The sequence below is a fragment of the Galleria mellonella genome, unplaced genomic scaffold (genome assembly GCF_026898425.1).
Source record: "Galleria mellonella isolate WM207_F2 unplaced genomic scaffold, CSIRO_AGI_GalMel_v1 utg4031, whole genome shotgun sequence".
NCBI classification, from domain to species: domain Eukaryota; kingdom Metazoa; phylum Arthropoda; class Insecta; order Lepidoptera; family Pyralidae; genus Galleria; species Galleria mellonella.
In genome coordinates this window covers 126,527-270,705 of record NW_026442096.1, presented here as the reverse complement: position 1 = coordinate 270,705, position 144,179 = coordinate 126,527, and the positions used below count along the sequence as shown (strand labels likewise).

Below are 144,179 nucleotides of genomic sequence, written 5' to 3'. Positions count from 1 at the left end.
ATATTACTAAGATTATTTATGACATCATTACCTAGTAACATAGCCTCGTGTTAAATAGATATATAGATTATCTAGTGTAGAATTTTAATTAATAAAGAATACTCCATTCTAAGAGCTATATACGTATTGCTAGATTTCATGAAAATTAGTTGAACCATTAAGATGACAATAAACAAAGTCACTACAACGTCCTACATTCCATTAATCCTGCTACTATTCAAAATGCGAACGTTTAAAATTGTATAAGTTGACGGATATTTGTTAAACTATCACGCAATACTACTGAACAGATTTGTTTAGAACTTGGTTCACGGATAGATAATATCCGAACTTAAAACAAAGGGTACTTTACATAATAATTCACACGGATTTTGCAATTATAGTATTAAGTATAAATTCTAAAAGTGATAAAGGTAATACGAGTAGATAGGATATATGGAGTACTTTTTGTATTTACTCATGTGAGAAAGCCGCGTGTCATATTATATTGCTTATATACTCGTAATATTCCAAAAGAATATTAATGTTGGACTATATCATCATCTATGTTTAGAGAATTATTATTTCAATACGTATATATAAAACGTAGTCGTATTTATATAAATATTCTTATTTAAAATATTTTCTTTCTTGAAAACTCAGCATAGGGGCAAGTATTGAAATTTTACCGTTTGTGCTTGAGAGACGTCGACAAATCTATGTCGAATCCGATAACGAATTGGATACAGTTGTAATACTGTTTATGGATAATAGTGTTTGCATGTTACCTATTTTCATCGATATTGATATTTAACTGTATTCTGAAAAGTACAGCTGCAACACAACGTTTCGAAATGTACAGTGATCACATTTAAAATCTATCGATAAAATAAAATACAGGAATTAATTTAATATTTTTAAAAGAATGAATTCGGAGCTATTACACCTGTTTATATCCTAACATTATTTCTCTTATGGTACAGATAGAAAAGATCAATCTTATTTTACTTGCAGAAGTATATTGACAATGTTTATAATCAAACAAGGGATATATTTATACATATGTACAAATTAAACTACACATGAAATAAAATTAAGCATTAATTTTATTTATAATGTTATATTTTCTATGTAAATATATCTTATGATGTTTATTTTAAGAAGTTTCGAACCTCGACTTAATAAGTCGATGTCTAGATATATGTAAGGCAAAAATAAATTTCAAATAACTTATAATTACTTTACCGAGTTAGTAAAGGAAAATTTTCCTCATTTCCTGCGTGATTGTGAAAATTAGGTATATAATTTATTATTTGAATGAAAGTAATATTGTCTTGTATTGCAACAATCACTCTATTTCCAACTGGGTCGATATACATAATTCCATTGAAATGATAATGCGATTAATCATCGAGTCGCTAACCTTGTGTGTGCACATCTCATAACAACAGGGCGTGAATCAAACTTATGAAATTATGCAATGTAAATCAAATTACATGATTATCACCATTAGCAATATTAGCAATATTTAAACGTCAATCTGTTTAAATAGAATCCTGTTGTAAACCTAATATCATTATAATCTTGTAATTTTAAAATTATTATATTCTTAGTAAAAATGTGAACAAGCGTTATTAAAAATATGATATAGTATTAAAAAATATTTAAAATTATTCCTTAATATCGATATCATCAAAATCATTTGACTGACATCACTAATGAACTAAAGAGTGACAATGCAACCGTCTCGCAACATGCGCTGCCAAGACGCGAGAGAAGTGGCGCCGTACCGCAATCGTCCAGAACGTGTGCCGACTTTATTTGTAAAGGTGCTTGTCGGTGGTATCGCTATCGATAACACAACAGCTTGAGTCAAAACGTGGTTGATACAACACTAGTTTTTTTTTTAAGAATAATTGTCGCCTATGATTTTGAAGTAAATCCAGACCTTTACTTATTTTCAGTTGAGTTACATCATTTTGAGTTGATGATTGATGAAACTTAATTATATCAATAAATCTCATGAGGGTTTTGATTTGTTTCTGAATATAACTTAATTATCCTTGATAAGATTTAAACAGATACAAATACGAAGTATCTTCGTACGAAGATTTCTTATGAATTTGCAATAGAACCATGATCTTGATTTCAGAAAGGCACTTACATCCTGAATTCCCTTGTGGTCTAGTAAGATAAAATCAGAGTAATTTAGTGTCTGAACAAGAAAATTTTAATCGATTTTATTTTATTTATAACAATATATTCTATGATATTACTTGCCACTTGCTTTCACTGAATTATTAAAACAGTCATAAAAATGCCACAGAACTTTCATCAAATAAACAAAATACCGTAACTGTATACTTTTAGGTAAATAATACATGGCACCATAAACTTTCCACCAACCTGTAAAATGGCATAGAAATTGAGCATAGCGTCTGTCTAATAACGGTTACGCAGAAAACGGAAGGAGACTCAAAGCGATTCCCCTTATGTCATTGTGTTGCCAACTGGAAGTTACGAAACAAGTTTGTAACTAGCGACCAACTACGGAAAATGGAGGTAAATTGTGACGTAACTACCAACTAATGTTGATAGTTTACGTCTCTAACGTTGGTCTTTTACAAGCGACTTCAAAAAGTAGGAGGTTCTTGATTCTATTAGGAGGTACTTTACTCTACTGTAATTTATATTTCAATAATTCCAAATGCTTTTACTCCGGCTTTAGTTACTTGCTCATTATATGAAGATTACATTATTATTACATGGTTTTGTATAAAAAATAAAAATTACTTATAGTTATCAGGGAAAAAATGTAGTAATATCACCATTACACACCTTTCTTTAAGAGTATTAAGATTAAAATCTATATTCTTATATATTATTTACTTAATATCTAGATATTTTTGTAATTAATAGGTCATCATTATAAAAGCCATTATCTGTATACTTCTGAACATAGTCCTGTCATAAGATGGGTTTTGCCAATAGTTGTTACACTTGGCAGGAAGATTGGCAAATGCAGTTAACCTTGGGTGAATTTTCAAGAGAGACGCTGCTGTCCATCCCTCGATCACTAAGTTCCTTTAGTCGCCTCTTACGACACCACAAAAAAGGAAGGGGTGGCTTAATCTATGCCGGGACCACACAGCAATTTTAAAATTATGTCAGTCATAAATAAATATTTTGATATATAAACTTTGAAATTACCGTTCGGTATTACTTTTTGTGTTGTCTTTCATTGTTCTAATAAAAATACACAATTCTCTGTGAATATTTTTTTTTCTTTCTAATAATCACTTTATATATTCGACAATTTACAATATTTTATTGAAAAGATTGACTATGTAAGCCAGATACGAAGCACACCAATGCCAATAATAGCCCCCCTATTCAGACAATTAATTACGAGTAATAATAGCAAAATCAAAGCGGATTCTATAAACGCAAATGGTCAGGATTTATCATCGTAGTTACTGTGTTTTCAAATATATTAATAACAATTGTACTATTTTTTTTTTCAGAATATTAGAGACTTATTATTCTGTAATTTATTGGCCGTGTGTATCTCGGCATAGAATGGACCACCCTTTCCCTTCCCGTGAGTGTCGTAAAAGGCGACTAAGGGAACATATGGTCGAGGGATGGGGAGCAGCGGTCCTCTTAAAACATCTCTAAATGCATAACTGTAGTTACAGTAATCAGTAAATGCAGGTGGCGTAGGATTGTGGATATATATATATATATATATATATATATATATATATATATATATATATATATTCTTTATTGCACTTGTAAATTACATTGTTAATGCATTTATAAATATTGTGAGCAAGGACTTGTGGACTTATCTCTGACAGAGATCTCTTCCAGTCAACCCAATGCAGTTAGAAAACATGTTGTTAGCGGGCAGCTGAAGTGCTACAACTATTAATATTTAGTGTACTTTATGGCAGTCTATGGGCTTATGTTCAGCAGTGAACGGATAATGGCTGAGATGATAATGATGATGATGATTGTCATGTATATATTCTGTTTTTATGAAACTTAGAATGGCAAACAAGCTGACGGGCCACCTGATGGAAAGTGGTAACCGTCGCCTATAGACATGAACAGTATCATGGACATAATAAAGTATACTGTTTCGCCCATGAAATCTCCCATACGTTGCCATTCCTGAGGACTCAAGTGTTATTCCTCTGTACCTTATAAATTCACTGCCATATCCCATCCTTTAAATCGAAACACAGCCATGGAAACACAATTGCTTCACGGTAGAAACACGAATGGGACAAAGGTCCATGCAAATTACTTTTGTACAGTCTCTCTCTAGTATTAATATACGTTATATAATAATATTTTATACCTGTTTAATGTATAATAGAGAGAATCATTCCACACGATGTAGGTACATATCGCGTATATTCAGAACAGAAGTGCTAAGTACTTTGCAAAGTTTCACCCCTGGGAGCCTGTCCTAGTTGATAATCATAACGAATGTCTTAAAGGAATTACTCAATTAGTAGACGCGCACTTTGTCAGCTCTCTGTCCCATTGTTGCGAGTACTTGGTAACGAGTATATTTTGCAAGTCTCGAGATATTAAGTTTTATATCGCATTTCCCAAGAATGACTTTTATTAGACATTAAAGATATTAAGATTTCCACGTGCGTAAACAGCTTTGTATAGACTAAGGCTTTAAGTTAGTTTCATAAAAAGCAAGAATGCATAAATTTATTATAATTTGCAAAAATAGTTCACATTTCGATGATAAATTAATTTATAATATATGATAATTCTAACTAGATTAATAATATTTTTGGAACCAATAGGGTTTATTTCCTTTTCTTATTTTATCAAAACCTTTTCGATACAAGTGCATAAATTTTGCTTTCCTATTGTATCGTAACAATAAAGTCATATTATATCATACCGTGTACTACCAATATCACCATGTGATGTTAATGAATTGTTCAGTTTGAGATATCAACTGAATATGTATAGATAGTGATTAAAAATTACTCACAAAATAAAGTACATTATAATTATAAAAATTCTTAATTCTTTTATGGCTATTAAAGACAATGTTTTTATATTCATAAATAATATATAGACGAAGTTATTATGATTATAGTTAAAATAAGTGAAAATTTAAATAAATCAATATAAAATTTGTGCCAGTGTATAGAATAAGGCAATATTGTCACATGGTAGTACAAATAGCAGTCGCAAATGTTGAGTATGATTAATCCCAGTTGTAAAATGTCGCGGTTCACAAATCTCGGTATTGTTGTGATAAGACAGACAAGTTGCTGAAGAAAGAAAATTAATCCTATAATATTTTTACTAAAACAAAAGACATAATATCGTATTATTATTACTACGAGTATTACGTGATTATTCGTATAGCTTTTTTTTAACAGTGAAACACGCTTTCCGTTGGATGCGAGTTTGATTCTTGCATAGTCCAAATATGTAATCATAAATACATATAATAAGTTTATACTCATATCTATGGGACCAATGTTTTTATGTGTATCTAAAAAAACTTCTTAATACCATATCATATATATATATATATATATATATATATATATATATATATATATATATATATATATATATATATATATATTTTTTTTTCTTCCTATTAGCCATCCAGTTTAGCGGGGGTGTCCTAATAAAGAAAATGAGACCAAAATTTCCCAAATTGTTTTTACTTTTCCGTAAGATTTTTCAAACATTTTTCTTCATTCAAACTGTGTGCTGACAATTAATAACACAACAAAATATTATTAGTTAAATAGGTATAATTGTTATGAAGTGATTCTTTTATATACATTTAGCAATTGAGTTTAATTTATATACATTATTTCAACATTAAATTAAAGTAAAACCAATTTAATTCTTCTTTTAAAATTATTTTTTATAAATACTTATTAAAATAGTTTTACCCGTCTACCTATGCTGCTGCCCATTCCTTCTCCATAGTCGTCTCTTACGATACCCAGAGAAAAGGGAGGGATGACCTATTTATTTTATGCCGGAACCTACACGGTGGCATCGTTTCTCTTAAAATATCATCAAAAGCCAAACTGCGGTTGCCAACCCATCCTGCTAAGCGTGGCAACTACAGGCAAAACCCCACTTACGGGGGATGTTCAGCAGTAGACAATTAACAGCTGATACAATATGCAACAACTTACCTACCTTTTTCAATATTTTTTTAAATTTAGGCATGTTTACTTATTCCATTTATTATAAATTCATTTACTATCAAATATTTAGCTTAATATCAATAAAAGCAATTTAAAACGTTTTATTTCCTTACTCTAAAATTCTAATAAAATCAAATCGAAACAGAGAAACCTTGAGAGGAATTATTACGCGGATTACAAACAATATGAAATTAATTTATAAATTCATTCGAGGCCAATAGAAACGTCCATCTTTCGAGATATTTCTAAGTTATTTGTATTCAGATTAATACCTTTGGTTGGCGAAGTAACAATGAAATTCATTACAAATATTAGTTTAGAAACTCAATTTGGAATTCGAAGAGTTAAAAAACATTTAAATTTAGATATTCTAAATATTCATTTTCTATACAAGCGTCGTCAGAAAAAATAACAATTATGTGTCAATTTATAACCAGTATATGTGATGATAAATTTATTATTAAATTGCATAGAATTACATAGGTACATATTACAGGAACACTTACACAAACATACACACACACACACACACACACAAGAGCGCGCGCGCGCGCGCCCACACGCATACCGGGACACACACTTTATTTAATCGCTATGTCCCGATGGCTAGTTGTATATAAGTAGACATTCGCATTTATAATAGATAGCTAAAATAAAACAATTCCCAAGTTTATTGGAATAACTCGGTACGAGTATGTAGGCATTCTAAACAAAACTGCCTGCGCTGCCATTCGCAGGCATTCAATACCACCAGCCGCTCAAAACTGTAATTAAACTCGTTTAAACTAAAACCGATTGGTTTCATTAGAACAAGATGAATGTATAAAGTTTGACAGTCATTATTCAACAATCAGACTGCGGTGCATTATTGCAGGTAACAAATTAAACGTTCACAAATGCGATGTTGTAATGCAAATATGTTTTAGAATTATTCTCATCAATAATCCGCATGGATTGTTAGCATAATGCTGACTCTATTTAAACATCGAATTCAGTTTCAATACAGTTCAGTTCTCGTGCTGTTTGCATCGCAGCTAACACATTTACTGTTAATACCATAGACACGAGTATATATATATATATATATATATATCGTACTCCTATTACTACAACTATTTAAGCCCTCTTCTGTCATGAACAACTAAGACACCTTCGTTATATATAAGAGCATCTCACGTAGCTTACCGAACGAAGGTTCTATATGTTTTCCAGAGCATGTGGCAAATGACAATCACTTCTAAACGATGACGATGAATAAAAAGTTTAAACTGTAATTCGATAATGAAATCCATGGACCACTGTTAAGCGTTATCTAACTGAGCTATAACCGGTTTACGAGTATTATGTACAGCAATAAAAAGTTAATGAGTAAATATAAACTTTAAGATATCATATTAATATTTTTATATAGTCCATAAAATGTCTGACTGCTAGCAACATTCGTTCCCTTTATCTCGCCAGATACTCCGGTCCTACGCAAATGTTTGTCGTACCTTTTTAAAAGCATCAAATACGTCACGCCAGTGTCATTTTGATATCCCACGTCAACGTCGTCCATCTGTGATATCCATATTGTAACTTGTTTGGCTCATCGATCTAGCTGAGTGTAATAAACATCCTGTCCATTCTTCAATGTTACTGTGTTTTTCCAAAGTTAGTAATCGCTGTTCAGGAGCGTGGGCTCATATTTTTTATTAAAATGTATAAATTGTATTATTATATAATATTATTGACAGATAAAAAAATCAAAACGGCAATTTAGCTATATTTACTCACATCGCGATATGTTCCCAGAGTGACGCCAAATATTTTTTTATTTATTATTTAATAGAATCCCATTATTCTAATAATTATAAAGCAATGTTAAAAGCATTATCTCCTCGTCAACTTTACTTGTAGTAAATTGATAATTCCGAAACGGGTATCTAATTAAGCAGTAACGCGATAGGTAGCAGTATTATTTAGTTAGGTTGGATTAGGTTAGTTATTATTAATATTTTATTCACCTGTAAGAATGATAATAACCAATATTTTTTTACATAAATGTTCTTTTAAATTAATTTCATTTTTAAGCTACTAGTACTGACAATGACAAATAAGTCGATGGCTCACCTGATGTAAAATTATAACTGTCGTTTATAAATATGTATTACTATAGAGATCACAGAATTTACTATAACAACCATGGCACCCATATATATATATATATATATATATATATATATATATATATATATATATATATATATATATATATATATATATATATATATATATATAAATAAAACAAGATATAGGAGAATTACAGAATACATAGATAACTACAGCATTCTACTTCAGTTATTGTCCTTGTTGATGCACATCTCATTAGCACCTATTTACTAAGCTTGACGCGGTAAAGTACATACCTTCCTTAATCAGGTATAGTACGTATAAATAGATTACATTTGATGTTCCAATGTTTATTACACAATCTGACACGAATAGCTTAACAGATTTTATTAAAAATTTGCTATGTTTATGTCTATGTTGTTAGATACATATAATAATAATCATTATCATATATTCTTTGTATTCTAAGTCACTGAAGTAAAACAGTGGTTTATAGCTAGTAAACAAATCTATCAAACGAGTGACGGTTATAATAAATATAATGCCCAAATTTAACTTGGAATCGAACCCGATATCCCTTTAAGCGATATAACATGTCAAGATGACTGTCTCTCTATATATAGATATGCGGAAATGGTCCGTTTCCGCAGTTTCTAAAGACGTTTGGATAGGTAAGGGGGAATATAGCTGTAAACCTTTGTTACGTGGATTCGGAGAGGGTATCGTTTCACAATTGTGAAATAGTTCGACGATCTCTCATCGCTGCCATTGAAATATTTCTATTTAGTTAGTAAGAGAATAAATTACGGTTGTAAATAAAACAAATGGCTTTAACAGAATTATGTAATTAAATTAAAAAATTTGATGTAATAATTGTTTTTAATATACTATTATTATATAAATTTCAATCAAAATAATTAGAGTAATTTAAACGTTTCTTCTACCAGTAAAATTGAACATATTTCCGACTAAAAAAGATAAAAAGAAATTCGTATACCAACTAACTTGGCAATTGGATGCGTTATATTTGTATTGGGGTCCTAAATTTTGTCATTTTTAACTTGTGTTTCTTTAGAAAAATATGTTTATGCCGTACCATAACTTACGATAGGTTGTGTACAATAATATATACAACAATAGTACATACAGTAGTATATAGGTTGTGTAATAGTACTGCTTAATCTACTATCTAGAGTGACGTGAACTGTTTTATTCTCACCCAACTATTTATTAATTTAAAAAGCTCATATTGTTTCACATTATCTTCCATACTAGCTATATTTCGCAACTTCCCTCACGTAAATCAATACACAAAGTATCCTGTGCACTGAGTTAGTATAAAACCAAACTTAATTTAAATCCGTTTAGTATTTTTTGCGTGAAAAAATAACAAACATCCATCCAAAGTTTCGCATTTATTATATTAATAAGATATTTATACATATACAATACTCTGTTCTATTACAAAATGATGATGAAAACATTCTAAGGAGCTTTGGCTCTACTCATATCATCATCTCGTTACCCAAAACAATAAAAAAGTGTTATTAGCAATCAAATCGCCTTATTATGAATTATTATTATGGATGTATTATATATATATATATATATATATATTGTAACTTAAGAGTATTTGTTATATATTTGTAATATATACCTGTTATATATAGAGTAAATAAAGATTATCTATATATGCAGCGAAACTATGTATTAGTGAAAATATTATTCTAACATTTTACCACATCACTAAATTTCAGTAAAAAGATATAATAGATAAAATTATTCGGCATATTCCATTATTTTGCGGTATCCATATGCATCTCAAAGAGTTCGTATGCCCTCATTTCCCTGCAACATATATAGTCCAGCTGTTACAAAAGGTAACAAATACTTTCCTGCTGGCAACATTTTCCACCAACGATGTTGAATTACATCAAAAATTGTAGGTTGCCAGCTTTAAAGCGTATTTCAGAAGAGGTCGCTCTGTAAACACTACCCTTGGACGGGGGTAAATGTTCCATGAAATTACCTCAGCATTTTGCCAGCAATGAAATTCGTTTCCCTCTAGCCAATTTCTACGTTATCCGTTACAGCAGATCCCTAAATATTAGTTGGTATTTTTCTTCACAGAATACAATTTACATACTAACATATTGGAAATAGAACATACAAATATATATACCAAAATCAATAAAAAGTTCGCGAAGATATCATGTAACTAACATACACTCAAAAATAACATCATTTCAATAAATTTCTTTTTTTAACTGATCATTCTATTAACATTCTGATAACTCTCATTAAAATAGATTAGAAAAGAAATAATATAAAATACACCTAATATGTTTATTGTTATATGAATAGCCAGTAAACTAAATCTCAAATTAAGCATATAAAATTATTTAAGGTTATGTTAAAAAAGAAGTAATTCATATCTATTGTGTCAAAACTAGTTATTTTGATTTAAAAACTAATTTCTGAACTTATATTGATGAAATATCTATGAAACCAATCTAAAAGTGTATGTATTCAGATAAAAGGAGAATTTTCAAACCTGTTGAAGTTATGAGGTAACAAACCACCACAAATAAAAATACCACCGAATTGAAAACCATTTCCTTTTTTTAAGTTGTTTGTTAAAAAAGGTATGAAGCTACTTCATTGAATTCGATCTTAAAGTAAAAATTGAATGAAATAAACACATTTTAATTTATTTTGTCGTAAGTCCAAAATCGCTTCTATCGTTTAGCTTTGAATATCGAGCAAATAGAAATACGAGTGAAGCTGTTGTATCTAAAATTCAATTATCGAACATAATTTTATTCTATTTGAGATTGATTACCTATCTTAGATTAAGAATCTTCTTATTGACACACACGCACGCACGCACGCACGCACGCACGCACGCACGCAAGCACGCACTCACGCACGCACGCACGCACGCACGCACGCACGCACGCACGCACGCACGCACGCACGCACGCGCACACACTCACACACACGCACGCACGCACGCACGCACGCACGCACGCACGCACGCACACACAAACACGCACACAAACACGCACACGCACACGCACACGCACACACACACACACACACACACACACATACACATCTTATATCGTAGTTGTTCTGGCTATTGCAAGATACTTCAAATTGGATGCGTTTTTCACAATTGTAAGTAATGTAAGTTTAAGTGAAACATAAAATCAAGTGTATTATATTTTGTGTCTTATTTTAGTATATTACACAATCTAAGTCTAAGGAATTAATTTAAGGAAGTGATCTATTCTATTGGTTTTTTTATTTCCAAAATTCTTATTCCAAAATTTATAACAGTGGTAAATATGAGGTGGTGTTTTGTACTGAACTTGTTAATTACAAATCTAAAATAATCAAGTATACGACTAATGTCATCGTATATTTCTTAATCTATGATAAGTACATACATTTATTGTTTATACAACCAACTTAGTAAGTGGTAATATTATTCAAGATATCGGCCATGAATCTCATCCTAACTTGAGTGGAGAATAAATAAAAAAAAATGCGGACGTAGCTAACATTTGTGTGTATATTGACGAATGGGGGCTGTTTTCGACGCAACCGAGAGCCTCTCACTTATTGATGACCCGTTATTTATTAGGTAACGCACTCAACTGGATGGAGAATGTGAATAAAGCTGATGCGTTACCATGGTTAGAGGTAAAAGTGTTACGATATTATTAGGAAATCAGCTTTTACTCGCGACTTCGTCCGCGTGGTCAGGATATTTTGAGTGATCAATTACTATTTGTATTCGTATGTATACGTATGTAATTAGAAAGAATGAAAAATTTTTTTTAGCTCATATCAATAACAATTACAACTAAACCAAGGCAAAGAAACAAAGTCTAAATATCCAAATATCTTCATGGATATTCATATTTATAATAAAAGTACGATGTAACTTTTATTTCTAACTAGCTTTTACTACGACTATGTCCGCGTGACCGGAATATGTTTACTGATCAAGACAAAAATAGCCTATATCCTTCTCTATCCCATATAGTACATGTATACCAAATCTCATAGTGATTGGTTAAGCCGTTAATGCGTTATAAGGTAACAAACAAACAAAGAAACTCATTTTCATTACAAATGTATCATAGTGTTAGTAAAGAATATAAAGTTACTACTTGTAATATATCCATATAATCTATTGTTTAGTAGAAAAAGCCTAAAAAGAAACAGTCTAAACGTTCCTCTCCACGTGTTCAATAAAAAATATTTAAGCAATGTTTCACAGAGTATGGTTCTATAATTACCAAATTACTTAAAATATATATAAAGAAGTCATGATTAAAGGAAAAATTGTGATGAAAAGGGTCTGATTTACACGATTTTATTTATGGACAAGATATTCTTAGAAAAATATCTAAAATTTGCTTAAAAGATCTATAAATAAATTTTGAATAATATGCAGCATATTTTTTTCATTTTACTTTATATTACATACCTTCAAAGTAATGCGTAAAATGTTTTAAAATAGATCGCTACAATGATATTTGCTGTTCATCCTAAATTCGTTTGTTATTATTGTTTTTGATATTTATTGTACATAGATGTAAAGTGTGTATATATCGTATAATAGATTATATTTTTACATATTTGTATATAATTAATATATATGTATATATATATAAATATAAACTAAAAATGTAATGCGCTATTGTAATATTATACCCAATTTTAGATAAATGCGTTTAATCCTACTTCATTAAGATGTTCTAAAGGAATCTTTTTTTAAGACAACGACTCAATAAACGTTCAGATTGAAGATTGATCAGGCAGAAAAGCCTTATAAAAATATATTAATGAAAATCAGTGCTAATAAATTACTCGAAAAACCTCACCAACTCGTTGGGCTTTAACAATTCAAGTGACGCGTAAACTTGATTCGGTTCGATGGACCGTGTTTTATCGTTGTAAGCATATGTGGGATCGAAATCTTGTAATATTAAAAAAAATTAGGACAGTCATTAATAATTTAAAAACATGAAAAAGAATAATGAAAAAAATACAAGCTTCGTAATCTTGACAGATGTGTTTAATTATGTTAAAGGTAAAACTCGTAAATACTAACAATGGATCCCCAGTAAATATATTTTCGTTAGTGCATAAGAGGTAAACTATTCTAGATGTCGGTTATGTATTACATCTCCTGTACCCAATGATAATGACTTATATATTAACAGATTCGTTTGCTATTTATTTAAACGAATTGAATACTGAAATATTAATAATCAATATAGTGAATCCGTAAGAAAGAAGTTTGTATCAAATGATATGATGAGAAAGATCTGAATTATTTCGAAAGAAGAATAACCATAAACTTCTCTCCGCATCAAAGTTTTAAATACTCTTTAAATTTAAATAATTTTTACAGAATCAGATAGAAAGATATAGAAATTGTGTTATAGAAAGAGATTTTATTGTAAAATATTTAGTTACAAACTAAGTCAAAATAAGCCAAGCAGCTGAGCTTGTGCTATGGGTATTCAATATTTGTACAAAAAATATTTAAGTATATCTATACATATAATGATAAAAATATAATAGATAGATAGATACTCTTTATTGTTTCCTCGAAAGATTACAATAGTAAACTAATTACAGATACAATCAATTACAAGAAATAATCACAATGAGAAAACAATGGGCGACCTTATAAAAGATATTTGTGAGAAAACACCTCGGTATTGTATAAGGAATACTGATAATGAAAAGATATGAAAACCATTTAAAGATTAACGAAACCATTAGTAAGATATTAAATAGATACGTGCTCTTTTGTTCTATCTCATGTCTACGGTAGCGATGTCGTATCAATCTATATAGATCGGCTTACACTGTGTTTGGGGAGTTGATACGTGCATTATGTATCATATATATAGATTCCATGTAAGCATTCGAGTATACAGAGGAATCGTTTTGCAAGCTTTAACAATCCAATATCTATGACACAAATGTTTCTAAAAGTAAACATCAATATTCTTAATCAATATTATTACACTGTTATGTCCATGGTACTGCTCATGTCTATAGGGGACGTTTACCACTTTCCATCAGTTGGGCTGTCAACTTGTTTGTCATTCTAAATTGTATAAAAGAGAAATTCAAATAGTCCCACAATGATTCAGTGTAGAATGTCCTCTAAAAATAAATTAAATTCAAAATAGGCAGAATTATTATTATGATAGTTCCATGACTAAAAATAACTATGTCGATAAACCCCCTACATTGTTACCGATAATAATTTTATGTGCCAGTCTAAATCATTTTGATAATTTAAAACATAAAATTATATAGTAGAAGAGTGCACAGGAGGTACTAATTTATAGTAGATTGGTCAATGAATCGGTAAAATAAAAAAAAAACAGTCAATAGTAGAACAAGATAAGCACGGGTATTTAATAATGAAGTTTCTGTAAATACTGGTAATTATGATTATGTGTTTATTATTAATAATAGAAAGGGTAGAAAATAACTGCTTATTGACAATAAGCAGTTTGGATATTATCAATGTATACAGAACGTTAGTAATTTCTAATTAACAAACAGTATGGCTCGCATCCGGTATATGAAGTGTAACTTGCATAATAAATCTAGCTGTATTCGAACGAAGACAAACTACTGTTATCCAAACAATGTAATAAATAGCTGATATATAAATTCGAAATTATTGTCTATGTTATTAGTGTTTCTGAAAAGTTTTTAGTACTTTATACAATTGCAATAGTAGCACTGATAAACAGTATGGTAGTTATTCTTCCATTCGCAGTAAGTAGTTATTTTTATTTTTTGAAATATAGAAACTTGAGAACTTATAATGATTACTCTTCTTACATATTATACATGCATCGTGCGCCTATAACAGATGTAAAACATTTATATTATTTACATACAATACCAGCGGAAAATTTTGTACAAAAGTTGTTTGCTTGGCCACCTCTGTCCCATTCGTGTTTTTACCGTAAATCAGTAGTGTTTACATAGCTGCGTTTCGGTTTGAAGGGTGAGATTGAAGAGAAGATTTTGGCATGAATTTACAGGATACGGAGGAATAACACCTGAGTCCTCAGGAATGGCAATGCATGGGGGTATCATAGGCTAAACAATATACTCTGTTATGTCCATGTTACTGTCCATGTCTGTAGGTGACGGTTACGACTTTTCATCAGGTGGGCCGCCTGTTTGCCATTCTAAGTTGTAAAAAAAAATTATTCCACACTTTAAACAATATTAATGAACTACTATTGTGAGAATAATATAAAATAAATAAATACGAGTAGTTTTATTTTTTTTCCATCAAAGTACAAATCAAAAATACTATTTTTTTTTTATACAACTTAGATAACAAGCTGATGGCCCACCTGATGGAAAATGGTAACCGTCGCCTATAGACATGAGCAGTACCATGGACATAACAGTACACACACATACTGTTTCGCCCATGATACCCCCCGTGCGTTGCCATTCCTGAGGACTCAGGTGTTATTCCTCTGTACCCTGTAAATTCACGCCATGTCCCACTCTTCAAACCGAAGCACAGTCATGCAAACGCAACTGCTTCACGGTAGAAACATGAATGGGACAGAGGTACCCAAGCAATTGACTTTTGTACAAAGTCTCCCTCTGGTAAACTAAAACTAATACTTTACTTAAAATATATTATAAGTAAATTTAATCGTACTTAAATATGTAAGTTAACATAACTAAGATTAGGAACGTTCGTCTTCAGTGACTCGTATCAAACGACAATTCAGGTGTACAAATATATTGAATGATAATATCAAATCCGTAGATAGAGTATTTTCCATATCATTTCACCGAGATTTCTTTGTTGTTCTCATTTCCAAATCGGAATATAATGGTAAGTGCTAAACCCTCGCAAAATGACGAGGAAAATATACGAGCACCTTTGGAAACTTTCCGTGATGCTCAATTTGATTATTATACCTATCACGTATATGTCTGTTATGCCAATCATTTTGTGTAGATCATCAAATAAATTCGATTGTTATATTGACAAGTAGATTTTGTTATATAAAACCGACTTAAAAAGAAGAGGTTATCAATTCGTCTGTATTTGTTGTATGTTACGTGATATTTTTGATAATTAAGAACATTTTTAATATTATATTAAGACATGATAGAACAGGCCGTTTTTCTTCAATCTACTTACACTCAGATGTAGATTTAGCGTTATAAATTTAAATATTTAAATTCTAACACATTTATCTACAAAACATCTCATTCATACTTTCTTATATTATTTTTAGTTCAATCATTAAATATCAACTGTTAATAATGAGTAGTCTATGCGTGTGAAATAATCATTATAACCATGGATATACAGCATCAAAGAGTTCTTAATGTGGCAATTCTCCTAACTATTTCCCAAGGTAGAATGTGCTAGAGAAGAAATATGACGCAATTTTGGTAATGCTTAGTTGTCGAGCCACAAGGGAATGAAAAATTCAAGGGGCCGGCGTACATTACCGCACCACATTGCTAAGAGCATTTGTTCCCTTTCAGAGTTTGAAGCGTTGAATATTTTTTGCAAAGAAAATAACTAATGGCATTCACTTGTCTGGTTGTTACGTTCCCGGGACAGGCCAGGTGTTTAGATTCTTATAAATATTGATACAATGTTCACGTAACCTGACCATGCTAGAGATCCATTTTATAAGTAATATAGATGATTTTCAATTTCTACAGTGTAATTTTTAGAAAGTCAGTATAGGAATATATTTCCTTTTCTAATAAAATTTCAATAACAGATTTGTATACTATAAATATAGATTAAAACGAGTTTGAGCTTAATGAGAAAATGGAACCTAAGTTTAAAGAATGATAATAACTTTCGAAACAGTCATATTAATATATTTTTATATTATATTAGTCATTAACAATCTACTACTGAACATAGGTTTCCCCCATAAGCGGTTATTTAATAAAATGACATTCAAAAGAACAAAGAAAATATTGTGTTAAAAAAATAGAATTACATATAAATCAGAAGGATGTACATCACACACGAAGGTTTGCAACTTCGTAATATTATTTTTTTCTTATTAGAATAAGACCAAATACTCTGTTTTAATATTATTTAAAAGATCAGTATTTATATGAAATAAATAAATTAAAAATAGGGATAGTATAATGAAGTATGAAATAAAAAAAGAAGAAAAAAAAATACACTTGTTTATTAAACAATAAGTTTAAGAATATATATATGGAAATAAGTTGATACGTATTTCATTAGAGAAGAAACACAATAAACACCTTACTTGATATAATAAATCACATACACAATGCCATATTTTGTTCCGCAAAACACTTGTGTACTTACTCTCAAAGTATACTAAATCTTCCGGACATCCCCTACCGCCCTCAGAAAATGTTATTTATGGGAAAAATCACAATGGTCTGGATGCAGAACTAATACACTTAGCACTTGTATGGGGAGCAGGCAGACATCGGAAGAAGTGGTAACAAGATGCATTATGCAGGGGACACGTGTCTCTGGCACGCAACACTTGAGGTCGATTACATTACATAGTATTTGTATTCATGTGTGTAATGTACTTTATATTTATGTATATACTCATCTAAATAATTGCAAAATGAATTCAAAATAAAATATGTAAACAAAATATTGAAAATTAATATTATTATAGTTACCGTTGTATCAATGGTTTCTAAATGTATATCTTCAAACCTTTTCCTTCATATTATCCATTTTGACTTTATATATTCATGCTAAATAGTTAACGTCAAATTCTTTTACCTTCTATATTAAAAATCATATTTTGTATTGTTCGAATTCTCTTCCGTATTAATATTGTAAAAGAAACCTTAGAAGTGCAAAAATCAAAGTTAATTTGTTGAGTTTACTAACAAAAAATATTTAAAGAAAATATGAATATTTTATACTAAACTTTAATTTATTATTTCTCAATAACTCCATACTATTCTACTATTAATAAATATTTAATAACCAATAAATTTTATATAAATTCTTATTGTATCTTATCTTTTTATTACAAGTAAATTTCTACCCACTCCTATTACTAGTACGTAAACTTTGAGGTATTATTTACAACTACTAACATAATAGTGTTTATAAATCTAAGAGGCTACGAACGTCAAGCAATCACAATAAATCGAAGTTATCGACATAAATATCCGTTGACCCGCAGCAGGAGATCTTAAATTGATTCTACGTGATACGGCATGCGAGTACGAACAAATGTATCGATTTCTTTCAAATTATACAGATAACGTGAACGTGTATGGTGTTGGTAATGTATGATAATAATGGATGTACCTATTGTAATATCTGTTGATTGAAAATCAATTCCTTTATATTAAATAATAAATTTACGAATATAATCCCTTTTAAAGTTAGCCAAAACAATTTTTATACCATATTAAAATCTAGTAACAAATGAAGAGCCAACTCTCTACTTAATTAAATTTGTTAACGGTGTTTTTTATTGCCAGTGAATTTTCTGCAAATTTAAATAGTCTAAGCTAACGAATGTCGAAATAGTATACTTATATATTATATACTATACTTATAGTCCACGATGCTATTGAAAAGAATATATCCTTACTAATCTGATACAATAAATATGAAAACAAGTTCGTTTGTTTATTAATTCTTGAACTCTGCCAAATGTCATTAAAGTTTGTATTAAATAATATTTTACATCAAAACTACTATTTATCTGTGTCACGCGGACGAAATTATCTCATAAATAAATTTAAATCAATTAAAAAACATATCATTAGAATACTGTTTCTGAACACGTTTGTATTTCAAATGTATAACTTTGGGAATGCACGCGAAAGTACCTTTACTCCCTACGTGATGCGGGTACTGTGACGAGAATCGGAAATAGGATCGGAATGTTTTGTGGTTATTCCGCTTGAACCCTGAAAGGGGTACACACTCTTGAAATTTCAAACCGATCTATGGCCAGTTTTCTCTTTAAACATATATAGGTATTCCCTGAGGTTTCTTTTGTCGGGAAAAGGTTCTGGATCGTAGCTAACTTTGGCAACTGAGTGGAAAAAGGTAATTGATGTGCTGGATTTCGATTTGTATCTAGAATCGTGTTATCTCAGATCAGTTTATTTAAGGATATGAATAAAGTATTTTACGGGTACGATATTGGACTGTTAGTGAAAACTTTATTTAACTCTGTGATTTCATTGAAATAAAAATAAATCGAAACTTACACGTGTTAACCGTTATTAGTAATATAAAATTTCCATATAGTCGCTGCATAAAACAAGCTACCCTTATTTTTCCTGTAGGTGGCGTAAGAGGCGACTAAGAGAACTAAATAGTCGAAGGATGGGCAGCAACGTCTCTCTTAAAATATCATCAAAACCTGCGTTTGCCAACCTGCCTGGCAAAACCTCCTCTGAAGGGGGAGGCCTATATTCATATGGATAGTTAACAACTGATTTAATAAATAATACAAACTTAAAAGTAAGTTTGTTTGTGAGTACTACGGCCTTAACAGCTTAACCAATTGTCATGAAATTCGATATATCCGTAATATTGGAAGTATAGAACATAGATAGCAATGGTGAAAGTAAAACTTGCTCTTTTCGGTTGACCGTATTCATAGACCATGTTTTTATTTAGTTTTTATGTATATATTGTTAATCTGTATAATATGTATCATTCTTTAAAGGAAACAATAAAGAGTTTTCATTCATTAATTTATTCATTCATATTGTCTCTGTATTCGCTTAGGACGCGCACACATATCGTGCTATAATAAAAAAATATATATAACATATAATCTTTAATAAATATAAAAATTTTTTTGTTTGTTTGTCAACTCTTAGCACCTTAACGGATTAACCAGTGACTATGAAATTTAGATACAAATACTATATGGGATGGAGAAGAATATAGATTCCTTTTTATCACGCTCAATGAATATATCCCGGTCACATAGGCGAAGTCATGAGTAAAACTTAATCTATTCAAATTCAACAAAAATATCAGAAAATATTCACAAGCAAAAAGATATTATCGAATTAAAAACTAGAACGATGTCAGTTAAAAATTGAAATACAAATTTTAGCATAGACTATTTGGATAGTATAGCAAAGTTAAGATAAATATCCCATTTCGTATTTTATCAGATCAACCCATACAATAGCTTTAGACTTTGTTTGTATAGTTATCGATTTCAAAACATTATATTGGAACTCATTACCTTGATAACAAGTAGACTTTGCTTTGCATTTTGCACTTCAATGTGACAAAAATAAGTAAGTTCAAAAATATTTATTTTAAACCAGTTTAGTGAGAGCACTCACTAAACTGGTTTTAAAATAAATAAAACACATACTATTAATTTTATAAATGCAAAAGTTTGTAATGATTAAAATTAAATTCATTTATTTTAGGTACGTACTTAGTTTCATAAAAATTGAGTACAATAAAAATACAAGAAATACAAGAAAATACGAGAAAATAGAAATTAACATGTAAAGAAGTAGGTAGAATTACAAAATAAAATAATATTTAAAATTGAAAAAATTAATGAGGCACTCGCCAATGCATAATACAATAACTGCAAGGTAATGAATTGGAAGGGTACAATAAAATGTTTGTTATAGCTCCTAGCTGAGTGATTATGGTTTAATAATATAATTTATGATTGTATATATATATATATATATATGTGTGTTGTATATATGTTGTTATATATGTATGTTGATAATGGTATAAGCATTTAAAATGCATGAAAATTATATTTATTTTATAAAATTACTTATTCCATCTCAATCCTATAGGAATAAGTTTAGACAAATTATTAGCCTAATAAACAAGTTGTTGTCTAGTTTGGGGCTGGTTTATTTAAGGAGGCTGTATTCAAAAGTTATTTAACTAAATTATTAGACCAAGGGAAGAGTTCTGTGAACTTTTCTTACTTCAAAAGTTATTCCACTAAGATTCTATTGTTATTCAGTATCTTGTATTTCATGGTTCAGCGCGGTGTGCTCTAGTTAACGCATTGATGTTGATCACTTTTTTTACGACTCTCTTTCCTCATCTTTGTGCCTCGACAGTGATGTGTCCCGTCTGAAGAGTCTGAAATAAAGTTAGGCTTCTTAGTTCGTCGGTGACAAATTAGTTTATACTAATGGAATACTGTACAAAAGTTGTTTGTTCTGACACCTTTGTCCTACAGTTTCTGTTGCTAAACATTTATGGTTTTATAGTTGGGTTTTAGTTTGAAGAAAATGTTACAAGATTAGTCCTCAGAAATGATAACGTATATGACACAATAGAGATCTTTTTTAATGGATGAGTAATGAAATGGTAACTCCGCCGGCGCTAACAGTATACGCTAGCGGGGCATCAGTGAGGAATGATAGGTGAGAATGAAAAGGCGGGCCCGTTAGTCCATCGTGATGAATGCACCTGGAATTCAGCACAACGGTTTCCAGGAGGGACCACGTGGAGGTCGACTTGACAAGGTATATTGCTAGCAATACGACTGGTAGTCCGCATTACTAACATCCATTCCTCCTACACAATAGGAGTCACAATGTTCATTGTGCTGTTCATGTGTATAAAACTACATTCCATTGGGGAAAAGGGTTCTTAGTAATGGGATCTAACAATCCTAATAATAGCAACATATTCTATCAGATCTATCTCCACGCGGTTCCCTTTGGATACTATTTGCGCCACAATTAGTTTAACGCACAGCTCGTGTAATAGAGAAGGACAGACATACTTCACGATCTAGGGCCGAAAGAAGCCGAGTACACCCGCGCCGCTGCTGGAAAAAAAGATGGCGGTTTTGTTCGTTTTCCCGCTCGTGTCTGAGAAACGCCGCTCGCACATAATCACGTGTCATAATAATTAAATCACTAAAGCTTAATATAAACTATCAAATTATCATGGTGTATGTCGGTGGTGTGATATTCAAGGTGTATATACACTAATTTCGCTGCGCGTGTTGTGTGGTGACCCGTTAATCGGTTCCTGCAGCAGTCGCCATAGCAGAATCCAGGTATGCTCGTAACTCCTTACTTTGCTCGAATCGTGATCTGTGATGACAGTCTAGTCGAAGGAAACTATCTCTCGGGATACAAATCCCCAGGGAACCGCTTTAACAGATACTATCGTGGATAAGTCGTCGTAATTGTACAAAATTCGTCACAATGGCCTGACGGACCCAGTTTCATCCTCATTTATTATCTCTCACTGGTGCTCCGTTAGTATATGTTGATAGCGCAGGTGGATTTACCATTCCATTATCACCCATCAAATCCACTTTCCATCAGGTAAGCTGTCAGCTTGTTTGCCATTCCATGTTCTCATCATAGTTTCATCGATTACCATTACCTTAAAATACCGGAATATTTGAGCGCTTCGTTGATACCCTAACCAACTGAAGTCGTTTATTATGCATCGTCTAATTCCCGAAAAGCGAGTTGTAGGTTCGCCTTTATTGTACAACCGAGACTGGTACGAAATACCTACAAATATCATCTGTATAGAATGTTGTTGACACAGCGTTGGCTGGGTATTATTGATGGGTATAATTTATCGCCTTGGTCGCCCCGTGTTCTAAGGGGAATGCGAATAGAATCACGACGAAGTACCACCCCAAAATTTATGATCCTTGCTCGGAACCTTTGATGACTGCTAATTTTTCAGCGGTACCAAGAGAGAAAAAATTGACAGCTGCGAACTTTAGTCGTTTCGTCGACGACGTATAAATATTAATTGTGTTCAATTCTTGATAAATGATTTATACGAGGTTTGTCGAAAGTACGTATAAAAGTTTTTTAAAAATTTTATTTTACAATTATTCAGGTAAATCAATTTTATCCCCTTCAAAGTACTCCCCCTGTGACATAATGCACTTGTGCCAACGCCGTTTCCACTGTGAGAAGGCTCCTTGAAAGTCCTCTGGTTGTAGGTTTCTCAGCTGCCCCGTCGTAGCTTTTTTTATCTCATTTATGTCCCCCATGCCGCCCCCGAAGTACCAATTTGGTTTTTGGGAACAAGAAGAAGTCACACGGGGCCAAATCCGGCGAATAGGGGGGTGTTCGGTCACCGTAATGGAATTTTTACTCAAAAACTCACGGACAACAAGAGAGGTGTGGGCAGGGGCATTGTCGTGGTGAAGAATCCAACGCCCCTCTCGCGCCAATTCTGGACGAACTCGTGCCACACGAGCTTTGAGGCGTCTGAGCACATCGACGTAGAATTTTCCATCAACTGTCTGGCCTGGAGGGAGAGAGGACAATCCCCCGAACATCGAACTCTTTCTCGGCCCTCTCTGAATCTTTTTAGCCACTTGTGGACGGTTGGTTCCTTCACAGCATCATCCCCATAAACTGTTCTGAGATTTTCTTGCCGAGTTTCGACGATTACGACGCGCTGCTCTTCAACGGAAGCGGGCTCCATGCCGACGGGGTTTCGTTAATATTCAAGATTGACAAGCCAGTTCGCAATGAAGCATTGTTAGGGACATAAGGAAGGGGTCCTTTACCTGGCCTCCCCACTCCTCTTTCTCGCATTCCAAACACTTTTATACGATTTATATAAGGTTGTTGAACGGGAAATTGTTACGACAAAAGTAATTGTTAGGTTTGGGCGGTTTAACGCTGACTTTATTAGGTATGATTTACATAGTGTAAAAATATTTTATTTATTCATGACTTTATATTCTATTAAAATTAGTTTACTTATTATTATTAAAGACATATATTGGAAAAATAAAAAAAAAATTGTTTCTTTAATTTCGTCGTTGTTCGACTCAAAGAAATAAAAATGGAAAAAATATTATTCTCAAATCGTTTTTGGAGCCTTGTACTTTAAATAATAATACATTATTTCACATTTATTATATTTATTAGATAGGTATTAAAGATATATTTCGTAATTTACCTGAGAAATACCTTTTAGATCTTAATCTTATCTTTCAGAAAATGTGTCAATTGTACAAAATTAACAAAGCGGAAAATAATACGTAATAATCATATGGTTATTATTGATCGCTTATTGTTGACCGATTTTAATAAATTCGTTACGTAGAATAATGTTATGAAAAGGATCACTCTAATATATAAGTTTATAAAATGAATACTCGAACAATAAGTCTGAGTGTACTCGTGATATCCATATTTTAGTTCAGTCCATATTTATAGCACATTTCAAAATATACACAGCTTACAGTTTTTATGTTGGGTATGTCTCGTAAGAAGAGTCTAAGACTTACGTCTTTATTTTTACTTCGGAAATTTATTCAGATTGTTAAACGAATGGACAACCGGATCTAGAAACCAATTTTCTCACTGACTAGGTAAGTAGGTAAATACGTAATTTCATGGTGCATTAATTCCCAAGCAGATCATATACAGGACGGCGGTCTACGAATTTGCATTTGTTTGCCTTGCTCCGGCTTGCGCCATTCCTCTTTATTTGTGTAGACAGTGAAGTCTTGGGGAATATCCGTTGATTATCATCAAAGAAAAAATATACATAGTGAAACATGGTAAATACATAAAGTGCCTATTTCTTTCTTGTTGACTTTCTTTTTTACACAATATAATAATATTTTTATTGCCTGTATATGATTTTAAAAGCTTTCACCTTAAACAGACTTTTAAAATTAAAATGTAACAAGTTTTACAACAATTATAATTTCATGTGTATGAGTATGTGTATGTATAATTATATGTGCATCGATGGATATATGCATACATGAAAAGTATAGAAACATTTTGTTTTATATCCCATGTTTTTCCTTAGTTACACGTCTACTATTTCTATAAGCATCTCTGTCTTAGTGATAATTTCACATAAATATTTTATTTATAAAGATTACGCTTGTTGCAATTATTTATGTATTTATTCACAGGAAAACCAGGTCTATACAATTATATAGTTTATTTCCTTCGATCTCCGTGGCTTAACGGTGGATACATTATTGTGCGTAAATGTGGTCCTGGATTCGATCCCGATCTGGCCAATTTAAAAAACAAATATTACTAGATTTTTTTTTTATGGATGAAAATGGTATGGTGCCCGCCTGCGCTAACGGGATACGCTGGCGGAGCACCAGTGAAGAGTGATAGATAAGAAAACAGGCCAGTTAGCCCATCATGATTAATTCATCAGGAATTAACCATGATAGTTTCCAGGGAGAATCGCGTGGAGGTCGACCTGGTTGGGTATATTGCTGGCAATGAGATTCTCAGTCTCCATTACTAACAATCCCTTTCCCCCCCAATATTATTAGATTAACTTGGGTATTCTGGATTACACCCAGATGGTTCGCTGTTTGTTCCTCAGAACACAAAGTAGTAGTTTGGAGGTAGCTAGAATATATTAAGACCAGGCTATTTGTGTCATTGTATGATACTTATAAAAAAGTTGTCTATTTTGTGATTATCTCCATATACGAGCAAATACACAAATCAATGCAAAAACACGTGCATAGCTAGTTCAATTGCTGATAATTCACAATAGAGTTCTTTGTGTTATCATCACTTCCAACCTACACAATTTATGGTACGATATAGGAGATACAGAGAAATCTACAGACAGGAATCGGAACTTCAGAAATAGCTAGGAACAGTGGCACATTTGCATGCAAGTATAATGTCAAGCTTCGTTGCAGGTTGCTTGCATAATGCAATATTTCAAATAACCTAGTATATTTTATTGTATTAAGAAATATACATTTTACATGTCAGTTAAAAATGAAGTAATCATTTTCATATTAAATCATCATAAGTTTCATTCACGTAGTAACGAATTTGTTATAACCTTTTATATAACCTATGTGCATTCTTTTTAGTACAAATACATTAAATCCTAATGAAAATGAAATAATGAATATACGTCGTATGAACCCGGCATAGAATAAACCATCCTTTCCTTTTCCGTGGGTGTCGTAAGGGGCGACTAAGTAAGGGCGAGGGATTAGCAGCAGCGTACCACTTGAAACATCTCCAAAGCCTAACTGCGATTGCCAATCCGCTTACCAAACGTGGCAACTACTGGCAATACCCCTCAAGGGGGAGGCTTATGTTCAGTAGTGGACAGTTAAAGGCTGATATGACGATGATGAATGAATATATTAACACATAATTATAAATTTAATTAATAAAGGTTAATTCTACTACTACTACTACTGTGAAGAAGAAATGCAGTATTTTCAAAATAAAAAAAGTATTCTTTAACTTAAAAATTAAATGTTTTTTTAAGATTTTTATATACCACTGAGGTGGCAAACAAGCATATGGCTCGCCTGATGATTAGTGGTTACCGTAATGATTGCAATGTTTTTTTTCTCATTATTTTTATGCTATGTTCTCTTATTCTAATAAGTAATAAATTGCCAATAAAATGTGAATATTTTTCATAAATTTATACCAAATTATACATAATAAACTATCTAGAAGAAATAAACAACATACGAATGAATGGATCCATTATTATATATAGTCATATAAAAAAGTACAATACAATTACTCATTTAAACTCAATCTAAAGTAAGGATGTTATTGCTATTGGATATTTCGTACTTAATGGAGGTCGTAATTCAATTTAAATTGTTATTTATTGAGGTACCATAATCAATCCCAAAGTTGACCTGAAGTAATAGATTATAGGGGTCTGTAATAACCTTTAAAACCTATTACTATTCCAATCTTTTTACGGGAATATAAATTATGAAAAGTAAATTACAATCATATTTATAGATTGTAATTTTTGAATAAATAAATATATATGTAAATTTGTATATTAGCTGTAACTGGCAGCTTTATTTGCATTAGTTAAAATAAAAAAAGTCTGTAGGTATTAAATTTCAATCTGTTCAGCTGTAGAATCGTGACTGAGAAACAATTTTTTATTTTATTTTTAACATTAAGAATATTATTTTATTATGACACATAATATTAACTTTAATATACTTAAATCTTTCAACGCTTAGTTTATGACAGGCGTTGTATATAATTATATATTCAATTATTATCATAAAACAAATTTCGGTAAGTACTTCAATCATATTGAAAGGTATTTAGCATTCACATCGTCTAGACATAAATCTATAGCAAGTATCAGAAACACTGACGCTTCACATCGCTATTCCCTTGACGTAGAACGTGAATGGCAAACCAATGTTATAACGCACAACTCCATTTAATAATGACAGAGTTGTGTTACCATTACATATATTTATTATTTTTTGAAGCGATTGCCAAAAAGTTCTCAATTTATTTATATTATGTTACATGATATCTTCGCCAACTCTGAACTCATTTCGAAAATGAATTCTATTTGTAATTATTTAAATTGTCAATATAAAAATGTTAGTTTTATATAAAATTTTTGACAATTGAAGCTGTCACAATTTGCTGTTATTGTTTAAAAATTGCTAATTCAAAAATTGCTTAATGCGAATTAAAATCCATTTATCGATGAAGATGTACCATTCCGTGTTCTATCTTTATGCGTTCTACATTCATATATTTTCACAGATGTGAATCATGATTGTTGATTGTTGTTGGCGTGCGTTCATGATTGAAATTGCTTTTTTGCAAAGCAAAATATACACACAATGTTTTTTTTTTTTAATACTTACGTACAATGGAAAACATACTGACAATCTACCTGATAGAAAAAATTATCGTTGCCTATAGACATGAACAGTACCATGGTACCCCAAATGCGTTACTATTCCTGACAGTTACGATATTATGCCACTATACCCTGTAATTTCATTGCCATATCCAACTCTTCATACTAAAACACAACCATTACTGTTTCACGGCAGAAATACAGGTGGGACAGGTATAAAAAAACAATTCTTATTCATAGTCTCCCTGCAGTAATTGTAAATACCTAATTTCCTATTCCTAAAATTGGGCCAATAAATATTGGATTATTAGGTATGTAAGTAAACCTTAATACAGTTTGCAAGTTTATGAATGATATAAAGATTAAAGGTGAACCGCACTTATCCGGATAAATTCGGAAGGTCTCCAATCCCCCTATGAATTCCAATTACGTAATCAAATGCGGCGCGTACGATGTAGACGAATCGTTCTGTCCGCATTTGGGATAGATCTTTTTTTTCTTTTTATACCTTTCTGATGCGACTGACTTCTTGGACATGGACACTATCAGAAATTTTCATCTAGTTTTCAACATTTTAAACAATTTTTAAATTCAGAAAATACTGTGTTTTAAAAAGTATTATATATGTATTTATACTACTTATTTATCATCAGTGCTAGATGAAACTATGAAAAAACATAAGTCTTCCCTTAAAAAAATTAAACTTGTGACAGATAAATGTCAAAAACATATCTAGATTGTCTAAGTACACAAGTGTGTCTAACGTTTATATATATCTACACAAAAAGTTTATTACATACATACATACCTATCTGTCGTGCCTGTCTCCTGTTAGGGTAAGCATAAAAAACTTTATCTTATTGAAATTTGTAATTGAAAATAATTTAAAAAATATTATATTCTTTTTTCTTTTTTTCCCCCAAGATTGAACAGCATAGAATGCTATTTAGTATAAATCAGTCTTTAAAACTGTACATAATTGGTATATACATATATAAAGTCAGTATCAAAATAATAAAATATAATAACTCGTAATAGTAAACACAACAAAAAAATAACAAATTAATCCAAGAATAGACGATAGGCTCAGACGAGATTAATTCAATTATTACGATTTAAGAGTTTCCAGTTAATCGAATAAAATATCATCCATAATAAGCTAAGAAATTTCCCACGAAAATAAACAGTTAATGTCGGGAGGTACATAAAAAATCCATTCGAGTTTCCCAAGTTCAGAGAAGTTAAATTTAAAATCAACTGCCGACATCCCTCCACGGAAATCAAATTATATTAGCCACCGTGAAAAATGGAAAAAACATTTTTTTTCCCTTTTGATCTTACAAAATAAGTCGCCCCCTATTTTTTCGGCAAACATCAATTTCTCTAATGACCTGTTTAGAAAATGCTTTTAGGTAATCATTAAAGCGCTATTCAGATACAAAAATTACTTAATCGATCGTGTTTCGTTGTTACTAGTTACAAAGTGTTTTTTTTTTAAATAGGTATCTAGTTTAATTTAAAGCTTTAATATCTTAATAAGCTATATATATATATATATATATATATATATATATATATATATATATATATATATATATATATATATATATATATATATATATATATATATATATATATATATATATATTGTGTACACTGTTATTCTGATCATTGAATAAAGAAATATTTATATTTTGAAAACAGACCTTTTAAAATTACTTAAATGAAATTAAAATTGGATTTGATGTTAACGTTTTAATTACCTTTATTAATGTAACAAAATATCTTCCAGTAGTATGTAGTATTCATAATATAAACTCAATTTAGTTTGGCGCTAGATGGCGCCGTATAATACTTCAGGCCTGTTTATTATATTATTGTAAGTATTATTACACTTATCAAATTTATTATGAATATACTATAGATAAAAGTGTTAAATTTATTTCTGTCAGATACTAATGGCATTTTAACATTTTGTTTTTATCTTGTACTAGCTTTCACCCACGAATTTCATAATATTGTCTATCCGTTAAAATGCCGACAGATAACAAACACTTCATTTTACATTTATAATATCTACATAGTTAATTTCGTGTGAGAGATGGTCAAAATATCCTTACAACAACATTTGAGCGACTTTTTCGTAAACAAGACAATCCAATTAATACAGAACAAAGACAACGTTCATTGCGATTAAAATAAATAAGTGAAAGTGAATGATCAGATGAATAATAGTTTAAACGAATCTGATAAAACACACTAGATTTTATATTAGACTTATTAATAGCTATTCAATTGTATTTCGTCTAAATCTGTGCAGATAATTTTATCGTGGAAAGAGTGAACAATAATTATTAATATGGTAGATTTGGGTTTAATTGCTTATTTTTATCCTCCCCAGCTATTTTTAGCAAAAAACAGTCCAATATAGGTAAAATTTAGATTGTCTTTACTCACAATTTCGTCCGTGTGACTGAGATATGTCGATTGACTGGAATATAAAAATAGCCTTTCCCATCTAAAATAGTATGAATATGCACATCCTATTAATTTTATCCTATTAATATAATAAAAACGAAAATTTATAACAATGGATGGATGGAATACTGAACGGATTTTAAAGAAATTTATAATTTATATATATATATATACATTTATACAAATTGTGTATTATTGGTATATGTATTATATTAGGAAAATACAAAACTTGGCGTGTTCTAGTAATTTAAGTAATTGTAGATTTGCATTTTTCTAAGTACGATAAGTATGCACTTATTTAATTTTCCAGGTCACTGCATCTGCACGTAAAGTTGGTAGTATTTTTATAAAAAGGTAAATATTTCTTACAACAAGCTAATAGACTTTTATTTACTATTTTTCGCGTATATAAAAAAATATCTATATATATAAAAGAAAAAAAAAAAACAATCGATACTCATCCGATTTTATGTGAGTGTTATTAGATTTGTCATCTTTTTATTAGAAACTAGCGATTTGCCTCGGCTTTGCACGGGTAGTTAGGTAGAAAGGTAAATGAATTCGTCATTCCCTTATGACACCTTCTCATTCCACTAAATTTTATCACAATTCCTTGACTGTTTCTAGCATTAAGTTATGGAATTCATTACCTGTTGTCATTAGAAGTACAAAATCCATTGATCCTTGATAGCCTTCTATTTAGAGAGTTTTGCCAGTAGTTGTCACGCTTGGCAGGCGGGTTGACAACCGCAGTTAGGCTTTAGTGATATTTAAGAAGGAATCTGCTAGCCATCCCTTGACTAATATATTCCTTTATTCGCTTCTTACGACCCATATAAGAAAGGAAAAGGTAACCCATTCTATTCCGTGACTACACGACTAATTTTTATATAAAAATATTTTATGCTGCAAACAAATTACAACACGATTTGCTATAAACACCAAACTGTGTTTTAACTTTTAGCGCTCAGAGTTTAATTTGAACGGTCTAATACAGTTTCATTACTGGATTATACAAAATGAATCGTATTATGGTTGATGTAAATCTGATACTTTATCGTGTTTGGGCATACCATATATATTAGATATGTATCTAACATATTATAATTATCTATACTTATAATAAATCTGTAGAAAGATCAATTCTGTACATGAAATATATTTCCAAAATAACTATCAGGGGGGTGATTAGTGATCGATACTGATGCTAAAAATGCAATTAGTAAAATTTTTGTCTGTCTGTTTGTATATTCGTTATAGAAACAAAAACTACTCGACAGATTTTAACGAAACTTGGTACAATTATTCTTCATACTCCTGGGCAAGTTATAGTATGCTTTTAATCACGCTACGATCAATAGGAGCAGAGCAGTGAAGGGAAATGTGTCTGTGACATCGAAACCACTGAACCGTGAGGAAGGACATAGGCTACTTATTTTACGAAAAACGACGGAAATGGGAACGAAGTCGCGGGGAACAACTAGTAAGAAATAAATACGTATATTTATTAGAAGACATTATCTGTCTTTTTATAAATATGTGAATACTATAATATGAGAACTTACTCTATGTAACAAATCTAGGACAATAGTTTTCAAATTCGTAACACTGTATTGGAGTTGAATACAAACGGTTTAGTGGAGGTATTGCGATGCATCCTCGACAATCTGTGCTCAGTCATATGGAATATCGCACTATAGGCCGATATTGTGATGATCCGGATTACGAATCCACAAAGACCAATTATACATGTATACGATCCGATATTGTACCGCTAATCGGGTGGAAATTTGAACCATTTGAATATATTGTCACAGTCGTATTACCTATATGAATTGATATCTATGTAAAAATAAAACAGATTTTACTCAAAACTATAGTATTAAGTAGTGTCCCAATTCTAAAGCCGATGTTCCAATGAAATCTGACCAACTGGAAATTTTGAATAAGTATCACACAATTACATAAAGTTACATTATTCTATGTTATGAAAAAAACAAACATCTGGGAGAAATATTTGGATTTTAGATATAAATTTAGAGAACAATGTAACTATGAATTCAGACTTGAATCTAAACGAAACTAATCTGTCGAAAATGACAAATAATTTTAAAATAAGCCCAGAAAATAACTTTCCAGAATTTGCTACATAAATGTTTAAACTTTAAAAGAATTGCATTGCATTTATATTATGTACAAGAATTTAGAGATTAATGAACTGATCAAAGGAATTTTGCGAATGAAAATTGTTCGTATTACATTTTGTTGTATATTTTATTAGCTATATTATTTGTGTATAGTACGAGTACAACATTCACAATCTCTGATCTCTCAGTTAATTAACAAAATAAAAAAATACATATAATCCTTATATTGCCTATTGACACGGAGTTATGAACTACAAAAGAACATAAATATACATTTTTTAGATCTTAGCAACACTACAATATTTCGCAAGCATTCTGATAATTTTCGTTCCTAAATTTATAAACATTCCATAATCCACATATGGAAGCTCAATGCAAAATTTAAAGTTCCGGATATAGCGGTCTGAACTATATTACTTAAGTCAGTCAGTCAATTTTAAAATAGCCTATATAGTACTTATATTGCATCGAAACAACCAAGGTATTTATCACCTCGCATTATTTCATATATAATTCTCAAGAGAAAAATAAATTGACGTTATTTTCTTTTTTGTAATTAAGTTTTTTTTTATTCGATTGTCCTACCATTCAATTTCGGGCAGATCAACCATGACACTAAACCCCTTGGGCTTTTTTAATTTGTACAAACGTCAGTCGTGCGAAATACACATCTGTATGATAGTGTCTTATTTTTTTAATACTTGTTTTTATCTGCGATTGCGTCTGCGATACTAAGACGAAAAATAACTTCTGTCCTTTTCCATTTCAAAAACGGTATGTATGTCAAATTCTATGACAATTTGTGGAGTCGTTTATTGAGACGATAAGGAGTAATAAATAAATAAACTCACTCACATTTATAATATTAGGAGGGATTTGTATATTGTATAATAATATTATACTTTATTATCAAGTGTGCATTTACCGAAGAAATAATTCTACAAAACGTGTCAATAATTTCTTTATTAAAATTTGCTAGAAACGAAAAATTAAATTACAGTTAGCAAGCATAGCTCAGCCATTCCAATACTGATATTTAAAGGAAATATAGAGCTAAATTGTTCAGAAAATTTTAATTTAATTAATTAAAATATCTCCTTGGTTGCAAAGGTACACATGTTATATCTATTTCTGTTACTCTATTAAGTGATTATGTTGTACGAAAAAGAAAATATGTTTATTTATTTACAAATTTCTTTATAACGACTATAGACCCGTAATAAGTATGTTTCTTGTGTCAACAATGATTGCTTCATCGTATCGTTTCTAAGTTGAACAGAAATTCAACAATTCTGGTATACTCACAGAAATAGATATTTCTGTTAGCATTCTGGAACAGAAATAGGTAAGATGAACCACAGTCTTAAATGTCAATCCTTAAGCAGACAAGACCGATAACATCGTATCGCTACCTCCTTTATTGTTACGAGTATATCTTATAATATTATTAGCGAATAAACTAAGTCTAGTAATACTAAAGCGTGATAGAAATACGAAATATTATTTTTAAGCCACACCAAAAAGAAATGGTAGATTATACTCGTAATTCCCTTGTATTATTACGTTACGCAATATCTCCGCCGATTCCGAAACAATTGTTTTTGTAATCAATTGTTTTTTTCTTTTGTTGGTACCATATTATCAGAAATTAAGTCGTTATTTTTTCATTATCATCATCCCAGCTATTTTATCTGTCCGCTGCTGAACATACTCCTTCCCCATATTGTCATGAGGGACATATGTCATATGCGACCAGCCTATTGCCATTTCAGCTAGCTTATCTTTCTGTTTTTTAGTGAAACAAAACCTTAAAATATTATAAGTATACAAATTACAACATAATAGAAATAAAAATAAATAGAAATATATAAAGTCTTAATAAAGCGACTGTTTTCCAAAATACTTTTTTTTACAATCATTATCATTTATTTTATACTACCGCATTTAGTCCATTATTATTCCCAAATTCAGATGCATCCAACAATACTCTATTTTATCGAGCTGTCTATATTGCACGTCGCGCTAAATATATAACATGTATAAATATATAGAAAATATCTACTAATTACTAATTTAATATTATACGAAACACTAGTGTAAGCATCTCTTTTATATTAAATGACGTCACGAGTAAGATATAACTTCCTGCTTAGTGCTCACCTGCTCAGGAATACCTGAGGAGTTTGAATAAAATAAAACCTTCATGTAATAGCCTCGTTACTTTTACTTATATATTGGACTACTCTTAATACGTGGAAATTGGTTCGTGTTTCTCTTATTTACAGCCTAAGAATTCATTTTTATATTTTTCTACCTGAAAAAGAAACAATTTATAATTTTTTGTTTGTTTTTAGATTAAAAATTAGATAATTGTTAATACTATATAAATAAAATATATTGCTTTTTGTTACTAAAATTTGTCTTCAGCGAATTTTTCTTCGAAAAAGTTTAATGGATTCAGATAATAAAATGAGAAATTAATAAAAAATTAGAGATGAAAAAGAAAACACTTTAATGTGTTCTTATAAGATTTCAAATTACATTAATGTTGTTAATATGTATGGTGGATACTGTTTTAACTTATATATTATATATTTAGTTTTGAGTTAGCAATTCCTACCAGATTATTAAATTGCTTTCTTCAAGTCAAATGTTGGCTAGTTAGGGATCACTTTTAAATAAAATCGCCCTTTATTAATTTTTATTCTTTTATAGTTGTAACTACATTAACGTATTATATTTGTAACTACATTAAACGTATTATATTCTTTTATAGTTGTAACTACATTAACGTATTACATTAGCGTATATTTAAATTAATATTTTCACAGATTGTTTGAAAGCACAGATAAAAGGTAATTACATAGAACACCATATTAGTAATATTAGCGCGCACAATCAATTCCTGTACGTGGTGGCACACACCGAGATGATTTGTAATGGACATGCATTGTGCAGTGTAGGGGGACCAATTTTATATTTTTAAAAGGATATATTCAATTTCTCATTTTTATATGTAACGGAATATTGTCATTAATAGCGAATTGTCTATGGTCTCATACGTACACATTTTGCTAAACTAAGGATGTTTTTTGTACTGAATTTATTAACTAAAACCATTATAAGAATACTACTGTTAATAATAACCGATGTTATTATTAACAGTATTTAAATGTTTATTACAATACAACAATAAAAAAATTATTTAAATTAAGTTTATTTAAATTGGAGCAGTGAATTCAGGTATCCATAATTTATTTACAAACTTTAGTTAGTTTGCTGATAAAATATTATAATGTTCAAACTTTATTTAGTTACTCATGAAATATACAATACATATCTATATTTATTTCCTATAGAAAGAGGCTCTTATTTGAAGTATATTTTATGTGTATATTTTATAATCAATTCAATTTATTTATTCAAACCAATTGTGTTATGTTAGATTGTGTTAAATTTGATAATGACATTTGGTAAAAAGGTCATTATTAATTTTGAATAGATATAAAAATCTTTTTTCATTGAGAGTCAAGTTTATAATCACCGTCATCATCGTTTCAGTCATTAACTGTCCATTCCTGAATATAGATATCCCCGAGTTGGGGGATTACGCTAGTAGTTGACACACTTAGCAAATAGGATGGCAACCCCAGTTAGATTTTGGTAATGTTTTAAGAAAAAAACTGCTACCCTTTTCTCGATCATTAGGTTCCCTTTGTTATCTCTTACGAAACTTAACAGGAAAAAAGGGGCGGCCTATTTTATGCCGGGACCACATAGCAGTTTATAATAAAATTTTATAATAACTAATAAATATTATTTTCATCAGGAGATACGTATTTGTTCTTTGGAACTAGAAAAACGACGGGTGTAAAAATAATATAGATTGGTAGAGAATTAATTATTTTCGAATTGAATGTGGTTCTCCTACAAATTCCCGGGGCGTCTCTAGACAGGACTTCTGACGCTGCGGCCCGGACGTGCTTCGTGTGCAATTCGCATACACTGATCACATTTATCGATGTTGGAGCGAGATGACACTTGCTTGCTGACACTGGGAAATGTTGATTTCCAATTTCAGTAGACAACATAATATATTATTTCCACTCAGATTATTTTTGTTATTTATATAGAAATTTCTGTCAAAATTTGATAAGAGTAAAATAAAAGTAAGTAAGTATTGACTTTAAAAAGGCTTCGGTTCTCAGTTCACCTGTAATTTTTATGTTTATCACACGATTTAATTTATACTAATGATAAATAATTTTTATTTTATTTTCATTATATAATTTAGATTATATTCTATAAGAAAAAACAGCTATTTCAATTGTGACATAATTAATATGGTATTAATAGTGTGGTAAATAATATCGATGACAAATAGAAAATTAAAATGTTTTCATATTTGAGGAAAATGTTGAATTGAGAATTTACTCTTTATTGAAGTCTTTTAAAAATAAGATTAATTAATAAAGCATATGGCCCATCGAATGGTAAGTGGTAAATGTATGCCTGTAACACGACAGATGTTAATTACAGCGCTTTATTCTCCATTTTGATACGGAGATGACATGAAGAACGACTAATAATTTTCACTATTATGTTTCATCTGCAAAAAGAAACTCATGTGTTCTAAACTGTAAATACGAATAAAAATATTGTATTAAAAAATAATAAATGAAAATAAAAGCGCAATCATTTGTAAACTTACAAAATTTCATACACAATCTCACTGTGAACATCTATATTTGCCAGCTACTAGGGCAAATATTTGGCGAAGCATTTTGTCGATGCGATGTTTTTTGTTCAACTGTACAATTGTTTGTCATACTTCCGGAGGGGATATTTATGGCGTTGTGCAACCATGGTTGTCGGGACATTCGGAAACGATTTCTACGTAAATAAGAGAAAAAATCGTATATAGAGATCTCTCGATAGAATCTGCTATGCCAATGTTTGAATATTGAAACTGAAGCGAAGATATATCAGTCGCCTTTGATATATTGTTTTCTTACAATATTATCTAAATCCCCAATAAAGTATTTGCTACATTTTCGTGTAAATGTATACGATTTCTGAACTTAGCTTTTTGCAGTTTTAGCTATTTTTCGAATGAAATTTATTTATTTACTAGTTCTATCTTTAGACATAGTTATGTTTATATCTAATAAGTAACGATTTGACTGCATGAAATACGTTATATTACGTCTCTGCGAGAATTTCAGGAAATCCCTATTTAGTGCTCAACATCTATATCTCTGATTAAAACTTTGTAGTTCTAGATAGATTCGACTGGTCGCAAAGGAGATCAATAGATTACTTTTGCAATCGTAATTACTAATTCAATATAAAACTTACATGTTTTATTACTAAATGTTGAAAAGCAATTAATTTATTTATATGCCAGTCTCTGAAAATTTCAACACATCTTATAATTGAAAAAGAAAGTAAGGTGAAAGAATGAAAGCGGTTTACGAATCAGTGTCGAGCAAACCGCACTACTTATTTTACCATTTCGGAGCAACGCTGAAAATCGAATTTCGACTGTTCCGTACGTTAGTAACGTCAGCATATTGCCGGGCCCACGTTCCACTTGTATTATGAAGTCCTATTTTGCAGTGACACTTCCCGCTCACCAGCACGGAATGGATTTTTGAAACGTGTAAATTCAATAAAACACAGATCCGAAGAATGATCAAGTTAGATTCTGAAATGGCGTTTGGAATGGCTATAAATGATTTGTGTTTGCGATATTCTGTGAGTATGTTTTGTTTTGTTTTAAATTTTTTTCTTACTTAAGCATGGATGTCATATAAGATATATTGACATTATTATGTGTTGCTGACACTAAGGGCTAAGTTAAGTGCCTATACCCAGCAAATTCAATGTCTTTCAAACTAAAATTCTGCCGTGAAAGATAGTGATTAGAGATAAAAAAATACTGATGGAGTAAGAAATTCTGTTTAAAAGACTTTTATACAAAAAATATGGATTTTTTATAACACAGAGGCCAAATGAGAATGCGGTTCACCTGGTGGTAAGCGACTACTGCCACATATGACCAGAGGAACACCAGAGGCATTACAGCATCTGCGCTTTTATTAAAGGCTATGATGTTCCATCTTGAAAATATAGCTGCTGAAAGTTGATTCCAAACCGAAGCGGTCGTTGAAAGAAAATGGCTTGAAAGATCGCTACTCATCCAGATAATTGGGATGAAACTTTACTTTTTTCAAACTTTCATATTTTTGATTTTTATTTTTTTTAACTTTAGATAGTGATATTTCAAAATACGTATTATTTTTTATTTTTGCTCTCCTTAAATTTAGATTATCTCCTTAAATTTGCTGATCTTGTTAGAATTATCCCTGTTTTTTATAAGTAAACGTTCAACTATTTAACTATGAAAAAAAAAACCTCGATAAGAGGTTAGCTTAGTTTTACAATCATAATTAATCGCTAACAGAGTCTGTTCCTTGCCAAATATTTACTTATCAAAGTCTAAAATGTTACGTTTATAAACTTTAACCCATGTGTATATAGTTATGTTGCTGTGTGTATATTTATTTTAATGTTTGTTTCTTGTATTGTTGATAATGGGGCTTAAACCGCTAAACAAATCCTCATCAAAGGAGAAGACTAACAGTAATAGGGTGGTAAAGGTAATAATAAATAAATAAATTATAATTCCAGTATGGTAAATTGCAGAGACGTAATATAACGGATTTCATGCAGTCAAATCGTTACTTATTAGATATGAACATAACTACGTCTAAAGATAGAACTTATAAATAAATAACACCACAGTTTTAGCAACAGTACCTACTTTTAATCAGACTCAGTAAAGTCGTGCTCCACGCGGTCCTCTCTCGAAACCATGTCAGTTAATTTTTAGTGCATTCATCATTACAATAGATCTAACTTTATCCTCATCATCATCCTATCCTCAACATCTCTCACTGACACAATCAAGATGTTAGATAAGTAGTAGAATTAGTAGTAATAGTAGAACGCAATCTTAAATTATAATAATGGAATGGTATCCATTTTTATAATTTTAAATTGTGTTCTATAATAATTATAGAATGTGTTCCACAAAATAACATCGACTCCAATCGAGACAAAACTAGTTATTTTGGTATAAAAATGAAGCTACTGAACAGAATGTGCTAAAATTTTGATAAAATAAAGATTCCGACGAGTTGAGAACCTCCTCCTGATTTTTAACCGACTTAAGTTCAAAAATCTATTAATCGTAAAAAAAGATTGACTATTTTTTACCTTAGTCACCTAGACAAAGTAGCGGACAAAGCTAGTAGTTTAATGCAACACATTATATACAAAATATGATCTTGGAGCTACCACCCCGCGCGCCCGTCATCAGCGGTAAATGCAACGAGGAAATTCCGCGGCGGACACACGTGCGCTCGTCTTCCTTGGCACTGAAACTCAATGGAGATGTCGTTACTATCATATAAATTTTAATCTAAAAAAATTGTCCATGAAAAAAAGTTATTGTGTAACCAACCAGTAATTGCCGAAGAAATTTCATTCCAAATATTACATAACTGTCATTAGTTATTGCCAGCATCAAATCATTGTCAAAAATTGTGCTATTGAATTTTAACAACATATTAACGCCCAACATTTGGATATGGATCTCTCTCTACAAGTAATAATCGTGATGTAACATTTGGTTATGTAAAACATGGTGACAGGTAATCTACATTTTTTTATATACTACAAGGTTATTAAAAAAACTCGGGAGATAAATTATTAATTGAGTCTAATGAAACTAGGGGTGCCACATACGCATTACAAAAAAAAAATTATAAAGAACGAAATACACTTTATTTATTACAACGTAAATATATCTTATTAAGATAATACTCCATAGATTCACTGTTCTCAACAATGCAACGGTCGCAGGTAATATATTTGGAATTTTCCAGTGCTATGAAAACGTTACGTGATCTCGAGTGAGGTTTCGTCTGTATAACGGACCAAAACATCCCTATTACTTGAATGGCCACCTTCAATTTCATTTTATGGAATTTAGAGTCGCTCTGTAATGCCGTTGTGTGTTACAATTGTCGACATGATCACAAAGGCACCCTTACATACTCGTAGTATGCAAAGGATCATACAATTTGAGAATTGTTTTAAGTTTATTCAGTCTAATATTAATTTATAAAATAGTATCTGACAAGTCTTATCTACCTGTACTGGTATATGGATTTCAAAATGGCAACAGGTACTGGAGCTGGAATCTTTTCAAGTGGAAACGAAATAAGTCAAAGCACAGGGAAATACTCTACTATTTTTCAAAAAGAAAAGTATTCTGTTGCATACTTTTCTTTTTAAAAAATAGTACCTGGACAGCTATGAATCTGGATAATAATGTAAAAAAACAACAATATCTATATTTTAAGTGACAGTCAAGCGACTATCAAAGCACTTGTTTCAACAAGAGTGAATTCAAGTTAAACCTTAAATACTATTCAAAAACTAAATAATTTGTGTAGGGGTAATAGGTAGTGTATGTGTGTGCATGAATTATGAAGGATATTTTTGATGTATTTATTAAATGTTGTGTGTTATCTGTTGTGTAGTTGATGACTGCTGAGTATCTTAAATATGTTGATTTTGTGTATTGTGTTCGAATACAGTATATTGTAAGATGTCATTGTTGGTATTTAGATTATTTATGTATTTTTTTATATATTTTTTGCTAACTTTTCTGTTGCGTATATTACTGTAAGGATGACAATCGTTTGTATGTTCTATAAACGATCGACTTTTTTTAGAAAGTCTTCAATCTTCTCCAAAATTTCCTTACCTATATTATAGTTAGACATTGTAATTATATCTATTTAATATATTTTGTTATTATATATATATATATATATATATATATATATATATATATATATATATATATATATATATAAAATCTAGTTTAGATGCTTTTTCTATAACGTGTGGTTATTTCATATTATAGTACATTATTTCGATCTTAACTGCACTATCCATGTATTAATTATTTAAACATTATACTGAAATCAACGTAGTACCTACTTCGAACTTGATGATAAGTCTAAAAAGCAAAAACGAGCACGCTGTTTACCATAAAGTGGCATTAAAACTCATAATGTTCTTGATATATTAGTCAATTTAAATTTAACTGACACTTGCTAGCCTATTAAATAAACGGCTGAGTACACTTTGAAACCATTTCGTGCTAAAACGCTCTCTGATTTTGCCATACATTTGAAATACTATTATAACGTCGAATATAAATTAATATTAAAGGAATAAGTTGTCATATCTCGGAATTTCAATAAGAAGTCCAGCGGAATAGAAAATATGGATACCAAAATTTAAAGGAAAGCCTTGTTATCATGCACACATAGTCGCATGTATAAGCCAATAAACAATACAGATGCTGTTTAAGAAAGGGAATATTATTTACAAGCAATATGTACATGAATATATTAGGCTTCTGTTCCTAGTTCCTTCCAACTACGCATTACGTTTATTAGCATAACAAATGTAACCGGGAGCTTCCTTTGATGTCACCTACTACATTACATACTCGGGTGGATATGTAAGTACATTAACATGTACTCATATATTTAATCACGAACATCAACAGCATCGATTGCTTGATTGTTAATAATTTCTATGAATAGCAATTAAGGACAAATTGTAGAAATAATTTAATTATTAATTTAATAAGTTTAATTATATATAATATAACTAGTATTTTATTATGAGTTCGACTGCACGGATTCAATATCTCTCGTTTTCGCGAATATTTCTTGTTTTTTTTTTTCTAATTTTCTAGACTTTTTCGAGAGTGAAGCGAAAACTAAGAGAACTGTAAATTTAGACCACTAAACTAGTGATAATACGATACTAATTGCAATACTAACATAACAAATACAAGTTTTATTAAATTTCCCTTAAGCTTGAAACAGAAAAAAAATATATACTAAAAAAATTGAATTGAAGAATGTGTCCTCCGGCAGGCTTGAATCTTACATCCTATACATGATGTTAGCGTATGCTTTTTATATTACAAAGGGCTGTAGAATGTGGGTTAGAATAATGAAATAACAATAAAGTACTTGATTATGACCTAATCGAGTCTGAAATACTATTACTAAATATATACAATTTAAATTATAACACAAATTATAGATTTAAGATAACAGCTACAGTATCCAATTCTTACAGTCCTTATAATGTATAAACTTAAGTGTTAAAGATATATTTAAATATTTAAAACGTTTTATAATCAACTAGAAAAAAAAAGAAACAGAATTTACTGCATTACAAACGCATCAAAAACTCGTGCATACCGAATTAACAGTGTTTCCTCATTTCAGCCGCTTGCGAGTGCTCGCACCTATTTGCTAAATAGCTTAATGGATGGCACTGCCTCGTTACAACGTTTAGGAACACTGTTTGTCACTTTGATGTGGGTTCTTAAAATAGACCATTGGAAAATGTTAACTCAGATTAAGACCTCCACAGACAATCAACATTTTGTATGTGAACAAAATTTCGCTTTGTGTAGATAAGTCTTATTCTTGTAAATTAATAAAACGCACTAGTATTTTACTCGCGACTACATCTGCGTAAACGGAAGATGTTAATTGATCCATCCTAAATAGCAAGTGTATACCAAATTTCGTAGTGATTAGTCAAACTGTTAAAGCGCTAAGAAGTAACAAAAAAACTAACTCATTTTCACATTTACAATATTAGTAGGGATACACATTTTAGAGTGCTGTTTTAGGGATTTATTACGATCGAACTAAAATCTACGCCTATTATTATTATTAAATCAATAATGTCTTGTCTGCCATGTGGTTTCGGCATAGAATAGGCCACCCCTTCCTTTCCCGTGGGTGTCGTAAGAAACGACTAACAGCTCTTTTTAAAACATCTCCAAAGCCTAACTGCGGTTGCCAACTCACCTGTCAAGCGTATCAACTACTGACAAACCCCCCTACCTCTCCCCCAGGGGAGGCTTATCTTCAGCAGTGGACAGGTAAGAGTTGATATGATGATGATGAATATCTTGTCAAACTTAAAAGTTTGGGAAATGAAGCAAAATAATTGAAAATTTTAACCAAAGACAAAGTGTATCCCGTCTGCGCAGACCATTAATCATATAGACAAGAGGTTCATATAGACAGAATGTTATAATTAATGCTCAACAATCCATTACCGTACTAGTTTTGGACATGAGTCTCTCGCAGGAAGAATATGATTGTAAGAGCTATATAGCTAATTATTGCTAGGCGATTTAGTATAGGGATTAACCTTGAATTTTCCTTCCTTTATATTTGTATATTATACATACTTTGATACTTGGTCGTCTCTTACAATATCCTGGTGTTTCTAGAGTCTCTAGAAATATACAAATTTATATTACTTGATTAGTATCAAAATTAAACCCTTGTTGGAACATCCATAATAGAATAGTTAATACGTAATTTTGCTTTCAACATTTTCAAGCAACTAACTATTACGAAAACTGTGGAAAATTTAGGAACGAAACTCGTACCTGAGCGTTGGAAAAGGGGTCATTCAGTACATCCTTTTCTTTGTATTGGCCATTTTGGTTGACATCAAAACTCCATCAGGGCGGGGCCCTCGGTTGATCTGTATTCGATTTACGTAGCTCGATATTGCCAGAACTGATATGTCAAATTTACGAGATACGAAAGTTGATTCTAGTAATTGAAGTTTCATTCGGTTGTAGTAATGATAGTTAAAAAAAAAACAAACTTGTTGTTTAAGCCAAATTAAACTACCCACATTTTTGTTTGTTATATGATAGTTTCTTCTACCATTTACCAATATTATACCAATTTCTTCCGAGGAATAACTGAAATGTAGGATCAAATTCAGTCGAATTTACTTACATCGATTAGTTGAATAATTTTTCAATATAATACGCATTTTTTTCAGGTGAGCCGCATGCTCGTTTGCCCCCTGTATTGTACAGGGGGCAAACGAGCATGCGGCTCACCTGATGGTAAGTGACTACCGCCGCCCATGATTACCTACAACACCAACGGCATTGCAGATGTGCTGCCAAAAAGGTGTGTATTCAAAGGCTAATTAGCTATTTAAAAAATAATTTTCAAAATTTTGTTTTCTAGACTGTGAAATTGTAAAAAAACCCATTAAGGATATACTTTTGTATAAAGTGGGCAATATGATAATATGAATGTTATAGTGTCTATAATGTTCATGTTGCTATTAAGCAAATAGGCGAAAAGTTTTCATCAGGTAAGTCTTGTCGAAATACATAAAAATACATGAACCCTACTTGAAAAATATATTTACATAAACAAATAAAAATTAAAAGATTCTTGTGAAGTCACTCAATCACAAACCTTATTGAAAATCACTAAAGATTCCTTAGCAAAGGTATTGTTTGAGTGTCGCTTAGTTAGTACTAGCTAAGTCTAGTGAATTGTTGTGTAAATGCAGTGAAGTGCTTCTTTGTGAACCAGACGCTCGACTCTCTGACGTTATTGCTTTCTAAGAAGTGTTCATTCATTAGGTACCCTTTGGTGAAAATGTTCTCTATATTTCTGTGAAAGCTGGAAATTTCTTTAAGCTTAAAACTCTTCATATAATTGATAGAGTTCAATTTAAAAAAATATATTCGTTACCGATTATGAATTATTAGTACCTTATTGCGACAAAATTCTTAAAAACAAACAGCCCTTGTCGGTATACCACAAAATACCATGTTATTAGTTTTAAATACCGGCACAATATAACTTATAGACATACTTAGATTTCTGTAAACACGTTCACTACAATACGTAGAAAACGCTCAAAGCAATGTCATATTTCTATACTACAGGAATTGAACACGCAATTATCGTTAGATGTAGTAATGTTTTAAACTACTATTACCTCATCATTAAGATAGTATATAAAAATTATTTTACTGCTTCAAGTAGTTGCCGACAAGCAATTTTTGCACAGCATACATTTTGTCGGTCAATAAATAAATCAATATAGCGAAATTATGACTCCGGGCTACAGTGTCTTAAAATACTATTTTGTAAAACTAATAATAATTTTGTAAGGGTGGCAACTCTAATAATGTCAAGAACTTCTAAAGGCCTCTTATGTAACTAACAAATGCTAATGCGAAGCTCGAAGTAAGTGATAATAATTTTTAAATAATCAAACATTACTTTCTAATTATGAAGTAATATCTACGAAGTAATTACAGCTCCAAATGCACCAACAAATATTTGTTGAACAGTTATTGAACAATTGGAATTAACGTGAAAATACTATTAAACCAACCGTCAGTGGAGTTAAACAAGAGCATTCCAATGTTATACAGCAGAAAGGCATCGAACAAGTAAGTTGAGTAAATTCCCTAGAGAACAACACAACATTCGCAAATAATAATTTCAAAAAAGAAAATAAAAATACTCAGAAGTTGCTCTCGGTCATAACTTGTTGGCTGAAGGCTTTTTATAGAAACATGGTTGAAATAGAAATAAGAAAGGTCCCTGAGTAAAGAATAAAAACTTTATTCTTGCTTCATATGAATTTCAAAGCATGAAGTGTATTGGAGTTTTTATACAATACAATATTTTGATTATGCTTTTTACTATGTTATTATATGGTTCAAAATTGATCACTTTATGAAGATTTTATTCCAAATGAAATAATAAAATTTGTAATATACATTTATGAAAATTTTAAATTGATTTGTAGAGAAACGTATTAGAATGAGGAAAATATAAATAACGGCAAAGCGTATTAATCAAATACATGAATACAAATATAAACGGACGAGAAAGAAACTTGATTTAATAAATTAAAAATTAATTAATTTGTTTTATTTATTACATTTGTTAAAAATTACAATATCATACCTATTCAATAAGCGAAGAAAGTTTATTGCTGAAAACAATTTTTAGTCTAGTTACCAGGAAGTTCATATTTTCAAGCTAATATTTAATTTGCGGAATTAACACAAATTTAAACTCAAATAATCTGATAATAGCAACTGATGGCTATGACATAATGTAGAAAAAAATATAATAGCCAAAATTATATTTATTTTAATTAGCTATTTTAGATTTTTTCTAATGCTGCCTTTTTATAATTTTCGCTTTATTGTAAAATATGCATCAATTAGAAAATAATAGAGAACGACTAAATAATTTTTATTTCTCTATCATAACCAAAGCTGAAACGTCGTTCTCAAACCACGTCGAAAATATTGCATAACTGCGAACACAACCGTAAAAACATCGCACTCAAACAAAACAGTATCCGTTAAAACTTTGCCGCCAGAGAAATGATCTCATTTATTACACCTAGTTCCACGAATATGGTATTCAGTGGCACAGAAATAAAGTCCAGCAATGTTGAACAATTCGCTGGACCACACTGCTCAACTTTTTTGGGCTTCGAACCAATGAGTTTTGGTTCAATAATTGAGGTATTGGAAAGGGAATATTTATCATATGTAATAATAATAATGAACGACTACTGGACATACGAGTATTACACAGCGCCCTCTAGTCTCAATCTCAGTACAACTATAAATAGATTAGAGTACTAATTGGCATATTTTTTTGTAAAAACGTAGCGATTTGTCCCGTGTTCGTACTAGTAAATATTTATTGTGATTGTTTCTTGTAATTGTTTATATTTATAATAAGTTTACTATTGTAATCTTTTGGAGGAAACAATAAAGAGTATCTATCTATCTAAATATAAAAATAAATTAGTATATATTTCAGCTTTAATATGAAAATGTCTCATACTTTGGGTTGCGTTATTGTTATTTCCATAGGGATCAATGAAAATAATATATTTGCCTATGTTACTTGCTGATTATGTAACTTTCTAAACGTGTTTTTTTTTTTAAATCGGTTAAATTTTAAATTGACTTTATCCATTATAAATAAACAAACATACAAAAAGCCAAATCTTTCTTGTAATATTAGTATAGATAGAAAACACCCAGACACACGATTATAAATGTTTGTATTGCATAGAAATTAAACCAATAACCATCGGAAAGTAAAACAGAGTCATCAAGCTTGAAATAAAATTCTATAATCTGCGGAACCGTTTGTGTCACATCGACCCTTTAAAAGGGTGATTATTATTGTTTCACAAAAACAAAATCATGAATGAATAAAAATAAAATGTGTCTTATTTTTTTTTAATCTGTGACCATTAACTGTTATTATTAGTTATAAATATAAATACTTTTAGGTCATATTTTGAAATTATCTAAACATTAAACTAAAGCAATCAGAACCATACAGCTACGTCGAAGGGAGCCATGCGGTTCATTAAATCGCTAAGCTTATATTAATGCCAGGCAAGTTACACGCTAACATTGGTTCATAAATGAGAAACTAAATACAGTGGAAGCTAAGATTAGGGGGTCGCGGCAAATGAGTTTATGGCGTGATACCCTATTGTAGAATTAGGGATCAAAGCTTAAGCGTTTACGTGTAAGTTTTGTAAAATAATTCAAATACTCCTTACGTTAATCGCTATTTTTATGAAAAGTTGTAAATATTATTAATGTCGTTTGTCGAGTCTTGACACGAAATGTTTAGTAAGAACTACTGGAACAGTGCCACTTGGGTTGTTGTGTTTCGGTTTGAAGGGTACGATATCGTAGTGAAATTACAGGGTGCGGAAATATAACATTTTAGTTCTCAGGAATAACAACGCATGAGAGGAACTATGGGCGTCACTGTATTCTGTGATATTCTCAAAGTTGTTAGTGTTTATATGTATGTAGCCAATGATTATCTTGCAATCGTTACAGATTCTTCAAATGTATTTAATTTGACGATTAATAGTTAAGTTTTTTTTTTTTACGTAGAAAAGAAATGCTAATTACGAAGCAAATCCTACTTGTGGCCACATGATTACGTATTCCTAATTATATTTGCGATCCAATATGTCAACAAAGTACAGAGTCGCTGTGTTACCAGTAATAGTTATGTTGAATGCAAACGTTTAATAAAAGCATAATATTCCTTTTTAAAAGATCATAGCACACCTGCAATTTCTCCGATATTGCGATTGCTCATGGAAGGTGGTAATTACTTACCAAGAGATGAGTTGCAAAAAAATATGTAAAATTGGTGTAGATATTGAGTATGATGAGATTTATATAAAACAATACTCCGTTCGTCTTTCAAATTAAGTGTTAAAATTTATTAATTTAATTCTAAACCCGCAATTAATTCCACAATTTTACTTAACGATTGTTAAACGGATAAAAAATACACCGCACCATCACCTCGCTATAGATCATAAAATTCATTTTAAAAAGTTTAATTAAAAAATTGTCAAGTAAAAAATTTTATTTGAATTACCCAAAAAAGAACCCCAATTGTTGTAACTTTTAAGGGAAATTGTTTAAGCGAAAAGGGAAATTAATCTTTCTCTTAATTAGTAAAGTTGGTCGGACGGTGCGGGTATTCAAGGCCAATAAATCAAGGTGTTGCACCACTTTCAAATAAGACTAAGAAAACCATTCTTTGCTTTTAAGACTTCAATATTTTAGAGCACCCTTATCGATATTTCAACTGTCTGAGCCTCCAAGGAAAGTAGGTATCGATAAACTACTGCAAGTTCGTATTTCTATAGTCGTAAAGTTCAAAATGTAATTTAAATATTAACTTAAAAGTTATTGGTTTTGTGTTAGAAACATTTGAAGTTGAGTAGGAAAATATTGTGTCATTAATAAGTAAATAAAAAAAAATCCTAATAATTGTTACCAAAAAATTTCTGTTATCTTTTTTTGTTTATTTAATATTGCTCTTCTTAACTGATTACGCACTGTAAAATTTAATCTAATAAACATAATTTTAGGGTATTTTTTTAAATCACATTTTTCTTACAGAATTTTGTTTGTATTGTATACCTAATTTTAAGTCAGTCAAAATATCTGGAAACCCCTTATGTAAGTGAATATTAAAATTACCAAATTTTCTTGTTTTCTTGAAAGTGTACAAATGTTTTTATAATAACATCAATATATGTATTATAATTCATTTCGGTTCCCAAATTATTTGAATATATGAGTTTGCGAGGGTGAAGCTGCAAATAATAGCAATAATAATATTGTAAAAATTCCTACATAATAAGTGTTAGATTATCACATGACGTGCCTGCCTTTTTTTTATTATATTTAATATATATATTTATTATAGCCACTTTTATAGCGCATAATCCCCTATTAATTACATACTCTATTAATTACACATATTATTCTCTGCTCTATCTAGGGTTACAGTAGTAATTTTTTTTTCCTTAGGCTTGCACGTATATTTCTTTGGCATTTCCGTCTCAGCAGCGCACTCGAGTAGACAATTATATAATTGGAAAGTGACCCTACGGTTTTAACGGATTACTGGTTAGAGCTGTCAAGTACCGAGACTCCAGGACCCTCTTGGATCGAGGAACTGCCGCACGTTTGACATTTCGCAGGGGGACGTGGGGTGAATTACATGGTTTTCGAAAGCGGTTATGTGGGCGCGTGGAGAATTTTAACGGATAATATTGGGGTGAGGAAACTGTATAACTATTTTATATAATATTTAAAGTATTTAATTCGGAAATTATATATATAAAATTTGTATTTTATTTAGTATTTACCTGTGACTTCGTTCGCGTGACCAGAATATATTGATTGACCTGATAATACCTAATATACTTGTAATAATAAAATAACATACAATAAATAAACTTATAATAATATAATATAATGGACAAAACTCCAAATATCGAGTTAATAATAAGTAAGAATTATAATATCCCGAAAGTTTTTCTTCATAATTTAAATAATCTATGGGTGCAATGCGGCATGTACTTTAATATTTCTGTATTATGTCAGCGTGATTAATTGTATTTCTTGTAAGTAAAGAATTTGATTGATTAGTTGACTGATTGATAAAAAGTTAAATCCTTTCTCTTCACAAACAGTACGTTTACGTTATATATATACTAAATTTCAGGAAGATTTTAAGCCCACTAAAGGTAACAAACAAATAATCTCACATATTTATAATATAATAAGGATTTAAAGAAATATATTTTAAAAATACCCACTGGAATTTATATATAAATTTTATTATATAAAGGTCAATATTCATATATCAATATTATATATAGCCTGGCAAAAATCAGCTAGTATCAGTATAATAGTTGTTTTGTCCTACCGACTCTCAGCAGTGGATATTTAATGACTGCTATGATGAATAAATATTTTTAACGTGAAGCAGTTGTGTTTGCATGGCTGTGTTTCGGTTTGAAAGATGAGATATGGCCTGAATTTACACATGACGAGAAACAACACCTGAGTCCTCAGGAATGGCAACACATGGGGGGGTATCATGGGCGAAACAGTATACTCTGTTATGTCCATATTACTGCTCATGTCTATAGGCGACGGTTACCACTTTCCATCAGGTGGGCCGTCAGCTTGTTTGCCATTCTAAGTTGTATAAAAAAAAATTAGTCTTTTTTTATAAATAGTCTTTTCTTATCTTCTCTCTTTTAAATCTCTAATCCAATATTTTTTTAGAATATTCAGAACAGATTTTTTCCTTTGTATCGTATTCTAAGATGACGAAAATTGGGAGTGAAAAGGATCGGTAAGAAATAATTGGGGTGGCATAGATAATTATAATTCCCAATGGGGAGGTCGTCCCCTCTTCCTTTAGAAGGGCTAATGTTTAGACGTAATTGAAACTGTGATACTAGGTGGATTTAAGTAATCACCTAGTTACGAGGGTGCAAAGCAAGTTAAGTGTAAAATCTTGTCCTACGCTTGTACTTTTATTGTTGCAGATCTTGCGAATTGTAGAAGGGATGACATTATTTCTTTTGTTTTAACATTTATTTACAACCAACTTTTACCTACAACTTTATCTACGTGATCGGGATATGTTCGTTATCGGGGATAAAATGTAGCCCATGTCCTACATCCTATATACTAATTATCATAATGATTAGTTAAGCTCTTGATGTGCCATGATGTACTGCTCATACCTATACGCGACGGTTACCACTTTCCATCAAGTGGACCGTCAACTTGTTTGCCATTCTAAGTTGCATAAAAAAGAATGTAACAAACAAAGTCATTTTCACATTTATAATATTAGTAAGAGCGCTAACATTACAGCGAAATACCTTATAAGTCGCAGTAATTGTTATAAGCTCTTTTATCTACAAGTATATTTTTCTATATGTGTAAGCGGATATATGATAAACCAACTACGGACATCCTTGTTGAACCTATATAACGCAAAATGAGAATTACGAAGATTAGTTATGTAAGATCAAATTATGAGTACTTATCCATAGTAGATAAAATTTTATGAAGATATTTGTAGAATATATAGATATCTGAAGGAAAATAGGAATAATAAATCTAAATAAATAAAAAAGATTAATATTGCGGGCCTGTGGATTTTCAAAATATTTATATTGAATATTTGTATTTTTTTATTTTATCTGAAGCCTTGTCTATGGTATTAATAGTTAGTGCCTTTAAATTAAACAATCTTTAAAAAATACTTGATCTTTTACGTATGTCATATTTTTTTCTTAATCAAAGTTGATCCTATTTTAGCTTTAAAATAAATAATATATATTTTTGTCTGTGTGATATATATAAACAAATTACACATTATTTGTTAAGTGTGAGGTTTTATTATCTCAACTAAGTAATATAACTGAGAATTTCTCTACTAAGGAGCTTCTTAACTGATCTATTTTGCGTGAAAGTACAAGATTAGCAGTTTGGTTTCTAATTAATTTATAATGATCTCTTGTTTCTTGTATTATATATGTATCATAACAACCATACTTATAAAACAGCAATTTTTGCTATAACTCACGGCTTTACCCCATATTTTAAATGAAATTTTCCATTTGGAAATTGTATCATAATAATTTTGTAATAGCATTTTATCCAGTTAATCATAGTATAAGAAAACTCTACATACATGATGTAGCCGATAAAAAAACCTATAGTGTAAAAGTTACTGTGTAATCAATCAAGACAAAAGCGTTTTTAAGAAATAAAAAAAAATATCAGCGTTTAATTTACCGGATAAATTAAATGTCTCTTCTGGAAACCTTCCTGAAAGTTGAAAAATTTTGAACGATCCTTCAATATTTATTTACTTGCATCGAGATTAAGCAAAATCGATGATGAAGGACAAATTGCTATTTTATTAAACCTAATTGGGGAAGATAAATTATAATAATTTGAGCATTTTATATAGTTATGCATACTGTAAGAAAATTCTACAAATGGCTTCCTGACACCAACTTGTCTTATTAAAAATGTGGATCTGTAAATTATCTGCAACTGGGTTATTTTATTGATTTTTTTTAAATTATGTACTATATATATTTTCAATTTTATAATGTTATACTGTTTAGAAGTTTATATTTCTACAAATTCATTATTTATGTAAATTAAGATTTTGAAAAAAGCAACAAGGGACTTTATTGTCCATTCTTCTTCGCTGTAATTATATTCCAAATGGGCAGTTATGAAAAAATGACTATTAAAAAACCTTAAATCTAAATTTACTTGAATAAAAATATTTCTTTCTTTCTTTCTATTACTAGAGGTGATACAAAACTAAATGATAATCTGTAATAATTGTAGTTAGTTTGTTAACGAACTGTTATTCAAATCTGTTTATCCATTTAAGAGTGATTGATAATAAACATTAAAATATCAGTATTAACTTTTTTTTATAAAAGTTTATATCCGTACCTATACGACTTATTTCTATCATACTACAGGCAGTAGATCAAAATGGACTTTTTTGTCCATTTAGTTCTACTATTTACAGCATAATTTTGATAGAACTAAACGAACAAAAAGTTTATTTTTGTTCGTTTTGTTCTATTTCATATATGTAAAACCTATGAAAATAAATTTAGTTATACGATTTTAATGGAACTATATCGTCAAAAATATTGAGATCCAAAACAGACTAAAATTTATTTTTTATTTTTGATGAGTTATATTTTTTAATCCAAATTTTAAATTAATTTTTTTTATTGATCCAAATATCTATACAAATTCAGAAACAGAACAATCCATTTGTGCATTGTCAAATTATACAAAAAATCTCGATTCCGATCCATTCACAAAATGTTTTGCGAATATTAAACAGGGAACTAGATTGCGAGAAACATTTTCCGCTTTCGACAAAGACTAAGAAAATGAAATTACTTTTCAATTACAACATCGCGTCGGGGACCAAACACCTGTCACTAATTCGACGATAAATTTTGTATAATTATTCAATTTGTTTTAATTAATTTTGAATTGTATAGCAATTTTTTATTCTTTAATATTCATTACTCTAATGCGACATTGCTAAGATATTTCTCAAATATTATACAAACTATAAATATATTTTAAAGTATTAACCCACTATTCATAAAAATGTTAAACTTCTTATAAACTCGAAACAGTATACTGTTATGTCCATGATACTGCTCATGTCTATAGGCGACGGTTACCACTTTCTATCAGGTGGGCCGTCAGCTTGTTTGCCATTCTAAGTTGTATAAAAAATAAAAACTTATTTTAACTACATTTAATATTTTTTTGTTATTTTCTTTTGCGTTAAATTCCCAATTTAAAAGAAAGTAACAAAACACTTTAATATCTAAAATGATTTTGTAGGAGGCTTTAATTATTATGAATAAGATATTTAGTTTATGATTAACGACGATAGCGAAGAAATTATTAAATACTTTAATGTTAATGGATAGTTTTTTATAGGTAAAATATTCTTTGAGGTCACTGCCGACTATTCCAAGAAATTTAAGAAGCTGGCTGCATATTTGAATGTTTATATATTACTTATGGTCAAACAGATAACTAATTATATATATATATATATATATATATATATATATATATATATATATATATATATATATATATATATATATATATATATATATATATATATATATATATATATATATCTTTAATTAATACAAGATAATTCCATCATAGTTTATTTCATCTAAGCCGCGTTGTCAAACTTATCAAGGTTTAAAAAAAATATATACTCTGTCAGGTCGACCACTATGCAGTTTCCCCTTAAAAACATTTTGATTAATCTTTATCAATGCGCACTATGGACTAACTGACCTGATTTCATTCTAACCAATCATCTCTCATTGGTGAGGCACCAATGATCAGCATATACCGAAAGCATAGGCGAGATTACCATTCCATTATTACTCAATAAAAAAATAATATGCTTTTATCATAAATTTAAATAAATGCATTTATTTTGTAAATTAATTATTTCGATAATATAAGTTTTACTGAATAAAGATAACAATTTCATTTCCACCTACACAAATGACCAGCTATATTAATAAATACCAAATTAAATGTATCATTCATTCAAACGTATTTCTCTTTGATGTTACCGTTAAATGAATTTTCGTCGTTGTATTGTTCCGTTAATTACAAGCATTATGGAATGCAATGCGGTCTGTTAATTTCCGTACAACTCATACGGTAGTCGCCTATTATAATAATTATGGTATGATTATATTATATTATGGTTTCTAGTGTTACACTGTAATTAGACATGGTTTCGTTCATAGAAGTGCTTAATTTTATTAATTTTGTTTATTATTAGTATGAAATAATAATATGGGAAAATTCGTTTTATGAAGCTAGATCAATAGGGCAACCATAAAAGTATAAAATAAAAATAATTGCTTGGGTACCTCTGTCCCATTCGTGTTTCTACCATGAAACAGTTGTGTTTGCATGTCTCTTTCGGTTTGAATATGGCGTGAATTTACTGAGTACAGAGGAATAACACCTGAGTCCTCAGGAATGGAAACACATGGGGGGTATCATGGGCGAAACAGTATACTCTGTTATGTCCATGGTACTGCTCATGTCTATCGGACGCCATTCTAAGTTGTATAAGAAAAAATTATATAGCACTTAAATAAAAAAAAAAAAAAATAACTTACATATTTAATTTTAAACATTTTTAAACAGACATTTTTATGATTCTACTATTTATTTCTTTACTCAATTTCAGTTGTGAAAAATGGACAAGAAACTCAATTAGTTGTTTCTTCCAAAATTGAATTTTACAAGTTATATAATATATAAGTACATATATTATTAGCGTAAATCAGAAGATAATTAAAAAATAATAATGTTGTTATATTATTATACATTATTAAAACGATGACAGCAAAGCATTCTCACATGAGTAGGTAATAGTAATATTTAGAAAAGTAAAAAATTTATTATTATAATTACGTACACTCATTTATCACAAGTAGTATACATATAACATACATACGAATACACATATACATTTAATGTAATTTCGTTGAAGTAACTCTTACAAAGGCATAGAGAGCGATACAAATAAGGAAATCCACAGCGTATTCTTAAATATCACAAGCAAGATCCTGATTGGTATTCATTTGCAGCGCATTATTGAAGAGTTTTTGCTAGTCCGCGCACCCTTAACGATTACCAGGAAGTTACTTGGGGTAGCATGAACTTTCGACTAAATGTAGCATGTGTTTAACCACGGCCATAATTTTAACGTAACGACCTTCTACGTGCGAGAGATAAGTCGAAGTTTTCGGCGTAGAAGGTATTCCTACTGGTTTATCGCACGCACGTTGGAAGAAATTTTAATGAATGGTCTATAGTTAGTGAAAGATTTATAGAATTTGGACCCTACTTGCGTGCCATTTGACAGATTAACTACATCGATTTATAAATGGGATATAATGAGCACATTACGTCTTCATCGCAGGTTAACGTTAATGGATAAAGAACTCGTTTATTCATAAAGACATGATTGAATTGAATTGGTCACTTAAGGAAATGTTACTGTGTATATATATTTTTTTATATTTTATAAAAGCCAAGAAAGCAAAAAAAATATATCATTTATTCATTCGGTGTATTTGAGATTTTATCTTATATAATAATTATGGCATTAAGCTTGCCATTGGTACAAAGTTTTATTGTGCAATAACTAATAAATAAATAATCAAATTATATTACGATACAATATAATTATTATTACAAATGAGAATTAAATAATAAATGGCAGATTCATGGGGTAATTAATCAAGCGAATAATCCAAGGTTTGAATGGGACATCAGTGAAGCCAGTGTCAATCAATACGTAAATACAAGCACTTAGTTGATTAAGTTATTTACAGTGAAGCCATCAGTTAAAAAGAAATATAATTGTGGTTTTCTTTGGAATTAATGTTAAAGTGATTTTTTATAATTAGGTATACGAACTTTTATTTAATATTATGAAATACTAGCTTTTACCCTTCACTTAATCTGCGTAACTGGGATATTATTCTAATAATTTTAGTAATTTAAATTTATTATAATTATACTTATAAAAACATTATTAAACAAAGAACTTTAAGATTATTATCTACATTAAGCCATTTTCTTATTATTACAATATCATAACAAATACATAGAAATCAATTCTAAATACGGCAGGTTTTTAATTATTATTCCAGCCCTATATAAAGTAACAGTATTTTTATTTTTATTTTATATTTTATTTTATACACAAAGTATTATTTCAAATTCTCATAAAAATGGTTCAAAGACAACAGTTATGGTTTTAACAAAAAAATCGTCTTTTATTTATTTTATTGCATCGTATATCATGCAACGGACAATAATTAACCATCAACTCCATTTTCAATTTCAATTGAAACGAAAATAAAGAATCAATATTCCCAACTCAGGTGCACTTTTCAAATGGAATGTGGGGACAAAATTGATTGTACAGGGCCGTTTTCCATTTAGATATGGAAATTCTGACAGCGTGTACGACACAGCGCTATGCTACTCGCACTAAAATATTTCACTATAAGTGCTTATACAGAATAGCCTGGATCTGGATATAATTGGAATTTTTATTCAACTGACAATTGGCAAGACTTTATTTTTCATATATATGTATCTGTTAAGGCACTAATAAAAGTTTAGTATATATAATAAAAAAAAAATTAATCTCTTGAGATTAGATGTTTTACACGTAACATCAATAAACATTTCTGGTTACATGGATAAAATAAATTTGCAGATAAAAATAAATAATAATAATAAATAAACATTTAGCCCTTATTTAGCCCAATATTTTATAATATAATGTTACAATTATTTAACAGATAAACTTTTACGCATAATCCCAATTAACAATACATAATACACTGACCATACGCGAGAATTTGTAAAGATGTCTCAGTATTTTGATAATAGGATACCTTTCATTCAATCAAATTTGAATGGCCGAATACATTTGAATTAATGGGATTTGTTTCACAAATAGACCATATTAGGCTACTTTTTATAAATATAAAGTCACGTGACAAAACCACAGGATACAACGAGTAATTTGTAATTGAAGACGACAATTTTTTTATCATCTGATTTCTTAAATTGTCTTTACTTAAGTCGAAATAAGTATAGGATATATATATATATATATATCGCAGTTTCGTGCAAGTGGATCGATTTGACTTTATGGTGGTCGACTTACTCGCCTAATGGACTTCGAGATTTTAATGCTACACCGGAAGCCATTAATTTGTCGAAACTTTTACTTTCAGATAAAATACGCTTTCATTAAGAACCCTTTAATATCTTTATTGTTACTAATAATTAATTTTTTTTTTATAAAACTCCATCATCCAATAATCTAAAAGCTGATAACCCACCTGATGAAAAGTGACTGCTGACGCTTATAAATATGAACAGCTCCATGGTTATCACAGAATATACTGTGACGCTCACGATACATTTCTGAGGACTACGTGACCTTCCATATAATGTAACCTAGTCCTATCCTAATAGAATATCAAGAACTCTTTGTAGGTGTTATGTTTTAAATATACTTACCTTGCTGTTCACAAAAAAGTACCTTATAATCGTTGTAGTAGTAACTATAATGATTAGAGGTTATCGTAGAATATTGATACTTTCCACAGGGATTGTAATATTGCATCAAAAATATGAAACATCCATATTGTGCCTATTAAAGTCGTGTATTTTTGTTCATAAGGCGCTTAACATACTCACCGCACCGCTGTGTCCAAGTACTCAGTTTTTGAATATTATACTACAAATACATCAACCGTACATAACCCGCACCGCTGCCCGTCGCAGCTGCACGTATATGTGACTAATGACTGGCTATACTCGTAAAAAAAGTTTATATAATTAGGTTTTATGCACTTATAATTATTAGAAATAAGCGTGAACGTCATCTTTTGTCGCAGTAATATCATAGTAGGCAATTAAACATATAATATATAATACAGTGCTAAAATTACTGACATTGAATACCCATCTCACATAATATAACTTTAAAATATCTGATAGAATGTCTGCTTGTCCATTAATGTCAAAAGTTTCAACAGTTCAAATAGCGAGGTTGAACAAAATTTTCTTATTACGAAACGTGTCAACTTGTTTTAGACAGACACAGACAGCCTAGGTAGATTTAAAATAAGTCAAAATATCATGGTATTACATTAAAATATCTAATTATAGATTATTTTTTAACCAAATTAAAAATGCAGGAGATTCTTTAATCCATTATACCAGAGGGAGACTTTGTAAAAAAGTCGATTGCTTGGGTGAAGCAGTTGTGTTTACATGGCTGTGTTTCGGTTTAAAGGGTGGGATATGGCGTGAATTTACAGGGTACAGAGGAATAACACCTGAGTCCTCAGGAATGGCAACGCATGGGGGGTATCATGGGGGAAACAATATACTCTGTTATGTCCATGGTACTGATCATGTCTATAGGCGACGGTTACCACTTTCCATCAGGTGGGCCGTCAGCTTGTTTGCCATTCTAAGTTGTAAAAAAAAATCCATTGCCTTTCGATTCTGCTTTCATTAGAATGGATCATTAAAAGATCACTGTAGATTTTATGAGTAAGTTTGTTAAAATTTTATTTGATTTTATTGTTGTAGAATACAACATAAATTATTTTTATAAAGTGACACATATTCCATAAGAGACTTGCGTAAATAAGTTAATATTGAACGCATAATTGTCTAAGTATTTATTGCTTCATAATAAACAGTATTTCGCAACGAAAAATAAATTTAAAGATTATAAAATTAACCAATAAAAGAGTGATCGCTATCGACTACAAAATCCATTCATAATTATTGTTTTAAATTAAAAATTGTCTTTTTACATAATATTAAATGTTGAAATATAGTATTTCAATGCATTTAGAATTAATATATGAGTTTTTATTATTTATAATTTTTGAATAAATGAATAATAAATATAGCTACCAAAATATAACAGACGAATTGAGAGTCGCCTCCTTTTGGAATTCATTTAAAAAAACGACGTGGAATATAATTCTAAAAAAGTGAGTCGGTGGGCTGTTAGCGATTACTGTTGTTGAAATGAAAATAATATATTTTCGCACATTACGTCAAGCAAATTGGAAATGACATTTCAGATTCTTTAAATTCTCTAATGGAGTACCGTAATCATAGCAGTTAGAAATATAAAATCGACTTGTATTAGTATCAAATTTACAATCTTGAGTAGGTGTAATATGCCAATAGGTGACAACGCATCCAATTTAACTTCTTATTTTACAATAGATAACAGAAAAATGATTTTATGATATATCTATAATATTTTTTTGTTTACTTAGTTATATTTAGCAAATTCTTTTTCTTTATCAATAATAAAAAAAAAAGCGATTTGGGGAAGAAATCAAAAATCTCCTGAAATAGCATTAATAAATGAGAAACAGTAAAATATGTATGGTAGTCAATATTCGATTCGCCGTATGGTCCTAGCATAGTGGACCATATCTTTCTTTCCAGAAATAGAAAGATCAACTAAATAGAGTACTATTTCTAGATGGCGTATTAAGATCAGATATACATCAGTTTTTAAGTTAAAATTTCAGGAATACAACTGTGAAAATCGCATTCAATTTCGTGCAGTAGTTTCTGCGTGATGCCGAATAAACCTATAGATAGACAGATAAAATTTCTAAAAACTATTGTTTTAGCTTCTATTGCTCTTACTAAGATCCCTTATATCAAGTAAGATAAGCCCCTTATTCACGTGACTGCATCCTATGTTGCTATTATTCACAACTCCCATTTTCATTCGAGCTTTAATTAGTCCATCAGATAATTTAGTTTGCGCAGCGCTCGTTACGCTTCCAAGTGGACCGGCTAATACAGTCGGAGCCTATAATCTCATTACACGATGAGACAAACACAAATTAGTTGCGTACCTTGTGACAGAACTTACTTAAATGATAAACTAATTCGAGAGAAAAATTTAATTAGGCTAAACTTGCAAACAAATTCTGTAGAATAACACAAATTAAACAGCTTCCTGCTCATGTTTTGTTCTACAAATAAATGCTTACTAGTATGAATACTTTGTCGTTATTCTTTACTTTAAATAATTATTTATTTTAATTATATGTTTATGTAACTTACCGTTGTTAAATAACTTCAAAACGAAATTCTCAATTCGCCTTATTTTTTCTTTGTATATGTTACCCGATATTCTGATTATATTGTTTCTGTTTCTTTCTAAATATGTCTCTTGTTGGTTTCACAATATTTTTTTCGAGATGGAATAATGTTTCAAAATAATTTTGAAAAAAAAGATCATACCTCTTTAGTTCCAAACAACATCACCGTATGAGATTTGTGATATAATGTCCATAGCCATAGGTTGTTCAGGTTTATAGGTGAGAATTACCATTTTCAGGTAGCGTTACGTTTAAAAATATAACAGAATCAAAGGGTGATAGTTTTATCCTTATCACATTGGTACATTTTCTTCTTTCTATAACCAAGGTAACATCAATTGATTTTAGAGTTAATTGATTCACTGACTTGATATTAATCAGATTAGAACACATTACCTAAATCTTGCGAGTTAAAATACGGAATCAGAGAGATCACAATGTTATCAAAAATTGTATTATTATATTTCTGAATTTAAATTAATGAAAAAGTATGCAAATGTATATCGCTTTCGTATCCCGCCGCATAACGAGCCTGCGAATTGACCCCATTTCTTTTAAGCAAAATAAAAATATTTCAGTGTCGCGAGCCGAGTTTCTTTTTCGCATTAGTCTCTTTTATGTCTCCCTCGTAATTACATGAACCGATCTACTTACTTTTGAAGGAGTGGAAAAATACCTGTCGTATTTTAATACATAGACATACATTTTCTCATTTTAAACGACTTCCAAAAGACGCAGGTTCTCAATTCGGTTGTATTTTTTTATAAACCAATTCGTTAAACTCTCTTTTTATCCAAAAGAATACACTTTTAGATTTATTCCATAGAAATCTTATCTATATCTATTCACTAATTTAGATTTTAAGTCTAGTTTTGCTACAATTATAGTCGGGTGTTTTATGTGGAACGCAATGTTAAATTATTGGCTTGGATTACGTTGTCAATTTTTAACTGCTTTGGTTATTCTTTTTGAATGTGATATAATTCACTCACGTGAAACGAACACCATTTCTTTCCATTAGAGGAGTCGCCAACTTATTTTCTATTATAAGTTAGATTTAAACATTTATAATATATTGAATTCTATTGACTGTAATATCATTTAGTACCTACATAATTTATTTGAAATGCTCTTTTGCATATTCAATCAATTCTAAATCATATTTTCTTCAAAGGTATTTTGTAAATCGACTCTCTGCCAAAATAACCGGCTTCAAAATTAGCTTATTGTAATCTGTTAAATTGAGAAGCATGTAGCTATAAATAATTTCACGCACAGCTACATGGAATCTGTAATAAATTTACACCAGCGTTAAATTGTTTTCCATTATATTAAAATCTGTACAAATTTAATATCCCGCAAATTTTAAAAGATTGACATATTTCTATTTATGTACGGAAATAATAAAAGAACATGATTATTTTTAGAAATGACTTTAATTTTCCGTTTACCTGGAAATAATTACAGACTTTAAAAATCCTAATCGATAATTTATATACAACCACTATTAGATACATCATTACCGTTTTTTTTTTATACACAAAAGGAAAATCATTTTATCTAAGTTTAGTTATACAGTTCGTGAACGCTTATCTACTATTTTTACAACCTATATCACATTTTCTTCTTATATCTAGAATGTTTAATAGATAAGTTAATATTACTCACATAAAATTAGACATTACTGTTCTGTAGCGATTTGAGAATTTACACAATTGATTTTTTTTTCTTTAAATCACAAACTTAGATCAAGTTCCATATCAAAGTAGGTAGAGTTAGAACACTTACCACTCATTTCACTAACACACTTTTAATATGATTTATATTGTACCTTAAAATCGTATTGTCAAGCAATTATGTACATAAGATATGTTAGTTGGTGGGATAACCTTCGTGAGACTTGTTTATATTTCTTTATCGGAATCTAAAACTTGTTTTGGAACCAATATGTAGATTGTTCATATTCTTTATATGTAGGTACTATAGGCTATAATCAATGAGATACAAACAAAGCTAAAAAATGTGTTTTTAACAGTCCATTTTTAAGTTCGTCAATTTCTACGGATTTGACCAAAAATGTTAGGCAGGCACTTTTGCCAAATTCAGTCTTCATTCTAATGTTAAAATAATCAAGTATTTTTTTTCTTCGGAAAACGTCCGAATTACACAAATTGCTATACAGTTGTTTCTAGAAGATCGGGAGAGGGTCAACAGAAACCATCTTTAAGATCAGGGTAACCCAAGTCGGGCATAGCTCTACGAGAACCATTACCTCTAGAATTTTCAAATCTCGCACCTCGACCTGCTCGACCTAAGCTAGCATATCTAGTATCTGCGAGTTTATCCCTTTGTGCTACCTCATCGTAGTATCTTGCATCGTTCAAACCAGCACTATACTTTTGGCTTAAACTGTACTTATCTATTGTTGCATACTTTTGTACTGTGGCGTACTGCTGAGATGGTTCGGGTACACCATTGGCTTTAGCACGATCAAAAGGCCTTTCTTCTGGAGGCAATGCACCATCTAATCTTGCCTTAAACTCTTTATCTTTTCTTCGACGCCTTCGACATGCACATAGAGCTACTGTCACAGCGCAAATAAGAAGACCAACACCTGCAGCTGCTGCCACATATGGCGGCGGCAAAGATATCCTAAATGAGCAATTAGAATCGTCTTCATCATAGCCTGAAGGGCAGTGAGCACTTCCATCACACCACAATGCCAGAGGTATGCAAGCATTCAGTTCAGGACAGCTAGAAAAAAGGAAACATATTATAAAAAATGTAAATTTATCAGCAAACAATGTGTTAAATAGCCTTATTTTTTTTACAAAATGGTAATAGATTACATATACATACCTATATCGACATTCAAGTGATATTGATGATGGCAGGAGATTGGATTCTGGATCTGGCTCAAAGACTGGTTTCTTCATCAATTCTATCCACTTAATCGAGTAATCCGCTTGTTCATGTTGCAAGAAATCTATAACATAGCTCCTAGCATGGGGTTTCAATGATGATTCTAGAGGTGCTTGTGATGATTTCCATCCAGGTGAAAATAATTCTATAAAGTTAACGGTATCAGGACAGATTTCTCGTACTCGAGAAGTATCTCTGGCTTCATAAATAAATAATCTATTAGGGGTAGAACAGAATGGTGATGTTGATGTCACATCATATCCAGGAATTTTCACGTACAGATATCTACCTTGTATTGGGTCAACTTCATCACCTCCTGGCTCTATGAGCCACGGTCTATGAACGCAAGCAACTTCAGCTCTAACGCTTTCTGATATTACGTTTCTATCACCAACAATTTCTGGAGCAATTGAAATTTGTCTTTTGTCGAAAAGTCGGATTTCTCCACTACTTCCTCTAAGTCGTCTTTCACCCCAACCAGAAGAACAGACAGTTTCATCACCGGGTCCAGTAGGAATAAATTTATATTCACCTTCAAAAGCAAAGTCATCATAATCTTCGGTTATATTCATCATAGTTACTGTGAAATTAACTTCAACAACTGGAGCAGTGAGAGTATGTATATTTATAGGTTCAGATCGATTTGTACAAAGACAGTCTCTCCGTATAGGCACCCCTTCCCATGGAATTTCAGTAATGATAATTTGAGCAAGTCCTTCACCTCCTATAGTTCTTTTTGAAGGCCTGTCACATTCCCAGCGACCAGTTCGTGGATCTTTATGTGTATTACAATATTTATTTCCAAAATAAGTACTCGTGAAAGTAAGTTGAATTCTTTCGCCTTGCTTTGCTTCAAATCTGTAGAAAAAAAAAAGTATTCAGTGCCCAAAATAATATTAACATAAAAGGATATTTAAAAGAAAATAAAATTTTATTCATACCTTAAGATGCAAGTAATATTCTGTGCACCACCTCGTCCATAATAGAATATTGCTCTGGGAGCTTGGAACCTTCCTGAGTAAGTTTGAGCAGATTTGAAAACTCTGTCGCAGGCTGATTGAGAGTCGACTAATGGCTGTCCTTGCTCGCTTACGTCAACAAATTCGTAGCGAAGTAAAAAAGATACAGGATATAGTGCTGAGCCTTGTCGAAGTTCCTGTTGATGAAAATGTATAATATAGGTTATAAATTAATTAATCTTTTGCTGAATGAAACATTATCAATTTAATAAAATGTTAAAGATTAAAATTATTATAATAAAATATGTTTAATTTAGTAGGCAGAGAATTTTTTTTAATGATGTTGATTATTACTAAAATTTTCTTTTTTACATAGTAAAATACAAAAGTTGAATCTTATTATGATTTAAAATTATGATAAAGTAATTTTAATAAAGAAATGTATTACATTCCTTTGTATGAAGGTGTATCAACACATTCTTGTAATATAAGAAGAAAATACCAGTAATATTTCGAATACCGTTTAGGATAGACTTTAATATAATTAGTGTTACGCTAGAGGATAGAATTGGAGAACTTCTTCCAATTCAGTTAATTCGATATCATCCATCCTCTGATAAAATATTCTTTACTGATTAATAAATTTGTTTTTAATTAGTATCGAGCTGTTGAAATCAAATCTGATTTCCCAATATTAACAAAATTAATAACTAAATAAAAAAAATAATGTATCCGTCACGATATTGAATAATGATCTCATTTTCTTATACTATTTGCAGTTAAAGCAAATACAACTTTGACATATGGAAGAGTTTCATTCAGTACCACTCCGTTTCGCTACAACACTAAAGCATTCCATCACATAAGGATAGAGTGGCTTTCGCACGTGTCTCTTGCATTATTCACTATGGCAAATGCAACTGTGCGCGTGACTTATCTATCCGGAGCGCGATGAATGTTTCACCGGGGCAGAAAAGTTTCGAGTGTATCTAACAATGATATAAATAAAGGCTAGATGAGACCGACCTTATTATTAATTTATACATTTCGCACGTGTTACTTGCTTTATTCACTAAGGCAAATGCAACTGTGTGTATAAGTTAAAAGAGTATATTCGGAATACTGTATTTTATGATATTTTATAGAAACAGAAAATTTAGAGTGGAGACTTTATGATTAATTTAAAAAAAATATGCAATAGGTACAATTATTATATGCTTCTGGAAATGGTAAACAATTTTCTACTCACTTGATGTTAGAATATGATCATGTTCGGATTTTACAGAATATATCGTGGATCAGTGATAACCCTTATGTTGCTATATCTGCAAAGCAGATGTTAAGCGTCTGTACCCTTTAACTTCTCTACCATATCCGACACTTCAAAGAAAAACTGTCTCGCAAGAATAAACGGTGGGAGAAACACGAATGCGAAAGACGTACCAACATACGCGGATAATGAAAGTCTCTGTTTCCTTATTCTCTTTATTTCGGCTGCAAATAGTCAGAAAATGTGAAATGAATTTCTTACCAGGTTTTTTTCTAGTATATAATATGACGCTTTTTATTATTATTAGGAAATAAGTAAAAAAATTTGTTCCACATCTAGAAAGTGTACATCTACGTATTAGATACTACACACAAATTCTATGCACCTACGTTACCGCGTCATCCTACTTGGTGCATATAAAAAAATCTGGTGATAGATGGAGCAGCGTTTGTCAAAGTTAATTAAAACTATGTTAGATATTCTTTATTGTTTCTTCCAAAAGGTTACAGTAGTAATCAAACAATTATAAAAAAAGATCACACTGCAAAACAGTTATGACTGTAGTTTATAACAATGTCTATTCAAACCTACTATATAACAGTAGTGTTATTTTTCTTTTTAATAAGTGACTGACAAAATATACCTAAATATACGTTTATTTTATTTTGAATCCGTAAAAATTTTGTTTTTGTTTTTATGGTTGATCGTAGTCTTAAAATAGACACTCAATATTTAACTACAGACAGCAGATCTCTATTTTTAATGAATTATTTTTATAATAAATAATATTAAACATTAATTTAACTAACCTGTAGGATAGTTAAAGCTGGCCCGGTAGTGATATAACTCTCTGACGGTGCACATGGTCTGGTCGCCCTTGTTGCATTCGATAACAAAGCGTGGTCGCATAATCTTGGCGATTCTTCGCGACAAAACGATCCGAGAAGCGATTTTTTGTCGCTCATGTCCAACTAAAGGAAAAAAAAAATATTAATTCAATATTATTTTATGTTAACGTAAAAATATGAATTATTTTTTATGATATTACCAAGTTCTTTTAAAATGGACATCTGAATTTTTAGTAATGTTATATGCTTTTGAAGAAAAAATTGTAGTATGACTTGAAATTGTATAAAGTTATAAAGAGAGATCGCTAGTAATGGAAATTTGACCTAACAGATACGGAAATAATTGGCCATATTCGTGGATCATGATGTCTCTGTGATCACTAAGGATGGTACAACCACATGTCATGCTATAATAAAAAAAAAAATTGCTGTGTGCGGTCGCTTCCGGAAACTATTATAGATATTTATCACAACATATTTTGAATTCATCACAACAGACTAACTAGTCTGGCTTCATCTTTGCCTGTCGTCGCTTACTGGTACCAAAATCAATAAAAAGCGCAAGCTTGATTATCATTGAATAAGTTTAATATATATTTAGCATTAAAAAAAGAAAAATAAACGAAGCAAATAATGCACATGTAGACTTCAATATTTATACTTAACTACATGGGAGTATAAACATAATCATAGATAATTATACAGAAAGACAGTAAAATCATACCATAATGACATACTTTGAAGGCCGAATGATTTAAAAGGCCGAGAATAGCATAACCGCTCATCTATTCATAATGCAAACTAAGGAATTCCGAATGAATGAAACGAAACACCGCACTGCAGTCGGTCGAAAACTCTTACCGAGTGCTCAGGCACATTAAAGAAAATTAATGTTTGGCTGCCACCGTCAAGTGGGAGGTGAGGTAGACGGGTAGTTGGCAAAGTGAAATGGCACGAATAAAAGCACCCAGAATGCCACCCAATTTTATATCGCTTCTATATTTGTATCTTGTAATAAAGACTAAACTTATTACTTGTTATATGAGAAAGGCAGTCTTCCCGCGCATTACGCGTTGCTTAATTTTACAAGGGTATGTGACAGAAGTAACTATTTCAGTCAAAAATGCCACAAAAGATTAATAAATTCATAATCATTTAATTTAATATTGTAATCTACAAGAAACACTAACTTCAATTGTAGTAAAATCAGACATTTTTATTTAAAAATTATATAACTGAACCGATTTTGATTCAAAATAGAATTTGATAATAAGGTACACATATTTTACTGCTACTACAACTACGATAAAAATTGACTCCTTTTGAAATGTGTGATCAAGAAAAATATTAGGTAATTGTGATAAACGACCCAATTAGCTAAAAACAATATTTCGCTTATTCAATACTCGCAAAATCACCCCAAGATTAATAGAAATTACACGAATTTCTAATCTTTTTATTATATTAATTAATTCAATTTAAGTTATAACAACGTCTTTCATGTAATTTATTTTGCATTTTTTATTAAAAATATAAATTGCAAACAATTTGTAATTGCAAAGTATTATAAATTGTAAATAATTTCTATTTAATTTTGAATTACTGAAATTAACTACCTATCCAAATATATGCATTGCTTAATATCCTTATTGAAATAAATATTTTTATTGTTTAAAGATACGTAAGCACACATTATATATTAATGTAATAACTATCGGTTTAACTTAGTGTAATTTGATCGAGAAAGCTCGACAAAGTCATTAGTGGCTCTACTTAGGCACTAAGAATCAAGAATTGATCCCGAAACTAGTTGAGATTTCTCGATATATTTACACGTAAGATATACCGGTAGCACATTAAAATAGAAATAAGGATTGTTTAATTCACTATACGGGGCTTTTACGATAATTATTTATATTACAGCTTTCCAGTTAGCATGCTGCAGCTCAAAATTCATACTAAGTACTAGTAAGTAATCTTATATTAATATAAAATACATAATATAAAAAAACTTAAAATACTTAACTTAAAATAATTTACTAGTGGAAAAACAACACAAATTTATATATAAAATATATAAACAAAGTATCGTTTCTGCAAACAGATTTACAAATTGTTCATGATTATAGCACTTACTTACATTCCTATAAAAGAAATACATCGATTGGAACAGTTGTGTTTACTTCCTTAGTCTTAGAAATGGGGAAAGTTTTGCTCCCGGCCCTACAAATGCAAGTTAATCCTCATTTCATTACACTGTAAGCTCGCTGGAATTTTTGTCGTTTGAAATCGCTCAGTGTAAAATTTTATGCAAATGGCCCCCGAACCGTGCGATAGTAACAGTTTTGGATTTTATGAAATTGAACGTGACGGGGATTCACGGAGTCGAAGTTTGAATTAAATTTAAGTATCGCGATAAACTAAATAAGTGGAAATGTTGCCAGAATCCAAATCTTTAAAATAATAAGATGGCTGGTAAATTTGTGCAGTCATATTTTGTGAATTTACAGGATTTGTGATTTACAGGATTATCCGAAACAAATAATAGCCATAAAACCACTAATGTTGAAACTGGTTTTTATCCGTGACTTTCCATGCGTGACAAAGTTAACAATATAGATAGCACGCGATAAAAAGTAGCCTACGTTCTTTTCCATCCCAAATACTACATACTTATATGCCTAATTACATGACGATTTATTAGTTAACCTTCACATTTACAGTATTATTAAGAATTAAATAAAATATTATATTTTTAATAAGTTAACACTGAGTTATTTAGTTTTTAATTTTTTTTAATGGTTTTCTTAATCAACGGCTTTAAAAGTAATAAGGATTCATAAACAATAATTTGTTTAAAATAAAACCCAGAGAATCTAATTGTATATATTGATAGTACCTACTTATGACAATAGATAAACTAAAATTATGAATAAATAATTACAAAAAGTACCAAATAGGCATTAATATTTTATCGTAATTAATAAAGAAATAAATTATTAAATCCATTTTGTATTACGCTTTGTTGGCAAAAACTTTTATAGGTTCATATTTCATAACCAAACACAATTTTTCTCAATAATAAATTTTCTATAAATAATAATAGTAATATTTGTACTAATTAAAAAATTAACAGCCTAAAATTATATTAATAGATACACTGATTTATTGTTTAATAATGTCATGTGCATATTGGTCGATTTTTTTATTATTGTTTTAACACGTTGTCACACGCATCACATCAAAAGTTTATGAACTTAACTGAAATATTTACTTTACATTAGTGACTACTTAATAAGCAAAACAAAGAAAAAATTATAGACAATACAACATTACAGTAAAAAGAAAAAAAAAACGGTCATAATAGTTTCCGAAGACTGAAGCAAAAATTTAATAACAATATAATATCAAACCTTCCTGTCAAGGTCCGCGTCAGGTGCGGCTCCGTCCCATATAGTGAGCTGAGACGAACAGTCCTTCTGCTGATCAAACCCAGCGGGTTCCGTACCCGCTGAATGGTATTTCACGAAAGATACCCACACTATTTCATTCGGCCGACCCTGCAAACCACAAATCATTTTAGTGCCGCTCAAATATGCCAGTTAACTTTGTATTTCTTGCTTACAATACAATATGAGGTGTATAACTTTATTGTTTTGAGTTGTTAAAGTACTGAGCTATATTATTACGGTTGAATATCATTATCTAGTAATTTAGTACAACAGTTCAATATTTTCAATGTTTTAAAATATTTTTCCTGTCTACTCTGTATTTATTACAAACACACATACGAATACGATACTTAATAATCTATTTGACAGTGTAATATACCACTTAACTAGTACAGTACAAAATATTGAGGCTGTGGGAATTTAATTTCCATAGCATATGTTGATAGGTGGCCATGTTGGCAACAAATATAGTAAATTGATTATAATAAAACTTTAATGTTATTAATAAAGCTGTAATTTATTAACATTAGAATTATTATCGTTGCTAAATATATGGCGAATATACTGTACTACTGCAATGCAAATTTATATGTCAATATTTGAGTATAAATTATGCTCAATTAAGCTTAATTAATCAATCAATCGAATCTAATTTAATCAGACTGAAATAATTTACTATATATATATTTTTAATTGTCTGCTATTATTGTTACTTCTGTCAATATTAAAAAAATAAATGTATAAATAAGACATAATAAAAAGAGGAGATGAGAATTTGCTAAGAATGTAGCTTTTGTAACATCAAGACAAGTAGTTTAGTACACAGCTAGTTTTTATATAAGTTACGATACAAGAATCATCTATCTCTATCTATTTAAGTATTTTCATTACCTTTCTTTATATTGATCAATTGTACTATACCTGAAAGTAATATACACACGAAGTGTTCGGTGGTAGCGAGTGTCGTGGGTTTCTTAATACTCCACTCGTTTTGTCTGAGGAGCGCAAAACAAAACGACACCGTCCGTCGGGACGCACGTACGAATGTGAATCTTTGTCTACGTACAGCACCTGAGGAAAATGTATTTCACATCAAACAAACCTGTACTAGCAAAACGGTTCCGTGAATCAGGGTCGTATTCATACGCGGAATTGCTTGATGCAAATTGTAGGGCAGGAGACGGGGACTGTAATTTTTACTTGCTTACCAATAACTTTGATTTTTTCAAAAACCAGTACATGTCAATGTGTTTTGCTATTTTACCCGACTGCTAAATAGTTATTGTATTGTATATTGTATATAAATTGTTTTTTTCACAATATAATAAGAGTATGATGTATCTATTGTTAGCATAGTACAGGCTAACCTCTACGCAATTTCCCCTGAAAACTAATATGGTTAATTCCTGATGAATTAATCACAAAAGGTCAATTGAGCTAATTTTAACCTTACTAATCATTCCTCACTGGTATTTCGTCAGCATAAATCAACTGCGTAGACGGAATACCATTCAATTTCATACAGAAATAAAAACTGTTTAATGACTTTAAGAAATTTTCTTTTCTAGAAGCATTAAAATAACTTTAAGTGTTTTTTTTTTTGCCAACTGAATACCTGCGAGGCGGTAAGATAACGATGCTTATTATCTGGACCACAATAGCCGCTTACCGTCAAGCAGGTATGAGCATTTTAGCCAGTTATGTACGAAAAAGATTTCTGTCATACTAAAAACTAATGTGTCTAATATAGTTCGATATATTATTAGATTATTTAACTACTAGTTTCAATTTGGAATGTATTTTTCATTTCTGAACTATTTAAGCAAACTACTCGATTTAATTTATCGATGAACATATACGATTAACAAATAATATGAGATAAATGTTTCTAATGGAAAAAAATTAAATAGTTAAAGATAAAAAATTTCCTTAAGATCACTGCCAGCTGGTAGGAGACTTGCTGCATTTCCACGCTGAATAGCTATGGAAATTCAATGACCAAAGTATAGGCTAGCCTTCTGGTCGCCAGAGGTTTCTACCAGCCGGCGTGAAATCTCTTTGAAAAGAATACTACTCGATTGACTTGATACTAGGTATATATGCGGACAATAAAAATATATAAACATATTACGTGGAAATAATATATGGATTTTCATATAACTTAGAATAAAGTTGTAACAAAATATATAATTTCCGCGAATATTATTCGTTCGTTATTTACGAGTATGTATATTGAGTTAATAATATTCTAGATGCTTCTTATTCCAAGAAATAAAAGGGTTAAAGTCTTAAACGTAATAATGAAGTCGTAGAAATATCATCTTATCTTTTTTTTATAAATAAAACTTATTTGTTGAGAACATACGATATATTTGAGACATGAAGGGGTGGTCCATTTTATGCCATGTGGTCTCGACTAAGTGAACTTAATAGTCGAGGGATGGGCAGCAGCGTCCCTCTTTAAAATTCACCAAACCCCAATTGCGGTTGCCAACCCATCTGCCAAGCATGGCAACTACTGGCAATGACCCTCAATAAGGGTAGGCCTATGTGTTAATGGCTGATATGAATTGAACAAATGAATTATGAAACATTAAATTGTATTCAAAGAATTCTTTTTTGACTTACTATGAAATGGCTTCTAGAAATTTCTACTAAATAACAGATAACGAGTTTGAAGAGAGCGAAACTGCGAGGTCTTTCTACATCATGAATATATTTAAGAGCAACACTGTGCCATAAATTAGAAAAAGTAACATTTTTTGTTCCGCCATCCATTCCCAGAACAATAATATGTTTTATTCACGAAACAAAATGAGGTGACCGTGTGTTTATTTACTAAGCAAGACAAGGAAATTTTATAATATGAAAAAATGAATAAAAGACAAAATATTGAGGAAAATAAATATTTTATCTAAATAAAACCTTCACTCACAATATACTTTGTATCTTAAAAATCACTAATTACAATTTTAGTACATAATGTCAATTAAAAATAAGCAATTTTTACCAAAACATTAAATTCGTAAGAACTACTATCCAGATTTTAGTGAATTAAGATGAATGTATGATAATGGGATGGTAACATCGCCTACGTTATCGGTATATACTGGGGAGTACCAGTGAGGGATGATAAGTGAATATGAAACAGGTCAGTTAGCCCATCGTGACAAATTCACCAATGAATCAAACACAATGGCTTCCGGAGGGAACTGCGAGGAGGTCGACGTGATAGGGTATATTTCTAGTAATAGGGTTGCCAATCCCTGTTACTAATAATTCCTTTAAGTGAATTAAGTTTAGAAATTAAAATTTCTATTTTATACTCGTAATTATCAACAAAGAGTATTAAATTATTAAAAAATATTTCCATTCTTATTATGATTATCCTTTTATTTACTTCTGGCATCGAAAATTGTATCAAAATTTGTAAATAAACTTACAACATTATAAATTCACAAATAGAATAAAATAATGGGAAAGCTTGTAATGATGAAATAAGTCCAAATACAGTGTATTATTAAACTACTACATTAAAATACGAACCTGTACTTCCAGTTCAAATCCAGGAAGGTAGCTCAGAGGAACTGGGTGGAAAGGATTATCGTATGGTGATGTATGAAACTCCAGTAGCATGTTGGGACCTCGACTGATGATATCCGGGACAGCATCTCCACCACAAAGGCGCACCAATACCGGTGATTCCCGCGTAGCACCATCCCAAACTGTCAGATAATCTTGCACTACGTTGCATTGGTCCCATATCCTAAATGAAATGTTTGTTGTAATTAAATTTCAGTAAATTCTCTATCGTGATAACATTAAAATATTACCAGAGGTTTTACAAAGTTTTCAGTAATATATCGAATTGAATAATATAGCTAAGTTTTTTTTATTTTTTTATTTCAAATGTATTGAGAATAGTAAACAAGTTAACGACTTATACGATGAAAAAAGTTTATTTAAATAACCATATCGCCATAATGAAAAACGGTTATTGCAATGGTGGCAAACAAAATCAGTTGAGAATTGGCAAAGATATATAAATAATATATAAAATAAAATACGGTTGAATTGAAAACCTCTGTTCAGAACCTCTGGTTTTCGAATTTCCGTCATTAAATAACACATATTTATTTAGTAATTTAAGCTTTCAGCTACATTTTATGACATTAATAACACAGACTTACTTTAACACACGTTGACTTCTATCGTACTTTACTATTTGGTCTTTGATATGTATTTTATGGCTGTTTGTCTGCCTCACTATTAGTAAAACATGTTTATCCGCTGGTATCTGAAAAAAAGGCATCAAATAAATTCGGCCTTAACACTCTACTTTTATGCTACCTTTCCGTAAACCGCGTAACTCATACCCATACTACATTTGCGTGTTTGAATTATTTACATTGTAGGCGAATCTAGCGTGCAGTTTAGTGTGAATTTCAAATTAAATATGAATTGGAACAGCCACGACAACCACATTAATCTCGTGAAACAAACATCTCCTGTTTCAACATTAATTGTTACATCATTTGGTGGTAGCGTTATGAGAATTTTAAACAGTGGATTATCAACAAACAATGTAATTAAATTTACAATAAATGATACTCAACAATTTATACAAACAGTTTATAAAATTTGTATTCTTAGTGGATTGATTCATAAATTAATAACTTTATTATTACAACGAGATTTTTTCTCACATTATGTACATTAATTTTGAAAATTAACTTGGACGTTCGTGTTTCCTCATAATTTAAAATAGTTAAATAGATTTTAACGTGGTTCATTTAAAGTATCTATTTAAAAATGAGCCCAACTTATATATTGGTGTAAGTTTTATCACAAATGGTCGATTTAATTGTAAAATATAGCTTGAAATATTTAATGTACGAAGCTGCTATTAACAAAGAAATATTTTAAATGAAATCTTATTAAATCAAATAATAATCTACCAATATAGTAAATTAAATAGTAATTAAGTTAATTTTTACAACCAAATTAATATGATTTATTGTAATAATATAGTATAAGTAGTATTTATTATCAATATTACCTTAGTATGCTCAATGCGGTATGTACAAGTAGCATTTCTCGGATAGACACCAGGGAAGTTAGGTGACTGAATGCGACACGCACGTAGATCGCAGTCACTCAGTATGCGGTCACAGTATGTCCCTGGTACCCGTTCTCCCCTCCACGCCCCCACTGTCGCGTTTCCATACCGCAACCGCGCTTCACTCCGTCTTAGAAACTTGTAAGCCAACTTGAAGTCGAAATTGTATCCCACACCCTGCAACCAAATAGGGCTGTCACTCAAAATATTACTCCCAGTTTAATGTATGCGAAATTAAAGGGTACTGTTTGGTGGAATTGGAATAAAAGTTGGCCTGACTCAATTAGGGTAATAATTATAAAGTTAAGCTGCCTTTTCATTGTAATTATACACCAATAATACTATAAAAATGCTAATTATGTATTTATTCAATTAATTTTAATTTGGAGACTTTAATATGCATTTCTAATTACCCTAACTAGGGTGATTATATTTTAATTTAGCAATCACCTCATCGTCTGTGAGCATAAAAGAAAAATTTAAATTACTGTAAAAACGCGAATTCCTTTTATCGAGGTATGGAAGCGTTCAGTAATAACATCCATTATTGTAATTGCACCTTATCCAGGGTCCCGAGAGGGTGTCCGTAATCGTCGTTTAATTAATTGATCGAAAGTTCAACCCTTGGTGCACATAATACGGCTGCTAACAGAAGATAAAGGAAAGGCACCGACCCGTTAAAAGCGGGGTGATGTGAAATATTAGTCAAGTCACAGGCGAAAACATGTAGTTAGTTACGTCACGTCAGAATACAAAGGGATGCTTAGTAAGTGACTCTTAATGAAGATAAATATATTGTTGTTCATTTATACAGATTAACTTTGCTGTGTGCAAAAACTCCTAATTAAACATGTCAGATTCCGATGTTAACAAATCACGGATGAGAGAAATTAAGATTCGTTATTTTATGCCGACACGTTTGTGAATTATTAAACTACAGAACAAAGGAATAGTACAACGTTAATAACTTTCGTTGCCGCTACGAATTACGGTTTAAATTGAACACGCAATGAAAACTATCCGGACGTTCTATCAAAATCAATATGCTTTTACAATCACACAGTAAAATTGGAATATAATTTTAACATTTTAATAACGTTTCTAAAACAACTACGCTTTTTTTGTTAAAAGTTTCGTAAGCACACATTATATTTTAATGGCAGGCTAGCGCTCATGTCACTGCCGTTCGTGATTAAGGATCACAAAATGATTCCGAAACTAGTCGAGATTTTTTGATCTAATTACACGTAAGTTAAACCGGTTGTTATTGTATTATTTTTACGCTTTTTAAACATTTAATGAAATAAGCCTAATTACCTTATACGCGTAATACTCCTGGTATTGCAAGTGTTCATAGTCTACGGTAACTGCTTACCATCAGGTGGCCCATATGCTTATTTACCACCTTAATGATATAAATAAAAACATACATTTTATAAATAAAAAATATCTTATTTTGTTTACAATAACAGTAGTAATAATCAATCTAGCAATTCACCTGATAGAAAGATGATAATCGCCTCGCATGTGCTTACATTTTTATTGATATAAAATAAAAACTATATCAACTAAGATATTAATTATTTCATTTCTATATTACGCTACACAGAATAGTTATTTTCATGACACGAAGGTGACAAATAAGGGACACACCTTCCAGAGGCATCGCTCGGGCGTTGCTGACTATACCGACCCTTGTGATTTGCAGTTACGGTACTCAGTAATTTCACTGTCCTATACCCCGGAACACAGCTATGCTTAGCGCCCGAAATAGGTAACGAGGTACCCATGCAAATGACTTTGTGCAAAAGCCTCCCTTTAGCAAACATATTATTATTATGACTCCATATTCATACTAGACGGAGAATATATACTGTTATTAAAATTAAACACTCACCTGTTGGCTCAATCTATCTAATCTGAGTGTCATGTTAATAGAGTCGGATTCACTAAAATATACGGTGTACCCCCACGCAGACCCACACCACTGTCCAGTGGGGGGCGATGGACTTCTTTCTACTATAGTCATGTGTCCATCCGGACACCCATCTGATGTGAACGACACAAATTTGCCCACGGTGAAAGTGTCGAATGTCAACTGAAACAATAACAACATTTTAAATGACTTAAAAATAAAAAAAAAATCTATCTCAATCGAGAGTTATCCTTTATCAATTGTAAAAAGAGTCATCAAAGTGCAATTTTTTTTCAAATTTTACTATTCATTCCCAACGTTCAAAATCAGTAATTACACAGGTGAACCTTAGATAGTAGACTTAAGTAAAAGTATTCTTCTCTTTCGTAACAACTACCTTATAGATTTAACATACCAATCATCTGGTTCTATTTTACAGTATTTTTTTTTAAATCGCTTGCTAATTTCCATACATTTTGGCTCTGTATTTTAATTATATTTACAAAATATTTTTTTTAAGTCATTGTATAGTATTTATTTAGTTTTATTCATTATTTTTTCCTTATATGGAATGCGTCGGATATTTAATACTTATAATGCGATTACTACGCGAATATTATATTTATATATAGTTATAGAGCTTTGTGTATACACTAAAGTTGTGAAAAAATTTCGTCAAATAACATAGACATAAAAACACATTAAAATTAAGAATCCCGTCTATATTTTAGATATTTTGATTATTTACCCTTATATCAAATTTCATTCAGTCGTTAAGGCATGTTTGAGTAAAAAATATATAAACATACTTGTATTTAAAAAAAAATATATTTTATAATATTAAATTAGATATAGGAGCAAATTACTACTTTACAATAACATTAAAAACTAAATGAATATAATGAATTTTAAATTCAAAGTTCTTTACAGGCATCTAGTTAAAGATCTAGTATGATAGTTGATTTGAACAAAGGCAGTGCATCCAAGTGTAGCTTTATAATGAGATGCTTGTTCGTTGATTTTCCTTTTGTTCTTTTCCATTGTACACTTTGATATTTTATTGTAATATGAACCATAATAATATTACTATAAAAGAAAGGAAGAAAAGCTGTCAGTGTTCGTTGAGCTTTGTAATAAGAGAAGTTACAATTATTTCCTAGCGAAACAATCTCCCTGTCGTAAAGTAGTAAAAATATATATTTTACAAAATTCTAATATTGATTGATGTTCGCCTTTCTGCATAAAGTGGTAAATAGTAGCATGTAAAAATAGCACAAAAGTGTAAACAATAATAATATATTTGGACAATATACCCACTGCCTACTCCTCTCGTTCAAGCTGTCCTCACTCCCCCTTCTATCTCAAATGTAACTCAATTAGACCGTTCGAAAAAAGAACACACCGCACTGTGTAAACACATTTACATGTATACCAATACAATCTGGTTATCACGCCATTTTTGTATTCTTATAATACAAATTCCTTTAATGTTGATGTATGTATTTATTTAACACTTTATTGCACCAATATTACAGGAATGTTGAATAATTTTTAGATAAAATGTAATGTAGTTATATGCGCAATTTTGAACAATTTATGCCGCTATATGTAATTTTATCATTGCTAATTTTGTGTTGATCTTAAATATATAAACTTAATTTTCAAATTATATACAATTCAATATAAGATATACTTTTTTAAATAAAATAAAACAGAACAGAACAAACAATGTTTTGTATTTTATGTATTTATAAATCACCATATCGTCGTCATATTATCCATGTATAGAAACTACAACAGTGATAATACTAAGACAAAACTCCCCCAATATAATTAAATATACTCGTTAGTTCAATATAAAAGAAATTTGAAGAAAGAGAGTGAAAAAATATTTATTAATATACCTGTATTATATCTCCGTAATTGCCTCCAGGTGCCGTAAAATTAAGATGACATACGAATGGAAGATGGTCTTCACGTGGCCGTCGTACTTCTAATTCATATGTGCGGCCGACATCACCCATATATGTTCTATTACATGCTGGAAAAAACAAAAACGAAACATCAATTAAATATGCAACTTTAAAAAAAAATACTTAACTTTTAATTTACAGAAACTTCGTAGACGGTCAAGCATCATGAGTTAAGCTATAGACGTAGTATAGTATATGTACATACTAACAGACTGGCAGTACAATCATAAAAACGAAACAAATAAATATATACACTAGTGTGCGTGTTTAATAAATGTGTGCATGTGACAGGTCTGAATTTATGTGGAATTGAAAATGCAAATATGGCAAAAATTCATATATTTGAAATTATTTTTATTTCAGTTCGTTGACGTTCAGAACTTTATTTGGATTAATAATATATAACTCGTAGATTTTTTCTACCAATTAAAGAGAAAAATATTTACTGATCAATAATGTAAAAAATGTGTAATTACAGGTGTCTATATGCTACAGTAACCTTGAATTCTATTATACCAACCGTATACTTATTTGTAATCATTGTAGTATAAAAAATATTATTGTTTAATTTATATTTAAATATTTTCACATTTAGAAAACTAGTCTAGAAAAACTTACTAGATTTATAAAAATACATATCTACGAGTATCTATATCTTTGTAATATAATAATATATATTTTTAAAATATACTATTATAATATGTATTATATATACTCTACACATTTTTATGGGAGTCATGATAAATATCAACGTTATACCTGTACTATTGTTAATCCTTTCAACACAAAAATAAGGAAATGAGAAGGAAAAAGATCTGAATAAAGCGGGCACAATGGAGAGCGGCCATATTTTCACAACCTTTTTAAAAAAAGCCTTTTGTCTGTCCTGTCAGCGTATTACATAGCATAAGACAAGTGTTCATCCACCGTAAAATATTATTCTTTATTTTAATTGTAAGCCTTTGTTTCTTCGTTAAAATATATTTCGTTTTTATATCGAATTATTGTATTTTTAAACTCACATTTGTATTTTAATTATGTACTGTATGTGAGGTTTGTGCATGATAATATTTATACAAAAATTGTATGCGAATTATAATTATTTTTATAATTATTTATGTATTAATTTTTATTCACTACTTTATACAGACGAAAATCAATTTCATTAGCACCCTTTGAAGGAAGTGTAGAAATTTCAGTACAAACATATTCTGTGGCATTCACTCCTAACACATTCATCATCATCATATCTGCTGATCATAAGACCACCTCTATTGAAGAGTTTTACTAGCAGTTGCCACGTTTGGCAGATTGGTAACTGCAGTTAAGTTTTGATGATGTTTAAATAGAGACGTACTGTCTATCTCTCAACTATTAAGTTCTCTTATTTGTTGAGGGATGGACGTCTACGATATCCACGAGAAAGGAAGGGGTGGTCCATTCTATGACGGAACCACACATTGTTTACTGATCACATATTTATTGATTATTAAAATGTAATATGTTTTTATTTATTTATAGAATATATGTTACAATTTATTTGATTGGCAAAAATATAATATCAAACTACATACATTATGTACCAAAAATCTAAGTTCGTTATTCTCGTTCAATCAGTTGATTAGTTAGAACTTTTACGTAAGTAATTTTACTAAATACTAAAACACATCATGTGTTGCTATAATTAAATACTATGAAAACGAGTAGAGTAAACGGCACGAACAAAAGTATTTATTTAAGCGAACTTACTCTTAATTGAGGCGTCTTAGTGAAAACGCCATTAGGACTCGCTGAAGTTTTCCCAGAATGTGAACATAATTGTTCAAAACTAAGTCGGCGACGCTGTTTGAGGGATGCTAATAGGTGTCTGAGATGAAATGTACCGTGGTAATAATGATTGAATACTATTATTATTGATTTCACATCCTACATTTTGCATACCGCAACTGACCAATTGTATAGTGACAAATTTGCTTCTCTATCTTGCTTTTAATATATTTGTTTGTACAAAAAAATTAATATGCTACTTCGTACCTGTAAATTTCAGAAGTAGAAAATGAAAGAAATGGATCACTCCTAGATGGTGTATCAAAATAAAAAATACACCAAGTTTTTAGTTAAACTTTTAGGAATAAAATTGTGAAAACTGAATCAAATTTGGTGTAGTATTTTTTCTCAAATATTTAATTTTGGTAAGTGTTGCCAAAACAAACGTACACAGAGACAGATTTAAATAAAAGTTCTGAAAATACCTACACCGAGTACGTATCTGTTTAAATATATAAATATTATATATGCTATCAAAAATATTACTTGTCAGTACCACTGATAGGCGAGGAGATAGATGGATTGACACATGAATAATCTTGTAAAGAATTCGTGTTTCCTTTCGAGGAATCATAAAAAAATACTAAACACAAAATACAGCATAAAATATAAAATGAAGAAAAGAGAAACCGCAAATACGCATTCTTATAACAAATATTATTCGAGAATATAATAAACTGCTGTGTAGGTACTATTGTACACTTCTCATTGAAAGAGCTCAGAATCAAGATGAAAGTCTTAAATTTAAACATTTTCGAAATTTGCATCTTTAGTATTCGCCTCAAAGATGGCATGTTTATTGGCAATACAAAAATAAAAACAAACAATAAAATAATATTGTATGATTTACAAGTACAAGATTTACATTTGAAACTCAAATTATTACACTACTAAATGTTTAAATTTCGAATGTTGTGTTTTTAAATAAATTATTTTTTCGTTTGTCATTTGTTTATTAAAAAAATCAAAGTTGTCTTAGAATAGCTGACCTAAGAAATATTTAGCAATGATTTTTACGGGTACTTATTTTAATTCTCCATTTCTTCACAACACAAAAAATATTTGGATGGGGAACACCTTTTCGACATAGATACAATAAAAACTATTACAAAATTTAAACAATGGAATTTGTGTCGTAATTAGCTATTAAAAAAAGATATTAGGTCGGTATACATTTTATTTTTACTGTCTTAATATGTACTTATTTATACAATATAATTGTTACTATTGAAATCTATTTGCAATTTTTAAATTGCTACGATTTTATGGAAGTTACTTAATTGCATACAATATACTAATACTTATACATATTTAATATTTATAAAAATGTAACTTTATATTCAACTATTCAACTCTTGACATTAAGCTTTCGTGACAAATGCTAGTCCATTTTGTAAACACCGACACCGTAAACTTAACACCTTATTAAACGGAACGTGGGTTTTTTTGTTAATTACAGCTATATTTTGGGTTAATGACCACCTACGTGTGAACGATAAAGGAGGAGACTCGTTTTAGCAATAATTAAAGAGGTTCATTACTATACAGTTAACTGGTAGGTCTAGAATTAAATGGAATGGCCTTCTAAGTTTCTGTAGTCAATTATGTAACTTTATATTTATTTTACTTATTTATTACTAACTGTTATCCACGACTTTGTCTGCGTGACCTGTTTCCCTGTTTACTAACCTGAATAAACAGTATCCTATATTTTTTTCTATTAAATATAGTACGTGTATTGTACACATTACATAGTAATTGGCTAAATTGTTAAGACGCTATAAGGTAACAAACTTACATTCACAATTATAACATTAATAAGAATTATATGTCCATTGTCTGATTTTGATAATCCAATAATCTACCTATTAGTTAGTTAAAGTACTTTTACAAGCAAATGTATCGTATTTGTATTAATATTACAGTATAGGTTTATTGCATTCGAATAAAGATGTCGGCCTTTGGTGTCAAGAATTTCTAGACCGCATTCATTACACTCGTACTTTACAAGAAGACATCTGTCGTATTTTATGGAACAATAGCTTTATATGCACTCCAAAGCACAAAATAAATGACAATCACTTATAAATAATCCAAAACATAAATTTGAAAAATCAGAAGTTTAGGCTTAGGTATTTGTTCTTCAAATCCCAAACCACGGTCAAGTCAATTGTTCGATTAAATTCGTTATATTTTAATTATAGTATAGTTAAAATACAAAAATATTAAGATCCAAACTATTAGACCCATTGTTAGCACTGTACACTGTCAGTTCGGCCTCCACGCGGTTTCTCTTGGAACATCGTTATTAATTCATGTTGAATTAGTTACGATGGACTCACTGACCTACTTTCATGGTAACTTATAATCCTTCACTGTCCCCCCAAGCGTATACTGATAGCGTAGTCGAGGTTACCATTCTATTATCATTCCATAAAAAAAAAATACTATGAAGAATTGTAGTATATATAACCCTAAAATGTCCCGGTATCATTCAATCGATTCTTAGAAAATGTTCGAGGATAACACCACTCAGCAAATTCCCCTCCTCTCATAGCTTACAAATGAGCAATTTCCATTCCATCTAAACCGTCCTTACACGTGATTTTCTCCGATAAATGTATTTGATGGAGTTATGTGAGTCAGTTCTTTTTTACGGAAATTTAAGTTTGTAAAATCAATATTGTTTTCATACTGAAAGTATATTTTTGCTGATATTAGACAATATTGGTGTTAGATTATTTTGATTAATGATCAAATTAAAATACCAATCTAGGTATGAAATGTTAGTTATTTTTACAAAAAAACCTATTTTATTTACAATATATTAGCGTTACGACTACAATATACATTTCAAAAATCTACAATTATAAATTCGAGAAAATCAGACGTGAAACATTACAAATCATTACTCAAAACATAGGTAAATTATAAACAGTTTTAGAACTACTTATTAAAAAAACAAATAATTAAGTTTTTTTTTTTAATAAAATAGCCAATATTCGATATAATTTTTTTAAGGATGTTTTTTTAACAGTTGCTACAGATCTGTATAGAGGTTTCATTCAAATGCGCTTTCTCTAATCGCATTACTTTCAACTAAATATATATCTATTTCATCAAATATGCTTTAAAAATAAATCTGTTCTTTATTTTTTTTTTCTGCCATACCCAACTCTCACTACCATACATCAATGTCTCCACCAAAATGTCAGTGATACATGAGTTTACTTATGATGTACATTTCATCATTTTTTTAATTAACATTTTGCAATGAAGCCTCCAATTTAATTATAGAATATTTAACATTAATATATTTAAGATAGATTTATGTAATAATTAGTTTGAAAGGTGAGATATGGCAGTGAATTTACAGAGTACAAAGGAATAACACCTGAGCCTTCAGAAATGACAACGAATGGGGATATCATGACCGAAAGATTATACTCTGTTATGTGCATGGTACAGCTCATGTCTATAGGCGATGGTTACTACTTTCTATCAGGTGGACCATCAGCTTGTTTGCTATTCTAAATCACATAAAAAAAATCATTTAGACCATTTCAGCGTCATTTATTTTTTTTATAAATATAATTATATATTTATAGAGAGCAAACGAGCATACGGTCCAATTCATGTGTGATAACGTTAAAGTGATTACCACCGCCCATGAGTACCCGCAACACTAGAGGAATTACAGACGTGCTGCTAGTTTTTAAAAAAGGAGTATGCTCTTAGTTTGATTGTTACGATATAAGTAACAAATAACCAAGTTACCATTTTAAAAAGAAAATCATGGTTATAATATTATTATAGTATTTGGAGGCTAGAACTCAATCCATCATACTTCACGCTTTTTAGATAGTCGAGATTATTGTAAAGATGTTTGTATATTTAAACATCCAAAGATACAAACAATAAATATATAACATTTGTTACTCAGTCGCGCTTTAACAGATGAACGGATTAAAATAAAATTTGATACAATAATAAACCATATCGTCATGGTCGTAGAATACTGACGGATCTGACAAATATTACATATATAGATCCGTCAGTATTCTACGACTATAACGATATACTAACTTTATGCATAGGGTACAATTTATCATAATCCACAAGAGCAAAGACATAGCAAACCGCTAGTAATACATTAAATCTGATTAAATCTTATATTCTTATTTTTAAGTCATCCAAATGAAAAGAATCACTTAATAAACACTTATGTTAACAGTACTAAAATGGTAAGGTTCTAAGACGTAAATAATAATAAAATAACTTACATCATCAAATTTACCATCTTTGCGTATTTTGTTCTTCTATGTTCCTTGAGAGAGGAAAAATTGTGGAAACTGAGTGTAATCTGGTTCTTTCAATCCCTTTGTGAGGACATCCTAGAGGTCTTTTGTGTAAGACAATTATCGTTCCGGACTTTTTCAGCGTAAAAACGTATTTACGAGTAGCGAGAATGGTTGGGGAGACTGATTAAAGCATGGTTTCGGTACGCCTTGATTAGCTGTGCGTGTATCTAATGTTTGAATTACTTTGGTAGCAGATTCATATAGGCCATGACTACACTGTATTTTCTGACAAAACTTTTCTTAGAAAATTATAAGACAAAAACCTTTCAAATCGATTTTTTTAATAAATTTTGAAAAGACAATTTTGTAACAAATATAAAATGTACACTCAACGGGAATTAAAAGCTTTATTGGCACATTAGTATCATGGTTTTGACATTTTTTATGGTGTTCGTATTAGAAAAAATCTTCCAAAGAAATTCCAAAAAATGATAAAAAAATTAGCTAAAAATATTGCTACTATGGACTGATATGGACTGTAACAATGCTTTACATATATAAATGCATAAGTGACTATGATGATCAGCGCTTATCACTACAAACACAATTTACCATCAGAAGACTGTATCGTCATCATCATCATATCATGTAACTGAAAATTTTAACCTTATATTTACACGGGAGATAAACGGAATATATATTACCAGAGAGAGACTTTGTACAAAAGTCGTTTGCTTGGGTACCTCTGTCTCATTCGTGTTTCAACCGTAAAGCAGTTATGTTTGCATGGCTGTGTTTCGGTTTGAAGGGTGAGATTGGCGTAAATTTACAGGGTACAGAGGAATAACATCTGAGTCCTCAGGAATGGCAACGCATGGAGGGTATCATGGGCGAAACAGTATACTCTATTATGTCCATGGTACTGATCATGTCTGTAAGCGATGGTTACCACTTTCAATAAGGTGGGCCGTCAGCTTGTTTGCCATTCTAAGTTGTAGAAAAAAAAACTACAAATAAAAACTGTTACACCACAAAACAATAAATCTTATTTTCAAATTCAAACTCTAATCAAGAAACTCAGCAGACTCATCTTACTTCTACTTAATCATTGTTAACATTATCTGTATTTATTTTAATGTACTATATTTAAAACTACATGGTCATTAAAAATTCTGTGCATGATTTACTAATACCATGTACATTTGTCGTCTAAAATATTTTAAATTCTCCTTTATAATTATATTTATAATTTCAAATTAAATCCTTAACTACTCAAACTAAAAATAATTTTATTGCAAAGACAACTTACATTTGCAAATAAATTACATTATATACTCAGAAGTAATCGAAATATTAAATTACTTGGCACAACCATGTAGATACACGTACCTATTTTGCGTCCTAAAATTTCCATTTTCTATCAAGTATCTAACCACAGAATCCACTAGCAAGTTGGTATTTACCCGATTACGTAAATCCATAAACATCTAGTATAATATGTTTTGGCCGAGTCCCGGCATAACTTCGGGGGATGAATATTACATAAAAGGCAAAGGAAGCCAACTATGTCCACCGCTGACACAGCTACTCGGCTGCCATGCCCCGCTCCAGGGTGAAGCCATCAAACGAGCGGACAATCTCACTTTTACGACGCTAGTAGATATATTTTCAACTATATAGACTCTTAAACTATATATTCTAAAAATATCGTATTACAATTTAGAACTTGCGCGAATAAATATTTTACTTTTATCTTTCCTAATATTATAAATGTGAACATGAGATTGTTTCTTTATTACCTTTTAGCGCCATAATATCTTAACTGATCGCCATGGAATTGGTGATATACAAACTTCATAGCGAGTAAAATTGTACGTACCATCTGGTCTAGAGAAGGATATAAGCTACTTTTTATCTCGATTAATGAATATAAATCAATCACGTGAACGAAGTCGCAGCTGAAAGCTGGCACTGCTACGCATCAAGTCATTATTTTAATTAAACTAGGTAATAATAAATCTATTTGAAAATGAATAATGAGTATATTATAATTTTAATCGTATCTGTAAAATGCATTACAGATTTATATTTAAAATACCATTCAAACAAATATCACACTTTATTTTGCTTTTACGCATTTTACTGATTTTCACAATATTTTGTCAATTAACTATAAAATAAATTAACCGATTTTTTTTAATTTATTCAGATACTTTGTACTAAATACGGATAAATACAGTTACTTACGTTGCTGGTAAAAAAAATAGTAAAACTGTTTCAAAATTCTATTGATACGTATTCTGTATTATAGTTTGGGTATTAACTTAAAGGATTAAACGATATCAAAATAAAACTGGTCAGTGAGAGTTGAACTCACACACCAATAATTCTATACATACCTAAATACAAAACAAAATGACCTTAATTTCACATTTCCACACGAAATATATATCTAATAGTTTAATTCAACCGTAAAGTTTTTTGCATGGCTGTGTTTCGGTTTGAAGGGTGGGATATGGCGTGAATTTACTGGGTACAGAGGAATAACACCTGAGTCCTCAGGAATGGCAACGCATGGGGGGTATCATGGGCGAAACAGTATACTCTGTTATGTCCATGGTAGTGCTCATGTTTATAGGCGACGGTTACCACGTTCAGGTGGGCCGTCAGCTTGTTTGCCATTCTAAATTGTATAAAAAAAACTATATTTTATATATTTACAAATTAATAAAATACAATCAACATGTATTTTTTATTTTATTTTAATACTTTATTGTACACATTAGTTATAAAAACATGACAGAGGTACAAAGGTGAAACTCTGGTAAAAAACACAAAATCAACATTGTATAATTTTTAGTTGATTTTAGTTTCGTATAAACATTTAAATATTTGGATTATCTCGTTTTATTTTTTACTTAGGTACATTTTATAACAGATACTCGTATTTTATTTCATTTAAAAAAATCCTTATTCTAAATAAAATTCGCCTCGCGGTTTTATTGCCTGCTGTTTTATGGCCTTGCCAGACCTAACCTCTGAGTACCTTTTTCTTTTGTGACAGATGTCAGCCAACCGAGAAGGGGAGACATATTAAAAATGCGTTTCAATGACCTAAAAACGACTCTTTCCCAGACATGAATGAGCTGTCCATTTTCTTGTTAAAAAGGGATTATAGGGATATTATGTACCTATACAATATCCATTTGGACATTTACATTGTACGTATATGAGGATATATTACAGTACTTCGTTATTACATACAAACATGTACCATAAAATCGTATCGATTATACGATTTTATGGTACATGTTGTATCGTACGAAATATATTATAAATATTATTTGTATTTTTTTTTTTAATTTATTCGATGAGAAGTATTAAATATGTATAACTTTAACATGACATTCGTACAAACTGTCATTGTACAAACTACTTATTATATTATATATTGTAGTTCATATAGTTCCAGTAGATACATATATCCATATCAAGGAATAATCTATATCCTGTATACCATGTTTTATTCAGATTCGTTTAACTATTTGAAAAAAGATTAAGTAAATTAAAATATAATGCACAGGATATGGTTAAATATTTGGTGTGTGTTTGTGTGTGGGTGTGTGTTTGTGTGTATGCGAGCATGCGTGCGTGTCTGCTTGTGAGTGTGAGAGCGTGCGTGCAAATATATAATAGGTACTTACGTGTGCACGATTTGGGTTCATCGCTCTTGTCACCACAATCGTCCTCGCCATTACAATACTTGTCCAATGAAATACACTGCCCTGTATCACAAAGTAGTTCACTTAGTCTACATGGCCCCACAACGTTTCTTGTCATTTTCACTTTTTTCACTGGCACCACCATACCCAAATCTGACATCGTTTCGACACTGTCCTCATTTACAAATTCCTCACTCAGGTCCTGAGGACTACACAATTTCAGAGATAATAGCACAATAATGAACAGAAAGGTTCTATTACTAGTCACATTGTCGAATCTTTTTATGGAACACATTTTTGTAAGCCTTCAATTATTATGCAGGCTAATACATATGTCACAACATTTTACTTTGGCCGGTTAATCTATCGGTTTGGTACCTGCAACAAAGAGTTTCAAAATTAGATGATTTAGAAATTTTTAAATTAATATGAACTTATTAATAGAAATTATAATAGTATTTGTCCACACAGGCAAAAAGAAAATCGGTAACGTTTATTGAAAAAATAAATTACCAATACATAACTGTAATATCGATATTTTGAAATTAATTACGCATACAATAAAAATATACTATAACACCAATTCAGAAAAACGCACGAAAACTATATATAAGCATAGAAATAAATAAAAATAAGCACATAAAAAAGAAAGCTGTACATAAATCAACGCATACCCAAAATTACGAGAAATGAAAGTCTCAAATTTTCTATAGGCATTCCTTAGATAACGTAATATTGGCAAACAAATAATTTCTGGAAATTTCCAAAAATAACACGATTAATTGCGCACGATAATTTATAATAATAAGAAAAAACAATTTAAATTTAATCGTCGAAGGGAATTCATAAAATGTTTTCGTTAAATACACTTAATTAATTTTCGTAAAGTTTACAATTTGCTGAAACACTTCCCGTTATGATGAATCAAATCTACAATCCACAATTCAATCAACAAAGTTATCAAAATTACAAAGGGTAAATCACAAATTATGGTAAAATATACGAAACTCCATTGTATTTTGTACTGACGAAAATACTATAATCGATACCAGATAACATCTACGCTGTTCGTAAAAGTACTTTTGCTTTTATTTTGTTCCATTTTGAGTCTTATTTCACAAGATATAAAAGTATTTTCAATGTACAATATATATTACTGATTATCACGATTACAATATACCTACACTTAATATGATTGTATTTTCTGTTGACAAAGAAAAAGTATGTATAATGTAAGTACCTAATTCCTTTAATGGATACGATGCTACTGGTATAAATCACTTTTATAATATTAATAATATAATATAAACCAGTCTTATATTAATAAATAATAATACTGTGTTTTATATTACCATATTTATCAAGCAATGATTAAATTTTGTATTGTTTGTATCAAAAATAAATATAAGGGTTTATCTATGAGTCGACCATAGATAGTAATAACAGAAAATTTTATTGACAGTGCAATGTAAAAAACAATATTAAATCAAAACTATCATTCAGAAATAACATACGTTTAATACTTATATTCCCTATATTATGATTAATATTTTTTACATAAAATCATAATTTTAAATTATTTCAACTTAACTCTAACGTAATTTTCTTTAATATAAATTCATAATATATATCCAAAAATTAATCGTAACATAAGTAGTTTGTATAATTAACTAATTTATATTTCTTACTGCATAAGAAATTTTGCTAACGAAAAATTACGATTTTCATAAAACAATCTTATTCATTTAAAATTAATTATCATCGTTCTTTGCTTAAGTGCCTTTCCAATTAGTTGAGGAGGTTGGTAGTCGAGTCCTATTTTACAGTCTGTTTTAATATTCTGAATTTTAATAGATGTAATAACTCCATATATTTTGTACATAAATTTTGCATCTAAAATCTGACGATCAATTTAGGGTCCCTACATGAAGTCTATATTGTTTAAAGTTTACGATACAGTATTATAGATGCCAGTTTCGAAAAAGCTTATTGCAGGAGGGATTTGTTTACAGTAAACAGTTTTTGCAAGATTATTATGGTAAGTAGTTTAGTAATAATATATATGTATATTCATTTAGTTTTCATGTACATTTAAAATAGTTGAATCATAATTTTATCTATGCGTTGTTTTTGATTTTATTTCAACTTTAAATACTAATATGTATTTTTGAATAAAATCCTAAATATATTAAAATTAAATAATTCTCAACATGTTATAGAGTATAAACTTTGTGATTATAAATTGACTGAATTAGTTTTTATTAGATTAATACCCAAGAACCATACTATACCTAGTATTGAGTAAACAAACCAGTTTACTACTTAATAAACTAAAAAGCGCAGAACCAGATAGTATGACCTATTACTATATAGATAAACCAGCAAATTGCATCTCATTAAAATATAGAATTGCCCCAACTTGAGACAAGAGGCATGAATCACGAAAAACTATGAAATTTATGTTATTTTGTCCGCTGCGATATTCGTACTTATGTGACACTATGATTCTGTTCTACGTATAAAATGAGAATAATTTGTATTCCTTCGCAAATAAATAATATAAATTATTGTATATTATATACTATCTGTTTACACAAACTTATTTTCCTGAACATTATCTCTATAATCAACGATTGTCACTTTCCACCAGGTGGGCCATCAGCTTGTTTACCATTCTAAAATGCATAAAAAAATACAGACTATAAAATACAAAAACTGTATTATAAATCTATCCTATCCTGTTGCACCTGTGCAACATGATATGTACATATTTATGTAAATATTTGTTTATATGTATGTATGTATGTATATATGTTTGTATATCATCATCATCACCATATCAGCTTTTAACTGTCCACTGTTTAAATAAACATAAGTTTCCCCCTAGGGGGGATTTGCCAGTAGTTGCCACGCTTAGCAGGCGGATTGGTAACTGCAATTGGGCTTTGGAGATGTTTTAAGAGGAACGTTGCAGCCCATCCTTCGTCCTCCCTTAGTCGACTCTTACTACACCCACGGGAAAGGGGTGACCTATTCTACTCCGGGACCACACGGCAAATTTTGTATTGAGTAGTATATATACATAATACTTTGTCTTTTTTGTCTCAATATCCTCTACCCAAAGGTTGTCTGGAAGAGATAGCTTTGCGATAAGGTCGTCTTTTGTATCACTCCTCATTAAAATGTACTATATTTACTAATTTATAATTGGTGCAATAAAGTGTAAAATAAATAAATATTATAAATCTATCTTTTTTAAAACAGGTCTCGTAACAGGTGTAGGGAACTAAATGTTAAGGCTTCTATACTATATGAAAGGAACAATATATAATCATCTTTTTTTTAATCAATATATTGTGAATAACACTAACCGTTGTATTACTGTTTTTAGCATTCCGTAACCTTTAATTTTATATTTACATTTACAAATACAATAAACTTTTCCAGAATCATGAATATCAAAGTTCAACGTAGTGGCAAAAGTTTAAGTTCTGTTAAAGGTATAGCTAATGCGACTTTTGTGTAATGTCAACATGAACGATGCTTACAAACTTCAGTTTATAACTGTCTTTTCTGGTTTTAATTTGTTAGAAAATACAATAGTATTTATAATAAAGTTAATGTAAAATAAATTATTAAGGAAAAACAAAATAATAAATACCGATAAAGTTATGACAATGTGTCCTAAAATAAAATCGTTTTTTTACACTGACTGCTGAATTATTGTCAATTTAAACTATGTTATAAACAGAAAACAAATTAATCCCAGAAAGCCAATTTCACATCGTGTGAATTCAAATATTATCTCCGGAATGCGGCGTAGTCCAGCGCTACGTGTACCATAACAACAATTGTCGACTAATACCTCTAACTGGCGAAGGGAGGGAATTGCCAGTAATGCGGAGTACCAGTCCCATTGCTAGCAATGTACCCTATCAGGTCGCATTGCACGTGGTTCCTCCTGAAGACCACCGTACTGAATTCCAGGTGTATTCATCACCATGGGCTATCTGACCTGCATTTTAATTCGTATCTATCATCACTCACTGGTGCCCTACCAGTGTACACCGTTAGCGCAAGCGGTGTTACAATGCCATTATCATCCATTAAAAAAAATAGCTCTGACTACCCTATCAAGATTTAACGTAAAATGGTTGCGAGTCCCCAAATCTAAAGCAATATTAAGTAAGTACGTGGTTTTGAAACTAAATGCATTCCTACCTTCCACATCACAAATCAAACTTAAGTGCATATTCCGAAGCTAGTCGTAAATCAAGTTTACACGGAGGAACGTATATTAAATTTCTTTATATCTACGTAATCTACATACTTAAAGGTGCGTAATACGATTTATGTTCTCGGCAGATGTCAGGGAAGGCTAAATGTAACACTGCATCACCTGCTTACTAAAGATCAATACTTCCCGCTTGTCATTTCTTCTTGAACTTATGATATTTACACTGAATCTTATCCTTTACATTTTTTGTTTTAAATGCCTATCCCTCAAGCTATACCTATATAATACAATTTCGTCTAGGTAATATTTATATCCTTCCGTAGGTATACAAAAGCTTCAAGTTACTCAGCGAGCTATGGAGAGGGCTACATTCAAAATTTCTTTGCGTGATAAAATCTGAAATGAGGATATCCGCAAAAGAACCAAAATGACCAACGTAGCTCGAAGGATAAGCAAACTGAAGTAGAAACAGAGTGTCGCATAGCTTGAAGAACCTACTACTGATGAGAAAGAAAAGTTCTTCAGTGGCGACCCCGTACAGGCAAACTCAGTGTAGGATGGCCCCCACAAGATGGAGTAACGCCCTCAAATGCATTGCAAGAAGTCAGTAGATTCAGATAGCTCAAGATCGTTCGTTATGGCAATCTATGGCTGTATGGGGGGGGGGGCTATGCCTCCCCCATAGACTTCAGCAGTGGATAGATATAATAATGATGAAGAAGAATATGTTTATATATTTAAAAAGATACAACAGATATACAAGTATTATTTTATCACAAAAAAAAATCAAGTTGGGTTTTTTTACCTATTTATGATTTTAAAAATATTGATTCGATAGATTAAACTTAGTACAATCCATCACACTCTTTAAGCTACACATGTGTCGAGTAAAAGAGCCAGATTTAAATTTATATATCTACCCGAAAAATATTAAATTTAGAATAGCTAAAATTTAAAATGTCTTGAAAACTTGAAACAAAAAACAGTAAACAATCTGCTGTTCATTTAAATATAAGTAGAGAAAATTACTGGTAACACTATACCAAATAGTAGCCAAAGCCTCGTATTTTAGTAGATAAGGATTCTCATTAGAGCACCCTCATTCGTGGCGGACAGGCTAGTTTATACTTCATCACGATTTGCATTCAGTTACCTTGAAATAAAAATGGTTTAGCGTGAAGGATACAACTGATGTAATATATTATAGATGGTTTAATCCAGTAATATAAAATATTCGCCGTAACAAAGTTATTCGTTTACTATTCGGCTCAAGATTGTTCAATTTTTTCGTTAATTGTGAAAGTTTTTTTTTATAAATATAAACGGCAACGCTTTCGCACGTATTAAAAATCGAATCAATGGTAGTGAAGTATATATATATATAAGAGTACAAAGTCGACAAAATAACAAGGAACATAGTCGCAAATAAAATTAAGACGAATTGAGAACATTCTTTTTTTGGAAGTGGCTTAAATATGAGTAAGTATTATTGAAACAACTGCAAGGTTGATCCTTCGTTTCCCCCATAAATGTCCCGGAACCCCATAAAATGGAAATACAAGCTACTGCAGAAACGGTACACCGCAAGACAAGATTATCTATCATAACGAAGAAAAATAGCCATTCGATAATACGGCATATCGGCTATAAATATAAAAAAATGTTATCCAAACATACTAAATGTTATAGGATCATATAATTAAAGACTAGGCATAATAAATCAATTTATTATGCTTAGTCCACGGGAGCTCATGGTCAATGCGCCCACTAACGCGACTGAGTCCGAAATATGTTTATTGACCGGAATAAAAAGTAGAAAGTCTGTGTCTTTCTCCATTCCAAATATGTCATATTTCGTGAATATTGGTTGAACTATTAAAGCCCCAAAAAATTACAAACATATAAACTCACTTTTATATTTATAATTATTATTACTAAGGGCAGTGAAATAAAAAATATGTAAAGTATCATATAGTTTAGGAATAAACGAATGCATTTGAAGTAACTCTACAATTTACTCTACTTCCTGAAGAATGCTTAAGCCTCAAAGATAAATAATTAGCTATGTATTACATTATATTTGAAGTATCTTACAGCAGCCTATGTCATATCTACTACACCGTTGTAAATGAAAATTTTTGGATATTAAATGATAATTTAAGATATACTATTCCTTTTGTTTTGAGAACATTCCACAACAAAAGCTAACTTAATTGGCATCAAATTAATATGGAATTTTAGATAAATAAACCCCAATTGGTTTTACAAAAAAAGTATCAAAACTGGTTTACAAACTAATCAATAAAATTTATACTAACACAAACACATCTAAGCTTTTTACAAACTTTCGAAACTAAAAATAAAGTACAAAAAACGGAAACTTAAAAATTAGTAATAAAAAACAAGCAATTGCTGGAAATAGTAATAACGAATCCATTATTCTGAATCTGCCTTAATGGAAAGCGTAACAGATATATATTTATGTATCAATGACAAAGATTCGTGACGAATTTTCATATATTGTTTTTTATAGTGTTTCTATATTCCCTTCTATACAACCCTTCTTCTCCATCCTATTTTTGTGAACATTTTAATTTCCTAGTTCCTCATACTGTATCCTAACATACGACGAAGACTTATCTTCAAAATCCCTCCTCAGTCGTCTACGCGCTACAGCAGATCCTTTACCGTCCATGCTGCTAAATTGTGGAATTTTGTTCATATTCATTAGAGTCAATCACTAAATATTTTTGAAAGTAGACTTAAAGAGTATTTTATGAACATATTTTATTCATTTGTGTGTATAGATATATATATATGTAGACTATGTGTAAGTATATAATTATGTCTACTTATATATGAGAGTGCCAGGAAGTTAGTGAATGCAGGCTCAGGACTGTTCTTTATGGTAGTCTATGGGGGAGGTCTATGTTTAGCAGTGGACAGATAATGATTGAGATGATAATAATGATGATGATGTACGTGCATGATATAATTGTTTATGTATAAATTTAATTTTGTCTAGTTATTGTCACAGTATTGTACAAAATAACTAGACAAAGTTAAAGCGCTCTACCCGCTGACATTGATGCTTTGTCTACTTTAAATTTACTGAAAGAAGAATTTGTAGAGTTAAGCTCGACTTTGTACATTTGTTTACCTCTGCAATGTTTTTTTTTTTTATATTATTATTGTGTACACTAAAGTATAAATAAATAAAGAATACACGCAATCATAAAGTCTCGTATTTGGGTCAACCGTCATTGAAATACAAATTTTCTTAAGCGTCTGTAATACGGCGCCCGTAGACGTTCAAATGTAAATTTAGTAAATTCCTTCATTTCAATCCTTTGGCGGTATCAAGAATTCAAATCGAGATTCACTCTATAGTGATATTCCTTTTAAAATGTTCGTATTGTACTTATAATTTCATTTAAATGCCGATTTCAAGGATTTCAATAAGAAAAATAAAATTTTTTTTTAAAAACTTTATATAAAAATTCATTCAGATACTAATTATTCATGACGAGTACTTTAACAGTTTGAAAATTATACTCATAATATCTAAAACCATTACAAATTTTAAACCAAATGTATTAGTAATAGATAAGTTTCATCATAACGATTCTTTTGCATTATTTCGATACGGAATCCCAAAAAACAGTCGATCACATAAAAAATTAAAAAAATATATCCTCGAGAAAGTCTCATTCATGACTATATTATTACAACTTTAAAATAAAATTAAACCCTGTAAATATATGTATTATGTAAATGAAGTCGCGACTTCATCTGTTAGCTAACTTTATAAAAAGAATAAAAAGTGATTTGTATTTTTTCTCCATTCTAAGCACATATTGTATGTCAAAATTTATGCAGATTCAATAAGACCTCAAGATACTAAGATATATTTTAGACTTTTGGTATTAGAGTAAGGAAAAAAGATTTTCATTACTAAGCATTTATGTATGTTACATACTTTGTAGTAGTACAAGGTGTTGGTGGACCATTGACCATTCTAGATATATCTTTGAGAGGCAACAGTTTGTAGTCAAACATCGTAAGTGGACCGCCCTTCGGTGATACATTATGAATGTCCCCTACCTACACAGATACTTCGGATACTAAACATAACTATTATGAGTATATTAATATACATTCAGATATTACAGAAATAAGATATAATTACAAAGGAATCTTCGCAAATTATTTATCAAAAAATTAATTTCTTACTAATATTATAAATAGATCCAAATATTTGAAACAATATTTGGATGTTACTCAATCATGAATTAAAGTCTGAATGGATTTATATAAAATTAGTTTTCAGAGTTAGGTATCCCAAATTACTTTTATAACAATATGCATGTGGTGTAGTAAAAAATACTAAAAAATACTAATGGCTACTAATCATAGCTACTTGTGACTTGTAGAAGATCTTGAGATGGGAAATCAAAATAATAATAAAGAAGGTTTTGTTATATAAAAAATATTTCAAATATCTTTAAATCAACTAAGGAAATAAATAAATTAAGGAAAGTTATTATACATAAATATTTTAAACCTCAAGTATAACTCTGTAAAATGAGTGACAACAAAATCGTGCTTGCTGCTAGATTCCGTTTCGGAAGTAACCACAATTGTGACATGGCAACATGCAAATGATCGTAAAAGCGAATTTGTGTTTCCCAATGCACAGAGCTTACAAATGGTTTAAATTTGCAATTCTATATGAGCGATGCAGATAATACTGCGTCCAAATGTAAAGCCGATAGTACGATGGTTAGCCGTATACGTTGCTCGAATCATTCATTTAATAAATACTGCAGATTTGCATATGATTTCATTCAGACAGAATCAAGTACTTAGTTTTATGCCTGGTAGATATGTAAGGTTTGTACATAACAATAATATATTCAACTTAGTAAAACAAATTTCTCTATAAAAAACAATATGCGCAGAATACACTTTTTTTTACACCACATGACATTTTGTTTCTTTGTATACCATATTCACGCAACACTACACACACAAATAACACATACTTTCACACTAATTATTGCTGAACTTCCAGTGATGCGATGTTTGAAATAAGTATTTCCATAGATTTTTTCTCTCTTTAATTTAACCTACCCTCCAAAAATAAACATAATATTTTTTGGTATACAATTGGGAATCTGTAATTGGCTAATGTATGGTGTAGATATAATACTTTTAATTATTGTAGATATAAGCTGTTGATTGCAGATGCAATATTAAAATAAAAATAAATAAATAAAAAAAAGACAAACAAATTGAGAAACTCGTTACTTCTTAAAGTCAGTTAAAAATAAGAGTACTAAGTGCCTCTATCGTTACAAGAATCATTTCCTCATTTATCACAATTCTTTAAGCATTATAATATACAAGTAATTGTTTCTCGTATTTTGAATAAGTTTATGTATTTGTCGATTTATATTGCACCTAGAAACGACCGGATTGATCGAAAACAAAATTTTCACGATATTTTAGCTATATTTAAGTCAACATATAGGCTATAGAAAGATTAAAGATATTGCTCAATATGAACACTACAAATTAATTTATTATATGCCATAAAAAGCGTGAAAATTTAAAATGTACTGTTTACCATCAGAAGGGCTGTTTGCTGTTTTGCCACCTTTATTGTATAAAAAAATGTACTGTATAAAATTAATCGTGATGGAAAGTTATCACACTACACGTAAAACTGCGAAGGCAAGCAGATAATATATCTTTTCTTACAGACATCTCAAAATATACCTAATCGAAAAATAACGAAAAGTTTCATTAAGTTAAAAATAAAAACAAATAGATAGGCCTCGTAAAAAAATACAAATTAAGTCATCGATCCTACTGAAGGAAACAAGGTAATTTGCCGGGCAGTGATAAATTAATGAGTAAATAAGCGTTGATAATGATCAGAAGCAAAAACGCCCTGAACACCGCCCGACGAGCACGGTGACAAATGAAGGCGACCTCGGGAAAAAAAATAATTGGGCCATTTAAATTCCACCTACAGAGTCTAAAGCCAAACAAATGGACTTTTTCTATTTATACCAACGCTTAAACCGGAAAGACTCCTTGGAATATAGTTAGCAGCCTCCAAGAGCTTAAACATTAACTTGGTAATAAGTCACCACGCTGTGTTACGTGAATACTGAACGGTTTAGTCATTTTGTCCTCGGACTTTAAAAAAATCTATTTAAATTCCTAGTTCATTATTTTCATATAATGTTTTTGCATTTTATATATCAGGGTTTTTATCATTTAATAAAAAAATTAACTTACGCGGTCAGGATTATCGTGCTATTAGTACGAGGGTGGCTGTCCTCTGATATCAAAGTTTCTATACCTTCATTATACAAGACCATCTCTGATATGGCTTACTGGAGTTCTTAAGAATCTTATGAAAATTATTTAGAAGTTATCAGAACATAATATATTAAAAAATTTAGAGATTTAAAACGCTTGATTCGGGAGATTAGATGTAAAACTTAATTCTTTATTGAGCTGTCACCGCTATTAGGATTATTTATGAATAGATTTAATTAAAAAAAAAAAAATTCGTAAATTTTATAATTTTTTTTCTAAGTGAAACCTAAACTGCTAAGTGTGGCAATTATTGGTGAAACCTATTTTTAACAATGGACAGTTAACGCTTGATATGGTGATAATGATATTAGTTCGTACTGAAATGCTTAGTTTGGAAGTTATCGATTATAATTATGGTTTTTATTTGTTTTAAATAATAAACTTTAAATATACATAAAATTAAGGCTAGAAATTATTATTAATTTCAACCGTATCGTCATAGTTCATACTGAAATGGAAAATCTTGACAAATGCTTTCTTTTACTTATCTAAAAATAAAATGTAATAATGATAAAATATATGAACATATTTATTAATATCAAAAGCACATTGTTTTTGGTTTGTTCATCGTGGTTTTAACAAAATCTTTTTACATTAATATGGAGGGGAATTAATGTAAGTACTGTGGATTCAAGTTTCCTAGACGTTATTTCAAGAACAAATAAAAATACTTATGTAACATTTGCAGTAGCGTACCCTCGACCTAGCATCTTAATAAAAGTAATAGTAATTACACTAATGGGCGACGGAGGGATAATATACCTGAGAGAAGTTTTATCTTGATGTCTGTAAAATTGTATAAAATTGACTAAGAGTCTAAAAAGTATAGGCAAACATGTAATTATTTTTGTAAAATGTTTAGTATTTATTCACTACAAAAAAACTATATCGAGAATTCCAAAGATCACATGGTTGTTTGTAAATATATTTTTCTAAGTACTTGAGAAAAAAAAATTGAAAATAAAAAGGGATAGGTAGAGCTATTAATACATATTATACAATATGATTAACAGGTTATTACAATTAGATAAGTAATCCTTCATTTTAAAGTCGGTTGAAAGAGCAATTTTTGCTCCTAAATGTTTTTTGACAATTTGATTGTTAGATACTTTAATTTTAATAAAAAAAACATGAATTAAGGAGACACCGAGCTCTTATACAAGATATTAACCTATTTGAGAATACTAGAATTATAATAATAGGGGAGAGATTCATTTTTATGCTACGGAAATAGTTCGGTGAAAGAACTGACCTCATTTAGATATAGGATGAGAGTGCTATAAAATATTGAGACGGGGTGCTTGAACTTGTCGTGAATTCACAAAAAGATTTTCTGTTCACGCAAGATAATACGTGCTATAGGGACTGGTCATAAAATGAATGTTTTCTGCCAGATTACAGACCGAGTTAGTTTGATCTGCGTAATCCACTATTTACAATATTTAGAAATCAATACTCAAAATGAGTATTTCCTTATATTTAGTAGAATTTGTATCTATTCTATTTCATGTAATGAAAAGATGATATATCAATCATATACTTTAAATATCAAAAGAAAATCACTACTTTTTTATTTTTTTAAGATATACCTACTTTCAAAATATAGTATACTTTTTCTTTCTATTTCTCAATTTGTCTATATTTTTGTGGTTACGGTAATTCTGAGTAGATTTTGTTCATTATTTTTACAATCAATAGATTTTACTCGTGTACGGTAGTACATGTTTCTCTCTCTTTCCCTTTAAATCTACACAATATTGATGAGCAAACATTATATGATTGATTAAGTCGTAATCAGATAAAAGTAGGTAGGTAGGTATAGACTGAATATTTTATTATTTTAATAGACACTGTATTTATAGTGATGAAACTATGAGTCAGCAGATAGAGCTCATTTATTATCTATTTTGACGTAACTCAACGTCAAGGAAAATACATTTCCGTGAACTCCACGCTTTGCAGTCTTGTGGTTGTGGCTTGTCATTTCCTTCCATAGTTTGTCGAAATATTTTACATAACGTTCTAAACCCTTTGTTGTTAAGTTACGTATAAATTTACTTCTATTCTTGAATTACGCCGACACGCACTACCACTACTTGATCATGATCAGAGTTCAGGTTTGCGCCTTCTGGTGTCAAGATTTTCTTCTTTTTCAATTGACAAGAAGGTCACTGATGTCACATATAAAACGAAAACTTACATGGAGTAGCAATCAATATGCGGTAGCATCAAATTTCCAATTGGCGGTTTTAACCCGTCATGTATTACAAGCTTTATAAATTTTCCAATATATAGCATTTTAAATAATTGCTGCAAATATTTTAATCAGTATGGAAAAACAAGTAAATTCAATTTCCAAACTTGTTCACTCCAAACTAGTTCGAGAGAACCTGTAATAACGTTTTTACCAATCTTTAAATTTTTTAACTCTTTAAATCTTTAAACTGTATCGATATCAATTTATTATTGCAAGTAAAAGCACAGGGGAAGATCTATGAACGAACTACTAACACTACGAAGATCATCTACGATCCCAGTATAAATGTACTCGTGTTACGAATGCGTTCGAATTCTTCAATCCGTATATTGGCCTAGATATACACTGGCTGTGGTATGACCGTGCAAGAAATTAATAAAAATTAGTATTGTACATTTTTTTTTTTTGAGTCTATAATATTATTATATCTTATTAATTCTATTAAAAAGAAAAAGAAAATATAGAAATATAATAAAATATAGAAAGCAACGTGATAAGAACGATCCAACCACGAAGTGAATATTTTTGTTTGGTTATCGGTTTTTTTTAAGCAACTTAATGGTGACCGTTGCCTATAGACATGAGCTGTACCATGGAGATACCAGAATCTACTGTTTCGCCCATGATACCCCCCATGCGTTGCCATTCCTGAGGACTTAGGTGTTATTCCTCTGTACCCTGTAAATTCACTGCCACCCTTCGACTGAAACACAGCCATGCAAACACAACTGCTTCACGGTAGAAACACGAATTGGATAGAGATATCCAAGCAAACGACTTTTGTACAAAGTCTACCTCTGGTAATCGGTTGTTACTATTTATCATGTTATACACGTATTGTGTATTTCCATAATAATATCGTGGACAGTATTTCCACAATAATATCGTGGACAATTCAAACCATCTATGGATGTTTTAAATACAAATATATACATTTTACTCTCTGTGTACCGTGTCGTGACAGTAAGGTCGTAAAATTTCGTACCGTGCCTATATATAAAAGCGTTCAATACCTGACTTTACAATTTACTATAAATATATTGCTAAAATATGCACAGGATGTCAACCACCTATGAAATGTAAGTTAATCCATATCAAATATGTGTAGGAATTACCGATTTTTTTTTAATGGGTGATAATGGAATGGTAACCCCACCCGCGCTATCGGTATACACCGGCGGGGTACCAGTGAAGGATGATAGGTGAGGATGAAGCAGGTCAGTTAACCCATCGTGACAAATTCAATAAAAATTGTTCACGATGGTTACCAAGGGGAACCACGTGGAGGTCAACCTAATAGGGCATAGGAATTACCGTTTTGGAAATTTATATTAATTTGTCAACAAAACTCATTTAAGTTTAATATAATAAGAGTGTTTTTTTTTTTTTTACAACATAGAAGTATACGAGCATGCGTCTCACTCAATGATAAGTGACTACCGCTGCCCATAAGCGTCCGCAATACCAGAGGCATTGTAAACATTGCGTACACACATAGTAAACTTAATTGAACACAAAATAATGTTCAGTTCCTTTATTCTTTAAATAACTAAATAAAGAAAAAACTAGCCTACTGATTCTACTAGAGTAAAAGTTTGTAAAAATACATTTATGTTTGTTACTCCAAGATAGTTAAATAGATGAATGAATTTGAATGAATTTTGGTACACATAACATATAGTTTACTTCATATATTAATACACGCAGCACAATAGCTTGTAATAAATTCATTTACACTACATAATTTCATACATTCATTCTGAAATGATATTTTTAATTATTATATAATAAAAAAACGCCTTGCTTTGAAGTGAAAATACCTAAAAACCTAATTACTGTTTGTGACAGAATATTTTGTAATAAAACAAAGTAATTAAGTTAAAATTATTTTTGGATAAGACAAGGTCCAGCTGACGCGTTTATTGCCCCATTAAAATGTATTTAATTACATTGGCGTATTAGGTATTGTATTTAAAGAATAAATTTAAACTGACACTTATGTTTTAGTAGCACATAAATTCTAAATATTATCATCGTATATTAATGGTTGATCCATTAATTGTTCACTATTGAACATAGGCCTTCCCCTATTGGGGGTTCTGCTAGTAGTAGCCAGGCTTGGCAGATAGATTAGCAATCGCAGTATTTTTTTTTCTTTTTTTAAGGTAGTTTATTCTTATTTGAATATGTCACCCCCATAGGTAAACATAATACGATGTTATTTAGCAATCGCAGTTAGGATTACGTGATATTTAAAGAGGGACGCTGCTGCCCATCTCTCGACCATTAAGATTATTTAATCGGCCCTTACAACGCCCACGAGAAAGAAAGGGTTCGGATTACAACGAAACTCAAAAGATAAATACCTGAGTAAAGTTGATATAAATAGTTGTAAAATATTTAGTATTACGTATTTATTATATTGTCATGTAAGGATTACTTACCTGCTTAATATGCATTACACTTAAAGAACACTTATTCCCAAATACTTCTGCTTATCATCCTCCATGATGTAGCATTACATTGCGAAATACCTGTTACATTTATAAGAGAGAATGTATGTAACATATATGTTATAGTCCCATCTGAATTGAATAAACGTCCATTATCATTAATAATATGTATTTTTCTTATTATATTTTGTATAGAAACGTTACTTATAACCTATACATCAACGAACTCTAAAAGTGCAAGGAACTTGCTTGTCATTCGTGATAATTACAAATAAAGCAATTAAACAGGTCATCTAGCTTGCAAAATTTAGATGTAAACAATAATATATATACCCCTACGGTATAGCAAGAAATCGACCAAGCAAATTAAGGAAGGCATTTTGTAAATTGCTGTGGGCGTTATGGTCTTTGCGTAGGTGATAATGCTTTTAAAATATATTGACCCCTTTTTGATGGTACACCGCACAATTCACCGCACATATCCTTACTAATATTGTAAATGTGATAATGAGTTTGTTTGTTACCTTATAGCACCCTAACGGCTTAATTAATCACTGTAATTTTGTATACACATACTATATGGGATAGAGAAAGATTTAGACTATTTTTATCCAGGTCAGTAAACATATCCCGGTCACTCGGATGAAACCGCAGTTAAAACCTAGTGCTTAATAAAACGGCTTAAAATAAAAATAGAACAAACAACGTCTGACCTCAGTCTACTTTCAGTGTAGTTCGGTATTTCGGCCACATTACGTGCAGAGAGACCAACAACCTGAAATATCTAATATTAGGGAATACTAGTAATGGGATCTAACAGCCTCATTCTTAGTAATATACCCCATTAGGTGGATCTGTACGCGGTTCTTCCTGGAAACCATCGTAGTTAATTTTTATTGAATTTGCCACGATAGGCCAACTAGACTGACTTCATTCTCACGCTATTACCTACTAGTGCCCTGCTAGTGTATATTGCGTATACCCGCAACAGCACTTAGAAAACAACATTAAGCAAATTTCCTGACAGATGTGTCAGTCATACTACAGAGTACCCTAGTTAAACCTCTGCTTACACCACCGTATTGCGATCCTGTTTCTAAAAAACTTATAATCTGTATTAATCTAAATACTTCAATCACAAATATAATGCAAATCATAAGTATCACGTGACAAAAATTATTTATGGTAACTGGTACGAGTGGAACCTTACGAATGATCACCGCTACGTATTATACAAACAATTTGACTTTAATATTGAATTTAATAACAAGAAGTCGCCATAGTTATAAACAGATGAAAAAACTTTTAGTTCAGCAGTTTCGTAAAGTTAGTTCACTAAAATACGGCAGAAAATTAAAAGAGGCTTGGTAATTGTATTAATTTAACACGAACTCCCTGTATAATACTGAATATTCACTTTGTATACGGACGAGCTTTTGTGAAGTATGCCAAGTTTTGTTTTAATGAAGACCCTAGAAGTGTATTCAGAGTTTGAAAATTAGTGACTATAGTAAATTGACATTGTAAATATTTGATAACGATTTCCATTTTAAAAATAATTCTCGTCATTTTAATTGTGTGGTATTATAAGTTTTAAATATATACTTTATTTAAGTGAACTAGGTGATATCTTTCAAAAGTCCGTATCACTGGTTATTAAAATAGAATTATAACTATATTATTTAACTCCGCTACCATTACTATGTCTGTTACAACCAACACTCGAAGATTAACCACCACTATTACTACCAGAAGTTCCACGACCTTTCATATTAGCCATCAGTCTTCGATTTTTAATATGATAATTGAATTTGTTCATTACATTATTACGGTAATATTCGATAAAAATGAAACACGTCTTCATAATCCCCAATGTTTGCTGGGATTGACCTACATCGTTATAAGTCTTTCGAATCTAGAGCAAGCCTTTAGGATTTCCTATGTCACTTTTGTGAATAATGGTTACTAACCTCCAAGCTTTCTTGTGAATAGTCATCTTAAATTACAATTTTATTATATTTTGTATCAATAGGTATACTTATATATATATTATTAGTAAATGTAGTTATTTTACAGAGCAAACTCTTAAGTTATTATTATTTATAGAATTTGCATTGTCATACAACTTGAAATAGATTTATAAAATAATATAGAAAAATAAATGAAAGCTAGATATAGACTTCCATACAAAAATAATTCTTTATCATTCATCATCCATTACCATCATCAACATCCATTGATTCCAACACATTTAGGGGTGTCATCTCACCTAACGTACTATCTAATAACGTAAATGTCTATGTATCTTAGGCGTAACTCCATTAAAGACAACGGGTAAATTTAATGATAATTATTCAGCAGTAAATACATTACATACTCGTGTACCTTTGTTCCGAACTAGAAAGATTAGCTTACTTTGTGTAGGTTTAGCGCATGCAAATATATAATAAACTTTATAGAATTTCATGTCGTGACCTCTTTAAGTAATGCAATAGCATGATTTCGTATAATAAAATACGACATTTTTAATTATGGTAATATTCTGGATACAGCCTAGATATTATTGTGCACTAAAAACAAAATGCTAAGTCTAATATGAAAAGAAAACTTTAGAAATAAAGTATTACGTGAAAAGTATAAAAATATTTTTTTTCAATGTTCACAACGTTTCATATTGTTGACAATTAAAGTTGACAAACTTTATTTCAAAAGCTTATAATCTCATTCGACTAATAAAATAAAACTGTATCTAGATGGTCTATGTATACGGGAGACATTTAAGAAAAAAAAATAAGACAAATCAATGCTAAATAAAAGACCAACAGATGCAAAAACAATGGTTAATAGAAAATTTATCTGTCTTTTTTTTTATACAACTTAAAATGGCAAACAAGCTGACGGCCCACCTGATGGAAAGTGGTAACCGTCGCCTATAGACATGAGCAGTACCATGGACATAACAGAGTATACTATTTCACCCATGATACCCCCCATGCGTTGCCATTCCTGAGGACTCAGGTGTTATTCCTCTGTACCCAGTGAACTCACGCCATATCCCACCCTTCAAACCGAAACACAGCCATGCAAACACAATTGGTTCACGGTTAAAACACGAGTGGGACAGAGGTACCCAAGCAATCGACTTTTGTACAAAGTTACCCTCTGTATGTTTGTTCCGGCATTACGTAAAAATTACTTCACCAAATTTGATGCGGTTTCCACAGATGTGTTTCTAAAGGTCTAACTTAAAATCTGGTATGTTTTATCTTGATACATAATCTAGAAGTGGTATCTTTTATTGAATTTCCTACTCCTGAAATAAATTCCAATAGGAAGTAGTGGAAAAAAGCTAGTATAATGGAAATATATGTTTGACCAATTAAAATAAGACTGTATATTTAAATAGCTTTATTATTTAATTTACAAATATGATTAAAAAGTTTAATATGTACATAATAATTTTTATATATTATTATTTCATATTATTTATGAAATTGTTTTTATTTTTATTCCTAAATTTTCTTATTACATTCATCATTGATGAATGACTCACTAAATAAGTAAAATTAAAAGGCTGGTAATGCACAAGCAACTCCTCTTGTTGCAGGTGTTCATGGGCAACGGTAGCGGATTTACGTCAGGTGGACCGTTTGCTCATTTGTCTCTCTGACAGGAAAAAAAAAGTATTCAGAGTTAGTTATAACTAAATGCACACTAAGCCAAAATTTTATTCTAAGGAACCCATTGAAAACTAATATAATATTTTTATTATATATTTAATATTATAATATTTTATTATTGTACACACCGCGCGTTTATGTAACAAATTTACTATGGAAACGTTAAAAAAATGTATTAATATTTTAACTTGACTCGGGCAAAGTTGTTCAGGTTCATATTCTATCAGTGGTATTCGAGTTGTTACACCTATTACAACAAGAAGATGCTTATTACAATTTAGTGGTAAAACATGATTGTGTCTTTGACAAAAGTTAAATTACTCACTCGCCGCTAAAATTTATAAGTACAAGGAAAAACGAAGATATAGGCTAAAAGTAAATAACTTCTAATCTAATTTTGCTGTGGTCAAAATGAATGAGCATACAACCATCTGCAGTAGCAAATTGGAGTGTGAATTATCAGAGCCGCACGGTTGGGCCGACTCTAGGAACGAGCAAACTTTCCTGGCACCGACTCAAAACTTGTTGGTATGTATTAAAACAAAAACCTTCATCGAATATTTGCTTTATTATTTTATATTGGCACGTACGTTCGATGAATTCCTGAGATACTTTAAATTTTATCAATGTTTTATATTACAGATACAAAGGATATTCTCGCGGTATGCTGCTTGCGATAGGTTTTGTAATTCAAGGGCCATAATATTTTATGAAACGTAGAATTTTATGACGATAAAATGATTATAAAATGGAACGAAAAACGATATACTGTAAGCAATCTCCTTACAATACTATCGATTTAAGTTCTATAACTTTATTATATTTGAAATAAGTACATATTTTATATTTTATGAAATGTAGAAATGGAACGAAAAAACATTACAATGTATACTTTCTATTTGTAATTATATGATTTAAGGTTTTATATCTGTATTTTATTTTGAAACAAGCATGTAATAATACAAAGTATATTTGTAAATCGCATATAGATAACATTTATCATTGTATGATAAATAGGCCATACAAACTTGTATAATCTTTATGAACTGATTTCAATCTTCAAAATATAATTACAAAGTTACATAATAACATAAAATCTGGTATTAATAAATAATGAATTGGTTATATATTATGACCTATGATAATGTCTATGATAATTGAAAGTCACCGCAATAATAGATAGGCTTACCACTAAAGTCCACCTCCAATTGCTTTCAAATGATAGTTCTCGCCGTGCCTATATAGGGCGCAAATTAATTATATCCTCTTATACGATCTTACTTCAAGTTCGTGGAACAAACCGACCCTGTTTATTAATGTGGTCCATTATTCAACAGCAGCCACAGATGAGACCCGCTACCCGAGCATAAAACATTCCTGAATTATATTCATCTTGCCTCGTTAAAAGAAAGTTGAGTCGGAAACTTGACTTTCATGATAGTTGTCGGTTGTTTAAATATTTTAATTATTCTGTTTTATGAAATAGAACTACGTTTCAAGATCTGTTGAGATAATCTTAATTGAATTGTTTCACTATCGTGGACAGTTAAGTTACAAAAACAAATAAATGTTATTACAGTATTTAAATGTGGCTGTATGTGGCTTTTACTGTAAATATTTACAAATATAAATATTTTGACATCTATATCTACTTTATTTTTCTATCTATTTGTTTCGTATCAATATCTATTTTACAAGCTTTATTTACGCTTTAGTATGTATGCTTTACCAGAAACTTTGTACAAAAGTTGTCTGCATAGGGATGTTTGTCTCACTCGTGTTTCTGCTATGAAACAGCTGTGCTAGCATAGAATTATTATTATTTCAGCCGTTAACTATCCACTGCTGGATATGTCTTCTCCATAAGGGGAGTTTTTTCAGTAGTTGCCACACTTGACAAACGGATTGGCAACCGCAGTTTGGTTTTTGGTTATGTTTTAAGAGGGACGCTGCTGTCCATCTCTCAAACTTTATTTTCCCTTAATTGCTTTACGATACCCATAGGAAAGTAAAGAGTGACCCATTCTATACCGGAACTACTCGGCATAAATATATAGTAGTTACTATTTGATAAAAATATAATCAATGTATATGCAAAATTTACATAGAATACCTATACAGATGTTAAAGGATATGTCCAATTAAATACATAGGTTACACATTAATTAATAATAATTTCATTGCTAATCACATTTATGGCTTAAACCGTACGTAATACGCCTCAAAGGGCCGTAAACCTTTCTACATAATTATATAAAACATACAGTAGCACTTTATGGCCGGTCCCAAAACTTTCTTAGTTAGATTCACTCCCGATAGTATTGGCATGCAAATTTCCTAAATGCCTCCGTCTCTCTTGAGAGTAAACTACTGCATCCAGTAATTCCCTAATGTAGGCCAATCTCGACACAAACAATGGTTCAAAACACTAACCATATACAACTCTTAATTGTAATGGATATAGAAAGGTCTCGTAGATAAACGATTACTCCATTTGTGATAACAATATTTGAATAACAATATATATTAAACTCATTTATTATAAATTTATTTATAAACGGGAGGAGCTGTATGCTCAAAATTTAGTTGTCAAGGAAAAAATGTTTTGACAAAGAAAGCTTATACTAATACTCGTAATTTCGATTTCAACCTACGCAGCCTTAAGATATCACTCACAAAATTAAGGTTTTTTTTTATTATCTCATTATTTATGGAGTATATAAATAACTTTCCTTTTAGATATCAATATAAATAAACAACAAAATAAAACCGACGATACTAATCTCGGATTTTAATAGTCAGTTATAATGATTTATATTTCTTTTTAGTCTCAAACTTCCAAGACGAAAATAGCTAAAGCATGTTTTGAAATTTAATATAAGATTATATAAAATTAATGGGTCTTCTAATATTATTATCGTACTAACTTCAATTAGGTATTGTATTGAATTTGTTTCTATGGACCTATGTCCATAGAAACAAATTCTTATTGCGAGATAAATTGTTTGCTTATTATAATTACGTTCACTAAAGTTTTCGACTCTAATTTATTAATTGATTGCAACAAAGAAATTGTATTTGATAAAACTGTTTCACCTATCTTGGTATTGATTAGGAAATTTATATGATAATTAGGGTAGATATCTATTATAACTATACATCTTTACAATAAATCAAGTATTTTTCCAATAGGAAGAAATTTTGATATTTATCCAAAATTGTAATTAAGCTCAAAGGACGATAATAATATTTTAGTATATTACATAGTATATTTTAATGAATAGATTTTTAAAATTGACTTTATAATTAAAGTATATTTCTAAACATATTTGTAGCTGCATCCTGTAAATATATTGAAATTTTTACTCATAGTACATTACTATTAACTGAGAGCTTAACTGTGGTAATATACACAATTTTATATCTTTACAGGAATGATGAAACGAGTACCAAAAATATTTGCCTTATACAACAAATCTTGTTCTTCCCAATTTTTTCCGATTATCTGATAAAAAATATATTTGTTACGAAGCTGAAGCATTATAGCTTTAATTTTCTTCAAGACAAATATGAAAACACTGTATACAGATACATTATACAAAACCTGTATTTTTACCTCACATTTTTTGTCACTGAAGAGTAAAAATAATAAAATGTTTGGCGCAGATCCCTTCCAATAAAGTACGAGATAATGTCGTTCCGTTTCATTCACCGGTCACCATCTACACGGTAATATATTTGCGAAATAACCACGGCTTTAGAAGGAAAAACAACACTCCTCATTTTTAGAGCGACATATTTTTTATATATATAAATTATTTCCTTTTGCATCGATACTTCTTTTGAATGACTCATAAAAAAACCACTTGTTCTTAAAAATAAAAATAACTAGTTGGGTTCCATTCCTTTATAATAATTAATTAATTTTTTTAGGTAAACCTATAAGTAGAACTACAAAACATCATGATTTTTGACCTCCGAAACATTTCACTTAATAATATTTACTACGTAACTTAATACTATGTAAAACTTAATATATTATTATTTTTATTTAGTGACTAAAAATTTACGTTTAAATACATACAAGGAAAAAACAATGAATGAGAACACAGGACATTATAATCAAAAAGATTTTTCCTCGTATTGTTCTGTTACCTACGACAAAATAACGCTCGCTCGCCAAACATTAGTTTATATATTTTACTGCATATTTACTGAGTGTGTTTTTCTTATCAGGATAAAAACTATTTTTACTTTAAATTGTCAGCATGATAATATATTTTTATTTATTAAGATATATATTATTTCCTTTTCTCTATCTAGTATTTATAGATGCAAATTTGTTTACAAGTTTCAGACCCTCGACCACTATCGATATCGGATATTTGTTCTAAGGCCGGAGGGAGACAGACTGATGGACGGACAGCATTACTACATTAAAAGCGATCATATCTGAATCTTAACTACGGAACCCTAAACATATGTCTTGTAAATGTACTATAAAAACTTATTTATGTTCCGGGAATAAGTTGTATCGCGAATAATTTTGTCTGAAATTATGGATCGCCGAAGATCGCTTTATCAATGCCCATGTAATATATTGCTTCAGTCTTACTTTCACAACCAGAAAAATAAACAACTTTATCATGACAATTTGAGTTGGTAAATTTACTTCTGATCAATTTATTATTTGCTTTACTTTTTTACTTCTTTTTCCGGGTGCCAAAATAATGTAAATAGGTATTTGCATCTTTGTCAATTAGAGTTTACGTTATTTATATTTTACCTAAATAACTAATCTTTGCCCGCAGCTTTGCTCGTATATGATAATGGATTTCACGCGGGAATAACAATTTTCAAAGTAAAACTAAAAAATTACAATAAACAGCTAAAACATTTATTTCTATTTTACGTTCATTATAACAATAAATTTTTGTTTTGAAAATACTAAAATTTCATTTAAAACTGACATTCTATTCCATCGACATTTCAAAAAACTTTCAAATTTCACAGAGGTCAAAATTGAAAAATTTTCATCTGCAAAATTTTGCAATTTCGACTGTGCTTTGAAATTTCGACTATGCTTTGAGTCAGTCAGTCAATCAGCAACCTCTTTTAAATATGTGTATAGATAGATAATATTCAATTTAGAATAATATTAGTTGTAACTCTCGAATTTCATCATCATCATATCAGCCTTTAATTGTCTACTGCTGATCATAGGGCTCCCCCTTGGGGGGTTTTACCAGTAGTTACTACTCTTGGCAGGCAGATTAATAACCGCAGTTAGGCATTGGTGATGTTTTAAGAACCATTCGACCATTAAATTTCCTTAGTCACCTCTTACGACACCTTCGAGAAAGGAAGGGGAAGCCTGGGGATCTACCATGAAATAAAATTCCGAATTTTCGGGCTCAATTTCGTGTTTTTGTTCGTACCGAAAATAACCCTGTAAATGGAGCTTAACATTTCGTTTGTCATAACTCCAACCATAAAAGTTCAAAGGAACGGTATTTTAGCATTTTTAATATTTGTAAACGTATCTTTATTATGTTTAAACGTATCTATATCTAACGTATTTGTATCATGTAATTTTAGCATCAAATTTTTATTTCGTTCGGATCCGAAATTTCGGAAACCATTTCATGGTAGGCCCTCTATTCTACGACGTGTGTAGGTATTTAATGTGTTTAAGTTATATCTTTATCGTTCGCAATGTAATATCTGAAAAACAATACTTAATTATTTGTTGTACAAAAGTGTAAATAGATTATGTGTAAACAGTGTAATTGTAATATTAATAAATCCCGTTATTGTGAAAGAAAATGAAATATTAAAAAAAAAACTTTTTAATTTTAACAACAAATATTTATAACAATTAACAGAATACAAATATACTTTCAAACCGAACTATTTAAAAAAGTATAGTCACTGGGACTCGAGATTATGTAAAGAATAAATAAACTTGTATTCATGCATTTACCCTCATAGTCATATAAATAAGTTATTTTAACTGTAGTATAATTTTTTTAGGTTACTCTAAAACCTATGAATAATTTTCTGACTTCCTCTGTCTACTTTTTTTAGGTCCAAAAAATTTCATAGTTACAGTACTATTATTTTATTTTGAACAAGGACATTGTAACTGTTAGTATTTTCCGGTCACGACCATTTATCTCATGAATATATTTCCTGCAAACGTCGATTACTAAACAAACAACATTCAAAAAGGAATAAACAGAGCATCGATAAAACCATGAGACCCACAATTTTCGCAACAAAACAGAATATGTTGGACACGCTTCACTTACTCTCAGCAGTATTGTGTTTTCAGCGGCCATCATTGTGTTTTTGGAGCATTTGTTTCCTTACGAAACAGCAGTTAGGAATATTTATTGGATGAACTTGTGGCGTGACGTCGCTTTTTAGCCAATTGTAGCCATTTTTGTATAGCTGTACTGTACTCCAGACAGAAATATCGGAGGTAATAAAACCGACTATAGCAATTTCAGTACAGCTCGTAGATATTACTCCTGTCTTTGCTGTTTTGCACTTAAAACCGATAAAGTACAAACTACGGTGATTTTGTAACTTGATTTATACCTAGTTTTAAATCTCTAAATAGATTATGGTTTACAAAACACTAACCCGACCCAGCTTTGTATTGTTATTTTTTTAAATAAAATACTCGTACATCCCGTGTTATATGCTGCAGGTAAAATTAATATTTTTTTTTTTTTTTGTATAATATTCGTAATAATTTAAAACGCACATTCGTGATATGAAAAATAAGATTGAGACTCACTTTTCGATGAAGGAAATAGTTGAGAAAATATTAATGATAAAATTAACATCAATTACGGATCTTTAATGTACTCTAATAATGAATTACATAAACTTCTTATTATAATAAATATGTTGCACGATTTCTGTGATAATGTGGTATGAGCACAACTTTGTCTTGTATTTGATTCTCAGTTGGGGCCATTTGAAAAACAGACAATCAGAATCGATTAGTGTTCATGTTCTCAGTTTCTCAATATTTTTTTTTTTATTATTTGACCAAAAAAGTCAGTATTTTAAATAAACGACACTTATAGATACATATTTTTTGTATATAATAAAGTTAAAAAAAAGTATATATATCTGCAAAGAAATTAAAAACAACATACACAATGTAAATCGTTTATGATGCGATACAATCATAATTTGTCATAAAAGGGATATTCCAATCATTATAATCCCTTATACGCCCAATAAATCTGAACGAAGGGCGTCCGCTTCGGTCTTATTAAAGTTTACAGCTCATCTTGCTATGGACAGGACTTATGTAAATGAGTGAAGGGTATTTGAAATGGTCGCGCCCTGGATTTAAAAGGGCTGACTCTGTTTTTACAATGCCATATGGTGTTGTGCTTTTGAACAGCTGAAACAAATGGATGTTTTGAAAGTGACGGGTGGACTGAATTTGTTCAGATCGATTTTATTTATATGTACTTTTTTATTTATGTATGAGAAGAGGATATTAAAATAGATAGATAATAACTATATTAGAATTTTAGAAATATAGACACATCTCAAAATAAACAAATATATCATATATCACTTGATTTTCTATAATCTTTATTGATATAGAAAATCATATATTGTAGTTAATAAATTATTTATTAATTTATGAAAAAAATAAACTGATGGTATATATTTGTGGTGAATATGTTGTGTGTTTCATAAAGATCAACACTGTATAAAGATTTATAATGATAAAACTTAATTGACATAAATTAGGATGCTGCGTCAGAGCGACATACAAAAATTAATAATATTAGAAATTTCTTTCATAAATAATAAATATAAAAATTAGAAATGCAATAAACTAGAGATTATAGCCAAATCAGAATCTACTCCTATTGTAACAATTTAAAATATTCTTGCTATGCAAAATCTAAATTGAAATGTGGCTGGGCAACATTTTGAATATATACTTATATATTTTCTTCACACCAGTAAGCAACTAATTTCAAACTTATCTCTGTTTGAGAAAGCATCGGTATCCCTTGGGACTGAAACGAAACGGGCGCAAGTACATTATCTAGATATGTTCCTGTGTCAATACTGAAACGGGTGGGCCATTTTAGGAAAAGATTTTGGTATATCGCGTGTATTCTTATAATAAGAGGCCATGTGGGAAACATTATGGAGAGATTTCTTGTCCCACAGACAGGCCATAATGTTGGTGCGTCAACTGATGTTGTACGTACATGCTTATCTTTTTTAGATAGTGGCTTCACTGAGTTATTCTTTATTCGCCTTTGTTATTTGTGTTGAGTATTTTCTGAAAGGAAAATTATATTACTCTCGTATCTTCTTATAGTAATATTGTGTACATGTTATACACTCAATAATATAATAATAAAAAAAATAAGTTTAGCAGCTGAAATTGTTTCAAGTCTTTGCATAAAATATTATGTATCATTTAAAAAACATGTACTCGACCGATTAAAATTTTATTATACATATTAGTATGTATCTGTATCTTTTATAAAGATTTAACATTAAAGAATCCAAAGTCATTGATTTCGAGTAATGTTAATTTTATTTATGACAGAGTATTATATATCCATTATGAAATCAAATTGTATGAAAAATCTTAGTAATATATATATATATATATATATATATATATATATATATATATATATATATATATATATATATATATATATATATAATACTTATCGATACGTTTATATCATATAAGGAAATAATCTAAAACCTATGTCATAAGCTGTATACTGCTACAGAGAATGCGGTCATAAAAGAACTTCCCTCAATAGCAGCTAAGTTTAAAACCAAAGTGATTACACCCTAATACTGTTATTTCGTACTGTATTACGGTACCGGCTACTTACAGTTAACGTAATCCGGCTTAAGCTGGTACAATGTAAGTGCTTCTAATATGGACACTATTTCACGTAGATAATTGCTTGGACAGCGAATGGAGCAGATAAGGAATGGACTTAAAATGTCGTGGATTTTCTCTTTAAAGCATTCATTTCGCATATTTTTTCTATTGTCTATGTTCTCACTAAGTTCGAATATAGGATGGGCAGAGAAAAAGGCACGAACATTTTTATTCTTACATGTGACAACACTAGGATGAAACTTCTCTATATTTCGACTAAAAGTTTACAATAAATAATGTAATGTACCTTCGAATTGCAAAATATGGAATATCCGTATATAAATTTAACAAGTTGTAGGCACACAATACCGTGTTCTAATTTTAAATATGGTGTCTACGAAGTAAACGAAATCACTATATATCACACCAATCGCCCGGTACTCAAACTATAGTAATCTGTGTTATGAGAAACAAGGCAACTAATATAATTTTAGGAGGCAAAATTTACTTTGAATATTTCTAAAGAAATAAATTTTGTTAATCAAAACTGATACGCAATTGACGAAGACATTGAGTAGCAAGGTAAGGATATGTAATGTATTATAAACCCACAATGTTTGTCTTTAGTTTTATATATTGCCATGAAACGATTTAAATGACTCCATTCATTTTATTCCTTTGATATCCATTTTGAGAGAATATAAAGAATACAATACTATTTTCTATTACTAACCGTATCCAATGATTTTCTCGTTTGAATACAATAAAAAATATGTTATAATAGAACATGATATTGTTGTTACTATTTATTTACCAAATTTTATTGAAATCCGTTCAGATATTCATACCTTATCTAATTCCTTAATATTTTCTTAAATTTTCACGTCAATACTCATATTATTACTGAAATTATGAATTACAATAAAAGCTTACAGATTAACTATTTCATAGTTATAAATATTCATTTACATATAACCTATCCACACGTTAGCAACAAGATGCATTATTTATAATAAATGAGATCATTATAACTTTAAACATTATTCCTGTCCTGGGGCGCCAAGTTTTGGGCCCAATTCGTTTTAATCGCCACGGCCACGTCATGTAACATATAAATGAACCAACTGACAAATAAATTTAAGATATTGCCAAAGTTACATTCAAAAGTACCTTCTTCCTTGGAATAAAATAATGTTTTATATCTTTTACTTAGTTTCTAGGTGGGTACTTTTTTACCAGCATCTATGTAAAAGACAAATTATTAAAGTACCTAGATGAGTAAGAGACATATACAAAAGAATATGTACTCAGAACTTGATTATGCCTGCCAACCTCGTAAGGAACTTGAATTGAAGATAGGTAGACAATTTTAATAATAATAGTTTATTTGCTTAAATATGGGTTTTACAGAAAATATATATACTAATAATAATAATAAAAGTATGCGATGGCTCTATTTCCTCTATTTTAATAGGCTTAGATATTCATATTGGAGTTTATATTTAATTAATAGATTACAAAAAACTGAATATTTTGATAGTAGTAGACTAGTTTATACTACATTACTTCTATACTGGCACTAATAAGGATGTAGCAATCATCGTTATGCATATGTACATACATGGGTAGAAACTGGTTAACATACAATTTCATTTGCAAATGACCTGATAGAGAATGGAGTCCAGTACCTCATTTATGCAAAATAATGTATCAGCATGTCAATATGGTACAATGGCCATAAACTATCATAGCATTAAAAACTACAATCAAGTTCCTTTCTAACACTTACTTTAAACTATTAATCGAAGTTTTAAGTGTTTACCTAATGGTAAATTCAAATTGCATTGATTGAATTATTAAATTTTATAGGGAATGAAAGCAATATTACTCCTCAGTCAGATCATATAAACACATTGTTGATACTTTAATACTGTTTGTAGCTTACACAATATGCAAGAATATTAAACATAGTATGTAGATAATCATACAAAATGTTACTAATATAGTAGAAAAATTAATAGAAAACAGCCTGCGCTGGTATGGATATGTGATGAGATGAGATATTGACTATGTAACTAAAAGACTGATAGCAATAGAAAAAGCAAAAGAGATGTCGTAGTCGAACTCGAATGACCTGGTTGCAGACAATAAAGAACTACATAAAATATGCAAACGCGAGCGAACAGAGAACCCATAACCGTACGGTGTGGTGCAGGACTACCGGAAGGCAAATCCCAAAAAAACCTGGGATGACAGCCAGGGAAAGAAAAAGAAGAAAATCATACGAAATATGGTGTTAGTTTCACTTTCTGTATACAGATAAATTAACTTCAACCTAAGGCTATATTACATATCAGTACCTTTTAAACTCTATTATTCAATTAATATTATGCACGTGCAAATTTCTAAAAGATGTTTGACACTTTTTCAATTCGGCTCCAACAGTGAAAGGACTCATATAAAATTTAGTACATAGAATAATCATATTCCAAAATTAAAACATAATTATGAAACTTTAATCTTAGTTCATGTCGGTAACACGATAAGATATAATTATAAAAAAAATAACCCATACTTTATAATCTATTATTACACCCCCTATAGAATATTAAAATTATTAACAAAACCCATTCATTACGTCGATATTTCTTTACTATTAAACTCGTTTTTAAACTTTAAAAATCAATATTTTATGGTATTGTGTAGGCATCGTATTACCATTCATACCAATCTGATGTACCGTATTTAAAATTCAAATAAAGTTTTAACTCGAGGCCACCCCAATTCATAGCGTTTGATTACTGTTTTGATTATAAAGGGGCCGGTCTTTTCATGTCGCTGGGGGTTGTACGGTCAGTCAATCCAATCTATAACTACTCGTATAGTGTCCGAATATGAAGTTTTGAATGCAGTTTTCGTTGTATAATAGTTGCTAGCGATTTGAATACCTACTTGTTATGTTACAATATTTAAAAAACTTATTAATATAAATCATTAATCATTCAACTTTATTAAAAAAAATGAATATTATCTCATCTAAATGTAATAATTATGTTTATTATTTACCTCGGAAAACTGATTGATTAATTGACACCTATTGTTAAAAAAGGCTTAATGCTGTTTTGTTCGTTTCTTGTTTAGGTTCTTGAATGAAAAATACCGTCTTTAATTTTCTTTTATCGGATTTCGTTGATGGCATTTGTCACAATGTTGTCTAGTGTATTTATTATATTAATATCATATATTTGTACTGCTACCCCAAAAATGTATCTTATTATATAATATATTCAAAATTCTGTCAAAGCTGAAGACATATCTATCAACAACGCGAAAATTTAAAATGAACTAACTATTTAACATTCCTATCACTGACAGAAAGTAGTAGCGTACTATACAAAGGGCGAGCATAATGGATCACAAAGGTAGCAATGTTAAAGATTTTTCTGCCTGACATAGCCCATTACTCAATAATAATACTCGTTGATAATATATCTTTCTATAGGTAGAAGAATTTTTAAAATCTATTAAGTAGTTTATAATTTCATCTATTGCAAAACAAACAAATTATCAAATCTTTCCTTTTATATTAGTGTAGATTGTGTATACGTGTATTAATGTAGGTTGTGTATATTTGTATATAAGTTTATAAATATAGGTATGTGTAAAATACAATACATTAAATTAATCAATTTACTAAGAACGTTTGTTATGTTGCTATATGGCTCGTGAAGGTAATAGTGTAATTACTGCGTACGTTGGCATAATTAATTAATTTTGTTCTCATGAATGGAAACGCATGAAGGGTATAATAAACGTCACAGTATATTCTGTGATGTCAATATTAATGTTTATGTCGAGAGATCATAGATATAACTTTCTATCAGATAGGCCAACAGCTTGCATGCCATTTCAAATTTTTTCACAATCGTTATATATATATAACAAAATTTAATACCAATGTCTAAAAGATTAGTCGCGGTGTTATGTTGCAGAAAAAAAAGTTGGTCAGATGCGAATTGAACTCTCAGGAGTCCATAACTCGAGGATTCCATAAATAAATATATATTTCTTTTTTTATGCAACTTAGAATAACAAACAAGTTGACGGCCTACCTGATGGAAAGTGGCAACTGTCGCCTATAAACATGAACAGTGCCATGGACAAAACAGAATATACTATTTTGCCCATAATACCCTTATGCGTTGCCACTCGTGAGGACTAAGGTATTATTCCTCTGTACCCTGTAAATTAGTTATCATATCCCACCCTTCAAATCGAAACACAGCCATGCAAACACAAATTGTTTGCCAATCTAAGTTGCATAAAAAAACTCCCATAAACACGCTTATATAATCTCCATTTATAATTATTTTTGTGTCTTTGAATGTTCAAGGTAGAGTTAACTAAAATAATTACATAATATATATACAAGAATACAAGAAATACGAGTATATATGTATAATCATGCTACTTTGAAAATATATAAAAAAAATAGTCGCACTACGCAAATGTTTTATTTTTATATTTTTTATTTAATTAAAACATTTTTGTCTGTAGATTTTTGTTTTCACTCTGTGTTTTATACTGTCTCCATAATTCATAAAGCGCGACACTTGAAAATAATGAAGGTTTAAGATAAGTACATTCTTTAAAAAGAATTTATATCAAAATAGAATATTCGTTTTAATTACAGAGTAAAAAAAAAAACAGATTATTAAATTTTTTCGCCAATATGCTAAAAGACTACCAGAGGGAGACGTTGTACAAAAATCGATTGCTTGGGTACCTCTATCCCATTCGTGTTTCAACCGTGAAGCAGTTGTGTTTGCATGACTGTGTTTCGGTTTGAAGGGATATGGCGTGAATTTACTGGGTACAGAGGAATAACATCTGAGTCCTCAGGAATGGCAACGCATGGGGGGTATCATGAGCAAAACAGTATACTCTGTTATGTCCATGATACTTCTCAAGTCTGTAGGCCACGGTTACCACTTTCCATCAGGTGGGCCGTCAGCTTGTTTGCCATTCTAAGTTGTATAAAAAAATAAAAACTTCAAGAAAAAAATTTATATGGGATAAATGTTTCGCGTTTTAAGTGCATGTTTTTATAAGAATCCCCAATGGTTGAATTATAAACACATTTATCACTTGAACTTTAGGGAGTACTCGAATTTACAAGAAAGCGGTTGAAAGTTTAATAAAATATTATTTACTCCCTCTCACCTCGGATCCGAATATTCCTAATGAAATATGGTAAAATGGAGTACTACATCCACCCGGCACAACAATGCAATAAAAAATTACTCCATCTGGTACCTAAATCCGTTTCGAGAAATGATGTTGAATTTTCAAGTGGTGCTGGGGAGCCTATGAATTGTATAATAGTATCATTTTTTCTTCAAAAACTCTATACTATTAATAAATTATAGACCAATTTCAATTCTTCCGTCTCTATCTAAAATATTAGAACGTATTATTAATATTAGACTAATAAAATTTCTTGAGAAAAATAAAATTTTGTCAGATAATCAATTTGATTTCGTTCAGGAGGTCCACTGATGATGCAGTTTGAGATGTTAAATTTTATATCTAGTAGCCTAGATCATAAAAAATGCCTGGAGATCTTCTTGGACATTGCTAAGGCTTTTGACACGGTCTCTGTTACTACACTTTTACATAAACTGGAGAAAAATGGAATAAGGGGTACTCAGCTTGCACTATTTGAGAGCTATCTTTCAAATAGAACACAAATGGTTGCAATAGGCAATTATAGGAGTAAACCTCTTCCCATAACCTATGGTGTCCCTCAGGGCAGTATTCTTGGCCCTACTTTATTTTTAATTTATATAAATAATCTATGTAAACTGAAACCCCTCCATGGTAATATCGTATGTTATGCCGATGATACGGCTCTCCTTTTCACTGCAGATACTTGGGAGGAGGTATTTCGTGCTGCAAATGAGGGAATTAATGAAGTCACACAATGGCTTACTAATAATACCTATCTCTAAATACAGAAAAAACTAAATATCTTGCATTTTCCATCCGGGAGTCTACTCAACCGTCTGTTAATTTATGTATTACTGCCCATACTTGTTTACCATTACATTTAAAAAACAATAGAACATGCTCATGTAAATCTTTGGAAAGAACACAGCTAATAAAATATTTAGGTGTATTTATTGATAATAATTTAACATTTAAACAGCATATAAATAAATTAACTTGTAGAATTAGGAAGCTTATTTACATTTTCAAACGTCTGAGGCAAGTTGCAGATATGAAAATTCTAAAACTAACTTATACTACATTGTGTCAGTCACTTTTGACCTACTGTATAGTTGCTTGGGGTATCCTAAGACAGTTCTAATAAATCTTGAGATTGCACAGAGAGCTGTTTTAAAGGTTATTAATTTCTATGATTTTCAATATCCCACAAACTTGCTATACCAAAAATGTAATGTTCTTTCTGTCCGTAAATTATATATTCTTAATACTATAAGTAAACAACATTCTATATATCAGTTTGATGCAAATATTTCAGAGCATAAAAGAAGAGTTAATGATGTTCCAGCTTTAAAAAGTTATAATAAATTTCACACATCATTTATTCGGAAGTTTTTATTATTTTTGGGACCATATTTATATAAAAAGGCAAATAAGGAATTATCTATATATTCAAAAACTAAACATATATGCAAAAGAATTGTTAGTAATTGGCTATTAAGTAAGAGATATGATGAAACTGAAGATTTGTTATTAGTAGTGTGTTAGGTTATGACTGCCATTTTAAAATAACTCATCCATTCCATACATTCACAAATTACAGTCAAGATTTCATTTACAAAATATTATTTTGGGCAAATTAAATTATTACCGTATTAGTAACTTAACTTGTATTGTTTCTTTATTTGTATAATTTTGTGTCATTGTGCCATATAGGGAAGAGCACTGCTTATCCTAAAGTACAGGATTTACCTATTTAGGGAGCAGAGTTTTACCTATATTTAAAATGTAACATTTATTTTGAAATAAATTATTATTATTATTATTATAGAAGTCTGGAAAAACACATGCAAGGAGAGTCGTATGTTTGGATTGTGTGGCGTGTGATATCGTAAAGTTACATTCTTCTCAGCTGAGTTTGCATTCTATTTAAGCGGTAGAATCTTAAAAAAATACTATTCACAAATGATTGTAATTAAATTTATTTGAATAAAAAATATTCTCATATGAATGAAGATTATTTGCCCACTAGCAAAGAGGAATTTTCTATGGAGGAGCAAGTAAATTCCACAACCCACATGTATGATGATTTACGCATAATGACCAATCTTAAAAAGTATGGACGAACTTCACAGTCTCAGATTTCTTAATAAAACATATTGCTGATAGGTCCAGTAGCAATGTATAAATATATATGCTTAAATATTAGATTAGCGATACAACACCCTTACAGAAATCTCGAAATTCAATAAAATACTCGATCAACTGCGCTATTAAGCACACTTGCTGTTTGTACTCGTAGAAGGTCAACACACCAGCTGTGTTGAACGACTGACTACATTTTAAATCGATCCTTTACCGAATAAGAAAATAATATATACGAGTACATATGCAAACAGTATTTAATACACGAAAATTAATTTTTACTATAGGAGTAATATGTTACTCTGTCTAAAAAATGAGAAGTTAATGATTGAAAACAACTAGGATCCTAATAAAATAAAGATTGAAAACAAAATTTTGTGTTGGTTTCATCATTTTGGAATTATAATATGTATTAATATGTATTTATATATTATAAATATATTTATTACGACACAAATATAAAAATATTTAATCTATATAAATAACAATCAATTATCGAACACACATTCGTGTGCATACAAACGTAATGCGCTTGCAGGACATATTATATATTTATATGAAAGAAAATATTTGAAAAATGGTACATTAAAGTGAATAATTTAGTACACGAGTACGAATTCAGGGTGAACAACTAGAAATATATATAAAGCAAATTATGAGAAATATATAGAACAAGAAATTTAGTGAACTTTCCTGGTCACCGCCATCACTCACTTCTTTACCGAATGAGAATATAATTTTAATCGATTAATGATTAAAGACGGAGAGAAACTGATCTGATTAACTCCAAACATAAAGTTCTATGGTTTTAGTCACTTTAATAAAATATAAATTTACAATAAACTAATAGAAGTGTTCATAATACTCTATATTTCTGTTTCGTTCAGGAGGAGGCAGATGTTGCATATATGAATTTATGTACTGATAGAAAAGCTTCGTATAGATGTTCTATATTATGTTAATATTGTAATTACAATAGCAGTGTCACAAGTTGAGTTAACAATTAACAATTTGTGCGGTCAATTTACGCCAATTACGCTCGCATATTATTACCGTGTGCTCTATAATCACGGATTTCAATACAGTAGTATGAATTCAACTAATTAAACTCCTGATTATTTCCTATTTATATAGTCTCAAAATGTGATCAAATGAAATCAAACAATCGAATTATTATATATGTATATGAATGTTGGTATTTGTTTTATTCCTATAAAATAACATATTTTTTTTATATTTATTATTAAAAATAGTAAACAAACTAATCTAATGAAACAGCAAATTTTCTTCTCTCATATAAATATAATGGACATCAAAAACAAGTTCTCAATTCGGTTGTATATATTATATTTTGTATTATGTTTGTTACCTCATAACTCGCATCATTTCTATACTGATTTCGAAAATTATTTTTTATATAAAAAGATATACAGGTTAGTCCAATAGCAATTTTATCAAAATAACTGGTTCTGGCAAAATTTAAATCGGTTTTTTTAGAACAAAATCTTTAATAGTTATATTTTTACCTTATAATACAAAAGGTGAACTGAGTACTATCGACATTTTTTGGCATTCAGTTAACCGATAAGAAGTACATCTGCATCTACACTTGACTTCTGTTTATAGTAATTTGGTATTAATAATTATCTTATTATATAAACATGAAAATCTCCTGTCAAGATGTTCATTCGCGGTAATCTATGACATGACACAATATGGCGCTATCTTCACACCTGTAGTAGTATTTTAGCCCATTATTATGTATATATGTATATTGACCAATCTATCAAACAGTTCACTTTCAATTTTTCTTTCCATTGTATTTATTGTACTTTGTTATCTTATAATAAATATTTTAAAAATAAAAATCAACAAGACACATTATAATCTGTTACCACAACAATATAAAATTTAAGGTGATTTATTTTAATAAACTAAAACTCTAAACTAAAACATTATCCTGTACTTATAGTTAAAGTAAAGACAGCTGTTTAGATAGTGAAAGTTATGCAATTATTGAAGTTGCAAGTTACTTAATGCACTAAGCAAACTTGTTTATTTAATACAGGCTTTGAGCTTTAAGATGCCTCCCGTTAAACGACAGCAAACGTTCTAGCGTAAAAATGTTTATATTCTAGATATTTTCATAATAAAATGTAGACTTGAAAGATTTTTAAGAATTTAACGCAGCATTATTTTGCTATTATATTTATTAACTCTAACAATAATAATAAATATAAAGTAATTATATTGATGCTAAATATTAAAAATATTTAAAAACTTAAGTCAAGTTTGTCGGAGTCTAAATTCAATTTTTAAGCAAAGTAAATAAATTGATTATTAAGCGCATATTTGAATATGCGTTTAAATATTTACGTAATACATTTATCTATACATAATATAAAAAAACACCATGAAAACCGGTTACAACTCTTCATCAAGAAAGCCCTGAATTGTTTTTCATTCCTTCCAAGTAGTAGTTTAAAAAACTTGCCATCTTTTCTACTTTATAGTGCGGTAGTAAAATACGACTGAACTCATGTAAGCGCTCACGTGATAATGTACAAAATAAGAAATGGCGTGAAACGAGAGCCATAAAAATATGATCCCGATTCTGTTTGGTGTGAAGACGTCATATAGCTGAGTAGATGTATAAAGAAAATGTAGACCCAGCGCTTTTGCTGTAATAAACTTATTCACGTCAACTTTACTGTACGCTTGGTTCCTCTTTCATACGACTCTCAAAGAAAACAAAAGGCGAAATACATTTTGAATTCAGTCAGTATTTACTTACTTGACTTACTTTAATGATATCCGTTGGCTGAGAATTACAATTAAGTTACAATCTTAATTTTCGGTTAAGTGAAAAAAGAGAACGTTTTCACAATAATTTCAAAATTTAAGGTAAAACTGGTAAAGAGCATATTGGGCGCCCATTAATAGGGCTCTTAATTGTTTTCAAATCTTAACTTATATATGCGTTATGTAATTAAACCGATTTTGCTATAAAGTATGTATCGAAATAAAAAGTAGGATTTCATTCAGATTTTTCTAATACATAGCGAATAAAACCGCGTAACAAGGTAACATATTTTTAAATTACAATTAATATAGTCTTCTAAAAATAATAATAATAAATAGTACATAATCACACGATGTTTATGTAACTAGAATATAGTGTGTTAGAAAATATCAAAGAATGAACAATTTCAGAAAAGTTTAATCCTAAATTGGTGCTGTCGAGAATCGCACCCGGGTAATGAAATTAAATCTATTTTCGTACATGAGTAATTAATTAATTTACTTGGATGTTTTTCGTATATATAACCTAACCTTTTAGGAGCTATTATCACAATGTACTAAAAAATAAACTTTAATAAAAAAAAGTTCATGTACCTACACACACACGACCCCTTTTTATTACAGCAGTATGACATTATATTGTAACATTTTTCTCACACATCTCATAGCCATAACATAACGCCATTTTTGCTATAATCACATATCTGTATGCAAATCTCAATGGACATCAGGCCGTTTCGAGATTTAATTGCGTAACGGATGGGTATTCGCGCCCATAACAGAGGGAAATCATATCTTTATTAATAACTGTGCCCGTTTTCCTATGTGAGTAATTTTATTAACACAATAACCACGCTTTTTCAATATTTGTTTAAGTCAACTGGCCAATTTTGCTGGCAAATTGAATAAAATTGCGTTGATAGTTTTATTATACGTACATTTTTTGAGTTAGATTTTTTAAATATTTTATTGTTTTATCTGAATAAGCGAATAACTGAATTTCATCGTCAGATAGAGGATCAATCGCCGAATCTATTAAAAAAAATATATTATATAATTAAGATAGATAAGCCTATATTGTAACTCTTTAATTTTGTTATTATATTTAGGATTTTAATCTGATATAACTTAATGCCATATACCGTTCTCTACTAGCTAACCATTTAAAAATTAGGTAAAAATAATATAAAGAAAAGATTTAACTTATTGTTTATAATATAAACTTAAAAAATACTAAAGTATAAAAATTATTACACCTATAGGAAACTATATTATCTGTAATTAATATGAACTGTATTTTATTTTCAAAATACTTTGCGAAGCCACAGTGAGTGGTTAGTTATTAATGACAATAGGGATGGACAGCAGCGTTCCTCTTAAAATATCACGAAAAGCCTGTGATTGCCAACCCGTCTGCCAAGTGTAGCAACTATTGGCAGAACACCTATTCTGGGGAAGGCAGGTTCAGCAGTGGACAGTTAACCACTGATATGATGAGCAGTGATATGATGTACAGCAGTATACTGTGATAAATATCGAGCAATATTAAGTAAATATTAGTATTGTATGTTCGTTAAAAAAAATCGCGGGCTATCTTAGTCTTTATGTCGAAATATATAAGTATTGCTACTTTAAGGCAGAGATGGATATGACGACTGTACTTGACCAGGATACTTTCATTTATCACAGTTGATTCAAACAATATATTAGAATGTATCAAACAATATATCAAAAAGATAAGAGAGATAAAGTTTGCTTATAAAAATTTACAAGACCTGAGAATTTATGAGTATACCGCCACACTAGTAACTATAAAATTCAAACAATATTAAAAATAGATAATATAAATTTCTGAATGATAATTTAAACAGGGCTCTTATAGCAAAGAAAAATATTAATCCTACATTAAAGCTATCATAAAGCTTTTACTTTTAATAGCTATAATTTTTTTTAGATTTCATTATAAAACAAGTGGTAGAATATCTTATAAAACGTTAAGACAATATTAATCCACTTCTTAAATAAATTGTTTGGAAATAGTATTTTTTTCTATTATTATTAGAATAAGTCGCACGTTTCCAGATTTCAGTAATGCAGCAAACAATTGTAATACAAAATCTGATAGATCAATAAGAAGATATGTATTTGGAATAACAACTACCTTGAGAAACATGAATTGAATTCTCGTACAAAAGTATGTTCAGAGACATTCCGGAAGCAAAGTTCTTGAGATTCAATTCAATTTTCTAAGCGGCCGGTGGTAGTAGGTACGAGCTAACATTTTCCGTCGACAATGATAGCACTCTCTCAAGCGTTAAGCGTACTACCTGACCACGACATTGGTTCCCGGAGATTCTCATAAACAAACCCGCACTCGAATCTAGCTCTAAACTACTAAGGCGTAAGCACTACTTTGCCGCGCTCCTTTATTAAAAGTACAAGCTCATGAAAATGTCAGAAACGGTCATGGAAGCCGTTTCTAACATTTTCACCTGCAATTTGATAGACGGCAACAAAAGCTACATTAATGTTTATTGAGAGTACCTCAAAAGTTGAAATGGTGAGTTCTTAAAGTGAAATTTTAAATAACTTTGTAAATAGTACTGTGAATAACTTCAGATATTTTAATGTCAATAAATTTCCACAGTTAAAACACTTCATTTGCGATATAAAAGAAATAGTAGCCGATCGCTAAAGAGTATTTCAACATTAGTTTTATTTATTTCCGCTATTTCAAACTCTGTTAAAAGTTTTTATAAAGCTTAAAGTCCATTGATTGAACGGGGACAGCGAGGCTTCCGTTCCGGGATAAAATGAGCCACTTCAAAACCGGACGTTTCAGTTGCAGCAAATATGCCGAAGCTTGGCGCAAACGTAATAAAATGTAATTGAAAATATTTATTTACTGATAAATATAAAACGAATAATATAGAATGATTGCAAGATTTTTATTCTTTCTTTACAATTCATTGCGAACCTTAATAGCCAGAGGGTTAGGGATTATCAATAATGCGGACTAGCAGTCCTATTGCTAACGATATACCCTATCAGGTTGATCTTTCCGTGGTCCCCTTAAAAACCATTCTGGAAACTCGTGCTAAAATTCAGCATTTTAGCACGATAGTTTCCAGAATTCCAGCCAGACAATGGGATAACTGGCCTGCCTTTTCATACACCTTTCATCCCTTGCCGGTATTAATGCGCATGTGGGATTACTATTCCATTATCATCCATTAAAGAAAACTCTAGTTGCCAATGTCAATAAGTATTAATGGTGTCATCGAAAGAGGAGATGAACAAAAAAATAGATTAGCTGTCTATTGCGTACACTATTTTGCACATATCTCTAGTAGATAATAAATCATCCGTCAATTTTGTGTAGCAGAGTGTATTGAGATTATAATTATAATAATGTTAGAATCATTATAGCGTTGTATTACTTTGTATTATTTTTTTGTCGATTTCAAGGAAACTTCGTCTAGAAAAGGTTGTTATGTCCTTTCTTTATATACTCGTACTTACTAGCGATATTATGCGACTTGACCCGCGTCATTCAATATACAAGAATAAAGTATCCTAATTAAAATTATTAACATAATTTAAATTAATTCAGTAGTTGTTTCGTGTGGTAAAAAGAGGCGGCACTCCTGGCTAAAGAATCAGCGGGAGTAGTTTAGCAGTGGCACCACCTTCAAAGCGACGGCTAAGAAAATTACAACTGCCCTTATGCGCCCTTTAGTCCAACCTCTGATAGGAGTAGAACTCAAAAAAGAATAAGAAGAACCAAAGAGTAACCAACATTCATTTCTATATACATCCTCACAAACTTTTGCATTAATAAATAGTAGTAGGATTAAAAAAAATTACAATTATTAATAAAAAATTCTGATCTTTTACAAAATAATAATTTAATATTGATTAAATAATTTTGACATATATTAGGATGTGAACACAAATACTGTAGTATCAACAACAAAACATAAACCGGCACGTAATACCGACACGAACAGCAATAGTGCCATGACATTTTCCATCCACAATAGAGTTACACGGTGTACCAAACAATGGGCCCAGTCAATCGCGGTATCGCAGCTTCTGCAAACAACGCAACAACGGGCGAATTGTTGCAAGTGTACAGCACACTTTAAGGTTTTGGGTCTATTGTACTTTAAGGCCCAAGTTTCGTTATCAAACTTGTCGATCAGTTATGAATTTCGGAATGAGGAGAACAAAAGGATTTTCAATCAACTCATGAATCGAACGTTTAGGTAGTGTCTATGATATTATATTTCGATAATTTCTTGTCTTGCGGCTATTTCTAAGAAACTATCTATTATAATGTTAATAGGTTACAAGAATAGAACTTTTGTAATTTCTTCAATAATCTGTTAATATAATGTTAATAATAGGCGACCAAGGAAATTTAACGGTTAAGGGATGGGCAGTAGCGGCTCTCTTAAAATATCACCAAAGCCTAACTGCGATTCTAACCCGCCTGCCAATTGTGGCAACTTCTGACAAACCCCCTCTTTATGAGGTAGGCATATGTTTTGCTTAGCAGTGGACAATTTACGGCTGATACAATAAAAATAATAATTTGTTAATATAATAAAAGAAATTTGCTGATATGACTAACAAAGCATAGTTAAAACTGCTGAGTCTAGCAAATATGAAGGTTTATACATGGATTCCTTCCAAATAAGTAGGAATTTCCCAAAGTTTCCGCTGGATAGATAAGGAATTCCGCACAAGCAGAAGGAAACACTATATCTATGAATAACATTTTTTTTTAAATTAAGTAAAATGAAAAGTGTATGTAATAAAGCGAAATGAATATCATTTACCAGTATTTTGTAGTTTTGCTTACGTAAGTAAGGATAAAACTTATTCTTTTATTAACCTAAGTTACGGTCTTACTAAATCAACTATGTATCCAATTTCAACCATTTAAATATGATCAAGTAACAAACGTCCAAAAATTGGAAATATGTACTAACTTATTAGAAATCAGTAACGCCTATCTTCTAATATATAGACTGGCTTTCAACGATATCATCAAGTAATTAAAATTTTGTTAATCGTTATATTTAAAATAACTAAATATTTATTACTTAATCTTTAAATTTCAATAGAATAAAAAAATATTTTTCTCTATTTCTCAGTGTAAATGTGCCTGTTTTTTACAAAGAAACAATATAAGTGATTACTTGCTCACTGAGCGAACTCTATACACACTGACAGACTAATCACGAAATATCAGAAACTGCCAAGGTACATGTAGTTTCTAATATAGGTCATGACCTGCGGAGCTGAAATTTAGTAGGTGAATACCAGGGGTGTATACATCCATTAAGCAAGAGTTTTTGTAAATTCCCACAGGAACAGGGTATAGCGAGTTCCGAGAAGTCGAATCTGTGAGAAATAATACTAAAAAAAATAAAAGGAATATATTCAAGGCTTTGATTTCGTGTGAGGTAATCAAAGGCGTTGACGACTGTTACTGTTGTGTATTAAAATATATAATACTTTTCTTTTTTATAGAGATATTTTCAATTGTATCACCTATAACTTTCTCTGTTTGTTCAATGATTGACTGGTAAACAAAACCTTTTGGTACACACTCATATTTCTTACTAATAAAAATATATATATGAAAACTTCACAAAAAGTATGTAATTTTTTTAATATATTTATCTAACATCAGTTACTTTCAAATATTTATTATTATCATTACTATACTTTATATATGTTAGAGTAGATAACCTCAATGGTAAAAATATTAATTCTTTTTTATTATTGACAGTATATTGAAGTTTGCTAGTCTACTAATAAAATTTGAAGACCGATGTTTTTTTTTCCTGTTGTATATTATTTTATTTAGCTTTCTCCAAAGAACAACGTTTAAATACATGCACATCCATTGAAATGCTCAAATATATTTGAGATTATTAATAAACGTTTGTCTATATATGAGCGTCACTTACTTAACCTTCACCATCGATTCTCAGTTCCTCGAAACACATGACCGCCAATGGGACAGTCACATAGCCACTCCAGTTAGCTTCATCATATAGCCACTTTAATAGTTAAGACAAAGACAATATCGCTCTTTTTAGTTCTTTTGGGGAAACCTTCGTTTTAAAGTAAAACTCCTTATTCATAAAAACTAGAACGTCATACAAATCTATTTTAAGTATTAGAGTGTTTTGTTACTGTCTGTCAAATTGAGAAATTAGCGGAAAAAAATCACAATGCACTTTATTAGCTAAAATAGGTTTATTAGGGGATTGACGTTTTTATAAATAAGGAGTTTAGTTAGGTATAGTCTTCCTGATTAGCCGAAATATTTAGAGCTCATTAGCTAGAAATAATTTATTTAAGGTACTGATACAAATAATATGAGTTTAAATTAGATTCTATTATATATAATTCACTATTCTATTTTTAAGTTTGTTTTTCTATTTAATTATATGTCACCTTAAAATTACCTTTTAACCTTTAAAATACTACATAACCTTTAAAACACTACATACTATACTGTCGATCTAGCAACTGAACTATTATTAATTAATTTATTATTAGTATTGGTGTGGGCGTTTTAATATATAGTGTATACGTATTTACAAAAAATAAGTATCTCAGTATGTCTATCAATTATCCAGTACTATAAGTACAATGCTTACTGATTATTTTGATCATAATTACTTTGTTTAAATCCGCTGCCATAATTAGTATATATGTGGCTGCCAACACTCAAAGATTTACCACTACTATTACTACCAGAAGTTCCACAACCTTTAACCACATTAGCCAACAATATCCAAGTACCGTCTTGTTTACGCATGTTTTGTGACACAGGTTTCTCCTCTAAATGAGACATCTTCAGGCAAATGATAAAATCGCTACTCTGAGCTTAGTGTTAACTTTGCTTAGTTTAAGACTAGATGGTGCTGTTCGATATCCTGTAGTATTTATTTATTAGTATTTCACAAAAAAATATGACACAAATGCAAATATCATAATTAGTCAATACTTAAATAATTGAACCATCTTTACATTTATGTTTTTAAACATTTTAAAATTCTTACCTTGCGTTCGGTATCATCTAAAAATTAGATTTCAAAATCTAACCGCTCCAAAGAACTTGGACTGTCAAAATGCAAACCCACATTCGAACATGTGGAGTAATTAAAAACCAACTCCATACAGATAGCTATGAATGAGAGTTCGAAATCTGATTAAAGATACTTTTTTTGTATTACTAGCTAGCTACTACCAGAGGGAGACTGTACAAAAGTCGATTGCTTGGGTACCTCTGTCCCATTCGTGTTTCAACCGTGAAGCAATTTTGTTTGCATGGCTGTGTTTCGGTTTGAAGGGTGGGATATGGCGTGAATTTACTGGGTACAAAAGAATAACACCTGAGTCCTCAGGAATGGCAACGCATGGGGGATATCATGGGCGAAACAGTATACTTGTTATGACCATGGTACTGCTCATGTCTATAGGCGACGGTTACCACTTTCCATCAGGTGGGCCATCAGCTTGTTTCCCGTTCTAAGTTGTATAAAAAAAAGCTACTGGCAAACGTTATTCTGCATTCTATATAAATCAGAAATAGGGACACTAATTAATTACCTACCTTCATACCTACCGAGATTTATATATTGTATATACATAGATTACAATAATTATGACATCAAACTTTATTATTAAAATAAATTTAATGATTTTTTTTTTAAATAATTAACATTTTTTTAAGAATTTAACGTTTTTTATAGTTTTAAGTAATGTATATATATTATTTTGGGTATTATCAATCTGTATTTTACAAGCTACATATAATTGATATCGCGACTCCATTTTGTCAAACAAAAGCCAAAAATTAAATGTATGTCAAAAGATGATTAAAAGCTTTCTTGTGAAATTCTTAGACATAATTGAAATTATAATTTCAAACGAGTTTAATGCATGAGTAGTTTACTATTAATAAATAGCTTAATAATATCATCGTAAGTAATTGAACCGTAACATTTGATTTCGCACAAATTGAAATACTTGCGTTATCTGTTTATCTATATCTATGGAAACATCTATAGCTATTAGCCGAGACCCAATTTCCTCGATTGATTCTGGACTCAATTATGTGTCAATGGACCAATTTAATAAATTGGCAATTAATCTACAGTTAATGATAAAACCATAAAAATAACATTTTTATATATTTTTAATTTGCAAAATATGCTTTCTTAATTATACAGTATTATCATACCTACTTGTACAACATTTAGTCCCTTACCTTAAGGTTGTCTTGGAAAGATTGCTCTCAGCAATAAGATCGCATTACTGTACTTATACAATTGTATCGTTGTGTTTGTAAATTGCCTTACTTATTTCCTATATTGTATAATGCAAATATACTCATTCATTCATTCATTCAATTAAATTACGAGACCATAAAATATTTTCAAGGCAATTTTATGACAATTATATTCAAATAGGTATGTACTTTTTAAAATTTAATTGTCAAATTAATTGTTATATAACAATTAATTAATTTGACGATTAATTTGTATCAAATGTTATATAAATTAGTATACTGTAGTATAAAAACTAAGTAAACAAAAAATATATTAAAATAAATATGGCCAATAACACAAGTTTAAATAAGAACAGAAAATATCTAAATAAACTTACATAATTATAATTGGATTAGGAGGTAATCATATAGAAAAAGTATGTAAGGTTTATAATTATTTCGATAAATTTTAAAATGATAAATCGTTATAACACAATTGTAACAAAAATATTACAATATTCCAAAATTACTTTAGCTTATTTAAATTCAGTTTTTTAATACGAACACAAGCAATAAATTATAACATAATATTTTTAAAAACATCCATTAACAAAAATAAATTTAAGAATAATTTTATTAAAAAATAAAGTAACTTAATTCTATCGTTTATACATAAAATTAATATTATACAAAATTTTATAAATTAAGTATTTACCTCAATACAGCAACTGTATGAACGAATTAGAAAACTCCATGACAATATTACCTCGCATAAGAATGTTTATTGTATTATAATAATTATTATATTATATTCACCAACACTAACGTCACATCGTCAAAATAATCTAAAACAATTTTGGTTAACAACGAAATCTTTCCTGTTTCGTTTACATCCTTAGTTGCACTAAATTGTCCAAATTCTTAGTCAATTTTCATAATACAAACAAGTTCGTTTACAGCGAGCGTCCTCATTGTACTACGTTCTTTATCAGTGGATGTCACAAAGAGTCGCTTTTATTCACATCAAACAAAAAATAACAAAACGTCACAATTTGCCGGCGCGTCGCTATTGTCCTATGAGACGTCGCTACGGCGTAGACATTGTACTAAAGCTACGACCGGTTCGACACTGGCGGGGGCTACGCGGGCCCGGATCGTTCACCTACACATACACAACTAGCTCGCGGGTCTGTATATACACATCGGCGCACACATTCGTAGGCGTCCTTTACAAGAGACCCGCGCGAGTAAGCGAGAAAGTATCATTTTTGGGCTTGTAAATGATGTACACACTAATGGTGATTTACTCACACAGCCGTGTGCCCGCCGACGCACAAGTTCTTTCATGCCCATACACATTGAAGCGATTTAAACTTGTAATCCCTAACGATGATTTGAATTTAAGGGATTTAGTTTATCCAAAAGTACGCTCCAATAGATTTAATATTAATAAAATGTTGTCTATTGTATAGAATTGACCACTGGTAGTAAACTAGGACTGTTAGGAGCAATAAAGGAGCCGCAGTAACTGTACTAATGTTGATGACACTGTTAAGGGACCAGTCGATGCTATAAAGTTGTCTCTCTAAATGCGATCAGTATTTCTAGTTACACATAAAACATTACAATTTAAAAGGTCATAGCAGAATAAATACTTTCTATCATTTGATATATTGTAATACATTTTTTATGCAACTTAGAATGGCAAACAAGCTGACGGCCCACCTGGTGGAAAATGGTAACCGTCGCCTATAAACATCAGCAGTACCATGGACATAACAGAGTATACTGTTTCGCCCATGATACCCCCCATGCGTTGCCATTCCTGAGGACTAATGTGTTATTCCTCTGTACCCAGTAAATTCACGCCATATCCCACCCTTCAACCCGAAACACAGCCATGCAAACACAGCTGCTTCACGGTTGAAACACAAATGGGACAGAGGTACCCAAGCAATCGACTTTTGTACAAAGTCTCCCTCTGTGTTTTAATAGTTTAATCAATTGTCATGAAATTTAACATACATATATCTAGAAAATACAATATATCTAAACACAAATATTAATCAACATCACAATAAATATTGAATCAACATTACAAAATATATTTAAACATATAACATATAAAATATAATATATAACATTAAAAATCAATAGATCAAAGAGATTGATGTTATAAGAAATTTGAAAAAAAATTCAATTTATTTTAAATTTTCTCGATTTTTTGGACTGCTGTCTAACTGCCGGCATTAGCATTACCCAAAACGTATTACGAAAAAATTGCTTTTTTTTTCAAATTTCTTATAAAATCAATCTCTTTGAACAAAAAAATAACGATTTTCGAGAAAATGTTTTTTTCATTGAAAAAAAATCGAAATATTGCTCATAATGGTGATTTTTGCAAAAACAAAGAATTTGAAACTTCGGTACAAGGAAAAAAAATCGCAGCGCTTTGAATTTTTCAGGGATTTTAGGGGACACTTTGAGGTTGAAAAATATCAATTGAAAAAGTAGAAAAATAAAATAACCGACGATATCCTTTTTCATCCATTTTATCCAAAGTTATCCAAATATCCTTAATTATGCAAATTTTTGTCTTTTATTTAGTAAATTTTTTTAATTAAAAAAAGAATTTGACAAAAGCAATTTACGGTGTCTTATAGAAAATAGCATGTAGTTTCCAAAACCTTCCTTCGATTTCCTATACGATTATTATTTCCAGAGTTATTGATTGTCAAAGTTAAAAAGTACTTTTTTGCTTTGACTGACAATAACTCAACGACAAATCATCGTACAGGCTTTTTGATTACGTCAAATTAAAGAGTATTAAATTTTCTAAAAAAAAGCTATTAAAAAAACAATTAAAAAAATGTTTAAGTCCATTGATTTTTTTTTAGATAAGAAAAATATTGCAAAATTTTTTTTTGTAGTTTCTTTAGCATTACTCCAGACCCAAACTAACCAAAAAATATTCATGGTTACGTCTAAAAACTAGACACTTGGAGCTATAATTGTTTTTTTTTCTGTACCATCATTTTCCTCGGAGTTACAGCTCGTTGAAAATCACCCAAAAATTTGGAATTTTTGTACATCCCTTAATTTTTGTATATAATGTAGTTATAAAAATATATTTTCAATTATTTAATCTCAATTCAATTTATTCGTAGCAATATTACATCGTGTTGAGTATCTTTTTATGTTAAAGTTATAAAAAGTAGTTATAAAAGAATTTTATAGTACACAGAAAAAGTATGAAGGAATAAAATGATAAATAATAATTGTCTAAAAATACTCATACGTAATATACATATATAACGCGCATTACTGCGTAGGGTGTTATTAATATCATCCTAAGCGCAAACGAGATATTATTAATATAATTCGGAATACGAAATCCTACATTCCGCATTCACTTCATAAGTATCGCGAAACTTAATTACATTGTCCTTTACTCACGACGAGAGTAAATGGCGTTACACAAATCTCTAACTTCATTCGATTTGCCGTAATTAAACTTAGCTCAAAACGAGTCACAGAACTTTCTTAATATTGTTTTCGAACCATCTACGGAACATTCAAAGGATGATCGAACCAAATAATAATCTGGTTCATGATTTATTTCATACTAACTGTAACCCGCGGCCTCGTCTGCGGTCGTATCGTTATGATGTAAAGTTTATTACCTAACTCAAAAAATTAGCTATCAAATTCAAAAAATTTTTTAAACCCTAGTGATAAGTAGTTTCAGAAATCAACGCATTTGAACAAACTATTTTTATAAAAAAATACCAGTGTTTAGATAAAATTAAACACATAATTATAACAATTATTGTGATAAAATACGATAACGACGAAATTTTGCAGACTATACAAAATAGTTAAATTAAATGAATTAATAAAAGTTCTTTAATGTTTCTTTAAAAAAAACATGCAATTACATAAAAATGTGCACACAAAAAATTAAAATCACGAGAAGCGAAAATGGGCGATTTTATCGCTAAATAGCAATTTCTTTCAGGCAATCTTAGAAATTATATTATTTATTCATATTATTAGATAATTTGTTAATTTATTATTAATATTAAATAGTATACTTTTATTTTACAAAGTTAAGATTAGTCGAACATTAAGTTTAAATACATGGCTACCTAGAATCGCATATTTGAACATAACACTCAACTTGCTTCCAAGAATAAATTAATATACAGCTCCCTCAGGCACTCACATCATCGATTGGCGCTGATACGCAGGCTGTTAGCTTTGTAGTTATTAATTTTGAACAAATGTATCATGCACATGTATTGGATTATATACATGTGTATAATATTATTATTTTACTTTTAACTAGCTTTTTGCTTCTTTAATAAAAATGTTTTTAAAAGTCAACTGCACAGTTGTCATAGAGAAAATAACAATATAATATGTAAGTGTCCATTTTTAGATAGTCAAACATTTATAAAATATGTTGGGACCATATTGAACCAAATTTTTACCTGGGAACCATAAATTGAAAGATAGAGTACGTAAACTAATATATATCTTTAAAACCTTAAGGCATGTTACTAACCCAAAACTTATAAAAACAATATGCTATAATACAATCTATACCAGTGATTCTCAACCACTGTGTCGTGGCACTTTTGTGTGCCGCCAAATTTTAAAAGTGTGCCGCCAAATTTTGCAAATATTTAAAATTTTTGTCATAAACTATTTATGCAGTGTGTTGTAGTAAGTAAATAATTTTTATCTTTTTCTTTGTGTGCCGCCAAATTTTGAAATCGTTAAATATGTGCCGCAACAAAAAAAAAAAGATTGAGAATCACTAATCTATACTAACATATAGTATAAGGGCGTTAGGGGAATAAAAAAAATCTCATTTGTGCCGATTAGAAAGAGTACAACGATCTCTTTAGTTTTTTTTTTTTTTTACAACACGGGGCAAATGGGCATGCGACTCACCTGATGGTAAGTGACTACCGCCGCCCATGATCACCCACAACACCAACGGCATTGTAGGTGTGCTGACGGCCATCCACCTGATTATATATTTATAGTTGCAGAAAGAAATTCTTTCTATTTCACCTTGTTATTTATAATTGATTAGCTAATTTATTCCTATCTATTCAATGTTAAGTATGTTTTATTTATTTGTGGAAATTTCTCTGAATTTTCGTTATTTAAATGTGTATGTTGATTGTAACAAGAAATTGTTTATTTCCCGAATAAGATAAAATAACTTATATACCGAAATAAAATAAAAGTATGTTTAGTGAACTCTGGCCCGTCTAAATATTTATAAGTTTCCTTTCCTGATGTCGCTTCTGTACTCCACAGCATGTATTTTATCTATTAGACGACAGAGAGACCTTTTTTTGCCAGTATACTCAATCTAGACAAGATAAATTGACACGGGCTCGTTCTACTAATGTAGTTCCAGGACATTTCAGATGTTTCAATTTCTAGTTGTTACGATATAAAATATTGGAGAACCAATAAACAGGCATTGAACATAATTCATGTAAACACAACATCAGATTTTTATTTCAGCTGTTAATTATCAATTTTTCAACTTAATCGTCTTATATGTGCCTAGAGTGCTATAAGAGACAGTCTTGAGTGACCTATATAAAATATTTGAGGTTATCACTCCATTTAGTAGAAAGACCGTCTTAAACTGCATTTGTCTCTTAGGTGTTGCTATTCAAGTACCTTCCACATCTGTCAGTTGTCAATTCTGAACCACCCATTAAAAATGGTAATCACTTAAACTTGCTTATAAGGACACGTAGAAACACTAGTATTACGTGTGAAATAATTATTGTGATCAGAATATTCCAAGAAATAGCTTATTCTAGATAGTAACCGCTTCGTTTTCCGTCTCATTCTCTCACGGCAGACACATTGCATTGTCAAAGTTTTACTGAAGAAAATTTAGGTAGGTATCAAAGTTGAGTGAAAAGTTTTCAATGAAGATGTCGCAATTAATTTTCGATAAAATTTAGCTCGTTAACGTCGGAAAATTACAGCCTTTGAAAGGGCCCTAATTGAAATATACAAAAGTTTTTTCATTAAAGCCCTGCGTACTGCCATTTGAGTTTCTCAATACAAACGCCTGGAAAAGTACAGAAAACAGGTAATGTGTTTATCTCAGCCTCTTAACCCATATTGTTCAGAGTAAAGTATTACTTTAAATAAGTTCAAGAAATCCCATTCAATGTGTATAAAGAAATATTATTCAAATACGAAAATAATATTATTATTATTTTATAACACAGGGGACAAACGAGCGTGCGTCCACCTGATGCTAAGAGACTACCTTCGCTCATAAGCCCCTTCAACACCGGAAATATCTACAGGTGGGCTGCCTGTGTTTTAAAAAAGAGTATACACTTTACTAAAGGTTATCGTATCGGTGATATGATTGCGGATTCAAATCCCGTCGTACCAAGATTTTTTCATTTGTATTTTATAATTATTTCCAATCCATAATTACTAAGAGGCTGATCATCAATAAATATAAGGTTAATTGAAATGTTATGATAGCTTAGTCGTTACTATAATTAAGTTATTCAATTCAATGAACAATCATGTACACATATGCACACATATATACTTCCAAATTAATTTTAGATTATCGATATATATATGGCATACTAAGATTATTATGAAGGTGTTAAACATTCAAAACTGTGGTCAATAACGTAACGATTATCGAAGCCTGTTCTAATATTAATATCAAGAGTATTATTCAATACCGTCTGAGTTGAATCACTTTTGAAAAGAGACAATAATAGCACAAACTACACTGCTAGTTGTATTTAAATTGTCTACTTATCAAACACTTTTTTTTTTTTAAGTATAACGACATACCTATTGATCCAATTTCACGACCATGCAACGGTTTTATCTATGTAGGTTTAAGGTTTATCGTAAACTTGTAATATATCAATATATAACTGTTTATTTATGCCTTTCTAAAAAGAAAAGAATATGTTTAATAAAAAAACACAAAAATGGGGAAGAAATGCCATGACTTGATTGACACGAGACTCATCAACAGTATATATGTGTAGTATATGTATTTTTAAACCAGCACCTCGTGTATTTCAGTGTGAAACGGGAACAGAGGAAAATACTTCTAATTTTTATCCCACTGTACATCTATATTATATATATATGTATATGAAAGCTGCTAAAAATATGTGTTATTATGATAGTCGAAGTCGAGTAGAAGTCTATGCCACTCGGTCCTTTTTGTCTACTCCGCGGGATATTTGCCGTGAAGATCTACCATTTTTTCCTCAGCTAATCCGATAAAAGTCAATTCACAATCTGGTTCATAGGTCGACCCTTAATACATTGTACTACGTCTATGGGTCAAACAAATATCAAATTATCATAAATCTAACGTCAAATCTATTTATTAACAATTTGATAGTAATTTAACATAAATTAATTTTCATCACAAGTTACTATTATCATAAGTCATCACATCAGCCGTTAACTATCCACTGCTGAACATACCCCCCCCCCCCCCCCATTAAGCTGTTCTGCCAATAAATATATACTATTTTACTATAGTAAAAAATGTCCAATAAAAAAAAATACTAAAGAATCTTGTTTAATTCGTCTTATAAAATAGTACTTCTTAAGGTATCTAATGGAGAGACAATTTGCCGATCTCTTTTCCTGTAACGTTGCAATGAAACTGCATGGCTATTCGGACCGCTCACTACTGAGACATTATCGAGCTATCTTTCTTTTGGCATCGCACTTACCGGCCGATTTAGAGTACATGACGATGGACTTAAAAATACTGGAATTAAGATAATTTGTTTATATATTTTTTTCTTTACGATTTGGTATAGCAAATAAGATCAGTAACTTTTTGGAAAGTAATGACCAATACCCATAAACATTATAATAGCACCATACATGTTCCAGAACAAACTATCCATGAAACCCCTCATGCGTTATCATTCTTGAGGACTAAGACCTCATGCCTGCATTTGTAATAATTTTACTCCTATACAGACCCTTATTTTTTTTGTCGAGGGAAAATGCTTCATGCAGACCTACATACCTCAGGAACATATGTGAGTACAGCCGGACTCCTACCGGCTAAAACCCCCCGGTGTTCCTGACTCATACACGTCAGCAGTCTGCCGCGGCCCCGACGGCGATGGCT

General features: G+C 30.3%; 1 protein-coding gene across 2 annotated transcripts; it reads right to left on the bottom strand.

The window, feature by feature from the left end:
• Positions 1-62,715: 62,715 nt before the first annotated feature.
• Positions 62,716-137,109, bottom strand: LOC113520669 (uncharacterized). Of its 2 annotated transcripts, none has more exons than XM_026906067.3 (13): positions 136,707-137,109; positions 89,580-89,975; positions 79,679-79,815; positions 77,757-77,957; positions 75,800-76,036; positions 74,931-75,037; positions 74,287-74,506; positions 71,662-71,811; positions 70,702-70,848; positions 67,250-67,411; positions 65,153-65,367; positions 64,149-65,069; positions 62,716-64,043 (listed from the first exon to the last, which is right to left on the bottom strand). In XM_026906067.3, the coding sequence occupies exons 2-13, from the start codon at positions 89,890-89,892 to the stop codon at positions 63,497-63,499; spliced, it is 3,357 nt and encodes a 1,118-aa protein (XP_026761868.2). In that variant the 5' UTR covers positions 89,893-89,975; positions 136,707-137,109; the 3' UTR covers positions 62,716-63,496. The 2 variants fall into 2 exon arrangements, with proteins under 2 accessions (XP_026761868.2, XP_052754176.1); XM_052898216.1 differs by lacking the exon at positions 136,707-137,109 and adding an exon at positions 90,272-90,597.
• Between the last annotated feature and the right edge of the window lie 7,070 nt (positions 137,110-144,179).

Coding starts and splice junctions, on each gene's coding strand:
- LOC113520669 (XM_026906067.3), bottom strand. CDS start 89,892: ATGTGTTCCATAAAAAGATTCGACAATGTGACTAGTAATAGAACCTTT. Junction 77,958..79,678: donor ATTACGGAGATATAATACAG/GTATATTAATAA, acceptor TTATTGTTTCAG/TTGACATTCGACACTTTCAC. Junction 75,038..75,799: donor ACCGCATTGAGCATACTAAG/GTAATATTGATA, acceptor CCTTTTTTTCAG/ATACCAGCGGATAAACATGT.